The sequence below is a fragment of the Coturnix japonica genome, chromosome Z (genome assembly GCF_054131305.1).
Source record: "Coturnix japonica strain WE chromosome Z, WE-NBRP24, whole genome shotgun sequence".
Taxonomy (NCBI): domain Eukaryota; kingdom Metazoa; phylum Chordata; class Aves; order Galliformes; family Phasianidae; genus Coturnix; species Coturnix japonica.
The window spans coordinates 18,742,745-18,886,587 of NC_140702.1; the positions used below are offsets into that span (position 1 = coordinate 18,742,745).

The 143,843-nt window shown below is 41.4% G+C and overlaps 6 protein-coding genes across 21 annotated transcripts; 3 read left to right on the plus strand and 3 right to left on the minus strand.

The window, feature by feature from the left end:
* Window positions 1–295: 295 nt before the first annotated feature.
* Window positions 296–3,724, minus strand: LOC146753773 (uncharacterized). The gene is made up of 9 exons (XM_085530410.1): window positions 3,523–3,724; window positions 3,127–3,218; window positions 2,938–3,039; window positions 2,555–2,679; window positions 2,221–2,383; window positions 2,023–2,129; window positions 1,694–1,807; window positions 1,424–1,542; window positions 296–1,262 (listed from the first exon to the last, which is right to left on the minus strand). The coding sequence occupies exons 1-9, from the start codon at window positions 3,722–3,724 to the stop codon at window positions 451–453; spliced, it is 1,836 nt and encodes a 611-aa protein (XP_085386536.1). The 3' UTR covers window positions 296–450.
* A 6,009-nt stretch (window positions 3,725–9,733) lies between these two features.
* LOC146753774 (E3 ubiquitin-protein ligase PHF7-like) lies at window positions 9,734–14,108 on the minus strand. The gene is made up of 9 exons (XM_085530411.1): window positions 12,982–14,108; window positions 12,586–12,677; window positions 12,397–12,498; window positions 12,014–12,138; window positions 11,680–11,842; window positions 11,482–11,588; window positions 11,153–11,266; window positions 10,883–11,001; window positions 9,734–10,721 (listed from the first exon to the last, which is right to left on the minus strand). The coding sequence occupies exons 1-9, from the start codon at window positions 13,031–13,033 to the stop codon at window positions 9,910–9,912; spliced, it is 1,686 nt and encodes a 561-aa protein (XP_085386537.1). The 5' UTR covers window positions 13,034–14,108; the 3' UTR covers window positions 9,734–9,909.
* A 5,306-nt stretch (window positions 14,109–19,414) lies between these two features.
* On the plus strand, window positions 19,415–55,546 carry CCNH (cyclin H). 14 transcript variants are annotated; one of them, XR_014939888.1, is made up of 11 exons: window positions 19,415–19,607; window positions 19,716–19,838; window positions 21,306–21,379; window positions 21,673–21,883; window positions 22,158–22,321; window positions 23,708–23,778; window positions 24,915–25,026; window positions 26,083–26,146; window positions 27,688–27,798; window positions 54,778–54,873; window positions 54,997–55,546. XR_014939888.1 is itself a non-coding variant. In XM_015849746.3 (9 exons), exons 1-9 carry the CDS (start codon window positions 19,491–19,493, stop codon window positions 27,721–27,723), a joined length of 972 nt encoding a protein of 323 aa, XP_015705232.1. In that variant the 5' UTR covers window positions 19,415–19,490; the 3' UTR covers window positions 27,724–28,479. The 14 variants fall into 14 exon arrangements, 3 of the variants coding, with proteins under 3 accessions (XP_015705232.1, XP_015705233.1, XP_032297112.1); XR_014939887.1 differs by having other exon boundaries at window positions 54,778–55,546; XR_004305520.2 differs by lacking the exons at window positions 54,778–54,873; window positions 54,997–55,546 and adding an exon at window positions 33,208–34,086.
* Window positions 30,332–80,365, minus strand: RASA1 (RAS p21 protein activator 1). Of its 3 annotated transcripts, XM_015849743.3 has the most exons (25): window positions 79,657–80,363; window positions 65,729–65,878; window positions 62,987–63,122; window positions 62,144–62,214; window positions 59,721–59,838; window positions 58,689–58,720; window positions 56,887–56,939; window positions 56,065–56,215; window positions 55,046–55,124; window positions 52,788–52,908; window positions 50,761–50,917; window positions 49,042–49,129; window positions 46,848–46,925; window positions 45,644–45,801; window positions 45,277–45,353; window positions 42,080–42,252; window positions 41,721–41,880; window positions 41,394–41,536; window positions 40,465–40,580; window positions 39,309–39,395; window positions 37,555–37,622; window positions 34,644–34,732; window positions 33,945–34,022; window positions 32,897–33,031; window positions 30,332–31,783 (listed from the first exon to the last, which is right to left on the minus strand). In XM_015849743.3, exons 1-25 carry the CDS (start codon window positions 80,043–80,045, stop codon window positions 31,700–31,702), a joined length of 2,991 nt encoding a protein of 996 aa, XP_015705229.2. In that variant the 5' UTR covers window positions 80,046–80,363; the 3' UTR covers window positions 30,332–31,699. The 3 variants fall into 3 exon arrangements, 2 of the variants coding, with proteins under 2 accessions (XP_015705229.2, XP_085386538.1); XR_014939886.1 differs by lacking the exon at window positions 37,555–37,622 and having other exon boundaries at window positions 79,657–80,365; XM_085530412.1 differs by lacking the exons at window positions 58,689–58,720; window positions 79,657–80,363.
* Window positions 80,366–99,847: 19,482 nt separating this feature from the next.
* On the plus strand, window positions 99,848–100,842 carry LOC146753775 (uncharacterized). Its single transcript, XM_085530024.1, has one exon. It carries the CDS (start codon window positions 99,922–99,924, stop codon window positions 100,840–100,842), a length of 921 nt encoding a protein of 306 aa, XP_085386150.1. The 5' UTR covers window positions 99,848–99,921.
* Window positions 100,843–105,422: 4,580 nt separating this feature from the next.
* On the plus strand, window positions 105,423–108,791 carry LOC107306507 (E3 ubiquitin-protein ligase PHF7-like). Its single transcript, XM_085530413.1, has 9 exons — window positions 105,423–105,508; window positions 105,813–105,904; window positions 105,992–106,093; window positions 106,352–106,476; window positions 106,648–106,810; window positions 106,902–107,008; window positions 107,224–107,337; window positions 107,489–107,607; window positions 107,769–108,791. The coding sequence occupies exons 1-9, from the start codon at window positions 105,457–105,459 to the stop codon at window positions 108,578–108,580; spliced, it is 1,686 nt and encodes a 561-aa protein (XP_085386539.1). The 5' UTR covers window positions 105,423–105,456; the 3' UTR covers window positions 108,581–108,791.
* The last annotated feature ends 35,052 nt before the right edge of the window (window positions 108,792–143,843 follow it).

A 143,843-nucleotide genomic window follows, 5' to 3' on the forward strand; every position in this document is an offset into this window, starting at 1 on the left:
CTCTTCCCTGATTTTTCCCTTTCCCGGGATGCGGGTTTGTGGATCTCCCATCCATGTTAGTCATGGGAATGGGCTGAACTGGCCTGTAAACTGCTGACATCCCTCTGATGTCTCCCCCTATTTTTAAGGCCGGTGGGCCTGTGGGCTTGCAGCCCCCCTTCATGGACACAGATCTAAAGATAACTCCATCTGGGATTGTGCTCAGCTCCTAACACTGTCCATCATAGGACAAGAAGAGAGGAATGAAGCCAATATTTGGGGAATATTTTAAAGGTTTATTTTTTGGTCTAATTGGGATAACAATTGTGACAGGGCGATGGGACACGACTGCTTTCACACAGTCTTTGGGACTGGTTGTGGGGACATCTTCTCTGACGATGGTGACTGTGGGGGTGTTGTCTCTGATGCTGGACCCGGGAGCAGCTTTGTGCCCGGTGCTATCTTCCAGGTTTATTTTCTTCGCCGCTTGGAAGCACAACCATCACGGGACGATGGGACGCGGCTGCTTCTGCGCCGTCGCTGGGACTGGCTGTGGCGGCGCCTTCTGTGCTGTGGGACGCGGGAGCGGCTCCGTGCCCGGGCTGGTCCCCGCTGCCTGGACCGGCTCCCTCGGCCTCCTCGGGGCCGGCTGCGGGAATCTGAAGCGCGACGCCCCACTGGGGATCGGCTTCGAGTGTGGGCCCGCCCTCGCTGCCTGGATTGTCGCCTGCGTGCTGGCAGCGGGGAAGCCCTTGAGGACCTCGATGGTGCCGGTGTGGCCGAGGTGCGGGCGCTGCTCTGAGCACCTCGGGCTGTCGTACGGCTGCTGCCACGACATCTTCGGGGCTGACTTTGGGGGCCCGAGGCCCGGCCTTGCAACGGGGAGCGGCTTCTTGTGCGGCCGGTCCCACGCTGCCTGGGATGCCTCCTGGGTGCAGCTGCCGGGGTGGTTCTGGAGGACCGTGCTGTCCTCTGTCTGCTGGGGCTCTGGGAACAGGTCTGGGCACCTGCAGCTGGTGCCCGTCTCCTCCCACCACGTCCTTGGCGCTGCTCAGATGTGTCCTGCTCCTCAGAGAAAAGTGCCTGGCTGGCCCTCTGCTCTGCTGCAGGCTCTCTGGGCTGCTCGTTGAGCTCAGGCAGCTCGGAGCTGCAGGACGGCTCTGTTGCTGCCTGGCTGATGGGTCCAGACCTGGTGTTTTCAGATTCAGAAATGTCATGGGGTAGCACTGCTACCATGAAGATGGGAGCGCGGGGGGAGTCAAGCTCATTCTCGGAGCTGGAATCTGTAAGGAGAGACGGGAAGGTCAGCAGGAGGAACCTGCAGCCCCAGGGCAGGACAGGCTGCCATCCACCATGGGACAGAGACTGTGGCAGGGTCACCCTGAGCACGCACCGCCAGGCCTTGCCTCGACCCAGCCCAGCGGCACAGGGCTCTGCCTCTTACCAGAATCCACGCCAGCGCAGGAGTCGCACTCCCAGTTGTCAGCACTGCTGGACCAGAAGGCGCACCACCAGTGTATGCCTTTTGAGGCACAGGACCTGCAGAGAAACAGCTCCCAGGGCCTGGGGAAGCAAACAGGTTGCGGCTGTGAGGATAAAGCGAACTGAGGCAGGGAGCAGCCGGCGCAGCTCTACTGTTCAGTCCTTGCTCCACCGGCCTGTGATGAGGCTGAGATCCCATGCCGAGCCCCAGAGGACTGCAGAGGTCACTCACCCGTCGTATGCTGCCTCATGCCTGCCTCCTGGGTGATAGCAGTCGCTGGCATCGCAGTGCCTGTACCTTTCCCACAGCGACTGGTATGCCTCGTCATCCCACCAAGATGGCCGTCTGCCAGAGAAGAGAGGGAATCTGGTGAGTCTCCGGTGGCCCAGGTGTGAGGCAGATGCAGGGCATCCCTGCTCATCCACCTTGAGCTCATTCCCAGCTCCTCCCTGAAGCTGACAGCAACGCTCGCAGGATGGAAGCAGACTGGGCCTACCAGGGCAGTTCCTGGGCAGGCACAGCAACTGAGAGTCTGTGGAGCTGGGCAGAAGTACACCAACCTGACTGGGATTTGGATCCCCAGCATGGCCATTTGGGAACGGAATCGCGCTTTTGCTCTGCAGACGGGGCAGAAGAAGAGCATGGTGCCAGCGTGCATGGCCTGTTTCTGCAGGAGAAGCACAAGCAGCGTGAGTGTGAGCAGGGCTGGGTGCTGCTGAGCACTGGCCATAGCCACTGGGCAAGGGTAGGGCTCTTACCCTGATGCAGCCCCGGTGGAACCAGGCCTGTTTGCACACTGGGCACACCATGGTGTGGTAAGATGTTCTCTCTTCCACAGGCTCCAGGCAGATGACACAGACTGTGTTCTGGGATGGAGCTGCCTCGTCTGCCTGCTGAGGGCAGTGCTCCCAGCAGAAGGACCTGGGCAGGAGGAGAGAAGGGATGGGCACGGTGAGAAGTGCTGTGAGGAGGACAGAGAACCAGGAAGGAGAGCCAGGCCTGGGCTCTGTCTCTGACAGGATGCTGAGAGCTGTTGCGGCGGGTTCCTTCCTGGGAGGGAAAGCAGCTTGGCTGCTGCTGACAGCCTCTTACCTGTGATCCCCAAAGTACTGGGTGATGCATTCTCCGTCCTCGGCGCAGGGCAGATGGAAGCTGCGCTTACAGCCTGCCTCCGCACAGCTGATGGAAGCTCCCCTTCCCCGACAGACAAAGCAGCGCTGAAAAGAGCAGAGCAGCCCCCATCAGCGGTGGGCCCAGGGCCTCTGCGGCCAGCCCCACTTCTCCAGCCAGGGTGCAGGGCGTGGGCACCACTGCCTCACACTCTGCACAGCCACCTGGCAGACAAGTCTTGTCTGCTCCAGTGGGCATTTGTCCTGGAGCCAGCTAGAAGGGCTGTAGTCGCTTTCTTTGTGTCCAGGGGAAGCCAGTGTGGGCCTCCGCCAGCACCAAGCTCCCCACTGTGTTCAGGTCCTCACCTTCTTGTCAGCCTGCTGGATTGTGCGCTGGACGGCATCAAGGGGGAAGCCAGAAATTCCCCCCACTGGGCGTCTCCTTTTCAAAAGGTTGTTGGCAAAGAACTATGGGAGAGACAAGAGGGGGATCTCATGAGGCCAGAAAGGAAAGGAGCATCCGTGGCAGGAGCCCTAGCTCTTGAGGAAACTCACCAAGCAGAAGCGGTGGGCACAGAGCCCACCATTGACAAATGTCTGCCCGCAGATATCCGGGTCGACCTGTGCCTGGCGGCACAGCATGCACACTGCGGAGGAAGGAGAGAGCAACCGTGAGCAGTGGTGAGCACCTGGCAGGGCTTGGTATCCCTGGAAGACATCCCCAGGGCCTGATCCGTGCCTGCTGTGCCAGCTGAGGGGCAGGGCTGGAGGGGGTGGAGGGGAAGGCTGCTTTGCAGGGCCAGCAGTGCAACCCAAGGTGGTCCCCATGGCCAAGGAGCAGAAGGGTCCTGCTGAGGTGCTGGGAAGCCCCTGCCTGCCCCTTCACCCCCTCCCAGTCTCAGGCAGACCCCCAGCAGTGGGAAGCCATGCGCAGGGATACGGTGCTCTCACCTGGATCCCCAGAGCTGGGGGCCTTCTTATTCCCTCTGGACATGTTTGGCATTGACAGTGAGAAACAAGAGAACCAGCGCTCTCTCCACACCTCACCAAGCCGCACTGAGCACAGCCCCAGCCCAGTAGCCTTAGCTCTGCTCCCAGCCCCGCGTGTCACAATGGCCGCTCCCTGCCACCACTGTGACATCGCGGTTACCATGGTGTATGGGCTGATTTGTCCCAGTTCCATGACTAACGGGGTAGATCTGTACGTCCGGGTAGGGGAATCAGGGAAACAGGGTAGAGAGATGGGGCTCCTCAAAAATAACAGTGGAAACGATCCGAGGAGAAACAACTCTACCATGCAGTATAATACAGTACAAGCCGAACTGCAGCTAACAAATTCTCTCAGATATAATAAGAGTGTCCAAAATTGAAGGCCTTCCTCTAGCGCTGAGACGTGCATTTGGGTTGAGCAGCAGGGAGGAGAGCCTGGTTGCGTGACCGCGCCAGGGGCTTTATCTCCTCTCTGAACACAAAGTCCTTTTGGGGTGTGCAGTTCTTCTCTTCTGGGACAGGTACCCAGAACAGGAGAATGAACTCTTTATCTCTCAGTGCACCACATGATGTTACGGTGTGGAATACTGATAACCCAAAATCATAAAACCATGACACATGGTCACCACCTCAGAGGGCTGAGGGTGCAGCACTCATGTGGGAGGGACGGCGGCTCATGTGGACAGTGCAGAGTGCAGGGCCCAATGCTGCCAGGAGCAGGAAGGATGGCCTCCCTCAGGCCTTTCTCATCGCACCCATACTGGGATGCCCCAGCAGAGAGAGTCTAGTGTATGTCTGTACGTCAACAGCCCAGCTGGCATTTCTAGTGCGTGTGCTGACCAACCCTCTATGGCCTGAATGTGACAGGACAAGGGCGAGAACAGTTTAGTCTGGAGAAAAGAGGAGGTCAGGGCAACTGCCAGAAGGAATTCCTCACTCAGAGCGCGCTGAGGCTCTGGCACAGCTGCCAGAGAAAATGTGGGTGACCATACCTGGAAGCTCTCCAGACCAGGCTGGACAGAGCCCTGTTTAACCTGACCTGCTGGGTGGCAGCACTCCTGTGGCAGGCACTTGGGGATGGGTGGGTTTTATGATCCTGTTGGGGTACGAAGTTGTCTTCGTAAGGATTTATGAGCGCATACAGTAGTTCTGAGTAGACAGAGTGTTCTAGAATAGCTGAGTTATGGCTGGTAGGTTAAGAGTTAGTGAGCAGGGGGTTTAGGTAGGTGTGTGTATAGGTCCTCTCGCATGCATCGGGTTTTGCATAGCAGGTGTATGTGTCTGCGTGGGAATTAGGATGGTATATAAGGAGTGTGACACAGCAGCAAATGGAGAGAAGACCTCATGGCATCCATGGCTGTGTCTCTCTCCACCAGATGGTAGAGGTCCCGGCATAAGTTGGGTCAATTGGCAGTTATGTCATGATCCTTTCTTATCCAAGAATTCACACATCGAAGTTTCAACCATTATACAATTCTCCAAGGCAAAGTGGCATAGCCAGGGCATGATTCCGTTCAAGTCCACATCAAAAATGTGTCAGGAAAACTTCTGAGGTTTGCTTTCTTTGACCCACTAGCAATGGTCACCATGCCACACACAGGAGAGGAGCTGTCCCTTGACAAGGGCTGTAGTCCTGGTATCACACTGGAACATTCCTGCTCATCCAGCCTAACCCAGTTTCCATCATCTCCATGAAAGTGAGGCCAACATTGATGGGAGAACCCCTCACGTTTAAGGAACCTGCCTTTGTGGAGATGTTCAAGGAATTGCATCTCCTTGGAGATGATGTCCAGAATAAGTAGTTCCAGCACTTTCTCGGGGATGGATGTGAGTCCTTCTTCCTGAGCTTTTTGTAGACTGGAATGACATTGGCTATCCTCCAGTCTTCAGGCATCTCTCCTGTTCTCCATGACATGATGATAGACAGCTGGGCTGTAAGCGCACACTGCTGGCTCATGTCCATCTTCTCTTCTTCCATGACCCCCAAGTCCTTCTCTGAAGGGCTGCTCTCAAAATCCTCCCCCAGCCTACTGCCCCCCTGTCACGGATATAGATCAATCTAGATAGTTCCGTGACAGAAAGACACGCCAGTTTGCAGCATCATTACATCGATTCATATTCAGGTTTTCAAAGGGATAATCAACTAGCAAGGAATAACTACCTCTCAGGACAGTCAGCATCTTCTACTTGTGCAAATGACTCTACAGAACTGTATTTTGCACTTGCACAGAATTTTCTCAAAATTTCATTAAACTGAATACCCTTTTGACCAAGCGCTAAGAAGATCAGTGTCCACGGTTTTTAGAATGTCCCGTTAGCAATTCAAGGGCACTTAGAGTTACAGCCACTTCTGCAGGGCCAAAAGAAAATCGTACTTCCTCTTGTGAAACATTTATACCTCTAATATATAATGGTTCAAATTCAGTCTGTTGAGAATGATAATGATTTCTTTCCTATGAAAGGTCCAGTTCAAGGTGAATCAATTCCAGCATATTCACTGCAGCTCAAGGATTCTCAAAGCACAACAGGGACTACCACAGCCTTCTGCCCTGTTTGCCCCCATATATCTCACGAGGCAATGTAGTGAAATTTCAAGATGTGCAAAGGCAGTTCCAGACACAAGGTAGCTCTCACCACATATAACTCAAGCACCCTTTCAGCCTGGAAGTTACTTTTGTGTAGCAAGAGGGAAGATCTATACAATTCCTTGTAACCTTCCATGTTCTCATGTCAGTGGTTATCAAATCAAGAGAGCTTTTATGCTCAGTTAGCAGTTATTTAGCCCAAAGAAAATTATTCTCTAATGGGCTTTGGTTAATAGCATATCTCAGCTAACAGGTCAGAATAGTTCCTTTTATATACGAGGTTTCAGGTCATCTGATATGCCCAACAATTTTGGAGCATTTATTTCTCAACTCCTCCATTCATTTACTTTGTATCTTTGCAGTGAAGGTCTCAAAGCATTTGCCAGCCTCCCTCGTATTCATTTATGTTATAGTTATTTAAAGGCATTTTAGCTTAACAGGGTTCCAGTTCTTTCATTTCAGCTTCGTCTTATACACAGGAAAGAATAAAAATGTTTTTCTTGCCAGAGCTAATGCAATAAATAGTTAAATGGAAGAAAAAATATATACCCAATACTACGTACACTGCAATGAACTCAATAAATAAATTAATAAATATTATAATAATAATAAAACACATCAAAAAACTTCTATAAGTTCAGCAAAGAACAACTGTCAGAATAATATAAGTCATGGCACCCTGAATGGCCATGGAAATGATGTGTGGCAGTAACCTGTGAGACTTTACATTGCTCAGGACAGCATTCTTTCCGAAGGTCCTTTGAGCAAGACAAATAATGAATATCCCAGCTAAAACACTATTGGGGCAGAGGACAAGTGGCTGATATGTGCCTTATTTTGAAAGAAAGTGAGTTGTGGGAAGGCAGACATTTAATCTCCATCCTTCCTCTCTTAAACCTCTGCCTCTAAACAACAAATGGAGAAAAAAATAAACCAAGAAGAAGAGAAAGAAGGGAACAAGCCCGATGATAAGTAAGTAAAAGAGTGAATTTCAAAAACCACCAAGGTTGGAAAAGACCTAAAAGATCATCCAGTTCACCTATTACCGATAGCTCCCATCTAGCCCAACTCCTTTGCTATGACCAGGCACATCTACAGATGGATCAGGATGCTCAGAGCCTGCTGCAGTCTGACCTTCACCGTCTCCAGGAATAGGCCATCCATAGTTTCTGTAGGCAACCTGTTCTTTATTGTAAAAAGCCTTTTTCTTCCTTATATCCTACCTAAATCTCCCCTCTTTAAATTTGAAACTCTTTCCCTTTGTCCTATCACAAAAGACTCTGCTAGAGAGTCCATTACCTTCTTTCTTACAGCCCCCCATTGGATACTGAAAGGCCACTCTCAGGTCACCTTGGAGCCTTCTCTTCTCCAGGCTGAACAGCCCCAGCTCTCTCAGCCTGTCCTCACAGGGGAGGTGTTCCACTCCTTGGATCGTTTCTGTGTCCCTCCTCTGGATGTGCTCCAAGAGGCCCACATCTCTCCTGTACTAAGGACTCCATATCTGGGTACAGCACTCCAGGCGAGCTCTCATCAGTGCATCTCTCTCTTATTTTACTTGATTTATTAGCCTCAGTTTCAGTTAGAATGTATTTTACTTTTTTTCTCTTGCATTCCGATATCACAGTTAGTAAAATAAATGTTCCTCCATAGATCATTTCCGCTGCTCTGTTTGTTTCCTTGAGCCCAGCTCCCATCTCCCTACCATTTCCCCCTTTTTTTCCCCTTCCCGTTTTCGGGGGCCCATGTTCCACTGCCGCCCTGTCACGGAGCAAGACTGATCTAGAGAACTCCGTGACACTGTCACCAGTGAGAACAGTCTGGCAGCTTTTGCCGCAATCACTTTTCAGGTATTTTAGGAGAGCAATAAAGGTGCTGAGGTATCACTGACGCTTGAGTGGCACCGTGTTGGGCGTGTGCGTGAAGGGCGAACGGTCTGGGAAGTTGGCCCCTGGGAACGACACGTGCTTGTGTGTTTTTGTCTTTTATTCTACTAAAAGCTGTGACAGCCCGGCTAGTGGCGCCGGGGGCGCCGCCTCTTGCGGGGCGGAGGAGCGCGCTGGGCGCTGCCGGCCCTCCTCTTGGTGGGGCGCCGGGATCCTGTGCCGAGGGCCCCGCTGGACGTGCCGGGGAGCTCCTCCGCGTCGGGACCCCCGGAGCTGCCGGAGGGCGCGGCGCTGGGGGCGGCGGGATCCTGCGGGGAGGAGACGGGACCGGACGGGGCAGCGGGGCCGTCCTCGTGCTCCGGGGCAGCGCCGGGGTCTTCAGAGCCGTTCTCCTGCTCCTGGGCAGCGCCGGGGTCTTCGAGGCCCCGCATCCTCCAGGCCTCCTGGCCGCACCGGCTCTCGATGGTTCTGACGAGGCCGTCGATGAGCGGTGCGGTGATGGGTCCCAGGGCGTGCTCTATGCACTGCACCAGGGTGTCCCTGTCCGGCCCCACCTGTCGTTAAGCTGTGCTAGCTGTCTTGGATCACACACTCATTCCTCATATGATCAAGCCCGTCATCCAGGAGAATCTGTTCAGTGATCTTCCCAGGCACAGATGTGAGACACACCAGCCTGTAGTTCCCCAGGTCCTCCTTGCTCCCTTTCTTGTTTCTTCCTCCAGTCATCCGGGACTTCACCTGACAGCCACGACTTTTCAAATATGATTTACTGCCCTGGTCCCTACCTAGAGGGTTTAGGGATGTACCTCTGGCGGAGTCAGAGAAACTTCTCTCTGCTCACAGCAAGTGATGGAGCCTCCTGGCACCAACAGGGCAGACTGACGGACACACATTCCTGGGCTGCTCTGAGGCTCTGAGTTAATTTTCGTCTGTATTTCTTTATCTCCCTGAGCAAAACACTCCATTTATGCAGTGTAAAACCCAACGCCTGCTTCTGTCCTGTCTCCATCTGGTGACAGCTGCACAGCTCATGCTGAACTGAGAGCTGCGGGGAGCTTCTCAGAACCTCACTGACACTAGCAATGAAACTGGGTTGAGGATTAGAGTCTGAATTTTGTAGTTTATTCCTTTCTGTCCATCTTAGCAAAAACAGTCTTTGCATGGGATTTAGACAAATAGCCAGCCGCAGCAGGCCAGCAATGGGAAGGTCCCCATGGGTGATGGAATGCCCTTCAGAGCTCTGTCAGAATGGAAAGGGCCTCAAGAATCAGGATACACAGAAATATACAAATAGAGGAAAAACAGATTTGGGTAGTTTCCAACAGAACACGGTGGTGCACTGAAGAATGAAACCAACATGTGGTGTGTATACTCTTTCTTCCTCAGATAGTTGCCACTGCTTTGTTTTAGGCCTGTCTCCCATCTCCCTACTCTTCCCTGATTTTTCCCTTTCCCGGGATGCGGGTTTGTGGATCTCCCATCCATGTTAGTCATGGGAATGGGCTGAACTGGCCTGTAAACTGCTGACATCCCTCTGATGTCTCCCCCTATTTTTAAGGCCGGTGGGCCTGTGGGCTTGCAGCCCCCCTTCATGGACACAGATCTAAAGATAACTCCATCTGGGATGGTGCTCAGCTCCTAACACTGCCCATCATAGGACAAGAAGAGAGGAATGAAGCCAATATTTGGGGAATATTTTAAAGGTTTATTTTTTGGTCTAATTGGGATAACAATTGTGACAGGGCGATGGGACACGACTGCTTTCACACAGTCTTTGGGACTGGTTGTGGGGACATCTTCTCTGACGATGGTGACTGTGGGGGTGTTGTCTCTGATGCTGGACCCGGGAGCAGCTTTGTGCCCGGGGCTATCTTCCAGGTTTATTTTCTTCGCCGCTTGGAAGCACAACCATCACGGGAGGATGGGACGCGGCTGCTTCTGCGCCGTCGCTGGGACTGGCTGTGGCGGCGCCTTCTGTGCTGTGGGACGCGGGAGCGGCTCCGTGCCCGGGCTGGTCCCCGCTGCCTGGACCGGCTCCCTCGGCCTCCTCGGGGCCGGCTGCGGGAATCTGAAGCGCGACGCCCCACTGGGGATCGGCTTCGAGTGTGGGCCCGCCCTCGCTGCCTGGATTGTCGCCTGCGTGCTGGCAGCGGGGAAGCCCTGGAGGACCTCGATGGTGCCGGTGTGGCCGAGGTGCGGGTGCTGCTCTGAGCAGCTCGGGCTGTCGTACGGCTGCTGCCACGACATCTTCGGGGCTGACTTTGGGGGCCCGAGGCCCGGCCTTGCAACGGGGAGCGGCTTCTTGTGCGGCCGGTCCCACGCTGCCTGGGATGCCTTCTAGGGGCAGCTGCCGGGGTGGTTCTGGAGGACCGTGCTGTCCTCCGTCTGCTGGGGCTCTGGGAACAGGTCTGGGCACCTGCAGCTGGTGCCCGTCTCCTCCCACCATGTCCTTGGTGCTGCTCAGATGTGTCCTGCTCCTCAGAGAAAAGTGCCTGGCTGGCCCTCTGCTCTGGTGCAGGCTCTCTGGGCTGCTCGTTGAGCTCAGGCAGCTCGGAGCTGCAGGACGGCTCTGTTGCTGCCTGGCTGATGGGTCCAGACCTGGTGTTTCCAGGTTCTGAAATGTCGTGGGGTAGCACTGCTACCATGAAGATGGGAGTGCTGGAGGAGTCAAGCTCAGTCTCGGAGCTGGAATCTGTAAGGAGAGACGGGAAGGTCAGCAGGAGGAACCTGCAGCCCCAGGGCAGGACAGGCTGCCATCCACCATGGGACAGAGACTGTGGCAGGGTCACCCTGAGCACGCACCGCCAGGCCTTGCCTCGACCCAGCCCAGCGGCACAGGGCTCTGCCTCTTACCAGAATCCACGCCAGCGCAGGAGTCGCACTCCCAGTTGTCAGCACTGCTGGACCAGAAGGCGCACCACCAGTGTATGCCTTTTGAGGCACAGGACCTGCAGAGAAACAGCTCCCAGGGCCTGGGGAAGCAAACAGGTTGCGGCTGTGAGGATAAAGCGAACTGAGGCAGGGAGCAGCCGGCGCAGCTCTACTGTTCAGTCCTTGCTCCACCGGCCTGTGATGAGGCTGAGATCCCATGCCGAGCCCCAGAGGACTGCAGAGGTCACTCACCCGTCGTATGCTGCCTCATGCCTGCCTCCTGGGTGATAGCAGTCGCTGGCATCGCAGTGCCTGTACCTTTCCCACAGCGACTGGTATGCCTCGTCATCCCACCAAGATGGCCGTCTGCCAGAGAAGAGAGGGAATCTGATGAGTCTCCGGTGGCCCAGGTGTGAGGCAGATGCAGGGCATCCCTGCTCATCCACCTTGAGCTCATTCCCAGCTTCTCCCTGAAGCTGACAGCAATGCTCACAGGATGGAAGCAGATTGGGCCTACCAGGGCAGTTCCTGGGCAGGCACAGCAACTGAGAGTCTGTGGAGCTGGGCAGAAGTACACCAACCTGACTGGGATTTGGATCCCCAGCATGGCCATTTGGGAACGGAATCGCGCTTTTGCTCTGCAGACGGGGCAGAAGAAGAGCATGGTGCCAGCGTGCATGGCCTGTTTCTGCAGGAGAAGCACAAGCAGCGTGACTGTGAGAAGGGCTGGGTGCTGCTGAGCACTGGCCATAGCCACTGGGCAAGGGTAGGGCTCTTACCCTGATGCAGCCCCGGTGGAACCAGGCCTGTTTGCACACTGGGCACACCATGGTGTGGTACGATGTTCTCTCTCCCACAGGCTCCAGGCAGATGACACAGACTGTGTTCTGGGATGGAGCTGCCTCGTCTGCCTGCTGAGGGCAGTGCTCCCAGCAGAAGGACCTGGGCAGGAGGAGAGAAGGGATGGGCACGGTGAGAAGTGCTGTGAGGAGGACAGAGAACCAGGAAGGAGAGCCAGGCCTGGGCTCTGTCTCTGACAGGATGCTGAGAGCTGTTGCAGCGGGTTCCTTCCTGGGAGGGAAAGCAGCTTGGCTGCTGCTGACAGCCTCTTACCTGTGATCCCCAAAGTACTGGGTGATGCATTCTCCGTCCTCGGCGCAGGGCAGATGGAAGCTGCGCTTACAGCCTGCCTCCGCACAGCTGATGGAAGCCCCCCTTCCCCGACAGACAAAGCAGAGCTGAAAAGAGCAGAGCAGCCCCCATCAGCGATGGGCCCAGGGCCTCTGCGGCCAGCCCCACTTCTCCAGCCAGGGTGCAGGGCGTGGGCACCACTGCCTCACACTCTGCACAGCCACCAGGCAGACAAGTCTTGTCTGCTCCAGTGGGCATTTGTCCTGGAGCCAGCTAGAAGGGCTGCAGTCGCTTTCTTTGTGTCCAGGGGAAGCCAGTGTGGGCCTCTGCCAGCACCAAGCTCCCCACTGTGTTCAGGTCCTCACCTTCTTGTCAGCCTGCTGGATTGTGCGCTGGACGGCATCAAGGGGGAAGCCAGAAATTCCCCCCACTGGGCGTCTCCTTTTCAAAAGGTTGTTGGCAAAGAACTATGGGAGAGAGAAGAGGGGGATCTCATGAGGCCAGAAAGGAAAGGAGCATCCGTGGCAGGAGCCCTAGCTCTTGAGGAAACTCACCAAGCAGAAGCGGTGGGCACAGAGCCCACCATTGACAAATGTCTGCCCGCAGATATCCGGGTCGACCTGTGCCTGGCGGCACAGCATGCACACTGCGGAGGAAGGAGAGAGCAACCGTGAGCAGTGGTGAGCACCTGGCAGGGCTTGGTATCCCTGGAAGTTGTCCCCAGGGCCTGATCCGTGCCTGCTGTGCCAGCTGAGGGGCAGGGCTGGAAGGGGTGGAGGGGAAGGCTGCTTTGCAGGGCCAGCAGTGCAACCCAAGCTGGGCCCCATGGCCAAGGAGCAGAAGGGTCCTGCTGAGGTGCTGGGAAGCCCCTGCCTGCCCCTTCACCCCCTCCCAGTCTCAGGCAGACCCCCAGCAGTGGGAAGCCATGCGCAGGGATATAGTGCTCTCACCTGGATCCCCAGAGCTGGGGGCCTTCTTATTCCCTCTGGACATGTTTGGCATTGACAGTGAGAAACAAGAGAATCAGCGCTCTCTCCACACCTCACCAAGCCGCACTGAGCACGGCCCCAGCCCAGTAGCCTTAGCTCTGCTCCCAGCCCCGCGTGTCACAATGGCCGCTCCCTGCCACCACTGTGACATCGCGGTTACCATGGTGTATGGGCTGATTTGTCCCAGTTCCATGACTAACGGGGTAGATCTGTACGTCCGGGTAGGGGGATCAGGGAAACAGGGTAGAGAGATGGGGCTCCTCAAAAATAACAGTGGAAACGATCCGAGGAGAAACAACTCTACCATGCAGTATAATACAGTACAAGCTGAACTGCAGCTAATAAATGCTCTCAGATATAATAAGAGTGTCCAAAATTGAAGGCCTTCCTCTAGCGCTGAGACGTGCATTTGGGTTGAGCAGCAGGGAGGTGAGCCTGGTTGCGTGACCTTGCCAGGGGCTTTATCTCCTCTCTGAACACAAAGTCCTTTTGGGGTGTGCAGTTCTTCTCTTCTGGGACTGGTACCCAGAACAGGAGAATGAACTCTTTAACTCTCAGTGCACCGCATGATGTTACAGTGTGGAATACTGATAACCCAAAATCATAAAACCATGACACATGGTCACCACCTCAGAGGGCTGTACTTTCCTTTTGTAATTGGCTGTACTTTCCTTTTCATTCCAGTCCACCTTTTATGCATTACAATTGACACTAATACATAGAAGTTTTATTTTCTTTGATTAAATCAACTCCACTTATATATTTCCTCTGTTTCTTCACCAATAAACTGTAGTGATTTTTCACTAGTGTGTTACACAGAAACTGGGTTTGTCATTCTCCTTGCTTCAGGAATGTCTGGTCAGTCTTTCCCATTCCTCTTCTGTAATCACGATCCTAATGTTTTTCAGAAATATCTTCCATTCTCAGTCTGGATATATATTTCTTCCTGAGTGTCACACCCCACCTCTGGGATGGGGGAATTAGTCGAATTCATGAATCCCCTCAGACTGGATTGAGATGGAATAACACGGACCATGTCCAAACATGAACTTTCAAGAGAAATCCTTATAGAACCACGATCCAGTATGTGTTGGGCCTCTCAGAGGTATATCTATCTAAGCTGTGCAGCTTTATGGGAAATCAAAGTAAATCCCGAGTTACTTACCAGCTTTTGGGAAGCCTTGCCTTAGCAACTTCAGGAGGAAAGAAAGAAAAACAGTTGGGTGAAGGCTGGGGGAGAGAATTCACCAGTTCTGGATCCAGCATCTGACCTGCCAGTGGGGGTGTCAGGTGTGGAGAGAAGGAGCCTCCCATAGACTTGTGTGAACCCCTATTTATATGTCCCAGTGCCTGGACTTCTAGAGCCTTCTCTTGCCCCAGTTCCAGGACTGGGACACCTGTCAAATCAAGTGAAGTGACACCAGGTACTCTCCTGTGGCTTAAGAGTTTCTCATGGTGTTATATAGACTCAGTACACTTGGGCTAGTCCCTCACTCTGAGGAGACCAGTTTACACTGGTGGTCACCTGAGGAATCAAAGTGCCTCCCATCCTATGAAGATCAAGCATAAGGCCACTTTCAGAGCTTTGGACATATCCCCAAGACCTGAGAAGATCCATCCCAGAGTCCATAAGGAATCAAAAGATGGAGTTGATAAGCCACTCTCTACCAGACTTAAAAAGCTGCCAAGAAGTCCCCACTGACAAGAAAATGGAACACTGCACCCATTTTTAAAAAGTTAATTAAGAAGGACAGTGACCGAGTCCTGTCCCCTGGCAGTGTGTTTAGCATAGAATCATAGAATCATACAATCACAAGGTTGGAAAGGACCTACAAGATCAACCCAGTGATCCGGCTTATCCAGATCCCTCTGAAGGGCCTCCCTACCCTCAGGCAGATCAGAACTACCTCCCAGCTTGGTGTCATCTGCAAACTTACTGAGGGTACACTCAATCCCCTCATCTAGGTCATCAGTGAAGATATTAAACAAGATGGGCCCCAGTACTGATCCATGGGGGACACCACTTGTAATGGGTCACCAGCTGGTCTTAACTCCATTAACCACTACCCACTGGGCACAGCCCTGTAGCCAGTTCCTTGTCCAAAGAAGGGTAGACCTGTCCAGGCCGCGGGCAGCCAGTTTCCCCAGGAGAACACCATGAGACACTGTGTCAAAGGCTTTGCTGAAATCTAGGTAGACTACACCAACAGCCTTCCCCTCATCTTCCAGTCTGGTCACCCAGTTGTAGAAGAGTGAGCCATGTGTATGACATAAATGATAGGGAATAAGAGGTGGACACTGGTTTTGACCGGGACAGAGTTAAACCACATCACTGTAGCTGGCATGTTGCTGTGTTTTGGACATACTAGGAAAACAATGTTCATAACACACCAATGTTTCAGTTGTTGCAGAGCAGTGCATTACAGAGTCAAGCATGTATCAGCTTCTCAGGCTGCCCAGTAAGTAGGAGCTGGGGGTCCTGGGAAGAGACAGAACCAGGACAGCTGACCCAAAAAAGCCAACGGGATATTCCATATCCTATGGGTATCATCAGTGGGTGGTGACTGATTGCATTGTGCCAACCGTGATCCAGATATCTCCTCCTTTTCCTCTTCCTGATTTTCTTGTAAATTCTCCTTCATTCCTGTCCACCTTTGATGCTCTGCAGTTACGTTAATGCACAGGGCTTTTTTTTTTTTTTCTTTTTTTTTTTTTTTTTCTATGATTAAACCAACTCTAACTGTTCATGTATTTCCTCTGTTTCTTCAATAGTAAACTGTAGATTTTTCTCGAATGTGTTTTGTAGAAATTTGGTTTGGCATTCCCCTCTTCTTGCTTCAGGAAATGCCTTTTCAAACATTCCCTCTTTGCTCTTCTGTCAGCTCTCTCCTGGTGCTTCTGTTGTCAGTTTAGGGATATCTCTTTGAGTGCTGCATCCCCAGGACATCACCTATGGGGAGTTGGTGCAGCTAAGATTCATGAATTCCTTTCAGATGGCTTAATGTGAAATAACACTCATGGCCCAGACATAAACACGTACTTTAATGGGAAATTGATGTAGAACAGCCCTCTCACAATTGTATCTACCTAAGTCGTGTGGTTTTGTGGAAATCACAGTAAGCCTTGAGTTACTTATCTCTTTGGGAAACCTTGTTTTAGCAACTTCAGGAGGAAAGTGTGAAAGAGGGAAAGGGGTGTGTGTGTGTGTGGGAATGGGGGGATTGGGGAGGGCGTGGAGAGAGATCACCAGTCCTGGATTCAGTGCCTGACCTGCCAGTGGGGGTGTCAGGTGTGGAGGGAAAGGACCTCCCCTAGACTTGTATGTGTCCTTATCTATAGGTCCCGTTATCTGGACTTTTGGAGCTTTCTCTTGTCCCCAGTTCCAGGACTGTTTGAGATACATATCCAATCAAGAGAAGTCACACCAGGCACTCTCCCTTGGCTTAAGAATCTCTCAGGGCTCAGTGCAGTCACTTGGGCTCATCCCTCACCCTGAAGTGAGCAATTTTCACTGGCAGTCACTGAGGGAACAAAGTTGCTCTTGTCATAAAAGAGGATAAAGTCTTCCCATCTCCCTATCCCTTCTCTTTTTCCCTTCCCATTTTTGGGATCAGGAGGCCCATGAGCCTACTGCCCAATGACACGTACACAGACTGATCTAGATAACTCCATGACAGTTTTTGGTGGAGAATATGGGCAAATGGTTCCAAGTTTACTGAGCGCCCCTCCAGGTGAAGGAAAACTGTCCCGCATTCTGTAGGAATGGGCCAAAGGAATGGAGAAGAAGGTGTTAGCAGTGTCAGTGGTGCCATACCATTTGGCTGCTTTTGACTCCAGCTCGTACTGGAGTTCTAACATGTCTGACACAGCAGCACTCAAGGGGATGTGACCTCATTCGGTCACTGTCAGCCTCCATTCTCCACTGGATTTACACACTGGCCAAATGGGGCTGTTAAAAGGTGAGTGAGTTTTGCTGATCACTCCCTGGTTCTCCAGCTGGAGAATCAACTCTTGAATGGGGAGCAAGGAATCCCTGTTGGTGCAGGGATAAGTGATATTTGCCTGTGCTAAATAAACACAAAATTACTGATGCCATCTTGGTTGTCCATGCTCATAAAACCTAAAGACAGTGTTCGAAAGGCTGAAAACCTGTGATGACAATGTGTCCAACACACATCTTGTTGGTTGGAAGTGGCTTTCTTGTCCTGTTGATGTAGTGCTCAGGATATTTTTCATTCTACAGTGCTTAAGAGTTCTTGTTTTAAAACAGCATTTCAAAGATATTTGGTTCCAAATAAATCTTTGCCAACATGCCACGATGGTGCTTTCCAAATATGAAGGCAGGTGCAATGAATGCAAAGGTCCAAATCCACAGTTTCTCCTCATTTTCAGTTTAGAAATCCTGTGACGATTGTTGACAATAATTTAATTATATACATCTGAGATGATGTACTGGGAGCGAATTAGGTGGGAATAAAGGATTTGAGAAGAAATTGAAATGAAGGGTCAAGAACATCAAGGCAGGGTTGTGAAAAGGAACAGAGATGGAAAAGCAAGAAACAAGGGACGGAAGCAGCAGCACTTAATGAATAATTAAGACCATGTCACTGAAGAAAGGGAAAAAATAGCAACTGCTCTCCTACATGAAAGCCAGGTTTGGATCTTGGTCCTCAGGCAAATCTTCCACAGACTTTTATACACAGATATTATGTGTATCAAAAGCAAGATATAATTCTCATTGCCAAGAGGGATTTCAGTTCTCACTGCTAAAATAATGTGATGCCCTTAATTTAAGAATAAACAAACATGTATGCCTTAGAACATTTCGTTTTCACTCCCATGATTTCTGATCTTTTGGAGACCATACAGTTAGTGTTCTTTTCAAACTGTACATTATAAAATGCAAATGGCTTTTTTTGAGACTTTAAAAAAAAAAAACACATTAAATTCAACGCTACTGATAAATTTGCAGTGGTAATTACTATGGTGAATATTAAAATAATACAGTAATAAATGTATTTATTTTTTCCTCTTTCAGGTTTTTAATCCTGTCCAAGAACAGAAGAGTAACTGCTTCTTTCTGTGGATGAATCACCACCACACTCCAGGCTAAATAACAAAAGCTAACATTTGAGGTTAGGCTTAAAAGGAAATTAACTAACTTCAGACTCAGTGGAAATATGGGAAAAATGAATTCTGTCTCTTTGAAATCACTATTGAATTATCACATTGAATTAAATTCAGTTTATATCTCCTTTAAAGAATCAGCATAATTCTTTTACATTCAGAGTCCACTGCATAGAACTTCAAATTTTTTTGTCATTAAAAACAAACAAACAAACAAAAAACAACAGCAAATACAAGGTTAATTTGCATCAACTTTAACAGAAGAATGAGAAAACTGAAGATAAATGGCATAGCCCTTGTAAGATGGTAGATCAAGAAAAGTGGTCATAGTTCCTAATTCCAGGTAAACTTAATTGCATTACAGGAAATACTTCTGTCATGAAAACTGGCAAAAAAAATCTCTTCTAGAGGTGGCATACATTTAGTTATGGCTTGAACATGGAAATAACATCCTCTTCTCTGGCTTGTAGATGACACAGTCTTTTTCCTACGTGATTGTAATAAGGGGCTTCCTTACTGTTGGCCTTCTTTGTTGCAAGCACACACTGCCAGATCATTTTTTCATCAGCCAGTACGCCCAAGTCCTTTTCCATTGGAATCAGGGGAGAACCATACGACTGGCAAAGTGGAAGGACTAGCTAACATGACAAGTTGTTAAATCACCTTCATAGGGAAATTAATGGAGAATATACATCAATCTTGCAGGGTACAATTTAGCAACAATGACACAAGTCCTGGCATTATATAGGAGAACAAGGTGGAAGAGGATCATTTATTCTGAAATATTTAATTGAAAAATACCGAAGATTGATTTCATTTGGCATAACGCAAATGATTCCTCACTCTTTCCCCCCCATACACATATCACCATTTGATGCTGATAGATTACATGGTTTCATAGCTACACTGATGAAAATGAAACTGAAATGATCATTCCAGCATACTTCAGAGCAGTGTTAAGGAGCTGCATTAGGAGGGGGTTGTCAGCGCTGAGCTCTGCCCTGTGTGACAGCGACAGGGCCAGAGGGAACGGTGAGAGAGGGCAGCTGGGGGTCAGGGACAGGCTTTGTGGTTATTAATAACAAATACATGAAAATGTAACAATGCCCGTGTATTTCTCACTCGCACCGCTCCCATTCCCTTCTCCCATCTGACGGCTGGACTGCGTGCCCTCATCCCCACACACAGCTACTACCACAGCCCTGCCCCGCCGCCATGTTTCCCCGCCCCCTTTGCTGCCGCGCTGGGCGTTGCGCTGTTCCGCCCCACAGCTCCAAGGGCTCCGCGGTGCCGGTTGCGCGCTGCCTGTCGCGCCGTGGCAGCCGGCTCGCGGCGGGGCAGCCATGTTCTACAGCAGCACGCAGCGGCGATTCTGGACCTTCCGCAGTGAGGAGGAGCTGGCGAGGAGCCGGGCCGAAGCCAACCGCAAATTTCGTAGCAAAGCTGTTGCCGGCGGGAAGGTGCGGAGCGGGGACGAGGGGGGAGCGGGCTGGACCGGCTCTGCGGGGCCTCAGGGGGAGAGGGGCGGCCCCAGGCCGGGTATCTTCAGGTCGGCGTCTTTCCCCCAGGTGCAGCAGGGTGAGTCCTTCCTGCTGGAGGCCCACGAGGAGCTGGCGATATGCAAGTACTACGAGAAGAGGCTGCTGGATTTTTGTGCCGTCTTCAAGCCTGCCATGCCGCGGTCTGTAGTGGTAAGCAGAAGCGTTCTGTCGCGAGGCGACCCCTGCTTCCTCACGGCTCTGCCGACCGGGAAAAGCGTGGTTCCCTCGGTGGTCCTGTAGGAGTTGAGCTCCGTAGGCCTGCTGGGTCCCTTCCAGCTTGGGGTGGGTGTTTGTAGAATCACATAGTGGTTTGGTTTGAAAGGACTTTCAAAGCCCACCCATTTCAATCCCTCTGCTGTGGGCAGGGCTGTCCCCCCAGCTCAGGCTGCCCAAGACCCCACCCAGCCTGGCCCTCAGCAGTGCCAGTGCCTCACCATTCACAGTTAAAAATTTCCCCGACTTCTAATTAAAATCTCACTCCTTCCAGTTTAAAACGACTCCCCCCTGCTCTGTCACTATTGGGCCATGTAAAAAGTTGGTTCTCCTGCTAGTGAGCTCCCTTCGGGTACTGGAATGGCACACTGGGGTCTCCCTGGAGCATTCTCCAGGCTGAGCGAGCCCAGCTTCAATCTGCCATTGTAGGAGAGATGTGTTCTGATCATCTCTATGCTCTCCCTCTGGACCCACACATCTTGAGTGTGTGACCCCAGTCCTGGGCTCTCACAAGGGCAGAGTTGACTGTGACAGGTATGTCTCTTTTGCTGCAGCTCTGGATACTGTTGGTCTTACAGGCTGAAAGTGCGTTGTGCTGGCTCAGTACCATTTAACTTCATTCTTTCCTCTTCCTTAGGCAGAGAGTAGAAACTAACCTAGAACTGAATTTATGATATAGTTTTTTCTTTGCGCAATGATGTGCATTTGAGTACAAAGCAAGCTATCTCAAGAGCCTGTATGGGCAATAATCTACAGAGCATATAAAAATGAGTTGTTCAGTGACTTTGCATGAGTGCATTGAGAGGGAGGGAAGAAGGAGGGCTTAGAGCTGAAGCAGGGAATTGAATTGTGCTTCACTTGTCAGCTTGTTCAGAAGCATCCCCCCAGAAGTCCCTCTTTTTGGCTGCTGTGGTGAATAGTAAAAAGGAGTGTCTTGTCTGTATGTGTTTTGGCCATGCACAGTCGGCTGCTGGTGCTATGAAACCCATCCTTATATTTGGGAATTGGCCCCTGTAAGGTGTGTGTGCGGAGTCAAGCTTCACTAATAAGTGGCTGGAAATGTGTGCTGATGGAGTTCACGTTAACTTGGAAACTTGGCAATAGTGGACTGAAGTATTTCATTTTAATATGAGATGAGATTGTCACGAAGGTATTCTAGACTATTCACATGCTGTCTTCTTAAAAATACATATAAAAATGACATAAAACTGCTATGGTATAAAGTTTTTGCGTGCATAAATGAATTAGACTTTAAATGACTTTAAGTGACGTGTTTGTGCATCTGGTGTGCTAATAGTACACATTCTGACTTTCTCTGTTTCATGATTTTTTTTTTAAATTATTGTTTCTTAATCCATTTTTACTTCAACGTTTAACTCTTTCCTTCTCTTTTTGAAAATCAAGGGAACGGCTTGCATGTATTTCAAACGTTTTTATCTCAATAACTCAGTGATGGAGTACCATCCTCGGATAATAATGTGAGTTTTCAACACATCATGAGTTTCTGTACCTATCAGAATAATAGAAGTACAACCTTATTTGCTAAGACACTAAATAAATAGGAAAGGAAATTGGAGACCTTAAATGCAAGTAGAGTGTGGTCAGTTTCCATTTCCACTTGGAAAAGTTTATTCTATTCTGAATATAGTACTTTAAAAATTTTTAAATAATAATAATAATAAATGTGCACAGAACTTTTGATAAGAGGATGGATGCTGCATGTATTAATTGTTTGCTTTTTTTTTTCTTTCTTTCTCCCAAACTACTCAAGGCTAACGTGTGCGTTTTTAGCCTGCAAAGTAGATGAGTTTAACGTGTCCAGTGCTCAGTTTGTTGGTAACCTTCGAGAAAGCCCTGTTGGACAAGAAAAAGCTCTTGAACAGATACTGGAATATGAACTACTGCTTATTCAGCAGTTGAACTTCCATCTTATTGTACACAATCCATACAGGCCATTTGAGGGAATTTTAATTGATTTGAAGGTAATGCTGTTTTATCTGCTATGTACTTCATATGTTAATGCAGTATAAATATGGATTTTATGTTTTTGTTTCTGCACTCATAAAGATGTAGATTCTAAAGTGATAGGCAGATGATTTCTGAAAGGAGGTGTTTTTTTGTTGTGGTCTTTAAATCTTATTTTTGGGATGATATGGCTTGTTACCTTTCTGCTTTACAGAAAATTGTTAAGTTTTGTGTGTTGAGCTCACAGACTGTAACAGGAATAGCTACTTAACTTTCCTAAATATTTCCTAGACTCGGTACCCATTGATAGAAAATCCTGAAGTTTTAAGGAAAACGGCTGATGACTTCCTCAGTCGAGTGGCTCTGACAGATGCGTATCTCCTCTTCACGCCCTCACAGATAGCTCTCGCTGCTATACTAGCTAGCGCTTCAAGAGCAGGAATTAATATAGAAAGGTAGTCTTTTCATTTTCTTTAAAGAGTTTTATTTGTGTCTTGTGTAAAGTTGTTTTGCTCTGGATAATTTTGGCTAATAAAATACGTATTTGTTTCAGAGTTAACAATCTGCTGCATTTTCTAAGTGCTCTTCGAAACTAAAGCAGTAGTGATAACTTTCTCTTTTTCCCTTGTGGAAAGCAGGAGTTAAAGAGTTAGTTGATGTCTGGAGTTCATATTCCTTTGAATTATTTTTGCATCTTCCTAAGTGACAGCTTTGACTGATTAGAGCAGACTGGGGTTTTCAGATCAATCTTGAAGATTGGAGAAAATAAGCTAGAAATGAGATAGGAGTATGAACTATATAAAGAATCATTGAAAGAAAAAAATAAGGTTTTTAAGATTTCTGAGATGTCTAAAATTCTGGGGTCAAATTGTATTTTGAACTGATGGCTGCTAGGAATGAAAAAACTATTAGTGCTGTACTTGAGCTTTGGATTTCCATGGAAATAGGCTAACCTTGAGGCACTGTTCTTCCCAGTGGTCTGCAAAACTATGATGAAATGCTTTGATATCATTGCTGAAAGACGTCATTTATTTTGCTTAATGAATGAAGTGACTTTTTTTTTTTTAATGAAATATAATTACACTGATTGTATTTGGACTTTTATAAACACATGATGTGGACTGTGTTTTGCTGCAGTCACAAGGGCTGATAATAAAGTAAAACAATTCTGTTTAAATAACTTCTTTTCCACCTGCCCTGAACAAATGACAGGTTAGGGTTAGGACAGAGTTTTAGAGGTTTGAAAATCCCTTCCTCCCTTCACTGGAATGTGATAAGTACTTCTGTGATAGGGTTCTTCTGCTGTCTTATGTCTCTTACTAAAAGGAAGTTTGTATCTGAGAGGAGAGTTGCACACAGGCTCTGTGAGTGAGCACGTAAGATTTGTTTTCAGTGGTCAAGCTGACTGCCAGGGGAAGCAGTCCCATCTCGCAAGCTTTCCTGTCAGCTGGTTTGCATAAAGAATGCTCTTCTGTAGTGTCTGCTGTGCCAGCAGTCATACTGTGCATAATGTGACAGCGCTGTGATACTTCATAGAATGTTAAGCTCTAGTTGATTTAACTCAGTAAGGCTTTATTTGCAGATGCTTAGTTCTGCAGTGTCAGGACCTTTAATTCTTTTTGTGGTTAGGAAATACTTTTGTCGAGTTCTTAGAAGAAGAAGAATACTTTTTTTTTTTTATCACTTTATAGCACTTGTGCAACAGGAGCGTTTTCATCAAGTCTAATTGTATAGCTTTAGCAGATAGTCAATAAAATGTATTATTTGTGTTTTCTAATGCTAGCTGTTACAGATTATTACAGCAATTTGTTTTGAGTTTATTCTTCTGTTTTACTCGACAGTTATTTATCAGAGTGTTTTATGCTGAAAGACAACAGAACATTCTTGTCCAAACTACTGGACGGCATGAAAAGTAAGTAAATATTTTAAAAGGTATATATGAAAAAAAGTATACTCTGAAAAGGGGAAAAACAAACAACCCGTCACCTTTTTTACTTAAAACTTTTTCTGTTTGAAAAAGGTTTTATTCTCATAAAGACTTGCAGAAGGCAGTTGAAACGTTGGTAATAGAGGGAACTTCCTGCTTGGTGGATGCAGGGGGGAAAGACACTGAGAGTCACCTTTGATGTGATATAACAAATAAAATTAAAATAACCTGATGATTCTCAAATCATTTATGTTGTAGTGAATTGTTAGCAACTGATTTACATTTAAAAGCGAGAAGTCTGTTTTGGGCTCTAGGTAATGTTTTCCTTTAAGTCTGGGTGAGCAGCTTTTTTCTATTCACTGACAGCATATAGCTTTTGGCAGAGGCCTGCAGATAACTGTTTCTACCACTAGAGGATGACTTGTTAGCAGGTGATAAGTGATCTGCCAGGATTTATAACTCACTTTATTTTGTAGCCATAAAGGTAGTTCAAAAGATGCTTAGGTTTGCTAATGCAAAACAAGGCAAGTATATTGAATAAAACACCAGCAGTGGAAGCATGGTTTCGTTTAGTTAGGGCAATGGAAGTATAGTGCAATGATTATTACCTTTTCACATTAAATGAGAAGGTTGGAGTATGGAATTTTAAGTAAGTAATCACCTCTCTTAATGTTCTAAGCTAACACATGTATTTAGAATGGGAGAGTGTTAATATTTGAAAATAAAAATCCAGCCCATTGACTAGGCTGTTATCAGTCGTGAATGCAAGTCACCGAGGTCTGCAGTTCAAATTGAATTTATAAAACTTGAGGTGATTCCCCCTCACCCTGCTAGCAAACAATCTTCTTGTGTCTTAGTAAAATGCAGGAGAAGCTTTCAGTTTCAGCTGTTGGTAATACTTGCCTCATAGCCTCTTGAAGTCCGTTTTAGAAAATAAGTAATGGTGTTTTCAAAATCTAGCAGAAGCATAAGGGAAAGAAGATGAAACAATATTTGAAGCTTAGATACAAGGGATAAGGGATAAAAGTAGCTGCACTACTGATTGATACTGACCTTGTGTAGTTCACTGGGTAAAACAGGAATTACCTAATTTGCTTAGAGCTATTTTGTTGCTGTGGCAGGCATGAAAAATCTTATAAAGAAGTACGAACTTCCAAGACCTGAAGAGGTTGCAGCTCTGAAACAGAAGTTAGAGAAATGTCACAGCTCAGAACTTTCACTTAATAATAATGTGTAAGTAAATACTACTCTGTAATGTGATAAATTCCCTCGTGTTGTTTTTTTTTTTTAGTGCTGTGGAAGCATTAATTACCTCTGGTCTTGCAGTGAATGAAAATGAAAATATGTCAGCATAACTTAAGAATGTCGGTTCAAACTCTTGGTTCTCTGGTTCAGGTAGTTAAATGCTGCCTAAATACTTTCCGTGATGATTTGCATTGCAGGCTCTAATGGTGCTTATTTTTTAACACAAAACTGGAATCCCAAATGGCTTCTAAATATGGACACTTGATTTCATATTGTCTTGAGGGTCACGGTCTTCAGAATTACGTGATTAAAACAAATTCTGCAAAGAGTTAATGCTTTCTAAAGAATAATGTTGCAGGCAAAGGACTTGCTAACATTTTCTATCTGCTCTTTTCATTTTAGTACCCTCCGTGAATTTCCAGTAGGATGTTATTTATTATTATTTTTTAATGTTGTCACGGGTTACCTAGATTTACCTGTGTCAGGGGCAGCCGCCCCATAGAACCCCTGGCCCGAAAGGGAGGGGAAAAGGGGAATGGGAAAAGAAAACAGCAGCAGCAATCTAAGGAGGAAAACTTATTTTACTAAATACGATATCGGAGTACAAGATTACACAATATAATATAATATAATTGAGGCTAATAAATTGAACAAAACAGAGAGAGAGTCCCCAAAAACCGAGAGGCTTACTGTGAACTCTAGGTGACACAGCTGGAACGCTTCCCACTCTCTGAGAGAGAGAGAGCTCCAGCCTGGGAGTGAGATTATGTATGTCCTCCTCCCGTGACTTATCTCTGGCCATGAAATCCTCTGGGATACATAGTTCTCTTCTGAGAGCTGAGTATTTTGGACGTTGTTATTCTACGGAACTCGAGTATTAACCTTTTAATGATCCATACTGCACATGATGTTACGATGTGAAATACTGACAGCAACATTACAAAACCGTGACAAATTTGTTCATAAACTAATCTAAAATACTGTGGCCAGACCATTAGTCTGACTCAAAAAGTAACTGAAGCTTCTTGTTTTTTCCTGTTTGAGGCTTAGGAAGAAGAGGAAAATTAGTGAAGAAGATGAAAACTCCAAGAAGCCTAAACTGGATGAGGTCAGTTAATGTTCTGTACAAGTAATTACTTTTCTGCTCAGTAATAACTGACAAAACTGACACACTGTTGAGACAAACTCCTTCATCTCATTACAAAAGTTGCTCAGAATATTTTTCAAGTTAGTTTTAGCATCTAATGTAAATCTCCCTTCTTTATTTGTAAACCATTTCCACTTGTCCTATTGCTACCAGACCATTTAAAGTCTGTCTCCCTCATGATTATGAACTCATTTGAAGTACTGGAAAGCCATGATGAGATTTCTCCCGAGTCGTATTTTCTTAAGGCTTGGCATGCCTATCTCACTCAGCCTGTCTTCATGGGAGAGGTGCTCCAGCCTTTCCTGTGCTCAGGGCCCCAGGCCAGCACATGGCACTCCAGATGAGTAGGCCATTCCAGTGGCCTTCTGTGATGGGAGTGATGTCATGAATAGGTAAAGGGCAACTGATGTCTTCTACCTGCACTTCTGGAAAGTCTGATGTTGTCTCGTGGTGCATTCTTATTTCTAAATTGGAAAGATACAGATTTGGAAGGTGGACTGTTGGATGGATAAAGAATTTGTTGGGTACATTTGGATGTGAGGGACAGGATGTCTCAGGAGCAAAGGCAAGGAAACTATGCACTTAGAGTAGCACAGAGGGTGATGGGTTGTATTCACTGTACACATAGGCATCCATTTTAGATAACCCCTGTAAGCAGGAAGCAGAAACTCACTAAGCGAGTGCACTCACTTTACTTTCTGACCCTTAAGAGATGGCAAGGGGCAGAAAGGAGAGAGAAGGAACGTGCTGATGGTAGATTCAATGGGTAGTGCCAGCAGGGTATCCCCTGCTTCAAGGTGCACTTCTCTCCTCCACTGCAGCTGCTCTCCTGCTTTTATTCTTCTCAGGGTTTTCTTTTTTCCACCTGCAGGCTGTGCCTGTGTGGCCAAGAGTGATACAGAGCACAGGTGGAATACAGAGCAGTTACAAGCAGGGCATGCAGGCTCTTGCTTTTTACACTTGCACAGCTAATAGTGGTGACTATGTTGAAAAATAGTGTTTTTTATCAGTATTTTCTCTGCCAAATAGCATTATTGTGCTCTTTGTATCTTTTGTATTTCCTTGGGAGTAAGTGGGAGGCATTGTTTTCATAGCGGCAGACGTACATTTGGTGTGGGACTTGAAGGAACTTGTATTTCTAGTTGGAGCTTGGTCTTACGTGTTAACTAAGAATGACAGTGCTTCTTGCTGGTTGTCAGGAGCAAGAAGGGCACTGTCAATCATTAATGTGTTTCTTTTCTACCCCTATATTTTGGAACAAATGCATTCCTCTCAAGTACATGAAGCACGTGTTTTGAAATCAGTTTAAGCTTACTGTGTAAGTCATTTACATGCAGTAGACACAGTGTGGAGATCAATGTGTTGGTTGTATTACTTGAACTCTCCTTAAGCAGCATATGTAAAAGATAATACTGCTACTATATGCAGTGCTGCCACATGCACAGTTCTGTATTGCTTGGTCACCTTACTGTAAAATGACAAGGTTGATTTCCTTCCCTTAGGAAGAATGGACTGATGAAGATGTTGTGGATTTGTGAAGCCTATTCCTGTGCTTACTGTTCTGTGGCACACTTGAACCTGCCTGTAGAAGATTCTGTAGGCTGAAGCATGAGGTATTTTTATATGGTTTTTAATTTCCTCAAAATAAAACATTTATTTGAAGGTTTAGTTGATTGTAGCTCAAGTTTTGGTTTAGCAGCGCCTTCAGATGCAACTTAAGAACAGGGTTACAGCACAGCAGTACATTATGTCCATTCTGGCGTTTAGCAAAGTGGTTAAATACAAGTGCAATGCAGATCTGCTAATAAATTCTGAAGTACTTGAGAGCAAGATCTGCTGCTGTGCTCTGCCCAGGCTTGTCACTGAAACTGCTACGAGAACATAACCTTGCTCATAACATCTCGTTGTGTTTGAGAAGCTCTTCCCAAGTGTACTAAGGGGCTGCAGGCAAATTACTTATCATACTAGAAGTTATGTTCATGGTTTTGTGACTTGTCTCCTGCTCTGTTTCCTCTTCCTGTAGCTTTGCTCTCAGACCAGCTTGCTGTGACAAACCCTGTTTGGGGCACCCTAGGAGAATAATTTAAAAGATCTTCCGGAGTAGTTAGTTACATTGTTTCTAAATTTAGGCGGAACTATTTCCTTTTAATATGTTGCTTCAGAACACGTGCAGCTCAGAATACATTGAGCTGAATGTAGCTCTGGGTTTTTCCTAGCTTTGTGTTCATCATAGTTTGTTTATTTTTTTTTTTTATTTTTTAAATTCATATAAACAGATGCAAATCTGTTCATCAGAGCTGTGTTGTGTTTTTTTTCTTTGTTAAGCTGCGTTATGCTGCTAATACCCAGCCAAGCACATTTAAAAGACTTCCCACTCAAGGCAGAATGATATTTCATTCTTTGGTAACAGTGCCAAAGCTGTTCTTCTTTCCTGACTGTGCAGCCTATCATAGCTTCACCTCAGAGGGCCTGACCATTAACACACTACCTAGCAACTAAAGGAAAAGTGATTTAACTGAAACACCTTTTATTGTGCCATCCTTACTATGTTCTGAGCTGGCTTGTACCCTGCTAGCAGAGCATTTAGAAAAAGGAAAAAGTTACAAACTGGTCCTGTGACTTCTGTGTTCTGATTAATCACCTTACTGCGTTACATAAGCAGGAAAGCCTAATAATGAAGGAAACTTATTTTAAGTAAGTTATTCCTTAACTTTTCCTCTGACATGCAATTTAAAATTTGGACTTGAGCAGACCAACAGACCAGCCAGGTATTTTATGGAAGGGGATCTAAAAAAAGAACTCTTTAATACCATATTCTTGCTAACAGATTGATATCATTATTAGTCTGTAGCAAGAGTGTGCTTTTATCTCTGCCTTTTACTTCTACCTATAGTGTATATCCACACAATCACTAAGGTTGGAAAAGATCTCTAAGATCATCTGGTCCCAGTTACGCATTTCTGAACTACAGGGATGTGGTTCAGGGATGGGGATTCCCAGTGCTTGCCTAGGCAGCCATGACCCCTCGTCCTGACAAAACCTTTTCCTGACATCCAGCCCTAACCTTCCCTGACACAACCTGACGCAGTCACTAGTTATGTGGGATAAGAGGCTGATTCCCACCTTGCTACAGCCTCTTTTCAGGGAGTTGTGGGAAGAAGTGTGGTCTCCCCTGCTGCACCTCCTCCAGGCTAAATGTTCCTAGTTTCTTCAACTACTCCATGTAAGGCTTGGTGCTCTTGCCCCTTACCAGAGTTGTTGCCTTTTCTTGGGCACATTCATTGCTTCTGTGTCCTTCTTTAGTGAGGGGCCCAAAAATGAGGGCTGAGTATAGGTAACACTCCTAGCTACCTCCTAGCTGCAATACTTCTGATGCAAGCCAGTATGCTGCTGGTCCTTTTGGCTGCGAGGGCACACAACTGGCTGTCAGCACTGCCATATTCTTTTCCACTCTACAGCTTTCCAGCCGCTTTGCCCCAAGCCTGTGGCTTTGCATGGGGATGTTGTGACCAAAGTGCAGGACCTGACACTTGGTCTTGTTGAACCTTGTACAGCTGGCCACAGCCCATCAATCCAGCCTGTCCATGTCCCTGTATAGGGACTTCCCTCCAAGTTGGTGTCATCTGCAAGCATATCAAGGATGTGCTCAAACCCTTGTTCAGGTCATCTATAAAGATTTTAAACAGGACAGGCCCCAGTTCTGACCCCTGGGGAACAACCGCTCATGACTGATCGCTGTGCTGGATTTAACTCAGCTCCATTCACCACCACTCTCTGGGCCTGGCCATCCAGCCAATTCTTTGTGAGGCACAGGGTGCATCTGTCCAGGCCATGGGCTGCCAGCTTCTGCAGGAGAATACTGTGGGAAACAGTGCTAGAGGCTTTGCTGAAGTCTGGGCAGAATCCATCAGCAGCCTTCCCCTCATTCACCAGGTGGGTCACCTGGTCATAGCAAGTGATCAGGTTTGGTGAGCAGGACCTGCTTTTCATGAACCCATGCTGGCTGGGCCTGATCCCCTTCTCGTCCCACACATGCTGTGTGATGGCAGTCAAGGTTGTCTGCTCTGAGGTTAGGCTGACAGGCAGCTGGAAATCAAGTGGATATTTTGAGAACGTGTAAGGAAGTATCACAGCAGAGACTCAGAGTGAAAGTAAAAGCAAAATGTTTAATAGACAAGAAACACCGTATAATATCTTAACAGCCGCATTCATGTTACACAAGAGTTATTTGTGTGATTCTCTCATTAGTCTTGCCCGTGAATCTCAGCATCCTTTTACACCTTATCAGATCAGTCCCAAGAATTGTTGTGAATGAGGATGCAGAAACAAGGTCTGAACTGACTGCATATTTTACTCCTAAGCAAGTGGAACAAAACAAATAAATACATGTAACAAATCCATTTTCTTGCCTCATGGCTCAGAGGTACATACTAAATATTTTTCCCCTTCCTTACTCCTAGCGTCTCTCTGTACTGCATACCAGCATGGTAGTACTGCTCTGGGGGTTCATACTGAACTCTTAAGGTGACACTGCAGAATTGGAGTGGCAGTGCACTTCAAAGTATAATCACGTATGCAGACAGGAGAAAGAAATCCCAGAGCAGCCAAAGTTAGCCAGTTTTCATAGAGTTGGTCTGCAGCTTGATTTATTTTAAAAACTTACTTTTCATGTATAAAAATAAGATTCGTGGTAGACTTACAGTACACAAAAGACCAACCAATACATATTTTATAAAATGGTTTAATGAATGCATGCATGTCTGATACAATGATCAATAAATTTACTTAATTCAAATTATTTACTGTTGTAAACATTTTACAAAAGCGTTGTGATTTATCTGGATATACAGTCCTTGATGGAAGAACTATTTCAGACTGAATCAGTGGCACATCAAAAAATAAAGCTGACAAGATCCATTCTGCATATTCTCTTTTCAACATGATTCCAGCAAGAGAAACAGCATGGTATAAAAGTGTACAGTAAAGATTGTTCCTACCATAACATCAAACTCTGGAAACCGTAAATAACAAGTTAAAGTGGTTGAAACAGTCAGAAGTCATAATTATTGTAACCAGTCAGAAATTACAGTAAGAAATGTTATCCAGTTATATGTAGCTGTCAAGGCAAAACATTTCTTTACTTGTCAGTTGATACTCCAACAAGACAGCGAAACTTTGGCAATTAGAGGTGTTGAAAGTAGTTTTCAAAGTTCAAGACACAGTCACAGCATTTTCTTTGCAGAAGGTGAACTGTACACCAAGGCTCAGAGGTTGTGAAAACTGTTTCCAAGTGGAAAAAAAAAAAAAGTGCAAACGTCCTGCACAGATATAGCTTAAAAAGCTGCTGGTACAATCATTCACCAACAGAATCTTTGTTTTCTTTTTGCATAGTTCACACATCACTGGGAATGTGACAGGGTGTGCTATTTTTGGCAAGAGCAAGAAGAAAGTGATACTGGTGTGAGTTGCCGTGTCGGGCATGCTGGATCCATGCAGAATTCGGGTAGAGGGCTGCTACCTGATGTTGTTAGACACTGAATACTGATTTTGTTTCTGTTGAAGCAGTTCTGTGATAGCCAACAGCTTCTTAAGAACGTGCTGTAGAAGAATCGGTACAACAGTAAATGTTAGCAACTAGGAAAAAAGGCCTGGACGTGCGTTTTCAACAGCTCCGATTCCCTAGTTTATAAGGCATTATTTAACAAATGGAACTTGGAAGCAACACTGAAATTTAACAGAGCAAGCGCCGATCTTTGTTGCTTTCTGGTTTAACATAGGCTAAGAAAACGCACTGACAACATACTGCTGGGTGTCCAGAATTTTTCTTTCTTCCCCCCACTATGGTAGAACTGCTGTAACTAAAATAGGGTGACCACAAATCATTAGGGCACTGATAAGAAAAAAAATGGAAAAAAAAAAGCAAAATAATTTTGCCAGTAGAAGAAACCTATGAGGATACTTTTGTCCTCTGATTTTGAAGTTATTTTTTTTGCACTGCAGAAACAGACCTGCATGCCCCATCACGTTGTACATTAGATGTTTATGAAGATCTACTTCTTTTTAACACATAGTGTTCCATGAGAGGCTTTGCAAACAAACAATACTTGTTTGTACGAGCACATGAATTTAGTACTGAAAACTTCTGTGCTGCTTATCTCAAGTCTACAGAAGAAGGAGTAGCTCCAAATTACTTAGTTTTACAAAGCAATTTGTTACAAGTTAGTCTCTAAGTTTAGCTACTTATAGTAGCCCTGCTTAACAGCTGGACAGTCCCGTAATAGTTTATAGTGGGTTTGACAGAAAAGTTTGCCATGTTTCTTTATTGATCTACTAGAAAACTGGGAAGCAGAAATAAGGTAGCGTTAGAAAGCTGAGGAAAGCAAATTCCATTCAGCTGAAAACAGTGAAGACCATTAAACCAACAGCCCATAGAACCTGTCATGAATTTTGCGGACTTAGGCTTCCTCCAGAAATTAACAGCTTTCTCCATAACTGAAAAAACATCTTTGTTTTTATTTGCATGAAGAAGCAGCTCATAACTACCAACTGTTTGGGCTTTATAGCTAAGAAACTCCTGGTGATGAGCACGTTTTGAGATGTTTATCAGGTATAATGCTCTCTGGAAGTGCTAAAAAAGAACCCCGACGCTGCAGAGTACCTTTAGATACGCTATTTGTACCTGTGATTTGATGGTTAACCTTCCTAACTTACCTGCATTACACCTCGCTCGTTACTGAGTGTCCGAAGTTCATCTGAGTGTGCCACGCAGATCTCATGCAGGGCTGCCAGGTCACGGGATAGATCAGTTCGAGAGTGCTCTGTAGTGTCTGGAAGCTCAGGGACATTCTTAACAAAAGCAGTGAGAGAAGATTTAAGCACGGTGAATACTCAGGTGTACGGGACATTATACTACCGCTGTACAGATCTGTCAACTCAATTGTTTTATACTGCAAGGAAATATGGCAACATTATGTCTCCTGAGCTAATTCTTCAGCCCATGTTATCTATTTCTTCCTCTTCAGGATGATCAATTTCTATGCCTGCTAGAAGAGCTCTTAATAAAAAAATCTGGTGTTGCTACACTACCACTGAGTGAAGAAGTAAACTTCTCAGGATAGAGAGTCGACCTCCCAGTAAACAAGGAGAGAAATCCATCTATTAAGTGCCCTTTTCAATTTAAATAAGAGAACATCAGCGGCAAAAAACAGAGCAAAGTGTGTAATATCAAGTCACAGACTCGTTAAACCAATCAATCATAGAACAGTAACTCTGTGTTTTAGTTACATTAATCCACCCTTTAGTCTCAAGCCGATTGTTTTGACCTCATACAAACTCATTTGAAGAAAACTGATGCATCATTTTATACAGAAACTACAGGTGAACTAGAAGAGGTGACATGGCAACCTACCACTGCCAGAGAGCCAGGGATGAAAACGCGCTGTTGAATCTTATCGAACTATTCTAAGATGTCTTTTAAGTCACTTTAAATGCACCAAACAGATTTCACAGCAATACAGCAGCTCATGTTTGAGGCTGCAATAACCAATAAAATCTAATGATGTTTGATGGTTTTAGTTTGGTGTGACCGGACACCAATCCGCAGTTTTTACAGATACAGAAGACAAACTGAATTCAGTAACAAGCATTAAGAGTCATCTGGGAACTGGCAGATTTTTGAGCCAGTCCATAAGGAGGGCAAACAAGTTCTCATTTATGGTGTGCCACGTAACTTGCCATGAAGGACTTGTTAACCACTTACCCCGAGTTCATCTAAGAACATGATCATGCGGTGTTTGTTGCTCTTGATGAACGGATTCACCCCTTCCATGTACGGCTCCTAGCAATTTTAAAATGTTTTCATTAAATTATTTATACATTCATTAAACATGTTCATAAAAATACGTATACATACACAGCACTCAGCTATACTGAAACCTGAGTGCATTAACGATATGTAGGGTCGTGCTGCTTAGCGAGTAAAATGCAGTGACTGCCCGTCATGTTCCAGCCTGCCTGTGTGTGTGTGTGAGCCTGTGAAGACATGCTTTTCTTCCAGACCAAGAAGACCCAGCAAGCCAACCGGCTGGATGCCCCTGGTCCGCACCAACCTCAGGGCTTAAGTCTTGACTGACCTCAGTCTGAAAATGAATTATGATATACAGAGATGTCTGCTGAGTTCCCTGTGTTCTCATAGCATTGGTACATAGAGGCATCACACATTAAGATGGGTTTGTAGATCACTTCCTCCCCAAACAGTACGGCCTCCCTCCCCATGTTGGCTGTACTGCTACTGCTCTGCCTTCAGGTCAGCACCCTGCTCAGCTCCAGACAAAGACAGAAAGCACTTTGAGAACCAGGCCTCCATGTTGATATAGACACACAGGCCAGGTGTCAGGCTCTGCTTAAGGAAATGCCAACAACACAATTCCAGGTTGTTGTGTGTGTGTATAATATTCACCTTAGCTCCAAATTCAACCAGATTTGCTAAGTTCTGCACAGACTTGGCGACCAGCGTCAGTGTTCTTGCAGCAGTAGGGGAAGGAGAATCTGATGGGAACACAAAGTGCAGTTACCAGCTATTGCACACAGAACCAACACCAGCCAGAAGAAAATAAAGCTTTTCTGCAGCTTGTGTTTTTAATAGAATTAAATGTTTAAAATGCTACAACTTAGCAGTATGTGGAAAATGGCACCTGGTGAGGTAAAACCGACACTGCTTTAGTAATCATGTCCGCAAAAATAAATGTTAATGCGTGGCTTTCCTTTATTTTCACACTGCCAAACAATCTTCAGTATAACAGGAGTTATGTGAAATAAGAACCATTTCAGTAAGATGAAATAGGATTACTTGTTAAAATATAAAGAAGAGCTCACACTTCTCCATATTTGTGTAAACCTACCTAAGCGGTCCCTTAAACATCATTCAAGTTATACTTGCAGTTACAAGCACCAGGAACACAGAATAAGCAGGGCATGCTATCCTGGCTTGTATTTCCATTGAACTACACTTCCTTACTGCACTCAATACTGGACTTCACACTGCACATTAACCTCACAGTCAGCTAAAACTTCCTTTTTCAAGGAGGGACAGAACCAGGTGCATCTCTGCTTTCCCCCACAGTACAGGAAGCAGCCTTGTCAGAAGCCAGGATTCAGTTCTTTCAGACCTGGCATATAAATAGAAAATCCCGCAGCTCCCTGTAAGTTCAGTACATACTGTTTGCTTGCACCTTTTTCTCTGTCTTTCAGCCTTCCCACTCATTAACCCAGCAACTCACTGAAAATAAGTTCTGTTTTTCTCCTGTGTAGCTGAAGTTCAGATTGAGCCACTGACTGAGCAACCAATACCCATTGCTGATAGTATCTAGTAGTGTTAGTGCTGGGGATCTTCAGAACCTTGCAATCCAGAACATCAAGTTTGCTGAACCAGCATAAACATGTATGTTATGTCAAACAACTCCAGTATGTTTGGAGCACAGATTCTCTCAGTTCAGTTACAGAGGGTACATGTGTGACTCGCTGCTGAACTGAACTGCAGCCTTACACTCAGCCTTCGGGATGCTTTTGTCTCATTACGGGAAGCTGAGGTATGTTGGATGACCTGCTCCCAAAGAAGGAGCCTCCCCCAACACATTTTCCCCCCCATCCCAGCACCCCTAACAGCTGCAGCCATGTCTGCGAGTTTACCTTAGCAACAGCAGAGAATATTAGCTGAACTTACACAATGGACATTAAGACAAGCTTAAAAGGAGTTACACATTTTGATACTTCCAGTTTGATAGAGCCCTTCTTATTTAGTGTATCTTAGAGCATAAAAGAGAAAACATGCTGTACTGTCTGAAAAATTAAAGAGAAAACTTCCCTGTATCATTTCTGATATCCCCTTGTTTCCAAATCAGCATTTTAATAGTAAAATCAGGGAAGGAGGAAGAGCCATGCCTCATGCAAGCTATGTGTCCCTTGCTCTGGTGTCATCTTTGCCAGAATATACAGTAACAAATGTGAGGTACAAGACATGCAAACATTTAGAAACCGAGTTTTAGTAAAATAATTTTCCCTTCAGCATTTGATACCTTTCCTTCACTTCCTACACAAGGAATACAGCTAAACTTCAATTGTAATTCCCCTCAATGCATCCTTTTGTCTAAAACATACTCATTCATAACGCTGTTCCATCTTAAACATCCCACCTACATCTCTAAGTTAAAAATGCCCACAAACATTTCTAGGTGACTTCAACAGAAGCTTCACTACAGGAACGTTCCCATGGCAGCTGTGTCAGATGTGGTCCCTGGTGTGTGCCAGCATCTCAGTTTCTCCCTAAGAGCTGGCTGGGAAAACGTTATCTGATGCTGGCCAGCGCTGCCACGGACCAGTTTTGCAATCCTGCTCTTGCAAACAAGAACATTCCCTTGCCATCACTGTAGTTAGTTCTAAAGACATATCCTGGCAGCAGAAATCCAGGTTAACTAAAATGCAGTGAGAATATTCACTTGAGCAAGTTCATGAGAACGCTCCTATTTATGGCTTGCAAGTCAAATGAGATTACTTTCTCAAGCCCACACATCCCACCTTTTCTAAATGCTACCCACCCCTCTCACCTTTAAATTTCCTATGTGAAACTACTGCACTTAACGAGTGAAAGTAAAGACTTTACAGTGTCTGGCAGCTATCTAAGCAGCAGATTCAAACCAGAAAATCACTCTTGAATAACTGAGTGCCCGCAGGTGTCTGAGGCCCTGCAGACAAACTTCCACAGCATCCCAGAATTAGCAAGGCTGGAAAAAATCTCCAAGATCATCCAGTCCAACCTATCACCGATTTTGCCCACTAAACATGGTTCAGGGTTCCTGAACACCTCCGGAGTGGTGACTCCACCATCTCCCTGTGCAGCCCATTCCAGTGTTTGACCACACTCTCTGAGAACTGTTTTCTAATACTGAGCCTGAATCTCTCCTAGTACAACTTGAGCCCATTTCCTCTAGTCCTACTGTTACATGGGATTAGATGCTAACCCCCCACCTCTCCACAAACTCCCTTCATGTTGCTGCAGAGAGCAATAGGGGTCCTCCAAGCTTCCTCTTATCCAGGCTGAACATCCCCAGCTCCATGAGCCGCTCCTCATACAGCCTGTGCTCCAGACCCCTCACCAGCTTTGTTGCTCTTCTCTGAACACACTCCAGGGCCTCAATGTCTTTCTTGCAGCGAGGGGCCCAAAACTGAGCACAGTACTTGAGATGCAGCCTCACCAGTGCTGAGTACAGACTCCATACAGCTGAAAAGCTTCCTAACTTGCTATGTTAGACACTGAAGTAAATTCATGCCTATTAGTATGCAACACATGAAATCGATCTGAAGCATATAATCACCTGAGATGATATTAAACATCCTCGGGTTCAGGATAGCGGGACAAATCAGTCGAAGAAAAACAAAGCCACTGAAATTGAAAGAAATTTGCATTTTGTTTAATAGTAATATTAACGTAAAACTGTGTAATCTTTAATAGTTCAGGATAACGTGGCAATCTTTTGAGACAAACAACAATGAATCAGCCTGCGCTCTGTGAATGGTAAGGGCTGCAGGAGTCCAAGGGCAGAAGGAAATGTCTCTTTTGGCAGCAACACAGTCTCCAATCAGCTTAAGCAGATCCAAATCCTGATGATGGTATGATGCAGCAGCAGGAAGAATGTCATATGATTTACTGTGTTCCTTTAATTGCTGCCACTTAGAAAGCTGAACTAATTCAAGATATACTCAAAGCAACTTCCAATTATGATAAGAAAAAATCTAATTTTCTTCAAAAGCAGAAATAAAAAAATTCCAGCTCATGTCAACCTCAATTCTTATTAACTGCTACAAGAGGAAGTTACATAAAGACCAGCTAAGGTGATTTACATCATCCTTCACTTCACTTGGACCAGCAGACTGTTTTTCACTGTAACAATAACAAAGCCTTAACAGATAAAGGAGGGAGGGGGGTGTCACATAGCCTTGCTCGCTGCTGAGTGCAGAGTAACTAACATTCATGTTACTTGGAAATGACGTGTGGGTTATTGGTAAGGTTAACATTCCTTATGTCCAAGACATCTGAATTCTAATAAACACTCGTAAGGAAGTTTATTTTTCCTCCAAGAGCCAACAGTCTTGGACCTCAGTGGAGCAAAACAAAAAAAGGTCTGTGGTGGAATATGAAGTCATAAGGAAGTATGCAATCCTGAATCATGGAGTACAGATCAGTCTCTAAGTGTCTGTCTAGCACTGAAGACCTGTGAGGGATGAATCCTGCTAATATAGAACACCTGGGGCTTCCTACTCTGTTCACCCTGCGTTAATGAGTCACTACCGACATGAAAATCAGGTGGAAAAGGCTATGTTTTCTGAATGAGGTAGCTGGTAAACTACCCAGATATCTAAAAATTGGTGCTGTAAAACAATCTCCTTCAAAAAAAGGCTGCAGCATTCTAATGAGAGGCTGCAACTATCCACTTGTGAGGACAAGGTCACGAGAAAAAGAGATTCAGTATTTACAGCATTTAGTGAAGGCCTCTGGGAAACTTGGAATGCATGCGGCATTCACCTAAGGAAAGCCATGTGGTTCTCTGGAGCTTAGTAAGAAGAGAAAGATGTCACATTTCCTGAGCTATACAACCCTGCGTGTATATATATGACAGCCCTTCAGAATAAGATGGGTTCTCCTCACGTCTTCTCAGGTGGTGTATGACAGGATCACAATCTCCAGAAGATGCTACTTTCTACAGGTATCACAAAAGCTAAACATTGCTTTGTGAGAGGCTTTCTTCCCCCAGCATGAAAATGGGGATCATTATTTTAGTTGTAAAACTTCACATAATGCAAGTGAACTTGAAGTCAAAGCTATTAAGTAAAGCCACCCTGACCTCTGTACTACAACATCTTATTCTGGAAATGCTGTATGAATGTGAATCTTGCAAGCTCATAATCCTTAATTGGGATATCATGCCTCAGTATCATAACTACCTTTGGCATTGTGATCTATATAAGTATTAAATAGTTTTGTCACAGAGGAAGATGAATTAAACACACTGGAGCTTGTTAGAGATAAGACTTCAAAAGATTGCTTTTAACACAGTGACACACAACTTACCTAACAACTCTGGTTCTCATGGTTGTATTAGCAGGCCACTTGTTCTGAACAGACTTCTGCAAGCACCCATAAATATACCTCAAGGTCCTGTAAAAATGGTGGCTAATTACTCATAAAGAACCAAAAAAACCTAGTCAGAAAGGATCATGTCCAACTGCCTGATGCAGAAATACTATCAATTCCAAGCCTGTAATTTACACACTTAAATTCAGATTAACTAAGAATTTTTAAGTTTATGTATTTGTAAAAACTCCATTTATAACTGTTCATTAAAAAGTACGTATATATAATCTGGGAAAACATTTTCAATGACATATAATTTGATAAGTGTAGGTGGTAACATTAGATGCGCAATTAATGTTCCATAACCACCTATGTTTATTAAAAGGGGACAAATTTGATGTTTTCATTGTTTACTTTTGCTCCTTTTAACTCAGTAGCAACTTTTCTTTCCACAAGTTCAGTGTCTGAGCAACCACAAAATTTATCCTCTCCAGAACAAACCGTGGTGCTTTTCATGTGTTGGGAACTGCATCACATGAATTAAAAGGAACACAACTTTAAACCCTACCAGAAAACAAACATTTCTGTTATCTACAATTTAAAGAGTTTGTTCACTTTAAAAGCAAACGATACAGCAAAAGAACTGTTAGTGCCATCAACTTCTTATTAGATGGTTCAGATCTAAAATAAGAACACAGAAGTTGCACTGGCACTTAAAGAAAAAAAAAAAAGGAAAGAAATGAGCTTCTGCACTTCCTTGATAGAAATAACCACAGCATTATGGCACCACTACTCTCTGCTTACATTTTAAATGTACTGACAATAATTCTGTCTCTCTTCCCCAGAAGAGGAATTATAAGGACTTGTTAATTTAAAAACATCCTCTGTCCTCTTTCAGGACAGAAGACACTGATTATTTTTAAGCTTCTTTCCCTGAAAAGCAAGAAGCTTTTTTAAAAGGCGCCATTTATGCCTGAAAATGTTGTTTTTAGATCCCTCTGTATTCCACTGTACAAATAATACTGAAGACCCAACTGATTCTCACTCTTGTGACTGAGTAGCAGAAGATGAACCCATAAAAATACCACTTTAAGGTTCAATGTAAATCACATAAGCAGGAACGTTCAAACAAACCAGACAAGTGCCAACTTACGGAGGCAGAATCTCTGCAGCCATGAAAATTTTCTCCACCAATTCTGAAAGTATACTGAGTAGATGTGCCAAATTAGTGTTTACATCTTCATTCTTTTCTAGTTTCGAAGGATTTAACTAAAAAGAGAAAATGGTTACGTTTCCTCTCAGGTTCCTACCAGAACAACACAGTGTCATAGTATTACACAACAAGAACTTCTACAAAGTAAATTATAAATTCTGCTACAGTAGAGATCTCAGACTCCTACAGAACTCCCACTTCTGCTTCAATGGTTACCCAGGAAATCAGAATAAGCAGTGGTTCCAGTATATTATGCCTTTAATATTCCAAGACATTCCACACTACCCATTCACATGACCCTTTCATATCATTGAATTCAAAATTCTGAGGACTCCCATCCTTTCCACAATGAAGATGCAGCAGAACACAGAAGTTATGGGAATCATGTTAAAAACAAAACAAAACAACAAAAAAACAATTCCCACCCAGCCCTACCCTGAAACCTCCCCCAAAAAAGCAGCAGGATCAGTAGGAAGCATCAGGGGGGTTAAAGTCAGAACTAAAGTTCAAAACTTGACCTGTATGACACCTTGAGCTTACTGGAAGTTATTCAGGTCATGCTGCTCAGCAACTGCTGCAGCACAGCCCATGTTAGATACAGAACAAATACCTAACTTGAAAATTTTGAGTTTAAAAGTGCAGCACTTCAAAACTGGTACCATGAATATGTCATACCAATGGGTCATGGCAACATCTAGAAAAAAAATCAATGAATTCAGATCCTGTATTAATCACATGAATGAAGCTTTGTTCTGAGAGATAAATCACTGTCTCTAAAGGCAATGTTTAATCCAAATATGAAATGCAACAGCTAGTAGATAACTGTCTCAACAAACCAGGAAGTTCAAAAGCATAGTTCAAGGTATCACCTCACAGGACTGCTTGCTCTCCATTATTTTTAATATCGAGTCTTTCAGTGCATGGTGAACAAAACGTGTTGCTGTGGCTTTCATATACTGCTCCATAAGCGTACTTGCTAACGTGGTAGCTCGAAACAAGGTAGTAGCTTCATCTGAGAGAAAAAACAAAGAGCGAATTGAAGGGATGAGAAAGACAATAAAGAGCACAGGAAAGAACTGCTGCATTTCTGTTTCAGTATATGTTGTAAACAGAGATGACAAAAAGGAGGACACCACAGCCCCCTCCTCCCCATCTGCCCACAGTTTCAATAAGCATCAGTGTAAGCAATACAGTACCTTCCATGCTTATTTCCCTGTCATTTAGTGTTCGTAACAACAAGGACTCAAGCTTTTCATGAAGAAAAATCTTCAGTAAAATGCCAGCCAACAGCGTTCTATCCTGTCCACAAACATGTGATAAGGCATAGACTACATGAAGTTCTTTCTGGAGTATAAGCTGAAAGAACAAAAAAAAAATGAGCTTATAAAATTCAGAAACTACTGTAGCTATTCAGTATAAACTGGTGTCATATCGATAGTAAAACAGATGTCACTACAAATACAATTCAACTGCGTCAAACTGTTTTCAAAAGTCTGTCTCAGGCAACAAAGTGAGTTTTGACAAGTGAACTAAGGAAAGTTAAATAAACTTATACCTCTTTAAACTCACTGTACTCCTCTTCTGGCATGATCTTCTCCATAGAATATCGCGCCCGAACACGCAGAGATCCTGGCTCAATACCCTTTAATGGTACGTGGGAACTGAGTTGAAACCACTCATCTGTTGCATGTCCTTTTTGTAACCGGCTTAATTGGCAGCGCATAAATACTATGGGAAAAAAACAAAACAAAGCATTATTCCATTAATTTACCTCTAGCAAAATAGTGTTGACATCAAATAAAATAACTATTTCCATCACATGCCATCTTGTTTCACCAAGAGTATTAATAGCAGCAATCAATATTTTTGCCATCAATAAATTAGCAAGGTCTCTATTCACTGGTTCAGAACATTCCTGTGAAGTGGAAATACAAAGCAGCCTGTGAGTAATGCATAAGCATGCATTCAAGAATGCCACACGGATACTGTCATTGTTTCCTTTGTAACACCCAAGGAGCAGATAAATTAAGTGCTATACTGCAACTCCTGGCAGCATCCAGAAAATAAAAGCAGATCAAGTGTTCAAAATTCACTGTAATCTTTTTTTTTTTAACCAGTCTTGGGCTGATAGCATCGCTGCTTTCTTCTTACTATCACTGTAGTGACAGTACTTTGCTCACATTACAGTACTCCAAACTGTTTTCCTTTTCTTGTTGTTGTTTTGTTTTGAATTCTGTTTCTGCTGCCAGCTTCAAAGCCAACCTGTAGCTCTTCTGCAAATAAGAACCAGGCTTAGAATGAAAAACAAAGGCTAACATTGTGTTTTACAGACTTGCCTGCAAGTGCTGACCTCCTCCTTTGTAAATAATATTTAGTCTTTCCATCATTAAATAAATGAAATTAACCAACTATTGCGGTGCTGAACCACACAGAATCACAGAATGACCTGGGTTGGAAGGGACCTCAAGGATCATGTAGTTCCAACCCCCCTGCCTGGCAGGGCCACCAAACATACACCTTTACTAGATCAGGTTGCCCAGGGCCCCGTCCAACCTGGCCTTGAAACCAAACCACAACTACCAGTACAGTTCAATAGTGTGTGGTATTGCCCTGACAGACTGACTGCTTCAACTGTCTAATTAAACTTGAGCATCTCAGTTTTCAGTAGCAGCAAACAAAGTCTAAGTACTAGACCTTTATTGTATTTTTTTCATGCCTGTTTTTAAGGCATTAATATATACTCGTATGAATAAATCCTTGCACAAGTTACTTGGTTCCTCTCTGGTAGAGAAACAAAACAGGTTTGAACAGAAATAATACTAAACTCCTTGGTTAAACTGGTAAAATACTTCTACAAGGCAGGAGTACTACAATAATTATTGATTACTTCTAACAAATATCCAGGTCAAAAACTTGAGAATTCATGAAACATTTGAAAATACTGAAAAACAGCCTTCATGCTCTTATTTTAGTATTTAAACTGAAAGAAACCCAGGAAGAAATAGAGCAGTGAGACCCATACAGATTATTGGGCCTTCAAGATGCTTACTACAGCAGAAGCAATAAGCAGGAAAGCTGACTTTACCAAATAATGGGGAAGAAGAACAGTACCAGAGTCACATGGTTCCCATTTCAGAGCAAGCCACATTTAGCAACTGTGGCTGGCAAGCAAAACGTTCATAGAAGAAATGGATTATCTTGATTTTTGCTTTTAGAGCTCACATGTGTTATTCCAGCAATACATCCGGCAATACATCCTGGTATGTCAGATAAAATCTGGTGTTGTTCATTTATTTCCATTTTTAATAGTGCAGAGATGCATACTAATTCAACTGGACTTTGTCTAATCCTCATCCCCAAATTAAATTACTGTTGAGTTATGCTGCGAGGGGAGCTAACTGCAGCCAGGTAATTCTACCCCAAATAAAACCTCCTACCACCTCCCAGCAGCTGGATGCATCCAAAGCCAACATAATCTCCTTAATTTGGACAAAGAAGGGAACGACAAAAATAATTTGAAAGAAATTAAAACATTCAACTCATGAGTTACCATTGCAATGGTTCCTTTACTGACCGAACCACTGGGGTAGCTAGATAATGACTTTTCTACTCAAGTAAATGTAAGAAGAGTGCAAGAACATGAACTGTGATTAAAGGTGTCCTTGTCTGTCAGAGGGACAACATCTTTTTTTCCTCCTATTATAGAAGAATTTTTCTAGTCAGAGGAAGGACAGAGTTTTGGAATTGCATTCTGGAATCTGGAACTGGGTTCTGCAGGAGCATTCAATCTGAGTAGTAATTCTACTTCTGTCACAATTTCCATATAAATCTCTTCTCTGAGAAATCACAGAATTAACAGAGAGGTGCAGATAACAGACTGGTAATGAAACAAGTGCAAACTGAAACAACTGCAATAGACTCTAAGTACAATGCCAGGCTTTAAAACAGGCAGGTCTGAACACAATAGGAAAGAAAAGTTCTTGGAACAAACTGAGGGTGGGTGGGGTAGTTCTGCACTGACTGCAACAAACAAGGAGGGGCTGAAGCTCCTACAGAAGCAAGACAGCAAATGATAGCTTGACTAGGAAAACAAGTCTGAAATACATTATGTGTGTGAAGGAAATTGATCTTTTGTTGTTGTTGTTTGTTAATACAAAAGAGCTCAGAAGCCATGCTTTTCAAAATGAGTCTTCTCTATAAAGCTGATGTTGCCTTACCAGCTTGCCATTAACTTGCTGGCATGCACAGAAACATAGCGACTACTGAAGATACAGTTGTCTAGTTAACAAGAGACTGAAGACTCTCCAAGGTATTTTTGATTCATTTTTAAATGAAGTAATACATTTGCTCCGTTACCTCATTCCCAGAAATATTAACAAGGAATTCCACACATGCATAAATAAAACAGATCAAATAAGTTAACTAAGGGAAACAGTATTTTACCGAGTGGACTATTTCAGTCTTCCTTTTTCGTGAGAACAGTCACTACACATCATATAACAGCTATGCTAAAGAACAGCTAGGAAAGCCAGCAGATACTCAGGACTGGATTAATGAGCATTTTAGTACTAAAAATCATGCAAGTTATTGTAAAAACATGAATGCAAAACAATTAGCAGACATCTGAAACATACAGACACAGTAGTGCGGCATAAAAATACACTTAATTCTCTTGTGATAATGTTTCACAAGAGCCATGGAAAGTGCACAAAGAATCCCACAGACATAAAGCTTTTAAAGAAAAATACTTACATATATCCGGATCTTTACTCTTCTTTGTTTTGTTACTAAGACTGATCTCAAATCTATTAATATCAGATGAAAGATCACTAGGAGAAAAGACAGAAAGCCTCGATTAATACTATGGTTGGCTGGCATTTAAGCTTAATGTAAACTCATTTCAAACCTGAATTCTCATTTGCAGCCAAAGACACAGATTATATTTACTATATTATCATATTTAGCTGCCTACAGAAAATCTGCTCACAAATTTATGGCAAAAAGCTGCTGCTCTTTAACCACACACACAGTACATCTAAAAGCACATGCAATATAGAATGCCATTAATAACCTTAAACGCAAGGTATCTTGCGTGGAATTTAAGAAGACTAAGACTTACTCGAAAACAAATTCTTCTGACCACACAGGGTTCTGCCCTTCCCTGATATGTGTTTTTGCTACCTGAACACTGTTCAGGTAGATGTTACAATATGGGTTAGTAAAATGCTTTACTGGGAGCGTATGAGCTTCTTCTACATGCAAAATAAGACTGCTGACCTGAAAAAAAACACACAGAAACAACTTTACTCCTTTTTGCAGAAACAGAAGCATTAAGAACATTAATATTTCTTTTCCCTCCAAGCGGAGGTTTGATGTTAACTTATGAGTAGTGATTACAAACTATTACTTCCTAATAGAAGGGGCAAAGAACAGACTTAATGGTTCAACATTTTAACAAGTACCAGGGACAAATAAGGGCTATACCAACTACTGAAAACAAATCTCTGGCACCATATTTTTAATGTAACCTATTTGTTTTTGTTGGTGCTGGTGGGTTTATTTTTTTTAATCTTATTTTTAACAGACATTAGGATTCGTAAATGCTGGCTTTTCTATACATAGAAAATTTTACAGAAGCCAAAACCTGGCATCTTAAGTAAAAACCACAGATGATTCCACGCAGAATGGCTTACCCTGTGTTTTCCCAGCAGATTACACAGAATTATGTTGAGCAACACATTATAAACAATTTCCCTGCTATAATGAAAACACTTGGTCTGTAATATGGACTCTCAAGATTACAGCAATTGGTAACCACACATTTGCAGAAAATGAGAAGTGAACTATCTGAAATCTTATTTAAGAGACTGAGTTAATGAGAATTAACTCAAACTACCACCCTCGCTGCTTAGCTTTTGCAGTTTGCAAGCCTCCAATTTCACTCGCCAGTTCACCTGTGAATTCACTTAACATAGTTATTTTCTTCAGAAGCATTCAATCTTCTCTAATGCTAACTACAGGATAATTCTGTGTGTCCTGGAAAATGTATTTCTTTTTCCACAGTAATTACATTCACTGTTCCCAGCATCCAGAATTATCAGGGATTCTTGAAGTATATACTTTATTGTCCAATCATTACAGACTTAGTCATAAACAACCATCAGTCCTCCACCTCATTCTGGTTCTGCATAACTCCAAAAAGGAATGTAAGAATGTGCAGAATTTACTACTACTGAAAGGGAACTTCATTTGTCAATATATATGCCCAACACAAAGCTTTACCCCCAGCAAAGCAAAACCCCTTAACATCTGTACAGCTTCACCTGACGCAGACGTTTGTTTGATGTTCCTGGACTGGTTTTTCTTAAGCTGCAAAACATCTGCAGAGCTTTCATCCAGTCCTAAGAGAGAAGGATGCAGAATAGTGTAATAAGGCAAAGTCAGATCCAGCTTCTTGCAGCGGACTAGACATCTAAAAAAGTACATTAAATATCTGAAGTATTCCTCAGCTTCAAGTTTTATGCCATTCCAAATATCTAAGTTTGAATAATAAAGCAAAATTCTTATCTTCAATAAGCAAATCTAAATTAAGGATTTGCAAATCAGAAGCACCGTCTCTTTTGGAAATATCAAACACTGTTAATTGGGTACACACAGACAGTTTGACCTTTAACAAATTACAAGTCTAGCAGTATTACATTAAATTGCAAATGGCATATAAAATGAAGCAAGACCTGCTTACTTCTGAGAAAATAAGTTAACAAGACAAACAACAAACACTGCTTTTCTTTCCCTCAAGTACACCTGCATCCCTGTCATAACACTGTGTATAATTCCAGTGTAAACTAAATAGCATTAACAGAGAAACACTAAAAGGATGGATATCCCACATCCTCTTTTCGTCCTCCCATAGCCTTATGTAGTAGAATGAATGGATGAGTGGATTCCACTTCATTAAATAAAATTAATAGGTCATCTAGGACCAAATTGACCACAGAAAATTTTGTTTTTTTTTCTTTTTGTTTTAAATTATCATATAAATAAGCTGCTAAGATGCAGCACTGCCTAACTAGACCTCCTCTGAAAAAGTTGAAAGTTCCCAATATAAGAGCTTTGTATTTGTTCTAGCTTTAGAAAATAGGAGAAAAGGTGCAGCTTCTTTCTCTTGTTTCTGTCCCACAACCATTATCCTCTGCATTGCTGCTGCAAAGCTCAAAATGTAAGTTTTGATCAATTGCATTCTGAAGACTATCTCAAAGATCTGCTGCCGATTATTCTCAAAGTACAATCTGAACTATAAAATAATCATTTTTTCCTTAACACATACAAAACTCAGTCCTGTATAAGATATTAGACAGTAAAAAAGAAAACAAAAAAAAAACAACACAGCAAAACATGGTCTTCTCAGAACAAATCTACATGAGAACTGATACACATGGACCAAAACTGTACTATTAATGGAACTGTACTCTGTAAGCAATACGGTGAACAGTGTGTTAGGTTGATCAACATCAAAAGTAGATTAAACCGAAGCATTCAGGGAACACAGCAAGGTATTTTGCTTTCTACACATTCTTCTTTCAATTTCTAGAGCTCACAACACTGGACATGACAAAAATGAACCTACATGTTCATGGTTGTAGAAACTGAAGTATATACTCTCAATGATTGCATGCTGCTTCCCAGAGGTGATGCACTGACAGCTGTGCGATAAACAGCAGTGCACTATTCAGATGTTATCCCAGTGACCTTCTTAAACTTTTGACAGTTTAACAAAAATACCTGTTTTTTCCTGTGTGTGCAGCTTTACAAGAATACTGAATTTATACTGCCTACTATAACTGCTCCTAAGAGCTTTAATTCCATTCAATTTAAATCAAATGGAAACCCCAACTTCTGATACAGCGCGTGTATTTCAGAACTGTAGCCTTAATAAATCAGAGCATTGTCTCAACTTGAGCTCTCCTGCTGGTAAGAGGATTTCAGAGCACTAAGCTCTTTACAACCACATCACTTTTCATGCACAACCATGGCCCAAAACTATGAAAAATTACTGATTCAGGAACAGGGAAAACAACTGTGGAAGATAGTCATTCTTTATAATTTGGTCACTGGGCACACACAGATGTGACAATATTATATTTCACATCATGAAAATACTCTTGAAGAAAAAGTCTTGGAGTGAAGATTATTGTTCTGTACTGAACTATTCCAGAAACTGTGTTCTGCAAAACGTACAAAAGGATACAACCTGAGTTCATTCCACAGAACTGCAACATATCCGAAGTAAAAATCCCCAGGTACAAGTAATACAGGAACTGGATTCCCAACAACAGTTTTTCCCTCCTAGATCTCTTACTACTATATCATAATACCTGCAAGTATAAACTTAACCACATCACATCTCATTTACGGTACACTCGCTTGCTACTGAAGGATAGTATTACTGTACACTGCAAAGCCAACAAATAGCAATAAATCACTTTAAAAATTATATTTACCAACAAAAGCTCTCACCTGTGCTTGTTCTGGAGTTTCGCCTGCAAAGTAAAAGATGTAATGCTCTTCACTAAAGTGCTGAACTACTATCTGAAAACAGTTTGGCCTTAAAGATAAACAGAACAAAAAAAAAAAGTTTTATTCATCTTTGTAACGTTTACAGACACCTTCACTTATTAATCTCAGACTGTACATCAGGAAAAATTTCTTTACACTGTGAGAGTGGTCAGACACAGGCACGGGCTTCCTATAGAGGTGGTGGATGCCCCATGCCTGATTTATATTGTATAAGAAAGCATACTGGCTTACAGTCAAAGCATAAGTAATCACCTTGAAACATGAAAGACTTGCCACTACAATCTATTCCCACAAACTTTTAAAAACAAGCAAAGGCTCAGCATTAGTTCCCAAGCAATTAAAGACACATGAAGGATTTGTTCTTTCAGGAAATACTACCATAAGAAATCCCCTACATGAATGTGCCCCACAGGACTCATGGCCAATAAAATGTTTATTGGGTCACACAGCAACCATTTGCTACACACCTCTAAATCTGTACATGGAATTATGGTGTCTCGGCCATTTTGTATGCCACCATCCATTTGTCAAAAACACTACCAAGTGTTAAATTACAAGCTATTTTAAATGACACTTTGTTCACAGCCTTCCAGTTTATGTTGAAGGAAACCTAGCTGTCCCAATCATTGCATTATACAAAATCTCATTTCTTTTTCCAGTGGAATTTCAACCTTCTGTTCTCCATCTGTTTCACTGGCTGGTGAATGTGTCCATGTCACAGCATGGGGGAGAGCAGGAAGTAACCGGAGCTAGAGCTCTTTATATCACTACCCTCAAAGAAACAAGCAAAACTACAAACTTCATCGTACTTCTGAGAAAAGGGCAAAAACAGAGTTTGGGATTATTTTTCTTATTTTTTTCCTTCTTCCAATAGCAGCTACTTAAAATATCGGAGGAACTTTACCTCAGCTACAGTTCCTCACTATCAGCTAAAGTTTCCTTCAGTTGATGAAACCATGCATTTCCTTCTCCCCACATTCAGAACCAGTTACTGCCCAGTTTCACAGCAGAGCGCTTCTTAGGAGGTAGTCATCAAACAAACTGTTCCTTCTTTACATTGTACAAATATGCACCAAAGCTTCCTTCATAATTGCCAGCTTACATACAGAAAATTTCAAGTGTTTATTTATTATGGATGGTACCATGGATTTTTAGAATTTTTGAGTAAAAAAAAAAAGGTTGGAATAAAAATGCCAAATATTTGGGATACTCATCTTAAATAGAAAACTCTTTATAAACTCTGCCTATCCAAGTTAGCTTTCAAATATCTATCAAAGGTACAATGATGTCTCAGCATTGACAAAACCCTTAATCTTCTCAATTCTTGATTCTATCTGGTCAAAACCCTCAGCATTATTTCATCATTTCTCACGTATCTATCACAAAACATGAAACAATTATTATGCTTAATATTCAGATACAATAACACAAAAAGCTTGAATGATTACACCTTATTTCACAAAAAAAACCTTTAACTTGAAATACCAAAATCGTTAATTTCAATTAGTTTAGGAACAGTTACTAGTATGAATATGAATGAATAACTGCAATCAATACAAGCCAGCTCACTGGCAACAAGTTGCATTTGCACTGTGCATGTCTGAAACTAACAGTCAAGTCTCCTGCTGCACATACAAGAATTATGGGCCAGCATCCTACCTGCCAAACAAGCTGTCATGTACTCCATACACAGAACACACGCTAAGGTCTATTAGTCCTTTGGGTTTTGTGGCTCGTTTTTCACTTTCAAAATAAATAAGCTGGGCATCATTTCCCTCTAATATAAAGTATAAGTTTTTCCATCTTTTTCCTTTACCTGTAGGAAAGTAAAGCCAGAAGTTGTAATTGTTTTAAATAAAACATCAATTTTGTAAATTCAGATAACAAAGCAGAGCTGTTTCTGTCAAGCATCAAACAGAAGGATATTTAGCTAATCACTATTATAATGGCATAGCTAGTCACTGTAGAAGACCAACAAAAAACACTTTCTGACCTGCTGGGTGTATTTGATTTAAAAAGACACCTGAAAGGGACCCCCGTGAGTCATCATCTTCATATTGTCAATGGTCATCATTACTGTTTGCTGATTCAAGACTATAACCTCTGGCCAAGTGCACACCCTCCCCTCACCCCTTCTTCAGCACTGCAGGCTGACACTGGAACTCTTTGAAAGAGACCTTTTGAACAGTCTGGTGACCAATCCTTTTCCTGTCAATTTTTCTGACTCTCACCCCTTGTCTGTTTTCCTCAGTTTCACCTTTTCATTATTTTTCTCTCATAAAATTAAGTTTCCTAAAATCTGTAACAACTTCATGAGATAAGTCAAAATTGTTAAGTACTAATGTTATTCTGGTTCTTTAATATCATATAGTTTATCTGGATGGTTTAACGTAGATTCTAAGTATTAGAGTGCCAGTATTTTGAGGATAATTGTAGCATGTAGGTTATCATGAAAATGGATGATTGAATGTGGACCTCCTATGCATCATTTTACCATAACCTAACCGGGGGCATTCATGAATCTGGTCATCAGTTCCCTCCCTTTAGGGGCAGGATGTGACAATCACACACATATCAGTATATATATACACATATATATATAAGCATATATACTCAATTTTGTGCAACATATAGCTAAATCCAGACTATCACCACAGTTTTACATATGGTTGCAATTAGTTCTTTAAACATCTTAATTTCATCAAGACTGCATATGCGAGTGCATACAAGCTGCTAGGACACTGTGTACACATGAATAGGTTGACTTGGTATCTGTACAGTTAACAGTTTATGTCCTGATTCACCGATCCCATTTTATTCCAATAACTTTTAATTAGGAAACAGGCTCTAGACAAGAGAACGCTACTCCTGAACTCTGAGCAATTTGCAGTAGGAACATCAAAGCACCATAAAAAATATGACTGAACAGCAGAGATGGGAACACATTATATGCAGATCTGAATTAGAATCACACGCTTTTATCCACCAAATTGTCAACTTTCATTTTTCATTCAGAGAAATTAATCTCTGACCTCCAATGGATTAGATCTTCCTGGAACTAATTCATATATGACACAATATGTTTTAGAAAAATAAAATAAAATAAATGCAGATTTATCTTTATAGTTTGAATATGATGAACTCACCACACTAGCAGTGTGGTTTTGAAAACACGACTCTACCATCCAGTTATTACATTGTCCACTAGATGGCAGATAGATTATATTTGTTCCATATGTGGCTATGGGCACCTCTCTACATCTACACAGCACTCCTGTTTGCATTTTCAAGTATCTCATTTTCTCTTCTAGCTAAAATTAATTATGGCTGATGGTACCAGTGATATAACCCTGAAAAAGTCCCTATGTATCTTATAGATAAAACAGTACTTTTAAGATTTAAAATATGCAGCGTAGCCTGGAATAACAAAATAGCTCTGATCTGCAATGATCAGATTTATATCCTCCTAGCTTGCTTCAATCTATTCTGTCTGAAAAAATATGAGCTTCAAGTAAAACACACAGTTTTGGTTACCATACTTTTTATCAGACTTTTTCACACTCTTCACACATTTTCTCTATCTTTTCGCTTCTACTTTGTCCTTTCTAGTACTAGTTTTATGTAATAAGTTACCAAACATGCATCCATGTTTGTTCCACAGAAAAAAAGCCATAAGCAGAACTCACTTTTCTTCAGAAGATAGCCTTTTTTGACAATGTTTTTATAGAAAGCATCCTTAGTTTTGCGACGAATTGTATTGTAAATTTCTTTTCCATCCAATGTATCATTGAACACTTGCTCTTGGTGCTAGGAAAGAAGGAAGAAAACAACGTATTTTAAGTTCAGAAACTGCTATTTAAAAAAAAAAAATCACATACTTTGAAGGCTGCAACCGAGATCATCTTACTAACAAACTCTTTAGTATTATGTATTACATTGCTGTATTAAAATGCATGAAATTTTAATACTAGATACTCACTAGAAATGCATTAACTATTTTCTATGGAATGATCGGATCAGAATTATTAAAGAATACAAACCAAATTTGATGAGGTACCACCTGTGCTTTCCTAATTAAATAGAAAGCAGCATCTCTCACAGCAACTTTTGTAAAACTTGTGAAAGTCTCGAAATTTACACCTATTTCTACCAAAGGTTTTAAGACAGAGTAATAACTTTCTCTGAAGCTACAAGAATGGTGCATATCACAATTAAAATTGACACGCTCACAAAATTGCATACTTTCTCATAAATGTTGTTAAAATTTGTATGTTATAATTGGGTAAAACTGTAACAGAAAAACAACAGAAGGAAGAAGAAACATGAAACCAAAAAAGGGTAAATCACACAAAGCTTTAAGATTTGTAAAGTCAAGTAGTAGACTTCTGAACTTTTTTTCAAGTAACAAACATGAATAATTTAAAAGCAAATGAAGTAATCTCATGGGAAAATATAGTAAAAAAAAAAATAAAAGGAAAAAAAAATTGAAGAAAGTTTACTAGCAAAGCCTTCAACGATGAGTCTCCAGATACGCCATTTACTATTTGTCCCAACCACGTTACTGAGCTCAAGTTAACACCAGCAAACAATTGGGGAGCATCAGTGGCACAGGACAATCAACAATAAAGGAAAGATTGGAAAGATGCAACATGGAAGTTGTATCTGCTGATACTTATCAATAGAAGACAGAAGACTATTTTGCCAAAATAGGGTTGATAACACACAAGTGTTTTGTTTACTGCTAAGCAGTGCTTGCACAGAATCAAGGGAGTCTCTGTCACTCACCTCACAGTGAGGAGCCTGGGAATGGAAAAGAAGCTGGACATGGATATGGCTAAAACAGCAGGCCTGAACTAACTGAGGGGGCACTGAATGCAATGTAACACCTAAATGACATTAAAATTATGGCTGCTGATTGAGTTCTGCAGCAACTGTTGTTCAGATACCAGTTGGGCAACAGTCTGCTTGTAGGCAGTGGTGAGTGACTGCCTTTGCATCACAGGAACTGTGTATTTTTTCTGCTATATTCTTTGCTAAAAATTTGTCTCAATCTAGGAGTTTTCCCTTCTCTTCCTGATCCTCTTCCTAATCCTCTCCCATTCCATGGGATAAAGGAATAAAAAGTCAGCTCTGCAGGTGCTTGCCTGCTCACTAGAGCCAGCCTACCACAAAAGATGACACAGATGTTATCACAGAGTCAACATACAATGGCTTAGGATGGAAGGGACTTTAAAGCCCACCCAATTCCAACCCCCTGCCAGATATGGATGCCTAGGGCCCCATCCAACCTGGTCTTGAATACCTCCAGGGATGGATCACTCAGAGCTTCTCTGAGCAGCTATGTCAGAGTCTCATCACCCATTTACAGCATCACAGAACATCAAGGATATTTCTGTTAATTATTTAAAAAAAATAAATATTTTATACTATATCATGACACCATTTAGACTAATAATATGGCTGTTCTCGTCCATCATATTCAGGACAGATGAGCTTGCACTGGATCAAGTCACAGCAGAGTAATGATAAGAAGGAATGGTATGAGGAGAAATTAATGATTTTAATATGTCTAACTTAGTGAGCCAACTGACAGAAAATTACGGGATAGAATGACCTTCTGTGAAAGGGCAAGAATGCTCCTGAATAAGCCCTGCAATTGTAATATGTTTCCTCTAGGAGGAGAAAAATACCAGACACTATAGATTGGAGTGTACTGTGGTTTCCCTCGACACATCACTAAACAGCAGCCATGGACCAAAGCTGGAGGCACAGGTCAGAGGTTGAATTCTTCAGGGCACAAACACAGGTTATCTTATTTTCTGCTGACTACAGGACAACTTTGGGTAAGTGAACAGACATGAACTAAAGAAACATACATTCTTATATTATAAATAGATTTGATGATGATCAGATCTTCAGCAAATGCTGAGAAATGAAATCTTACCTGCATTGGAACAGGATCTTTAAGGTAATATCCTTCAACAATTTGTTCTTTTCTATAGTGCTCAATGATGTCAGCAATGCTGTTTCAGTAAGAAAAACAGGATTTTAATATTAAACTTGTTAGCTTTTCCTGTGAAAGAATTTGCTTTTCCATTCAAATCACAGAAAAAAAACCCTTGGTGTTAAATATCAAAAATCTCGTTTGTAGCAACAAGAATTTACTAATACAATATATCATGTTAATGTGCTATGAATACCAATACTATGCTGAACTCTGCAGAACATTTTATTTTGTTGCTTAACGTGCCAATGTTTTTCCCATATTCAAACAGTGCGTGCACATTACCACCTTTCCAAACAGTATGATTATCAGTGATGGACTGACAGCTTCAAAGAAAATTAGAAATATATATCATTGTTTCTTTTAATTTATTTTTTTAAAGATTATTGTATTGTTATACCATTGGCAAAATAAATGCACTCCAAGTTTCCTCATTCTAAATGGTGCCATCTGCAATTCCTACCAAAGTATTCCTCACATATTACAATGCTATTTAGTAACTTTTTTTCCAACGAAGAAAACATTTTTCCCTTTCCCTATAAATAACCACTTCTCTTATTCACACTTTGAAATTCCTGTGGAACATCTCAGATAAAACTAACACCTTCATATTCCTCTTTCAAATGGAGAAGAACTCACATTACAAACAGTAGCTCCCAAGGCAACACAGCATTCTCTTTATCACACTTCCACACGTGACCCACATGATCTACAGTTTATAGACTGAAGAAACTCTTTGCACAAGAGCACTTCAAATTAAATGAATAAATAAAACCCACAAAAGTTATGCAGAGTCCTCAATAACTTTCTTGTTTTTAACTATTAAGCTACCTAAGCAAAATTTTTTGCACTCTGTTAAGAAAAACAGTCTTATACCAGTTGACATCTATCAGGAATAAGATACAGAAACCTTTCATGAACATAACATAAACACAATTCTTGTTACCACAGTAACTTACCTATTATAATACCTGCCTCCCATCATAAACTGATTGTTTGCTGTTGGACATATTTTAAACCGCTGAATATTTTCACTGGTCCGAAAATAAAGTGAGTAATCACCAGGTGTATTATCTGAAGGTCTCACAAGAAAACTGCACACCTGACCAACTGAAAAGATTTCATAGTGTTATTTACTGCTTTTGTTTTTGGTAGCATTACTTACAAGCACTCATCAACTTCTGCATAAACCAGCAACAACTCTCTACTTAAAAGAGATACAAAGTTAATGAGCCAAGTTCCAAGAGTGATCCCAAATCAGATGCAGTAGAACTACCATAACAAAGTTAATACAAAGTAGTTTAGCTGTAGATTGCAACCTACCTACATAACACCATTAGAAAGTTTGATAATTTGTTCTCAAAAATTCATTTTTCTTACGTATTAAGTATACTACTTTACAGTAAAGGTCAGAAATACTGATGTTTTCATTTCAGTAAGAATTTCCTCTTTGAAAAGGTTTGAAAAACCTTTACTGTTTTTCTAAAACAATACTTTCTCCTGAGAAAACCTGATTTTTTTTTAAAGTTTATTTATTAATCAAAAAGTATTTCATTACTTCAACTGAGATTATTAAATAAGCTGTAATTAAGAATTTAAATATGTTTAACACTCATAGTCTGAAGCATTTTCTTCTAGTGTAGTATTCTACTTTAGTAACAATTGCAGCATCTGATCAAGGACAATCATATATTCACACACAAAAACCCACAGGTTTTGTCACACAATACAGACAATGGCTTTGCACTACTTAACTACCACTGTATCAGAAATACAAGTACCTGTCATCAGCAAATTGTACGCCTCTTGTTTGGAGATCTTCCCATGGAACCATCTTAACAAAGATGAAGAGAAAAATTAGAAAGCAAGATCTCTTTTTCATTGTGGTGACATCCAAGGCTCTGGCACCTATGAATTGATCTCTATTTTAAAAGACCTAATGCATAACAGATGAGAAGATTATGCTACTCAATGCTACCATTACACCAACAGCACGAAAAAGGTAAGATTAACAGGCACCTAAGTTATTTTCAAGAAAAAATGTCCAACACGTGGGAGTCGATGTTCAAATCTGACTGCATTTAAAGATTTGAAAACAAAGAAAAACAGTGTGGGAAGGGTAGCAAACTTAATAGGCACTATGCAGTGTCAACACCATACATGAATTTCCCCAAATCATGGAATCCAGGACAAATAAAGGAGGATAAACCCAGTAAAGAAAAATAATAATAACAATAATAACAATAATAATAATAATAACAATAATAATAATAATAATAACAACAATAATAACAATAATAATAATAATAATAATAAATTGAACTAATTTTGTCTGAAGCTGTGGAAATAAAAACTAGGTTTTTCTGAATAAAAACTGCTTTAATGCAGAATCGTTTACGTTCTGCAGAGCCCTGTGTAAGACCAACATCCTAAGAAATTTCAGTAGCCTCTGTCTAGCCTCAGCCTGATACCAGCAATCAAAGAACTGACATTACAGTTTAGGTTCAGCGCATCACGTGCTATAACTTAAGATCTCATTCTGTCCTTTAAAGGAAATCTAAAAATAAGGCCTACAGTTCATTACATTCACATTGAGCAGGGTACGGAGCAGAAGACTCTCATGCATTAAAAATGAGCTCTATTTCTAAATCTTTTTTTTCTGTACAAGACTTAGAGGAATTTTTCTTGCTACTGGAATATTTGAAGGAATGCTGTATCCCCAGAGCTCCTCTGAGTACTGCAAACATCTGTAGACAGAGTCAACCTCCAAGCACTTATTACAGATTTCTTAACAAATTAATAGATGTTCCTGTATTTTTGAAAGCTCCCTAGTGCCAAACTGACTAGCAGAACGTTAGGAAAGAGTAAGCAAACTAAATATCAGTAATGTTTTTTTGCCAATTAAGATAAGTCTCTTGGAGACCGCGAAGAGGGCAAGAGAGATAGGAAGCAGCAGTTGCAGTTACCAGAAGCAAACAGAAACAGAACAGACAACACAGCCAAGCCAAGCCTAGAGATTTTCTGAAACTCGCTTTGGTTTGTAGTACTGAAAACAATGTAACTATCAGCAGTTTGCTGAAACACTACAGAGATAAGCCTGAAACGTATCCACTCCACAAAAAAAAAACAAACCAACAAACAAACGTTTTCTAATACTGAAGGAAAGGGCACAATTACCACACAGCCTTCGTTTTTCACTTTTAAGAGTTATTAGACAGAGATAATGCAGATGCAATTATTACACCATCATTCTACTGGTACTTTGCTCTGTCTCCAGCATCTGCAGTTGAGTAGCTGTGAATAAGGATATCTCTAAGACAAACACTGCCTTCACTCCACTGTGCATATTTTGGCTGAACATTATCATACAAGATTTACTGAAGATTTTAACCTATTAACAATAGATATCACTATTACAAGACTTTAATAATGTCTATTTTCTATGCATCTTCAGCAGCTGAAACAGAAAAAAATTCTAAGGCAAAAAATAAGCATCTTCTGTTCACCCTTCCAAAAGCCAGGAAACCTCATAGCTGAAGTTTATATTTTATATTTTAATTAAAAACAAACAAAAAATCCTTACATTTTGCCTTCATGTGGATCTTCTTCTCTTCCCTAATGAGAAAATTGACATATTAAGTGCATGACAATAGTAAAGGTTAGTTCAGAAATTAAACTTCATAGGGTAAGACCTTCTGTTAAAAAACAAACAAACAAAAACGATGATACTTCTGAACCAAAAGGGCTTACTGAAGTTCTAGGAAAATGAATTTTCCTCTTCATTCTCTAAGTGGAAATTCAGCCAAAATATGTTCTTTAAGACAATCCTTTCTGTCATCTTTCAAGTCCTTCAATGCAGACAAATGTTACAACTCAGCTTTCCTAAGGTTAATTTAATCAAGGACATAGAAGACTGCAGTTGGATATTCTAGCACTGCTGCCACACTGTAACATGGATCTCTGAAAAGCAGCTGCAAGTAAATATGCTATTAGCAAAAATACAGAGACTTCACAAGGAAACATTATCAGGATTCCAAAGTAATGCTGCAGTTAAAAAAAAAAAAAAATAATTAAAAAAAAGCTCTTATTTATTTAGTATTTAAAACATCCTTTACACCCTCTTTTCCCTTGCAGTAACTCAATTATCTGCAGGTCACATTGTTAACTTCTTGAGTTCTACCTGTCTAGCTACAGTTAATTCACTGGTACACTTTCTGTGTATCAGCCTTAAAAACTACCCAACTGCTACAATGCAAAATTGCATTCTGTTCAGATTGTGAATAGCAAACAAAGCCCAAATGCAACTAAATAACCACCAGATTGTTTATCAAGACTGCTAAGTTTAGGAAACTGCTCAGTAAATCTGCAGTACCACTCATTTGTATTTCTTTGGACAATATGTGAATAAGAGCTTTTTTAATACTTTATTATGCTTACAGGTCTGTTACACTATTTTAAAACTGTTAGATTCAATTACTAGGCTTAGAAAAGCACATAACTAGAAATGAAGCAGTGCCACTGGTTTAGATGCATTCCAGCGTTTTACCAATTTTTATTTACCACGTGTATGTGTACATATCTAATTTTTAAGGAACTTGAGTATAAAATTACTTACCACTTCCTCTACCAGATCTTCCACAATAAGACCTTGCTCATCTGTCCGAAGGTTTGTAACCCACATCCAGCCATCTTCTAATTCATTATGGACAATAAACATGTCTCCTTTAAGGAAACTGAAGAGTTACAGTAAGAATAATGTTAGAAACAGACTCATAATAAAAACTTAAATGAAGACAAAGAATTATTGAGTATTCTTTCAGCAAAACACTTGAGATAAACTGCATGTGAAAATATATCAATTGATATCCCAAGCATGCACACATGTTTTTCTCACAGTTATCATATATGAATATTTATATTTTGATTTACATTCAAAATCCAATGCATACTTCAATTCCATTAACTTGGAAGTGAGTTAAGCTTTAAGCATGCACAGAACAGAACTAACACCACAACTGAATTAGAATATAGGAACATTTCTCTTTTATCAAATAAAAAACATGAAAACAATGAAATACTCCATTATTAGTCTATATGAAAATAACGTTTCTTACTCTTTAATATTGTTTAATAAAACTTATAATAAAAGTCTGTGGCGTAACAATTATTTATGTTCGCATATACAAAAACAAGTGCTACAGAGTACAGAATAGCTATGAGAACATCCATGCAATTAGCTACAAGAAAGCATAAATAAATAGCATTGAGATGCCCAAGAAGACTCATTACTGAAAGTTAGGCTAAGTTGAGTGTTATCACAAACTCAGGTCATATGAGAACATTTCAGCGCAGCACAACAGGACTTCTTAGTCAAGTTAGATGACAAATCAGGGATACAGGAAATATCAATAAGCTCATTCATTAACTATAAATCCAGCCCAAAATTACATAGCAAATTTCAAAGAAAATGTAACTCATTTGAGATAAGCTAACAGAAAAGCCTTTGAACAGCACAAAGCAAACGAAAAAACAAAAAAAGCCTTAATGAAATAGGGAATGAATTCAGATTGTAATGGATCCAAATTTTAAGAACAAGTGATTTCCAGTACGTTGATCATATCAGCCCTATTGCAAAGAACTACTCTGTAAGTTAATGTGCGAAGGACAGGCAGAAATTAACCCTAAAATACTAAGAATAATGTTGTGGTCAGTATTTATGAAATTTTAAATTATGATTCAGTCAAATGCTATCTTCAAGTGTATTCAAGTCAATTTGATCTAGAATAAACTGAGGAATCTGATTGCAGCTATACCAGGAACAGAACTGTTTCAACCAAGCACATCTCAAAAGCCTAGCACAGAACTCTGCATTTCATTCGTATGTTACAAGAGGGGGAAAAAGTATGATTCTCTAAGACCTGAACTATGGAGGAAAGGAACGAAATGCTTTTTTCCTGTAGGTTGCTACATGCAGTAAGGCACTTCCTGGACTCAACTGATATTTTTATTTGTACAGGTTGTACGAAGTCTTACTTCAAATACACACAATTCCTACCGACTTTTCCTCCACCTCTTAGGAAATAATCATCTCAATGATAAAAATTCTCATAATATTCTTTAAGGAGGTCAGACTGGAATGCACTGCAAGCTTTGGGATACCTTTTGATCCCAATGAGGATATCAAGAAAAAAGGATACACTTTTTTTCTGTATTTTTAGGAAAGAGAATAGTCTGCTTTCAAGGTATCTGCAAAGATCATCTTTGCAACTTTAATAATAAGTCCAACTTTATCTTAGGCCAATATTCCCAAACAGTGCAACAAATAAGTAAAATGTTAAGATTACCAGATATTATACATTTAAATATCATTCACTCAGTACAGAATTTCTGAAGTTATGAGGGAAATTAGATGGGAAGCAAGAATAATTCTTCCGCCATACTACAGACAATCAGTCAGACCTTTGCAACCAACAGTCACCTATAAAATACAGGCTACAGCATTAAAGAACAAGTTTTTTGTTCTTGTTGTTTTTAACACTGCTGCCTTATCTTATTTCCAAACAAAGGCACTAAATATGCTATTCTTAAATTTATAAGTAATCAATATTTGCATTATGTTTCCAGCAATCAGGACTGGTTTGGCCTAAAATGCTTATCTGTTATCAGCTACTTCTGCAGGCAGTTCTGGAAAAAAAAGCCATTTAGCTCAAACACACGAGATACTTTTGAATAGAACACCTTCACACACAAATCTACTCCTTATAAAAAGTCTTTGCAAATCTTACTTCAGAAACGTAACATTACTAATTTTAGTTCGTTGCTCTAATTCCTTACAATTAATGCAAAGCAAATACACAGAGAAAAAAAAAAAGTGTTACTGCTATATCCATCATTCCTTAATCTAACCATTTATTAAATCTAAGATGTGTCTGGAAAAAATAACCTTGCATTATATTCATCTTGCACATGAATATATGTCTTAAATTATTAGTATTTATAAATACTTGAAGAAATTCACAACTTATTATTAAAACATACCTTATTTCATCTGTTTCCGGCACTTTGGTGTAAGGCAGAATTGCTCTAACTCTCCTCCTGTCCTCCACAGGCTACAGTTCAACATGAGAGCAAAGATAAAACTTTATTTAGTATTTCTCTCCAACACTTCCAAGTGTCTTAAGAAAAGCTCTTGTACCTGTCACTAATATCCCTCCTATCAATGTTAAATTTTCCAAGCTCAAAACCACTACAGCAAAACATAATTAATATAGCTGGCTTCTAAAGCTCTCATTTCATTTGCCTTTGAAGCATGACAGGTAACAGCCATCTTCAAATTACGTAACTGATAGGGTAATTTCTATGTAAAGTGTAGTTCTAGACTTTCTTCCATGTAGTGAAACTTACAGAAGTTTAAGTATCACAAACATCTTTGTTTAGGGGTACAGTTTGCATGGTTTAAATAACTGCTATAAGAATGAGCACCTGAAAGAAACCACACTTTCAGTATCCTTTGTTATCTAAAAGATGATTAGTTAGAAATCTCTGTCAGATACACAGGATACCACAAGCCAAGAAATTACGTACATTACTAGCCAAGAACTGCGGACTTTCTTGTTACCTGCTTACTGACATCATTGCTGCTTTCAGAGATACCAGTGATACATAATAACAAGTTTTCTCACCACAATTTTTCAGTAAAGACACCTCTTTAATTGTTACTTTGCATCAGTAAAAATGCATTTATATACTCCTCATATTTACCATATATGTCATGTATATGTGGAATTTGGGGAAGCTTTTCACAGAAAACTATGAATACTGGCTAACAGCATTTAAATCAATGGCTCTTAAAAATATTACTATAAAATTTTTACTACTTACCTCTGGAGGTGCTACTGGAAATAACAACTTTTCCCCCTTCAATAAACAGGACACATGACTGTAATAACCAATTAGGTCTGAGAGTGAAGCAAAGCGACGTCCACCAATGTAATAGTCTCCACACATGGCAATAATTCTGTTAATTACAAGAAGAAAGCTTGACATAGGAAATTTCTTGTCCACAAATGGGTTTTTCTACTTTTTCTTTTAAGAAAAGGTTTTAAAGCAGAGTGACTACATTTAGTAAAACACAGTATTACAAGATTTCTACAAGCAGGTATGCAAAACATAACTAATGTGTATTTTTTCAAAAATTACTGATAAATATCAGAAAAAAACACAAATACTTAAGACTGCAAAGGAACCATAAAAAATACAACTTACTGAAACTAAATGAAATTAAACAGCAAATAAATGTATATAATAGTGTCCTGAAAAACTGTCTTAGTGCTTTTGTATACGCAGCGACGTTACTGTGTGCATCATGCAGGACACACAAAAGTACCAAATTATTTTAACAACAAATTAATCTATTTGATTACAGAATGCTGGGAGCTGAAATACCTTCAAAAATTAGCCACTTTCTTGAAGTTATTTAGTACCCATGTTAACAATTAAGAAATTACTTCGAAACTTATCCCTCATCCAAAATGAGTGCACTGCTTACCTGCAATTGCTTTAGGACATTTTTATTCTATTTTCTTTAACTGGTCACTGTTTTCACACACTACGAATCTTTCTACTCAGTCAGTTATTTGAATTAAATGATTTCTCCCACACAACAGCATGAAGCATAAAGATGAATTTCAGAAATTAGATCAGTTTTTAAACATATTTCCCTCCACTTCCAATGCTATAAGAATATAACTAATGATTTAGCTTAGATCTTCTGGCATATTTGCTGCCAGATTCCTTGTTAAGTTTCAAAACAGAGTAGGTTCTAGCTAAAATGTTGTGTCTCACATTACTAATTCAAGCATAAATTAAATTTGCCTTCAAAACACAGAACCAAACACTATAGGAAGCTTCTGTAATCTCACAAAATCCAACAGGAAAGACTGAAACATAAATACTTCCTCCCACAATATGTGGTATCACTCAGTAACTCACTGACACTCCTGAGAAAAAATTATTTTAACAGACTGATATGCTATCCATTAACCATACAGTGCAAAAGCATTTTCACCTGATGCTGACATCTTACTTTCACGGAGGGAATCTACACTTTTAGGAAAAAGAAACAGAGGAAGATTGTTTGGCAATGAAGGTTTACCCATTTCAATAGGCTGCAATTGGCAAACATCAGGCTCTGATGGAAAGAGCACTTCTGCTCTTTGGGATGCAGGAAATTCATCCCCATATTTGCTTGGAAGTATTTAAAGACAGTATTTTTGAGTACAGTACTTCTCTTAAGTTTGACAGTCTTTCTGAGTGCAGTACTTCTCTTTCTCATAACAAAAGAAAAACACATTCAATAAACAAATGAAATTCTGGATATATTCAATCTCTGAAGCACTGTATCAACAAACAAATTAATTTGCTTCAGATAGTCATCTTTCTGTGTGTTTTAGGGATGTTGGAATGCAAGATTATTTAAGTTCTTAATGGAACTTTTTTTATGGGATCAGAAACCATTGAAGACCATTTTCAACTTGCAGTGCCAATATTTAAGAGGGTGAGGTTGGCTCCAATAGTAAACTAGTAAGAATAGTGCAGGACTCTAGAACAGTAACAGAACACCACCATTAGTATAGTATAATTTTTTCCTATTGTTAGGCAAGACCCCGCTCCTGTATCATTATCTGTATAGCTGAGAAGCCAAAATTGTTAGCTCACATGACAAACGTGACATACTGTATGTGCCATACACTGTCTGCATTAAGAGAGTTATGAGCTCATGTCAGTGCTAGACTGGGATCTATGAACTACATTTCATCACACAGTAGAGGCATTCAAAAACTCCCCACATATGTAAGTCATGCACATAGTGGCTTATACGATGGTATCTTGGATCCCCCTTTCATGAGTTCAAGAATTTAGTTTACATTTGTTGCTTGTATTAACTGTACTCCTGTCAAAGGTTCCTTCTGCTACCAAAGAAACTTGCTATTTGGCCTACGTTTTTCCTATCTGCTGTCCTGTTTGGTGACAATGAACACTACACTGCAACACTTGATTTCTTAACTAACATTCAAGCTTTTCTAAGCATACAACACATTTACACTGAAGAATGAAGGAACACACTAACATACACAGCTTGCTAATACTGAAATAATCCTAGTTTGAGTTTGGATAAAGGGCTATTTGTTTTTGGAACAATTAATTCTAACAGAGGCTGAAAATTGTTTCTAGCAAACCCTTACTAAAAACATAATCTCTTCACTTATTATTTTATTCCCACAATTTAAGGAGACAATCAGATTTGTTTTTAATGCTTATGCCCTGTGAGCTGAAATGGCTACCGAAGAACACATCCAAAACCATCTTCATTGCTGACTAACAAAATCTGCATGTTACTTTAAGTTTATTCACAACAGCTGGAGACAAGCATCTCTCTTTTGATGCTGGGTTTCCTGCAAAAGGATTTTATGTAGCATATTTTAGAACAACTAAGCACAAGTTTAAAAGTATACCATAAAATAAAAGGTCAAAAATATTCTATTACAATACAGGGCTTGCCTGCTGGCATAAGACAAAAATAAACAGATTACAGTAATTTAAAAGAAAATATTTTGTTCTCACCTAAAGTGATTGACATTTGTTTTACTAAGGAACGAAAGCACAAATGAACCTGGTCTCCGATCACTTTCTCGAATAAGGTAACTTCCAGGTTTTCCAGCCTGTCGAAGACGCTCTTCTGCAATTGTTCTGTCAAGCTTTCCATGATACCACCTGAAAGAAAAGCATAACAATATGTGTCCTTAGAACTTAAGGTTTTGGTTTATTCTTACAGAACAGATTGTAAAGCTGAAGAAAGATCTCAGAACTGATGTAACTGCAATCTTGTTTCAAATATATATATATTTATTACATACGAATGTGTGTGTTCTCTTAATTTACTCATGTCCCATAAGTGTTTCCATGACATCAGATAACCTGTTTTGCCAAATAACTCACATTCTGAATGAACTCAAGAGGCAGAGGCTTTATATCATCTTTTTCCTCCTCCCTGATTTGACTGTTTTAAACAGAATCAGAGATGATATCTGACTTGAAGACTCCTGCATTTCAATATAAAAATGAAGCTTAGGCTTCAATTCAGGCTGGAGTTGCAAAGTACCTATTCTCATCCCGTGCACACCAGTAATGCAGAAGCAAGGCCTGCATCACATGGGAGCAACAGTAGTCACCAGAACACTGTCCAATCCCAGAACTGTCTTTCCTAAATCACAATTCAGGCCCTATCAATTACAAGCAAGTGCAGATGCAAAGCAAATACAGACTTACAAAATATGACAAAAGAGCACTTCAGTCTTAAGGTAAATATACGACAGTTAATAGCAAAGATTTCACCAGCTGCACGTGAGTTCTTTGACTCATATAGCTCCTAACAGAATTCTCCATCCTAAATGATCCAGTATTGGGTTTACAAATACACACACAAAAACCAAGAAATGGAATTAAAATTAAAAATAAAAAGTTGTGTTCTCATCTCCTTATTAAGAAAATATATCTAGGCCCTTTAGAAGGTTGCAGTATGCCCTAGAGCTACATAATATAGTAATTGATTAGGTCTGCATCCACCAACTAACAATGCTCAGCCTTTGATTTCTACACCCAAGTAAACTCCACAGTTTTCATAGTGCCACTGTTACAAAGTAATTAAATCATTCAGTATTTCAGATCAGCCACTTTATGATTCTGCCAGACATACACGAGCAGGTAGGAGTTATAAAAAACGAATTCCAGAACAGATATGAGAAGTACCTTTAAAGAAAAACAAAAACATCCAAACAGCTGGACTGTCGATGAAATCTAGCCAGAAACATTTATTTTACGAAATGGAAGCGAAAACAGAAGTTTTCCTTGAGGGCAGCTTTTATCAGAATGACGAAAAGACACACTCTGCAGATAAGCATTATGTACTGCGGGAGCAGCAGCACCCATGCAGATACTGTTTGCTCTGGCCAGGCTATATTTTCGCTGGTATAGGCCTCCATTGCTTCTCTTCCTCATCCTGAGGAAAACAAGCTAAACCAGAAAAAATGCCGCATTGTCTGCACGCCCTCGCAGCAGCTGAGGCTCAGGCAGGCCAGCCAGGCTGCAGAGCTGGTGCTTTGCTCACTGCATTCCAGAGCTGCGCGGCCTTGCTGGCAGGAACCAGCTTACAAACAGCTTGCACACAAGTGGATGGCACTGCTCTGTCTGAGAGCCCTCTGTGGAACTGAACTAAATCCGGACAGTCTATTTCAGACTACCTAGGACAAAATACTCTGCTTGTCAGTGGGCACAGCGTGGCTTAAACCCTGTTAATTACACACATGCCACAACCTGGCTTCGCTCTTCTGGACAGACTGGCTTTCTGAAAGGAATGAACTCCCAGGAGACCCAAGAAACTTTCCTGATCAAGAAATTATTTGAAACCAACATTCCATGAAGTCTATTTTAAACTAACAATGGGCTCACTCAGCTTTTATTTGTTCCTACTTATAACCCACTTGAGAAAAATAACCCTACCTTTATTGAGAGATGCATTACCTTTGATGCCAAACGTAAGGGCACATTCTGAAAATATGGATGGTGCTAATAATCTGGAGTGCCAATAATAAGAACACAAACAACTAACAACAAATATACTAGAACAAAAAAAAAAAAAAGCATAATTACTCACAAATTGCTCACCTTTTTGCGATGGACTGAGATTTCTCACACTAATGGTCACTACCATACTACATCGCTAATACATTAAGGCCAGAATCTCTGAACAAAGAGGACACCCTCATGGCTGTTGTCCTGCACTTAACTACCAACTGAAGGTAACCTACAAGTGCCAGTAGAGCAGTTAAATGCAGCAGTGATAACAGAAAACAGCCCAAGTGATATCCTCAGGAAGCCTCTGGAGATAGCACACATCTTCAGAAAACAGGATACAGACTGAAGTACAAGCTTCTACGATACCATTACAGTAAGCAAAATGCTTGTTGGGAGGTAACTGCATTTTTCCAGAGACTGAAGTTACATCACTAAAGAAACACTTTATTCAAGCAAGATAGCATGGAAGAGTGCTGATAGGTCCTGTTTTTAACAGCACATCTTTTATTTTACTCAGCTATCACTTGATTTCAATGAAGAGGTACTCTGCAGATTTTCATCACTGCCTTCACATAGTTTAATAGTAAACATTAGTAAAGAATATCTAACAATATTGTCATACTTGATCTGATTTCAGGATAACTGTGCAGCTGTTCCTGAGCAGAAAGTCACCCCCCTTACCGAGACTCCTACTGCTTGTGCACTCAGAACAATAACTCACTACTATTCAGATGTATACTCTCCACCATTGCCAGATGCAAGACCCCTATTACTGCTTGCCAGTTAATTTTGTTTTCTTGTCTGATCTTACCTAGGAACACTTTTATTTTCAACATTAGCTTTCTAGATACTTAAATGCTAATAATATGGGGGGTGATTTTGTGTGCGTTTTAACATTATTAAACACTGAATCAAACAGCAGTGATCTGGAAATACTTTAGATGTTGTTAGGTATGAAAAAACATAGGTAGTACTGTCAGAGAAGGTTATGGAATGATTCAACTACAGAATGTCTTACCAGCTTTGGATCATAATTTCAGTTGTTGTTTCCATGACCAGCTGTTTAAGCGCTGCTGTAACAAACTTATTACCCACACCATGACCTTTATTTTAATTCTAAGAGAGTATCAATTACAGACTTCCACATTTCACAAACTACTCTGATGCTGTGAAGAAAACATTTCCATCTGTTATTTTGAATCAGAAGCAGCATATTCAGAACTTCAACCCTGTGTACCATAATCTTAGTTACTGCAAGCAGACAAGGAAAACACTGCATGATCACAAGCAGATTCTATGAAGACACAAGCCCCGCGTAGCTATCCAAGAGAATGCTGCTGGCAGTGCAGCCACAGCAGAGGAGCCAGCACTGCTATCTCTGGCTGGCAGAAGTGGAGCCCAGTGGTTCTCCACACAGCACAGAAGCAGGGCAGCAGACACTCGGCCATACCTGTCTCACCAAACCTAGCCAACACGTCTTTCTGGGAGCAGGAATGTGATCACATCATATCCCTACAGAAGTTTGTGGTGCAGTAACAGGACTCCTGGCCCCACAGACATGCTACAGAGTCCATCCCAGAGACAGGCTGCGAAGCAGATGGTGGAGTTGCCATCTGGAAGGAGGCAGCTGCTACTGTGTGTGGAAGTATGTCTCATTGTTCAAACAAGTACTTTTATTTGCATATTTCCTTTTTAAATGCAAGAAAAGCAAATGCGGATTTGTTGTTCCATTCAAGCATCTTGCTCTTACAGCATGCTGCAGTTTTAACTTGGAAACAATGCAGACCAGGAAGAGGGCAAAGCAGGAAAAAGCACCGAAGCAGTGCAGAAGTAATTCTCACAACTTAGTAGAAATGAGGATGCAGATAACAGATGGGGATCTCATGATTTCTACTTAGAAACATATCATCAAATGCTGTATCCACTTCACTCAGAGCTCATCTTAGCTACACACCCTACTGCTACAACAAAATCCAAAAGAAATGAGTATTCCTGAGATGTGGTCAGAGCTCCCTTCTTAACAATACACAGTCAATGGTTTAGTACTCTTTTTTAATGCATTACAGACTCTTGTTATCACCCCGAGACCACGTGAGCTGTGCTCCCTTTGTAAATCAAAAGAGAACAACGGTATGATTACCTCAGACTAGGAAAACTACAAGAAAGCTTCAAATGGCACAGAAGTCTTGAGTAGTCTCAGGGACACAGATGAAACCAAAACCAACAAGATAACCTGTGCTCTTGTTTCTTATCATTCTGTTAATACCAGCCATTCCCTCTCAAACTTTCCATTTTTAGTAATAAACAATGGCAGACTTGACACTCAAATCCACTGTTTAAGTCTCCTTTCAGATTTGCCAGTTCCTCAGTTTGAAGCACATTCTTAGCGCTACCATTTTCATCCTGATGCTGCTAAATAACACCTTGTCCTCCATCTGTCAGATTCATAAAGCTGCACACTGGGTAAAGCTGCACTACTTCCTTTATGTATACTATTTGCAAAGATTAAGCAGTTTCACTCGGATCTTTATAAATTCACTCCTTAATTCTGTCTTGCTAAGTCTATCACTGCATAGTCAGCAGTTTTTTGACAGGGTCTTTGCAGTTCTCAGCACTGCAAAAAAACTTCCTGCCTGAGAAAGCTCTACAAACACGGATCATTTGCTACAAGGGCTGCACCTGCAAAATACTGGAAGGAGCAGAAACTAACCTGAAGCCACGCAGGTGTTCTTTGTCCAGTATGAATGAAATTGGAATGCTCAGTACTACTGTAGGTTAAGTAAGGGTTAAGCAAGGATTTTTAATCCCTTTCACATAATGCATTTTTCTACAGAGGTAGAATGAAAGTAAATCTGATGAAGAATAAATCCGCTTATATCCTTTTACTGTTGCAAACCCCTTTAGAAACACTAAATAGAAATCAGAGTCATACTGCAACAGACACGAGTCCCATTGCAGGACTTGCACATTGCCCCAGACGCCTCTAAAACACTTCCAGCAGAGGATATATCAACTATGAACTTGGGAGAAAAAAATCTCTGTACATCTTAACACAAAGACTAACCAAGGCTGAAAAAAATGTGGCAGGCTTACGTTCAAAAGGCAGAAATTCAAACAATTTCATTAAGATGGGTGAGGTTCTACAAGTTTTAGAGTCTCAAGGATAAACAGCATACTTTTATTACAAGAGATGTGACAACAGCACAGCAGTAAACAAGGCAAAGGAGTATTTCCAACCCTACCTAGTACTTATTTTCTAAAAAGAACACTCACTGCTATTTCCTTCTTGCCAAAGCAACTTAAAAACAAATGACATACAGCTAAATACACTGAAAAGCAGCTTGCATTTTCTTAGTAAAGCGTCAGTTCAGATGTCAATTTAGGAACTCAATACAGCTCTTAGCAAGAAGTTTCTCATTAGTAAAAGTTACTCATTTTAACACATTTCCCATTAGTGCCTTCTGGTCAAGGAAAGGCCTTTTTCTATTTAAACTAAGTGCAGTGCTATCACAGAAACAATGTCAATATTGTTACGAAAATTAAAAGATATTTTCTGACAAAGATTAATCTCTAGGATAACAATATTTTTTGCTGATAACTCCATGAAATGCATCATTAGCTCCTTAACATTCCTCCCTCCATGCATCTTATCCTCTCCTGCATCCAATCTTGGACATTCTCCATGTCTGTTTTACTTTCTGCCAGCTCTGCTCAATCATCACTAACTGAAACAGAAAATCTCTGCCTCCTAGTGCTTTCACCTCCCAGGCAGCAGTACAGCTCTGGGTTAGAGTCCGAAGGAACCGAGCCGAGCTTTGTGTTCTGTGCTTCATTCTCACCTTGCATGCTAGAATGCTTCCCAGCCTCTTGCTCGTGGAGAACTGTTGCTCTAAAGAGAAAACCCCGACAGATCTAGACTTTCAAGCTAGGAACAATGCATGAAGTAAAAGATGTCCATTGCCTCCCACACACAATACAAATAACAAAGAAATATACTGAATAGCATACAATCCATGCAACCACTGACTCTAACAGTATGACATCATTAAAACTGTGTAGAGCTAAGACAAATCAGAACCTGCTTCTGTAACTGAATTACAGAACAATTACTGCAGAAGCTCTGCTATGTTTTGGAAGAATTAAGGTATTTCCCAGTATATCTTTGAAACAGTAAAAATAACAACAACAAAAAAAATCTGAGCAGATTCTTAAACCCACAAAAATCCCTCAAAGAAAAGGTCTAGGGAAAAGGTACTGAGAACTAGCAGTGGTTTGAAAAAGTTAATGTTTGTAACTCACAGTGTTCCAGATTAACAAAATATACAAATATGAATCCTGTAAGGCCTCCGTTGTTATTCATCAACAGATAGAGATGCAGAAAACAAACTGATTTACTTTTGTTCTTAAATTTCATACACAGAAGGCTGATGCAGTTCATATATAAAATAAGCACACAAAACCCAGCAAGCCACAGACTGAATATCCTTTTGTGTGCGTACAACGAGTGGGTCAGCATTTATATATATGCTTAATTTTACAGGAAACAGGTGGACTTAAAACAATAATAGGCCAAATATTCTAGGAAAAGAAAAAAAAAAAAAAAAAGCACAAAAAACTTAAATAAATCCTCACGAAATTATATGATTCTTGAGCTGATTATCAAAGATTGACTAAACCCCCATGGCTTCTTGAAACTACTTCAGGAAAGAAAGCAGTGTACCCTACAAGGGGAAGTTCACAGAAGGAACAGATCCCTTGTACAAGTATCTCCAAGTACTGATGGACGAGAGAAATCATACAAACACCCCAGCTGAGGCAATGGCAGTAATCTTTAATAGAAAATCATAGCATAGCAAATACTCCCATATAGTTGCAAAGTCATCTTCAAATACACATAACTAAAATATTTCTACATTGGCACGTATACTCCAATCTGAGGAAAGCTTATACTTACAAGCAAAATAAAAAAGCCATAACTGGTGGTCAAGTACCACTGTTTCAATTCAACAAAAATGAAAACCCTAAAAAAATCCAAACAAATTGAAACTTGAAGATGAGAAATCACTTTTTCTTTAGGGAGGAGCTTGATTACTAATGGTAGTTTCACCATACGGGGCAGCTCGGCACTGCCATTCTGCCCTTGTACTCCACAGCTGGATAAAATGAAATGAAAAAGATGCTCATGGGTTGAGACATGAACAGAGAAACATTTGGCTAATTACCACCACATGCAAAACAGGAAGATTAATATTAATGCAATTTACTGCCTACTGCTAACACACTGCTAACAGGGGCAGTGAGAACTAAGAGCAAGCTAAACAGATCTTCCTCCTACCCAACCACTTCTACCTCTCCTCACTGGGCAGCAGATGGGAACAGGCAATGGAATGGGGCTGCAGCCTCTGCCTGTCCTCCATGGTCAATCTGCCCTTGTCCTCATACTCCTCCTCCTCTAAAATGTGCCTGGAGCTTTCACGTTTATTTACCAACAGTGGATTCTATACAGCTTTTAAAGTACACCTTAAAGTAATAAAAAGATAACTTAAAAGGAAAAGTTATATATGACAAGCAAACATTAAATAACTAACAGCACTATTAATTATCCTAGAATTTATTTAAAAAACAAACTCCTGAGTTTTTATACTAGAAATTAGATTTGTCTACACAAAAATATAATGAAATATTCTATTTGTTTTCCTAAGGATATCTTGTACTTTAAAGCCTTTGCTATTAGCTGTTGTCACTGAGGTGATTCCAGAGTACTTCAAGCAGCGAGGTCTTATAACAGTCATCTTCAACTATATCATCAGCACATTTACATAGAATCATAGAATCATTTAGATCATCATTATGAAATGAATATTGGGGATTGCCTGCCTGTCGTTCCACCCAGTTCTCCAAGCAGATGAGATATAGCAGGCTGCTCAGAGCCACAGTCAGAGACAGAGACTTAATAATCTCTAAAGGCAGCCTGCTGCAGTGTTCTGACTAACACTGAAGTTAAACAAACAAAACACTCTTGTTTTCTGTATTCAAGTGTAATTTCAAGTTTTTCAGTTTTTTTCCCCCTACATCCTTCTGTCCTATCACTAAGCAGCAAGGAAGAAAGCTTCACTCTCTTATATTTGCTCCCCCTCCATCACGTGTAAGATGGGTAAGATCCTCTTGAGTCTCTTCTTCAGGCAAAACAGTCCAAGCCATTACTTTGGTAGTCCCACATCTGCCTTGCTCCTTTAAGTCTGCGTCTCCCTTCTACAGGGAGCCCAGCACAGCACCATATTTGCCCCAGCAACACTGAGCAGAGGGGAAGATGACCTCGACAGATCTGTGGACAGTGGTCCCTGTAACGTCACCTGAGACACCACTGATAACCCTTTTGTGCTTGTTGTCGGTCAGGACCGTTTGGTCCTGATGCAGCTGTGAAGAGCTGGTTCCCATCCACAGTCACCACACTGCATGTTCTGGTGCTAGCCCTTATAAAGGACAGTTTCACATTTCCTCTGCTGAACTTCAAGAGGTCCCATACCACTTCAGCTCACCCACCAGCTGCATCAACCATATAGTTTTGTCATTGTTTGTGAACTTTCTGAGGGTGCACTCTGTCCCATCACTGCAGCCAATAACCACAATGTTGACAGTATGGGCTCTGTAGTACAACCTGGGGAACACCTGCCTTCAACTTAATTTCATGTCACTGACCACCAAGCCCCTTTGGCCCAACTTCTAAGTTGGCTCTTCAGCCCACTGTACTTCTACTTACCTAACCTGTATGCCGTTAACCCATTTGTTATATGCTATATATATATATATATATATATATATATATATATATATATATACATATATATATGAGCACAAACACACGTATGTATATATACAGCAGTCCTAAAGATGAGGTCAGTATCCACTAATCCTCCTGCATGCACCAAGCCAAGTACCTCACTGCAGAAGGAAATCTGGTTGGTTAAGTTCAGTATTCATCTCAGAAACCCATACTGACCACTATCCATTACCTTCAACACAAAACGCAACATAAAGACTAGTGAAAACGCACTTTTCTTCTGTTCTAGATGGATAGAGCAGATGTTTTATGTAAAAGGTAGAGAATAGTAAAGGCTGTCTGCACACATATGAAACAGGAGAGGGAACATGACAAGCATGTGAATGACACTAACATTTCATTGGTGCTGACCATAATTTGGAGAAAGGCAGAGGAAGACAGAATTATTCCACTGGGATAATTCTATGAAGCACAGGCACCATGTTAAAACATGATGCCTCCTACGCTGCTCACTAGTGAGATAAATTCCAAGAAGAATTCTTGGTTAAGTTTTATTAAAGAAGAAAGAAAGATATGGGACAAGCCTAACGAAGTATAAGGAGAACAAGAGAACATTCAACCTATAGATGAAGTGACACCATCAGATACTAACTAGAAATAATGAAAATTCCTCATCAACCCAGCAGCAAATGCTGTTCTACTTTTGTTTCTCCTCATCTAAAGCTCCCTTTCAAGTACATACCTATCACATCAGTTTACTTACCACTTTCCTTCCTTCATACGGTTATGGGCAATTCTGCTTTGCTGCTCTTGACCACACACTGAAGACATATTAAACCATAACTAAAACTAGACTTCTTTGAGCCTGTTTTGTAAGCAACCAAGTCAGTACACTAATCAGCCACTTCAGATAATTAATTCCTTTATCAATTCCTGCTCCCTGCAGGAAGTAAAAACCTCAATTTTTTGAGAGAGAAATTTAGCTGCTAACTACATTAAGATTAAACAGAAATGGAACCTTGTGCACTAAAGTCAATTTATATCCCACCTCATTTTTAATGTTTTCACAGAATCTAACTAAATATGCCAACACTATTTCCCCTTTAGTTTTCACAGCAACAGATTTATTCATTGGCATGGAAAATAATCCTCAGCCACTATTCCAGAAAAAAATAAATAAATAAATATATATACATATAACAACACAAACACACACAAAAAAAAAACCCCAAAACCCAAATCACTTTCTGTTCGTACCGGTTACCCAAATAAACAAACGTTGCACAACTCTGGACTTGCCACCTTTGCAAGGCTTACCTGAAGAATCCGGAATTCACTCTACATTTGGACATAAAAATATTATTTCCTGCAATCTTTGCTTGTTTCCCTACCCATCTCTCTATGTTCAGCCTTATCTCACTAATATCTTGCTTGAACAGAGAGTGACCAAAAATGTATCTACTTTTGGTAAGCTTTTTTTTTCTTTAAAAAAAACAGATAGTATGTTGACAGACAGTTTCATTCTGTAACAGTCAGCTTTCAATTTCAACTGACTGCCACTTAAAACTGCTAATCATTGCTTAAAAAGATCACCAGATGAAACTACGAATATTGATGAAATACCCAGCAACTGTTTCTGCTGCCTTAATAGTACAAAGACATCCCAAATAATCCTGACAACTAAGATTTTTAGTCAAAAATCCAAATATTTCACCTATCTCACGTATTGCTGTTTTATTACTAAATTAGGTAGCACTCGCTAATGTTGAAGGCCAACCCCTTACAACATTTCAGACCTCCATCAACCTGCCAGTTGTGCTTGGCAGATGAGGAATAAAGCAGAGAGAAACCGAGAATGAAACAACATAGAATTGCCCGTTTTATTCTTTAGCATCCTGTGCTTCCCACCCAGTATTAAACTACAACATAAATACACATTCGCTACACTCCAGAGTAATGGAAAACTACACGCACTCACACTCTGAACAGACAAGTCCTGAGTCAACTTCACTCAGTATGAAATAAGATGAATATCAACACTACCTGGAAATTTTGAGCTTTTGGTTGCAGGGAACCTGTTAAATGCCAACAGTGTCCTTCTAACGAGACAAAATGTATTAAGAGATGACATGTTCCCCTATTCCTTAGGCACATGGAAAAGAAGAAATTAAGTGTACTTATTAGGTGCTTGCTATCAAAGATGAATATATCCTGACTACTCCAAGCAAACTATAGTTACAGCATCCTGATGGGAAGCACAGCATTTGCATTTGTTTGACTTCCCATCTCTTTGGGTTAGCTACTGTAAAAATCTGCGTGTCAAGTACACTTTGTTTTAGAACTCACTCATAGCAAAAAGTCTATCTTCTATAACATCTTTATGGTCTCAAACTTGCAAGCTGACAATTCATTCAGATTTACTTTTTTTTTTTTTTTTTAAATTTGCAAAGCAAATCATCACACGAAAAGGTCATAGAGTTGTGCTTCAGTTTTTACAAAAGGCTTTGTTTCATTTCATGCATGCAAGTCCAACTTCAGACGGCAGTACAAACTAGGAAATACCAGCAGCAGCTTTTACCAGATATATATGTATTTTTTTAATAGAGTCAGTAACCAACAATTCAGTAAATCCTGAAATGTGATGCATGCCGAGGGAAGGCAAAGAAGCCCACTGAGTTTTACTGTTGTGAAATAAAATCTCTTTTTCATTCTTGTACAAGAGATAATGTCACATAAAGCAAAGCCAAATGTGAAGAGCACTTCCAGGTTTCGGAGATGCAAACGTTATTTATAAGCAAATAAGACAAAGAAACAAAACAAAGTCACAGAATTATCCATCAAGCCGATCATGTATCCCTCCCATAAAAACTGAATGAATTAGGAGGAAGTGGGAAAGGGTGGAGCTGGCAGTCACATTTAAACAAATGAAACAGCAGTTTTGTAGTCATATCCAACTGGACAAATTTAATCTTAACTATAAATTCAATCATTATTCCTAAAGAATTATAGCAAACCTTTCCCTGTATAAGATTATAGATAATATTGATCTTTGTTTTGATAATAAATCAGGAGTTTAATTCCATAGAAGCAGATGGTACATCTACAAAGAAAGGGCCCTTCCAAAATAAAACAGCAGGACTGAGAGGATGCGATTTACTATCAGCATATGGCCAATCTGAATGACTTAAATAAGAACGATGAAAACTGACACCATAAAGGAGCTGAATGAGAGAGAAACACGGTTCTATTCAATCAATTTTTTATTGAAAAGTCACACTCCGAGGGTTATGTGGCAAAGGAAAAGCTGTTAAGAACACAGAGTAGGGAGGTACGTGTACATTTTCCACAATACTTGATTTGTTGTGAAGGATTCTCTTTTATGAAGAAAGCTCAGCTCACAGTTATGCCCTGGTTCTGCAAAGACTCCTGTCTCCCTTTTGTCTGAATAAGGTACTGTTAACCAGAGCAAATTAGGGCCTGCACAGCCTTCCCCTCAGCACACACTTGTCAAAGCACTTAAAGACAGACATCACTCCAGCACTTCAGTCACAGGACAATGCTCTGACAGCAAATCCCACTCCTATTAGCATATGTCCATATTGCATATTTAGGACCGAACAGGTGGTCATTTACAATCTGTCACCCCATTTCCTAAAGATACTTCCAAAAAGGACTCTCTCTCTCTGACTAACATAACTGGATCTAATGGAAAAAGCAGTCTGATCTATTTTCAGAGAGAAAACCAGAAGTACAGAATTGTGTGCTCCAGTGATTTGACAACCCTGAAGAAGTAATTTCACATTCGTGTGCCTCTATTTCCCTCCTGATCCTTTGTCAGAACTGCCTGATCATATTTCCAGCTCATTAGTGACGCCAGTCAAACACTGTTCAAACACTGCCTTAAGTTAGCAAACTTCTACAGAAAGTCAAGAAATCAGGAGATTACAGGGAAGACTGTCAAAGCGAGAGACATGAATTTAAAAGGGATTCATATCGGTACATTTTTATGTCCTCCTGATGACTTTAATGATTCCTGAAATCATGGAAATACACGAATGGTGCAGAAGTCTCTTAAGAGTGGTACTGGGAAAGAATGTAACAAAGAACCCAAACTCAGATGGGCTTTCAGGTCGTCCTTCTGATCCACGCCTTGAAACTATCTACCAACCCTCATGGTTTCACACAATCAGACTCCTTAAGGTTGGAAAAGCCCGCTATGAACATCTAGCCCAACTGTTTCAGTACCTTGAAACCTTACATTATCTACTATCCTCAGGAAACTTCAGGAACAACACATTTCTAGACACTACTTGGTGCAACCAATAGAGCTTCTGAAGCAACTCCATTTTTTAAATAGCCAGGCACCCTCCCAGAGAACTGTTTTCTGTACTGAAACGGGGCTTGAGGTGCTACACACAAACCTGCAGACTTCCTATGCTTCAGCCCAAAGGTTGTGCATGGAGTGCTCATTAATTACACAAACTACACACAGCATTATCTGATCCTACATTTTTCACACAATATAAATTGAGAACTGCTCTGCTCAGAGTGCGAAATTCTGTTACCAGCACCACAGGCCGTCCATTCACCTTAAAACAGAGATAACAGAATGAAATCCAACAGGAGGTTTGCAGGATTTTCACCTCTGCCTCCTGCCTCCATACAGACAAACCAACATCAGCCTCGCTTTAAACTGGCTGAGCAGCAAAGTCAGGCGCTATTCTGTAAGCACAGCCCGCCCACTATTTTAAAGTAGAAGAAGAATTCTACTCATTTCCAACCCGCGTTCCAGAGTGAGCAAACCTCACCCTCCCTACTCCACGAAGGCAAACACGTGCGTGCAACCTTCGTGATATTCCTGTATGAAATAACAAAAAGGTTGGGGTGTTCTTTGTGCTGTTCTTGTTGCTTTTTTTTAAGGTATAAACAACGGAATGCAAAGGGATGACACGAGGAGAGCAGCGCTTTGTACAGCGGGGAGGTCTCCGCCTGTTACAAAGTTAGCGCCGCAGTCCCAGTCTGTCCGGGAGCCGCCCGGGCCTCCCCCCGCCGCACGGACACGCGGCGCTGCGCGGAGCCGCGCTCTTCCTGCGCTCCGGGAGCGGAACCGAGGGGGGTGGGGGGCCGCGGTACTTACTGGTTGGTGGGGGGCGCGTTCAGCGGGATGGCCACCTCCTCCTCCTCGTACTCCGGCCCGTCCAGCGAGTCGCCCTCGTCCACGGCCGCCAGCCCTCCGGCCGGGGGTAGGGGCGGCGGCGGCGGCGGCAGCGGGGGGAAGGCGGCGGAGCCCGGCTCGCTGGGCGGTGGCGGGGCTCCCGTGGAGCCGAGCGCCAGCAGCCCGAGCGCCGAGCACAGAGCCGGGCCGGCGCCCGGGCTGTCCCCGCCGGAGCCGGAGCTGGAGCCGGGCGCGAAGGGGCCCTGCGGCCCCGGTGCTTTGCCTCGGCAGTGCCCCGGCTCGGCGGCGGCCGCCGTCCCGGCCGAGGTAACCGAACCGCCGTCCTCAGCTCCGGCCTCGGCCGCCATCATGTTGAGCCTCGCCCCCCCTCCCGTCCGCCGCTCGCCCTCCCGCCCGCAGCCGCCGCCGCCGCCGCACGCCGGGGAGGTGGCGACAAAGGGGCCCCGGCCCACCCCGCCCCGGCGGGGAGCGGAGCCGGGACGAGGGCAAAACTGTCCCGGCGGAGACGGGCCGCGAACAATACCCGGCTGGGCGGGGGCTGCGCGCTCACGGCGGCTCCGCAGGGCCCCGGCGCGGCTGCCTCGGCCCCGCCGGCCGCCAGGGGAGCGGCTCGGCCGCCCCGCGCTGTGCCCGCCCCCGTGCGCCCGCCAGCCGGGAGGGGGGAAGGACGGAGGCGGTGGGACGGGCCGCGCATGTGCGCCGCTCCCCAGCCTCGTCCCTATGAGCGCGTGCGTGGAGCTGGGCGGGGCAGGAGGGGGAGCGGCCGCACCGCGTGGGGGAGGAAAGTGCGGGGTAGGAGCGGCCCGAGCCGCCATGGTGTGCGGCCAAGGGGCGGCCATGGTGCGCCCTGAGGCTGAGCTGCCTTTGGGAGGGAAAATAGAAGAAAGTATGGGGAGTAAAAGCCAGGAGAGGCGGCAGGTGGCGCGGGGGCACGGCGGGAAGGGACGGCGCGATCGGGGCGTGCTGAGCCCGTGCTTTGTGTGTCCCCGTTATAGCTGCACCGCCGTGTGCTGCGGGAGGAGAACAGCGCATCGCCTGCAGCCGCTGTGTGACCGCACTGCCGCCCGTACTCCATTGCCGGTTACTCCGTTACCGTGCTGATACTTCTCTCATTATCTTCTTTTTTTCTTCTTCTTCTTTTTTTCCCTCCCCCCCCATAATAAAAGAGCTGACAAATAGCAGCACGTTGACACTTGCACGCCTCTCCAAAGTTCTCAGGAGGCATCTAAACATTCAGGTTTTCAAAGCCTTGTGTTACCAAAAGAATTAAGTGAATTTCTCCCCAGGCCACTAAAACAAACTCCTACTCGCGCTTCCACCGCCCTGCAGACAAACCTCCTTTTATCTGCCGAAACGAACCTTCCTATCTTGCCTTCTGAAGGCAGGATCCCATTCCAGGTCCTGCAGCGCTGCGAGTACCCGTGGGACTCTGCTGGGCTCGTGCCCGGTGTCAGAGCAGACGCTGTCTGCGTCCCTGGGCTCACAGAATGGCAGCGCGTTCATGCCCTGCTGTGCTGGTAAAGAAATTACAGTCTCAACAGCCATCTCTTACGGGCTTGGTTTCCACGTTGCCATATTTCAATCGGATATGTAATTCCACGTTGTCTTGCAGCCCACTGGCTCCGTGGGCTTCTGTTTAATGCTGTTTGCTTTCTCCTACGGGTTTTTAAATAAAAGGATTTCAGCACAGTCTTGTTGTTAAAATGATATTCCTAAACATAGAGCTGCAGTGTAAATATTTATGATTGCTTCGACGAAACACGCTTTTTTAACTGACTTAAAGGGGCAACAGCATGCGCATATAAGCATGGAGACCAGGGCATCTGTGCTCTGAATTTCCTGCAGCACTCCTCCAATAGATTTAATCTGGGTAGAGCAGTTCTAAGTGTGGCAAGGGTTCCACAGAAAGGTAATTTCTTGTGAGACTGGCCGAGTTGTTTCACCCCTGCCCCTGACACGCTGCTTCTTTCTACTTTGCCAGCAAAGTCATCTGCCCCGGGTCACTTGCATTTCCTCTTTTTTAAGACTTTCAAGTTGAATTCCAGGCTTTGATGAGGCTTTATTTAAAGAAATATGTTTGGGTGAAGGATGAGTGTAACAACACTTTCCTTAACACTTGTGCATTTACAGTTCTTCCTTTACAAAAGCTTAGGTATAAATGTTGCAGTATAGTTCCTTCTTCATCCCTACTGTAGGTGATGTTGGGTTAGGTTTCCTGAGGAGTGTATTTGCATATGACCCAGTGCAGGTTTGCAGGATGGCAAATCTGAGAATATATACAGTTTTGTTCTTTGCCGGCTGCTGGGTGTGGTGTCTCCGAGTCTCGGTCTACTTTGAAATATTAGAATTGCAATAATAGCGTTTTTCTGTTCTGATTTAAAGGCCAGTCAGAAGGAGGTCCAAAACTGACTCTTATACATCGTTGCACATGATAATGCTTCAATCCCTTATTGGTGATATTTCCTGACAGTACTACCAAACCTCCTTTGAAAAGCCTGCACCACTGGGACTTATATGATAGTATAGTTAGTTAGATAGTTATCCTGTCTCAGAAATAAAAAGCATCATTGAAACTAAAAGGTAATCAACACTATCTGTGTTTAATTTTGAGTACAAAAGGTAATCATCACTATCTTTTGAGTCCATCAACTCTTCCATTTTCATGGTTCAAATTAGAAATTTCTGTATTCTTGCATATGAATATTTCATTTGTATCGAATCTCTGAGTAGATTTTAACAATAGACCAATTTTAAATTATTTCCCTTTTTTTTCAAAGGATATGTTTTGTTTCATGACTTCCAGATTATTATTGATTTGGAACAGCAAATCACATTTTTGTCACTTGGAAAATGATCTCCATCCAGCTGCAAACTCTTCTATGGCCTTTTTTTCCTTGCTCACTTTGTTCTCGGATAGTCTGCACATAGAGTGTTTAAGCTGTGGTTCAGATGAATAAGCACAACTAAGAACTATAATCCCCTGAAAAGTTTAAATTGTCCTCGAGAATCATCATCTTTCTTTATAGTTCTTTTCCTCCCTATGTTCCAAAACAACTTTAAAAGATTTTTTATGCTTTTCTGTAATTTTTCACTTTCTCTTCTCAATTTTAGAACAGCACCACTGCATAGAAACACAGGTTTTTTTTTTTTGCTTGTCTCACTCTACTTCAGGCTGCATGGGAGAAATGAGTTTGCTTTTTCTTTTTCCCTAACTTTGCATATTTCATGTTTTTGATGTTGTAAGTAGTGTGGTATTTCAGTTCCTTTTTTAAAATTATTATTATTATTTTGTGAGTCCTTTGCACGCAGCAAATCTGCTTGTTTTCAGAAAGAAATTGACATCGCAGTTTCATACTCAGCATTAGCACATGATTCTGAATCTTAAACCTTATGTTAGAGCAGAGAGGCTCAAAGTCTTCCTGGCTAATCTGAGTGAGCAGAAAAGTGTAACAGAAAAGTGGTGAAATGGTGGGCCCTCTTCTCTGTGCCCCTCTTCTCTGCCCTCATGAGGCCTCATCTGGAGTACTGCATCCAGGCCTGGGGCCACCAGCTTGAGAAAGATGTAGAGTTGTTGTAGCAGGTCCAGAGGAAAGCCATGAAGGTGATCAGAGCACCTCTCCTAAGAAAACAGGTTGTGGGATTTGGCCTTGTTCAGCCTGGAGAGAAGGCTCTGGGGAGACCTTACTGCAGCCTTCCAGTATTTGGAGGAGTGTATGAACAGGAAGTAAACTAACTTTTTACATAGGCAGATAGTGATAGGACAAGGGGGAATGGCTTTAAACTAAAAGAGGGGAGATTTAGGTTAGATGTTAGGAGGAAATTCTTTACTCAGAGATTGGCAAGACCATGGCACAATTGCCCAGTGAAGATAGGTGCCCCATCCCAGGAGGTGTTCGAGCGCAGGTTGGATGGGGCCCTGGGCAGCCTCATCTGAGGGCTGGCAACTCTGTTCATGGCAAGGAGTTGGAACTGGGTGGGCTCTTAAGTTCCATTCCAACAATAGGCATTTTCTGATTCTGTGATTCTATGATTTCATATTCACTGTACCTGCTATGTTTAAATTGATGCACTTCCTGAAAGCAGACATTCTAAAAACAGGCACGTATAGTGAAAACTTTACTGGTTCTTGTGTTTAGGAGTTCTGGTTGCAATTGCTACCTTTCAGTGACTGTCAGCTTGTATATATCAAAATATTTTGACACAAGCAAAATGGTTGACAGCTCAGACTGTTCAGTTTAGATGGAGCATAGTTAGATGCTGCTGCACCCCTGCTGGCCTGTTCTCAGAGCACTGTACTGTGGCTTACACAGCCTTGGGTCAGAACAAACTTGGAACTGCTTTAATTTACTGACATCTGATGAAGCAGATCAGTAAGTGCACATGTATCTGGCATTCCTGTGATGGGCTATTGATAGAAAGTTGCTGTTTATAAGCTTGGAGGGTGCTTTAGGTAAAAAACAGATAAAGAGTTAAGTTTCAGTCAAAGATGTAATGGTGTGCCATCTTAGTACATATGAATCAATAAGATGTTTGCTTTTGAGGTAAAAGTATAGAAGTTGCAACTGTTCCCATCCATGTTCTTCCTGAAAAATAGAGTGGCAACTGCAAATGTAAATAAATGTGGGGCCCATAAAATAGACCAGCTATGAAAATAGTCTGTTTTTTCAGTGGAGATTTTGTTGCAAGTTAGTAACAAACTAGAAAATAAAATAAAAACTTAAGAACACATTTTATTTGCTTTGAAGATTTGCTTGTGATTTTCCAGGTGTGATTTTTCAAATATGCCTTGTTTTCTCATCAAGATCCTGTCTGTTAGGTTGGCTGTCTTCTTTTGGTTGTAATAGTTACTTCAGCAGAAGTAGCATTATTCTCTTTCCTGAGGGCTAAATTTTATGTCCCTGAAAAACTATGGTGAAATAGCTCCTTAACTTGAGTAGTATGAGAGCAAGATCACAGTTCTTTGACTCCGCAGTGCTGCATACCAGTTAGTTTTTAATTAAGCATAGAAGCATCCTTGTTTTCAGAAGCTTTTCCCATAAGAGACAGAACCTGAGGTACAAAGGACAAACAATATTTTTTTCCATTTTAAATATGAAAATATTTTGCATGTCGTGATTTTTTCTTCTCCATTAATTATGGCTCATATCTATAAAAGCTCTCAGTAATTAATGACTGTGAGTTTATGCAGCGTATCTATGACTGTTGATAGAAAAAAAAAAATTACACACTGACAAACATCTTTGTATTTTTGCAGCTGTTTAGGTGTCCTTTCAATGTTTGTATAGGTGCTTTTACAGGAGCAGGAGAAAGGAAAAAAGTCTGATAAGAATGAACAAACAGGAAAATGTGATTACACTCATAATACCTACAGAACTTCCTCTCTCAGAACCATTATGTAACCAATGCAGGATAATCCCAGCCATTGCGTGGGGGACAGCCTTTCATTTCATTTTATTTTTCCTGCTTTCACTTTGAGATTGTGAAAGAAATGTTACAGTATAGAGAAATATATCTTTTACATTAATTTCAGTAGCCTAGTTTCTCAGTTTGTGACTGTTATTTGCAACAGTTTAATGTAAGTCACCTACCTATGTCCTGTATTTAATTAAAAGATATTTCTGTCCAACACAGCTAACAGGTGCTTATGGAAATTAAATTATATAAATCTGTGAAAATAATTTTAAATATATAAATATTTTATGCATATATATATTTTTATATATACTTTATATATAAATTAACAGCCTCATAATCTGCATTAGCTGTAGAAGATGGTACCTATTTCTAGATATAGCTTTAATGTAGCTAATAAATAGCCATATATTGGCCTTTTCAAACTGTGTTTATATAGAAGAGCATATAAAATAATAGCAATGAAAATAATTTATCTTTCAATTTCAAATTTTCAGTTCAATTTCCAGTTACAAAGCAACATTGTGATCAGCACAAGTGGCCTGATATTTTTAACAGAAAACCTTCACAAACAGTACTGTTGTAAACTTAAAAAGAATCTGGAAAGGAGGTACTCTTTCATGTAACATATATGAATGGCCATTGTATAGCTAAATCTAATTTCATGTACATCAGGTCTGCATGAAACCAGGAATCATTAAAAAAAAAAAAAATGTCTGCTCTCATGATGCCAACAAAATTTATGTGTATGTCTTCTGACTGTACAAAAAACCAGAATTTGCATGTGAGCCATGAATGATATATTTGCAAAATTGGTAAGAGTCTGAGGTCACATTTACACATCTAAAGTACCTATTCTGTGCATGGAGATTCCTGTTTCCTTACGGGTATGTATATATTACTGTGAAACAAGTTTCTTCAAGTATTACACTGAGGTAGTTCAGGTGTCCTATTCATCTGCCTACAGCTTAGTTCCCGTATGTCTCCCATCCTACACAATGCTTTTATTTGTGAAATCTTTCTGAAGTAGACATACAAGATGTTAAAATCCACTGTGCTATAGCCAATCCTTAGCTACTTTGGTTGTAGGTGAAGATAGTTACACTTAACTATACATAGCATATTAATAGCAGGAGTTGCTAAGTGAAATGCTACTAGGTCAATACTAAGTAATTCCCCAGCCTCTTAACCTTTCCTGCTTTATAACAAATCCCTCCAATTGTGTGCTTTTAAAATAATCTGTTTATTTCTCCTTCCATTGCTATTCCATTTATCACTTCTGATAATGTTTGTTTTCATGAAAGTGATTTAAGCCATTTTCATTTCTATTAGTGACTTTCAAATAAGTTCCACAGTCAGAAACTCTGGTCTATGAATTTAGTGTGTATTTCTATTCTAGAGAATATATAGTCTATGCTCATTCCAGGATGTATATAGCCTATACTAATTGCAGAGTATGTATAATGCTAGAACTTGTTCCAGAATAGCATAAATATAATGACACATTAGTTACCCTAAAGGGTTTCAATAAATATTTGACCGAATGCTAAAAGTATTGAAAAAGATATTATTAGCTGTCCCATTGTTCTGTTTGATTTTAAGTCAGGTACCTGACAACCTAACAGCAACAATGAAATCACTGTGAAGCTTATTACTTTGAGAAGAGCAGAAGTCTCATATATATGCTTCAGCATGACATTCTTGATGATTAGGAAGATGTAATGCTAAAAAAGTATCTGAGGTATGGCAACTGCTACCTAATGGTAATTGTTTTAGAGGCAGTCCATTATAAACAATACTAATTACATATGGCATTTAGTAGTAACTTTGTACACTGATAGTTTTTTTCCTAAGATTTTGCTAGAATGTGCTGATATGTAATTCGTTTACTGCTTCTGCAGATTCCCATGAGTATCTTTGCAACTTCCACTGATGTAGTACAATTTGCATTTATATTCATCTCCTTGTAATCAAAAATTATACATAGGTATTACTATGTGTGTGTATGTAGAGCTGTGAGATGTGCAAATGCTTAGAGAAACATGTTGGAGTATAGAACAGGAAGAAACAAAGCTCTGTTTCTATTCTGAGAACTTTACCATTGTAACACTCAATATATGCATTGAATTTACAACAGTAGCAGGGTCTAGGACAGTAAATGAAAAATTAGGGGAGGCTATACTTTAGAATTCTTCTCTTTAATGAGCATTTGCAATATTAGGAGGTGTTGTGGTTCTAAGAACCCCCTTGACACATGCATGGATTAAGCACATTCAGACCACATAGTGGATATGACAAAATGCCCCATACTCTATAAAACTAGGAAAGAAAACAGTTCAATATTCTTCAAAAAGAAGAGGAAGCAGATGCTCTAGATACAGTTAATACTAGATTTTGAGAGGCTTTGCTTTCTGAGAAAAGAAGCTTGAAACTGAAAGAATGCTATGAGCTAAAACTAACTCTGATTTGATGGTCAGAGGGTCAAGAAAGCTGTCAGTGGATACTCAGTGTCTCTTTTACATGGAGTGTAAGAAACTGTGGGTTTTCATCGGGATCTTGTGAGAAAAGCTGCAGCCTATTTGAAACAGCTGCAGTAGAACAGAAGCTGTTTTTTCTCTGGGGAACAAAGGGTTCTGGCTCATGGCTGAATTCATACACAACAGCAGTCAGCAACTCCAAAAAGGATAAAGTTATATTGGCAGTCTTCTAATGAGATTCAAGTTAACTTCATACTGGAGTTAGAGATGGTAGTGGGAGTAAGTCTTTGTACATGTCTTTGTAGGATTTTGAACCTATTGCTCTTTCATTTCTATCTGTTTTTCCCTGTAGAAAGAAACCTTTCTTTGGTGTCAGATTAGATCATATTTTGCCTACACAAGAAAACAAAGTTGTCCCTTCTTACTAACAAAGGGTTCTTCTTAACATCTGTGCTTATGAGTTTTTGTGTACAAGTAGAGGCACTGCATACACCAATCACCTCCTACTTCTACCTCCTACCCGTAACTATCTTTCAGTGTCTGGCAATTTCATGCCTCGAGTTATATGCTAATTTAAAAAGCTATGGGCCTGCATATATCTGAGATTCACAGCAGTGCACATGAAACTGTGCTTCAACTTAAGTATAACTCACATTTCTGTAACTCGATTTTCCTCCATAAGATTTATTCTTGTGGGAATGAAAAGTAATTTGCATTGAAATAAATTTGTTTTGTTGCATCTGTGCCAAACTTTCTAGTAATTCTGCATTTACTTTCCTGTTCTGCTTTCTCACCCTTCCAACCACTTTAGTGTCCTAACCAGCCAATCCACCTGTTAATATCACCACTATTGCCCAAGGAATAGAGAGCATGAACAACAAAAATATCTGTTGTGTCACCTCTGTCAGTATGCCAGATGGCTATTTTAGCTAGACTTCAGCTGAGCTAAGATTATGGATTGTATTGTCGTGCTAGGAAAAACCTGAAACCAAATCCTAGGTGTCAGATACAGAAAATGTGACATATTTGGGTTTGGTACAATAGCAGTAGAAAAGCAAGGTCTCAGATGAATTGCATTGTAGTGCCCTCATAAAAATAAGGTCCTGACAAGGTGGTTAAGAACAACTAAGCATTGATGTACATTCCTGTGCCTCTTATCTTTTCCCACATCATGACCGTCTCTTCTTTCTTTCCCAAAACACTCCCCGAGGAAAATACAGAATAAGAATTGTCCCTGTGATTCTGAACTACATGGAGGCTATTTGGTTGTAAGCCAAGTGCAAAACAGGGGCAGATCAAGGAATGAGCTCAACTAGATGGCTTTCTTGGTATAAAGGGGATGGGAGGGGATTTGCTTTTTGGGGTCTTTCACCTTACCTGAATTTTCCTTAGTCTTCTGTAAGAATAATTACTTCTGAGGTACGGGAAAATTGGGCCAACACTGGGCCCTTGTAGGAGACAAGCACATACATGCATTCATAATCATATTAATTTGCTTATGTGGTACATGGTTTCAATCCCATAACAAATTTGTTCAGTTAATTGCTGCTGTTTATCAAGAAAATCTTCCCTGTCAGTTAGAAAGTTACTTTGTTATTATTATTATTTTTAATTGTCAACATCGAATTCAAGCTTTTTAGGTCAACAGAAACTCACATTTTTGTTTCTTCGCCTCCCAGAAAAATGTTGGCAATACAAAAATAATATTGACAATGTGTGACACAGAATATTTTATGAACTGCAATTACTAAGAAATAGACAGAAAGATAGAAAAGGAAATAATCAAGTAACCACAGTGATGGCAGGGATGTAATTTTCAGCAATAAAATATAGAACTATGACCATGAAAACCAGACAGAGATGGCTGGTAGAGATACCAAGCAGATAATTAATATTCTTGGAGCTTGTGGTCCTCATCCATTTCCCTCAGTGAGATTCTGGTGCAGTCACAGTGATCTGTTGTATTCACTTGTGTAAACGTACTAACTCCAAGAAAACTTTCTAGAAAATAAATGCCCACCAGCATATATCTCTGGGAAAACATATGAAATGTCATGCTCATTTTTCAAACTAGGCACACAGACAAATTCTTGAGCACCATCTCAGCTCTGCAATTTTTTTTTCTATTTTTTTTTTTTTTTTCCATTGCTTTTCTTAAACTGTGAAGGACTGAGCATGCATTGGTAATTCAAGGCAGGTATTACTGGCTCATGTCCTTCTTGCTATCTACCAGTAACTGAAGGTTGTTTCAACAGGACTGTGCTCTTTTCAGTCCTCAACTTGTACTGTTAGTGGGGATTGCAATGAACTTAGTGCACAACCTTGCACTTGGATTAAATGAATCTCGTGGTTCTCCTAGGCCTGCTGCTCAGCCTATCTAGGTCTCTCTGAATGCTATCCTATCCCTCAGGCATGTTGACTGCACCACACAGCTGGTATCATCTGTAAACTTGCTGAGGGTTGATTCCTATGTTGATGTGATTGATGGAGATGTTAAAGAGCACAGATTCCAGGACAGACCCTTGAGGGACATCCCTTATCCATCTGGACACTGAGCCGTTGACCACCACTCCCTGGGTATGATCTCACAACCAGTTCCTCACGCATCAAATAGTCAACCCATCAAATCCACATCTTTCCAATTTGGAGAGAAGGACACTGTGAGATACCATGCCAAATACGTTACTGAAGTCCAGACAGATGACATCAGTGGCTCTTCCCTTGTTCACTCATGCAGTTACACCATCATAAGAAATGACAAGGTTGGTCAGGCAGGATCTGTTCTTGTGAAGCCAATATGGGTATCCCATATCACCTCCTTCTCTTCCATGCACCTTAGCATAGCTTCCAAGAGGATCTTCTCCATTATCTTCCCCAGCACAAATGTGAGGCTGACAAGTCAGTAGTTCCCTTGGTTGTCCTTTCTGTTCTCTTCTAAAAATGGGTCCAATTTGCCTTTTTTCCAGTCGCCAGAGACCTGACTTCCATGACTTTCTAAATATCATCAAGAATTGTTTGGCTACTATATCAGACGGTTCCTCACTCCGTGTCAAATTACCTAGAGCTTCACAGCAGCAGTCATCAGGGACTGAAGGCGAGTGTGCAATAATTGTTTTGAATCAATAAACGAATCACATTTGCTTGTCATCTCATGTTACACATGACAAAATATATGAAGACCTTTAGTAAGATGCTTTTATAATGTTTTTAGAATTTCATTTGTAATTAAAGAACAAATAGTTCACTGACAAGATTCAGCCATGTATCTGTCTATCTCTCTATATGTGGTAGAAGCAGTCCTTGTGAGATACACTTACATGGCAGCTGTGTATGCTTGAGAGGAAACCCCTTGCATGTGGAACCAATGACTCTCAGCAAATAACAGCTGTTTGCTTGAACTGCTCCAGCTAGGATTTAAAGCTTTCATGAATGGTTATATTTTTAAATACTTCACAACTACATCAAGACCATCAAAATGAGAGGAAAAGAAAAGATTGAAGATTTTACTGCTTAGTAATACTGTAAGACTTTGCTTCAATTAATAGCACAATTGACTATAATGATATATCTGACATCTGCAGTCTCTTTCATTGTGAGATGGAAAAAATAGACAGAGTAATTTCATGCAGCCTGTAATACAATTGAATAGATTTTATCTGGCATGAAGTATCTGGTATAGTGCTGATTCTGTAGACAAAACTGACACAATTGCCATGCTCAAGGTTCATGCACAATGCATTTCGTAAAGCTCATTTGGTGAGCAAAGGAACTGATACAGATAATGTACGCAGGGTGCCTGCTTACATGTTTTCTGAAAGTTCTTCTAAGTACAGAAGATGAGCAAAAAGCAGTGTTCACTTATCTTCTCAGTCTACATGTAATTCCACATGACTCTTACAGGGACAGGATGTAAATTCACTGTCAAAAAATATTTTGCATTTCATAGAGTTAGGATACTTTGGACTCTGTAATTTAGAATTTGTTGTGTAAGTGACTTAGAAATGGAAAAGTAATTCATATGATACTGTATATAATATTTCCCAGATGTTAATACAAAACATGCTGCCACACAAGCCATTTAAACATGTAAAGCAATACAAAATGAATATGAGTATGGCAATTACTATTGTAGAATCATAGGGTGTTTTGTGTTGGGAGAGTCCTCAGAGATCATCTGCTTCCAGTCCCCTGCTGTGCACAGGGTTAACAACCACTAGATCAGGCTCCAGGTGAGGCTGCCCAAAGCCCCATCCAGTCTGGCCTTGAGCACCTCCAGGGGTGGGGTATCCATGGCTTCTCTGGGTGGCCTGTGCCAAGGCCTCACCACTCTCTCTGTGAAAAATTTCCTGACATCTAATCTAAATCTTCCATCCTTTAGTTCAGAACTTTTCATCCTTGTTCTGTCATAATTGGTTGTATAAAAAGTTGATTTCCCTCCTGTTTATGAGCTTTCTCTAAGAACTGGAAGGCTGAAAAGAGTTGTTTCACAAGCCCTCATTTCTCCAGTCTCAGCAAGCCCAGTTCTCAAGTTTTATTTTTTCAAATACTGTTTATTTTATTTTATTTTATTCTATTTTATTTTATTTTATTTTATTTTGGCTAATAGAAATATTACCTTATATAAACCTAGACAAAACAGAGTGTATAGTTTTGTCTTACCTACTTATGTCAGTTTCGAATGTCACCACACTTTGTGTATTCACCATTCAGTGTCAAAGAAACAAGACAAAGATCATGGTAACAGACAGAAGAAACTCATATGGGATAATACCAAATCAGAAGTGAGAAAACATTTCAGTTCATACTGTCATTGCGGGAAACCCACAGATGTTTCCACTTAAACAGATTCTAAACTACCTCAGTATTTTTAAGGTGTAATTTTCAAAGCCAATTTTTCTTTCTTTCTAGAACTGTATATTTCAAAGAAACTGGCAATGAATACTTTCAATGTTTAGAGGGAGCTTATAAGCAGGAGGGAGTCTACTTTTTACACAGTCTGATAGTGATAGGACAAGAGAGAATGATTTTAAACTAAAAGAAGGTAGATTTAGATTAGGCATTAGGAAGAAATCATTTAATCAGAGGGAGGTATGGCCCTGGCATGGATGCCCAGAGAAGCTGAATATACCCCATCCTTGAAGGCATTCAAGATCAGATTGGATGGGGCCCTGGGCAGCCTCATCTGGTAGGGGGCAATCTGCCTATGACAGGAGGTTAGAGCTGAGTGGGCTTTAAAGTCTTTTAGAGTTCAACAATTCTATGATTCTCTAAACTGATTAAGAAATGTGGGTGAGATGAGGGTTTCACCTGCTTTAAATAAGAAAAGCAGCAAAGTCTGCTATCGCTGTTCCTCTATATTACATTCAGTTTAAAAGGTTCATTTCAGTGGAAGATCAGAATTAAGCAAAATGGTCAATATGGAAACATTTAAAAAGCTTTTGGGAGCATTTTCATGTATTTGCACTCTCTAACTGACGTTAGTTACTGTCTCATTCTGGATTTGACTGGTGAAGATCCTGATCCCTTTGAAAAAAAAATAATATATGCATTCATTTGAAGTAATTTGATCTGGTTCTTATTTCTATATTGCACAGAAAATACACTTTGTTATCAAAACAAAATGCTTTAACTAGTCCCAAACTTGTTTTTCTTAAAAGTTTCCTCTGCAGAGAATTTTAAAGAGCCAGACTGTCTCAGAGTTAAGCAACATGTGAGAGTCTCTATCTATTATAGGAAACACATCCAACCTTTCTACATTTCTATTCAGTAATAATAAAAATTGCTTTATAGTGTCATCCTTACATAACATTTCTCAAAATTGTTTCTTCAAGAGATGTTTGATCTACTTCTTGTTTTTTTCTGCTTGTTATAGGGAAAGCCGCGTATAATTTAGCTTGCAGTCACAGTGAATGTATGATACATCATTGTTAATATCCTCTAAATGTACAGTTATGTAGCTGACTTTTTGAAAACACAAATTGCTTGCTATTTTGCCATGGGTATTTTTGCACACATGTCAAATTGTCATACATTTACATAGAAATAAAAGAAGAGAAGGTTGTAAGCATAGGGGTTTGAACTGCCCCAATTCTGTCTTAAAAGCAAAACAAAACAAACAAAAAACACCCACACAAAACATAAGCAATCACAGTTTTATCTTCAGTTTCTTTTTTTTTTTTTTTTCAGTGCAAACACCTACATGTGTGTAGTCTTTATAATTAAGATGTTAGTATCTCCACATATCCACTGTGATTTATACAGAGTGAATGGAGTAAACTGAAGGACTAGAAGATGTCTTATTATATATTTCATGTTTTCTTTATTTGACAGTCTGAAGTCCTTACCTAAACTAATTAATGTGATCTGAGGAAACACCGTCTGAGTTTTAATCAGATGGTGGTGGTTGCTGCATCCTATGGCAGTTCCTCCAAGCAGTCTGACCTCTTCTGTGTGCCACCAGTGGAGACTGTTAAAACACAGAAGACTTGTTATCCTCTACTTGAAAGAAGTAGGATAAATCAGTGAAACACAGTTACTTTCCTACTGTGCTTCTGCATTCTCCCCAGCACAAATCTGAATATAACGTATTTCATTTTCTGGATAGAGGAGTATCTACACTACAAACAAACATACAAACAACAAGAGTAGCAAAACCAACCAATATGTGAAAACACTCAGATTTTCTGCACTGAATCACAACTGTAATGTCTGTTTAATTATACATCTAAGAGCAGGTTAGGTTTACTAAAATTGAGGTGTGACAAGACTTGAGTAATAATAATTACAGAAATATCTGGAAAGGCAGAAGTCCTAATGTCCCGAAATTTTGGAGATAATAATTTGAAGAATCTTCAATTCCTTTTAAATCTTACTATCCACCCCAGGAGAAATGAGATAATCATCTGTTCATCATGTATTTCTATAGTGATTTTAGGAATGTTAGAAGTAGTCTATAAAAATGAAGCATTGGAATTGCAGATTAACAGAGAAATATTTGAAGAGAATAATCAGTAAGGGCATTTTGAGCTCTGTTTGAGCACAGGGAGTGGGAAAGTACATAAAAATGAGGTAAATGATGAAAAGGAGACCAGATAAACTCCTTCAAATATATAAACACACACACACACGCACACACAAAAGTGATTTTATAGTATTTTGTTTAATTAAGACAAAGAATATTTCCTCACCCTGGCAGTTAATACATAAGCCTTGTTTTACAAAATAAACATATTTTCTTGTTTATTCAGTGTGGAATGTGGGAATAATTTTTTAAATGAATAATTTTGCTGAAATCATTTAACAGATAGACAGATACCTGAAAGATATTTTAGGCATGCTCTGTTAAGCTACACCAAAGGAAGAGGATCTTTAGATCATGACTATACTAATAATTGGTTTCAGTATAGCTTCCTTCTTTAGTGGTTGAAGAGTATTTGAATTTTTACAATGGTGAAACTGTTGAGGAAACTATCACCCATGCAAAGCAGGGATGCCAAGAGAGATACCTGAGTAAGCTCTGAACAACCTGTTTCTGCTTCTGTGGTACTGCTCAGCCCCATCCAAACCACAAATTCAAACTCTCTTGGCTGCTCAGCACAAGCCTTCTCGTGCCCCATTAAGTACAACCTCACAGAATGGATGAGGCATGTGATTCTTCCTTATTTAGAAGACAGGATGACTGAAACTAAAATATGTCAGAAGTTTTTGTGAAGGTATTTTCTGTAAGATGTTTTCTGCTGACCTTCTGACACGTGTCTTGACAAAACATTATCTCACACTGCCCATCTATAGTTTTTGAGGAAGCTGTCACTGAAGCTACTATATTAGTTTGTTTATTTGGTAATTCTCAGTAAAACTCAGTATCTCAAAGATAGCTCTCAGTTATCAACTATTTTGCAATAAACATATTAATTACATTTCATTGAAAGTCCTGGTAGTTTATTCTTATCTTTAGACAAACACACTGTGTCCTAACTGAGAAGAGAATCAGTGTTCTTAGTATTCATGACATGCTGAAAGATTTCCTGTTTTGTATGCTCGGTTGTGATGTTATTCATGTTAAAGGTAACAATTTTACCTTATGACTGTAACTATTGCACTTATATTTGTTTACATTTCACATTTACTACAATGCTGAATTATTGTCATTATCTGCTGGTTCATTTCTACAGTAAGATCTTGTAGTCTGGAAACGAGTGATGTTTGTTCAGACATAATCCTCTTAAAATGACCATCTGATTTCTAGCCAAACAAGATAGTGATTTTTCTTTCCACTCTTTGTGTTTAATGGGCTTGGTTTGGCTTGTCTTTTTGCTCTTCAAAGAAATTTAGAAAGGAAGGGAAAACTGTCTAATTTTCCCCCTTTCAGTTCTTTATGATGTGGATGGCATACATTTTCTCAGTACATTTTAACCTTGAGTTTTAACTTTACAATATTCAACTGAAATATGAGCTTTTCCACAGAAAATCAGAGTTTTCTCACATTTGGAGAGTGAAATATGGAATTTTTATTGAAAGTAAGAGAAAAATGAATTGCTTTAGTGGAAAACAAAACTTACCATTCTCCTGCTATCTTGGAAGTTGAAGCTGAAAGGTAAAAATTAGCATGGAAATAAATAAAGCAGTGCATTTAAGAAGCTTGCAAGAATAATTCTGCAATTTCTTGTATTTCTAAATACATATACATAATTGTTCATTTAAAGAATTTCCTTCTTTCAAATAAACCAGCAGATTTTACAAGAGGAAGCAAAATAATGTAATGTAATTTTCATATATAGAGACCTGAAAGGAAAAGGGAAAAAAAAAGTGAAAGAGAGAAATAAAGGAAGGAAGGGGGGAAGGGAATAAGGAAGGAAGGAAGAAGAGAAAAAGAGGATTGTTAACCTTATGTCTTTTGAGACCTTACTTTAACAAACTAATTGTCCTCTTGCTTCATGTTTCATGTGAAATGAAGAGATGGTTGGCAGCTGTTTAATTTTGGTGGGCAAACACCATAGTCACAGAAGGTTTGAGAAGAAAAGGAGCCCCTGGGTCCATCTGTCCCAGCTCCTGCTCCAGCAGAGATACACAAAGCAGTGTGCACAGGCCCATGTCCAGGTGGCTTTTGTACATCTCCAAGGAGGAGACCGCACTACCTCTGTTCCTGGCACAAGGTATTTTGGCTGAGTAAAAGATATTCCTTGTGAATTGTTCTTTCCAGGGTGAAGAGTCCCAGCTCTCAGCCTCTCTTCATTGGAGAAGTACTCCAGGCCCTTAATCATCTTGTGGCCTTTTGCTAGACTCACTACTGCTGTGTCCATGTCTCTCTTCTGGGATGCCCTCACAGTTACTGAGTAGAAGGACAGGACTGCCAGCCTCAACTGCTAGGAACATTTTCTCTAATGGGGTCTAGGAGGTCATTGGTCTACTTTGCCTCAGGGACATACTGTCAACTTGTGCTCAACTTGATGTTTACCGGGATCCTCAAATATTTTTCTGTGGGGTGCCCTCAGCATGTCTTGATTTCAGGAGCTGTTCTTTCCCAGGTGAGGGACTCAGTCTTTTTCCTTGTTGAACTCCATGAGGTTCCTGTCAGCTCATTTCTCCAGCTTGTTGAAGGCCCCCTCCATGGCAGCACAATCCATCGGTACAGCCACCTCTCCTCCCCATTCTGTGTCATCTGCAGCCTTGCTAAGTGTACTCTTCCCATCATTCTGATCATCAACAAAGAACCTAATTCCAGCAGCACGGAATAAGCACGGAATAAACTCTGTTCTTAAAAAAATCTAGTCTCAAAATCCATCTGTTTTGGCATCTGAGTTTGAGGCTAAAGCAATTCTTTTATAACATACAAAATTATATAATGTCAGTGTACATTATATGTACACCCTTCAGAACAGTGGAAAATGAATTCATGGCTTTCCTTCTCCAAATCATAGTGTCATAGAATGATTTGAGTTGGAAGGGACCTTTAAGATCACCTGGTTCCAACCCCGCTGCTGTAGGCTGGGACACCTCCCCCTAGAACAGGTTGCTCAAAGCCCCATCCAGCCTGGTCTTGAGGGCTTCCAGGGAGGGGACGTCTACAGCCTCCCTAGGCAACCTGTTCCTGTGTCTCACCACACTCACAGTAAAGAATTTCTTACTAATATCTTGTCTAAATCTACCTTCTTCCAATTTAAAGCCATTTCTGGGCCAAGTCTCAGGTCCTGCATTTTGGTGACAACAATCCAAGCCAACCCTACATACAGGCCTGCAGACAAGTGGCAGGAAAGCTGCCTGATGGAAAAGAGACCTTGTTGTACTGATGGACAGTCAGCTGAATATGAGCCAGCAGTGTGCCCAGGTGGCCAAGAAGGCCAATGGCATCCTGGCTTGTATCATTATTGGTGTGGTGAGCAGGACTAGAAAAGTCATCCTGCCCCTGTACTTGGCATTGGTGAGGCCTCACCTCGAGTACTGTGTTCAGTTTGGGGCACCTCAGTACAGAAAGGATGTTGAGGAGCTGGAGCAGATCCAAAGAAGGGCAACAAGGCTTGTGAAGGGCTTGGAGAACATGTCTTGTGAGGAGAGAGTGAAGAAACTGGGGGCGTTTAGTGTGCGGAAAAGGAGGCTGAGAGGAGACCTTACTGCTCCCTTCTGGAATCTGAAAGGTGCTTACAGTGAGAGCAAGGTTGTGGACAACTTGCAGCCTCAGGGCGCAGGCCTGGAGCAGAATGCTTTTTTTTTTCAGCTCAACCAAGTGAACTATTCCTAGCTTGATGGGCCCATGAGACCTCGGGCCATCAAAGACCCTAAGGGCTATCAATGGGGTTTTGGAATAGCTGCTGTAGACATGGACAACATTAAGCAGCTGTCTGTTTTTCCTGGCCTTTCAGAGGAACTTTGTTCCCTCAGTGACTGCCAGTGAAAATTGCTCACTTCGGGGTAAGGGATGAGCCCAAGTGACTGCACTGAGCCCTGAGAGACTCTTAAGCCAAGGGAGAGTGCCTGGTGTGACTTCTCTTGATTGGATAGGTATCTCAGTCAGTCCTGGAACTGGGGACAAGAGAAAGCTCCAAAAGTCCAGGTAACGGGACCTATAGATAAGGACACATGCAAGTCTAGGGGAGGTCCTTTCCCTCCACACCTGACACCCCCACTGGCAGGTCAGGCACTGAATCCAGGACTGGTGATCTCTCTCCACACCCTCCCCAATCCCCCCATTCCCACATACACACACCCCTTTCCCTCTTTCACACTTTCCTCCTGAAGTTGTTAAAACAAGGTTTCCTAAAGAGATAAGTAACTCAAGGCTTACTGTGATTTCCACAATACCACACAACTTAGGTAGATACAGTTGTAAGAGGGCTGTTCTACATCAATTTCCCATTAAAGTACGTGTTCATGTCTGGGCCATGACCGTTATTTCATATTAAGACATCCGAGAGGAATTCATGAATCTTAGCTGCACCAGCTCTCCATAGGTGATGTCCTGGGGATGCAGCACTCAAAAAGATGTTCCCAAACTGACAACAGAAGCACAAGGAGAGAGCTGACAGAAGCGCAAAGAGGGAATGTTTGAAAAGGCATTTCCTGAAGCAAGAAGAGGGGAATGCCAAACCCAATTTCTACAAAACACATTAGAGAAAAATCTACAGTTTACTATTGAAGAAACAGAGGAAATACATGAACAGTTAGACTTGGTTTAATAAAAAAAAAAAAAATAAAAAAAAAATAAAAAAATAGGCCTGTGCATTAACGTCAAATGTAGAGCATCAAAGGTGGACAGGAATGAAGGGGAATGTACAAGGAAATCAGGAAGAGGAAAAGGAGGTAAAATCAAGAACACGGGTGGGTGCTGTGAGGCCGGACAGTCCATGGTGGTGTCCCTGAGCAACAGGCTGTGACATCACCGGGTGACGGATTGTGACTGCTCAGCCCTCACTGCTCATAGTGGGGTGCGGGCAGAGCCTGGCTCAGTCTGGCTCGTTCCTGGACCCTGCTGAGCAGCTCTGCGAGGCTTGGAGGTTCTTCGAGCAAGGTTTTGGCTGTGCTGTGCTGGGTCGTGCCTGGGGCTGCTCGCAGCATCTCAGTGCCTGACCCACAGCATCGCTTCTGTTTCCCCGGCCCTGCCCAGTGCAGGCAGCTGGGACTCTACTGAGTGCACCCGCAGCAGCGGAGGTGAGTGGTGCGGGGACATGTGGGTCCCTCAGGGCAGTCCTGGGCTTGGCAGGGCTTCCTGCTGAGAACTTTCACACCCTGGGACAGCGAGTGACTGTGGCCTCTCTTCCTCTTGCAGTGAGACACCACCGCTGCAGCTCTGGTGAAGAACAGCTCGTCATCCTCAGTTCTCCCGGACAGCTGCAGCGAGAGGAACATGTCTGCAGGAGAGGAGTGGACATGTTCCATCTGTCGCGATGTGCGACAGGACATGGCCCGTGTGATCCCATGTAATCACACGTTCTGCCTGGGCTGCATCCAGCGGTGGGCGACTGTGAGGGACAGCTGCCCGCTGTGCAGGACGGCCATGCGGACCATCCGGGTCTGCGTGCGGGGAGACAATCAGTTCGTGGACTGCATCGTGTCCCCGCCCGCAGTGCCGGTGCCCGTCGGCTTCAGCACCAGCACCGGCCCCAGCGGCGCTGCGGCATCTGCTCCGCCCTCTGCACCAGCGTCCCCTGAGCCCATGGCCGCGGAGCCGGACAGAGTGGGCGGCCTCCCTCCAGAGGTCTGGGCTGCGCTGTTCAGGGTCAGACGAGACATCCTCGACCCGGTGCTGCCCTGGATTGAGCAGGAGCTCCGTCGCAACGGGGAGCTGCGCTGGTGGAAGATCAACTGGCTGAGGAGCGTGATCCTGGCGTTCCTGTGCCAGGTGGGGCCGGACAGGGACACCCTGGTGCAGTGCGTAGAGCACGCCCTGGGACCCATCACCGCACCGCTCATCGACGGCCTCGTCAGAACCATCGAGAGCCGGTGCGGCCAGGAGGCCTGGAGGATGCTGGGCCTCGAAGACCCCGGCGCTGCCCAGGAGCAGGAGAACGGCTCTGAAGACCCCGGCGCTGCCCCGGAGCACGAGGACGGCCCCGCTGCCCCGTCCGGTCCCGTCTCCTCCCCGCAGGATCCCGCCGCCCCCAGCGCCGCGCCCTCCGGCAGCTCCGGGGGTCCCGACGCGGAGGAGCTCCCCGGCACGTCCAGCGGGGCCCTCGGCACAGGATCCCGGCGCCCCACCAAGAGGAGGGCCGGCAGCGCCCAGCGCGCTCCTCCGCCCCGCAAGAGGCGGCGCCCCCGGCGCCACTAGCCGGGCTGTCACAGCTTTTAGTAGAATAAAAGATAGACAAAAACACACAAGCACGTGTCGTTCCCAGGGTCCAACTTCCCAGACCGTTCGCCCTTCACGCACACGCCCAACACGGTGCCACTCAAGCGTCAGTGATACCTCAGCGCCCTTATTGCTCTCCTAAAATACCTGAAAAGTGATTGCAGCAAAAGCTGCCAGACTGTTCTCACTGGTGACAGTGTCACGGAGTTCTCTATATCAATCTTTCTCCGTGACAGGGGGGCAGCGGGCACATGTGCCCCCAAAAACGGGAAGGGTAAAAAAATGGGAAAGGGTTATGGAGATGGGAGCTGGGCTCAAGGAAACAAACAGAGCAGCGGAAATGATCTAAGGAGGAAAATTTATTTTACTAACTGTGATATTGGAATGCAAGATCAAAAAGTATAATACAATCTAATTGAAATCGAGGCTAATAAATCAAGTAAAATAAGAGAGAGAGATGCACTGATGAGACCTCGCCTGGAGTGCTGTACCCAGATATGGAGTCCTTAGTACAGGAGAGATGTGGGCCTCTTGGAGCACATCCAGAGGAGGGACACAGAAACGATCCAAGGAGTGGAACACCTCCCCTGTGAGGACAGGCTGAGAGAGCTGGGGCTGTTCAGCCTGGAGAAGGCTCCAAGGTGACCTGAGAGTGGCCTTTCAGTATCCAATGGGGGGCTGTAAGAAAGAAGGTAATGGACTCTCTAGCAGAGTCTTTTGTGATAGGACAAAGGGAAAGTTTCAGACTTAAAGGGGGAGATTTAGGCTAGATATAAGGAAGAAAAAGGCTTTTTAAAATAAAGAACAGGTTGTTTGGAGACACTGTGGATTTCCTAATCCTGGAGACAGTGAAGGTCAGGCTGCAGCAGGCTCTGAGCATCCTGATCCATCTGTAGATGTGCCTGGTCATAGCAAAGGAGTTGGGCTAGATGGGAGCTATCGGTAATAGGTGAACTGGATGATCTTTTAGGTCTTTTCCAACCTTGGTGGTTTTTGAAATTCACTCTTTTACTGACTTATCATCGGGCTTGTTCCCTTCTTTCTCATCCTCTTGGTTTATGTTTTTCTCCATTTGTTGTTTAAAGGCAGAGGTTTAAGAGAGGAAGGATGGAGATTAAATGTCTGTCTTCCCACAACACACTTTCTTTCAAAATAAGACACATATCAGCCACTTGTCCTCTGCCACAATAGTGTTTTAGCTGGGATACTCAGTATTTGTCTTGCTCAAAGGACCTTCGGAAAGAATGCTGTCCTGAGCAATGTAAAGTCTCACAGGTTACTGCCACACATCATTTCCATGGCCATTCAGGGTGCCATGACTTATGTTATTCTGACAGTTGTTCTTTGCTGAACTTATAGAAGTTTTTTGATGTGTTTTTATTATTATTATTATATTTATTTATTTATTTATTTATTGAGTTCATTGCAGTGTACTTGGTATTGGGTATATATATTTTTCTTCCATTTAACTATTTATTGCATTAGCTCTGGCAAGAAAAACCTTTTTATTCTTTCCTGTGTATAAGATGAAGCTGAAATGAAAGAACTGGAAGCCTGTTAAGCTAAAATGCCTTTAAATAACTATAACGTAAATGAATACGAGGGAGGCTGGCAAATGCTTTGAGACCTTCACTGCAAAGATACAAAGTAAATGAAGGGAGGAGTTGAGAAATAAATGCTCCAAAATTGTTGGGCATATCAGATGACCTGAAACCTCGTATATAGAAAGAACTATTCTGACCTGTTAGCTGAGATATGCTATTAACCTAAGCCCATTAGAGAATAATTTTCTTTGGGCTAAATAACTGCTAACTGAGCATAAAAGCTCTCTTGATTTGATAACCACTGACATGAGAACATGGAAGGTTACAAGAAATTGTATCGATCTTCCCTCTTGCTACACAAAAGTAACTTCCAGGCTGAAAGGGTGCTTGAGTTATATGTGGTGAGAGCTACCTTGTGTCTGGAACTGCCTTTGCACATCTTGAAATGTCACTACATTGCCTCGTGAGATATATGGGGGCAAACAGGGCAGAAGGCTGTGGAAGTCCCTGTTATGCTTTGAGAATCCCTGAGCTACAGTGAATATGTTGGAACAGATTCCCCTCGAACTGGACTTTTCATAGGAAAGAAATCATTATCGTTCTCAACAGACTGAATTTGAACCATTATATATTAGAGGTATAAATGTTTCACAAGAGGAAGTACGATTTTCTTTTGGCCCTACAGAAGTGGCTGTAACTCTAAGTGCCCTTGAATTGCTAACAGGATATTTTAAAAACCGCGGACATTGATCTTCTTAGCGTTTGGTCAAAAGGGTATTCAGTTTAATGAAATTTTGAGAAAATTCTGTGTAAGTGCAAAATACAGTTCTGTAGAGTCATTTGCACAAGTAGAAGATGCTGACTGTCCTGAGAGGTAGTTATTCCTTGCTAGTTGATTATCCCTTTGAAAACCTGAATATGAATCGATGTCATGATGCTGCAAACTGGCGTGTCTTTCTGTCATGGAACTGTCTAGATTGATCTATATCCGTGACAGGGGGGCAGTAGGCTGGGGAGGATCTTGAGAGCGGCCCTTCAGAGAAGGACTTGGGGGTCATGGAAGAAGAGAAGATGGACATGAGCCAGCAGTGTGTGCTTACAGCCCAGCTGTCTATCATCATGTCATGGAGAACAGGAGAGATGCCTGAAGACTGGAGGATAGCCAATGTCATTCCAGTCTACAAAAAGCTCAGGAAGAAGGACTCACATCCATCCCCGAGAAAGTGTTGCAACTACTTATTCTGGACATCATCTCCAAGGAGATGCAATTCCTTGAACATCTCCACAAAGGCAGGTTCCTTAAACGTGAGGGGTTCTCCCATCAGTGTTGGCCTCACTTTCATGGAGATGATGGAAACTGGGTCAGGCTGGATGAGCAGGAATGTGCCAGTGTGATACCAGGACTGCAGCCCTTGTCAAGGGACAGCTCCTCTCCTGTGTGTGGCATGGTGACCATTGCTAGTAGGTCAAAGAAAGCAAACCTCAGAAGTTTTTCTGACCCATTTTAGATGTGGACATGAATGGAATCATGCCCTGGCTATGCCACTTTGCCTTGGAGAATTGTATAATGGTTGAAGCTTTGATGTGTGAATTCTTGGATAAGAAAGGATCATGACATAACTGCCAATTGACCCAACTTATGCCGGGACCTCTACCATCTGGTGGAGAGAGACACAGCCATGGATGCCATGAGGTCTTCTCTCCATTTACTGCTGTGTCACACTCCTTATATACCATCCTAATTCCCACGTAGACACATACACCTGCTATGCAAAACCCGATGCATGCGAGAGGACCTATACACACACCTACCTAAACCCCCTGCTCACTAACTCTTAACCTACCAGTCATAACTCAGCTATTCTAGAACACTCTGTCTACTCAGAACTACTGTATGCGCTCATAAATCCTTACGAAGACAAATTTGTACCCCAACAGGATCATAAAACCCACCCATCCCCAAGTGCCTGCCACAGGAGTGCTGCCACCCAGCAGGTCAGGTTAAACAGGGCTCTGTCCAGCCTGGTCTGGAGAGCTTCCAGGTATGGTCACCCACAGTTTCTCTGGCAGCTGTGCCAGAGCCTCAGCGCGCTCTGAGTGAGGAATTCCTTCTGGCAGTTGCCCTGACCTCCTCTTTTCTCCAGTCTAAACTGTTCTCACCCTTGTCCTGTCACATTCAGGCCATAGAGGGTTGGTCAGCACACGCACTAGAAATGCCAGCTGGGCTGCTGACACGCAGACTCTCTCTGCTGGGACATCCCAGTATGGGTGCGATGCGAAAGGCCTGAGGGAGGCCATCCTTCCTGCTCCTGGCAGCATTGGGCCCCTCACTCTGCACTGTCCACATGAGCCACCATCTCTCCCACATGAGCGCTGCACCCTCAGCCCTCTGAGGTGGTGACCATGTGTCATGGTTTTATGATTTTGGGTTATCAGTATTCCACACCGTAACATCATGTGGTGCACTGAGAGATAAAGAGTTCATTCTCCTGTTCTGGGTACCTGTCCCAAAAGAGAAGAACTGCACACCCCAAAAGGACTTTGTGTTCAGAGAGGAGATAAAGCCCCTGGCGCGGTCACGCAACCAGGCTCTCCTCCCTGCTGCTCAACCCAAATGCACGTCTCAGCGCTAGAGGAAGGCCTTCAATTTTGGACACTCTTATTATATCTGAGAGCATTTATTAGCTGCAATTCTAATTGTACTGTATTATATTGCATGGTAGTGTGTTATCTTGCATTTCATCCCCTTGTTTAGTAAATTAGTTTGTTTCTCCTCGGATCGTTTCCACTGTTATTTTTGAGGAGCCCCATCTCTCTACCCTGTTTCCCTGATCCCCCTACCCGGACGTACAGATCTACCCCGTTAGTCATGGAACTGGGACAAATCAGCCCATACACCATGGTAACCGCGATGTCACAGTGGTGGCAGGGAGCGGCCATTGTGACATGCGGGGCTGGGAGCAGAGCTAAGGCTACTGGGCTGGGGCTGTGCTCAGTGCGGCTTGGTGAGGTGTGGAGAGAGCGCTGATTCTCTTGTTTCTCACTGTCAATGCCAAACATGTCCAGAGGGAATAAGAAGGCCCCCAGCTCTGGGGATCCAGGTGAGAGCACCATATCCCTGCGCATGGCTTCCCACTGCTGGGGGTCTGCCTGAGACTGGGAGGGGGTGAAGGGGCAGGCAGGGGCTTCCCAGCACCTCAGCAGGACCCTTCTGCTCCTTGGCCATGGGGCCCAGCTTGGGCTGCACTGCTGGCCCTGCAAAGCAGCCTTCCCCTCCACCCCCTCCAGCCCTGCCCCTCAGCTGGCACAGCAGGCACGGAGCAGGCCCTGGGGACACCTTCCAGGGATACCAAGCCCTGCCAGGTGCTCACCACTGCTCACGGTTGCTCTCTCCTTCCTCTGCAGTGTGCATGCTGTGCCGCCAGGCACAGGTCGACCCGGATATCTGCGGGCAGACATTTGTCAATGGTGGGCTCTGTGCCCACCGCTTCTGCTTGGTGAGTTTCCTCAAGAGCTAGGGCTCCTGCCACGGATGCTCCTTTCCTTTCTGGCCTCATGAGATCCCCCTCTTTTCTCTCCCATAGTTCTTTGCCAACAACCTTTTGAAAAGGAGACGCCCAGTGGGGGGAATTTCTGGCTTCCCCCTTGATGCCGTCCAGCGCACAGTCCAGCAGGCTGACAAGAAGGTGAGGACCTGAACACAGTGGGGAGCTTGGTGCTGGCAGAGGCCCACACTGGCTTCCCCTGGACACAAAGAAAGCGACTGCAGCCCTTCTAGCTGGCTCCAGGACAAATGCCCACTGGAGCAGACAAGACTTGTGTGCCAGGTGGCTGTGCAGAGTGTGAGGCAGTGGTGCCCACGCCCTGCACCCTGGCTGGAGAAGTGGGGCTGGCCGCAGAGGCCCTGGGCCCACCGCTGATGGGGGCTGCTCTGCTCTTTTCAGCGCTGCTTTGTCTGTCGGGGAAGGGGAGCTTCCATCAGCTGTGCGGAGGCAGGCTGTAAGCGCAGCTTCCATCTGCCCTGCGCCGAGGACGGAGAATGCATCACCCAGTACTTTGGGGAGCACAGGTAAGAGGCTGTCAGCAGCAGCCAAGCTGCTTTCCCTCCCGGGAAGGAACCCGCCGCAACAGCTCTCAGCATCCTGTCAGAGACAGAGCCCAGGCCTGGCTCTCCTTCCTGGTTCTCTGTCCTCCTCGCAGCACTTCTCACCGTGCCCATCCCTTCTCTCCTCCTGCCCAGGTCCTTCTGCTGGGAGCACTGCCCTCAGCAGGCAGACGAGGCAGCTCCATCACAGAACACAGTCTGTGTCATCTGCCTGGAGCCTGTGGGAGAGAGAACATCTTACCACACCATGGTGTGCCCAGTGTGCAAACAGGCCTGGTTCCACCGGGGCTGCATCAGGGTAAGAGCCCTACCCTTGCCCAGTGGCTATGGCCAGTGCTCAGCAGCACCCAGCCCTGCTCACACTCACGCTGCTTGTGCTTCTCCTGCAGAAACAGGCCATGCACGCTGGCACCATGCTCTTCTTCTGCCCCGTCTGCAGAGCAAAATCGCGATTCCGTTCCCAAATGGCCATGCTGGGGATCCAAATCCCAGTCAGGTTGGTGTACTTCTGCCCAGCTCCACAGACTCTCAGTTGCTGTGCCTGCCCAGGAACTGCCCTGGTAGGCCCAGTCTGCTTCCATCCTGCGAGCGTTGCTGTCAGCTTCAGGGAGAAGCTGGGAATGAGCTCAAGGTGGATGAGCAGGGATGCCCTGCATCTGCCTCACACCTGGGCCACTGGAGACTCATCAGATTCCCTCTCTTCTCTGGCAGACGGCCATCTTGGTGGGATGACGAGGCATACCAGTCGCTGTGGGAAAGGTACAGGCACTGCGATGCCAGCGACTGCTATCACCCAGGAGGCAGGCATGAGGCAGCATACGACGGGTGAGTGACCTCTGCAGTCCTCTGGGGCTCGGCATGGGATCTCAGCCTCATCACAGGCCAGTGGAGCAAGGACTGAACACTAGAGCTGCGCCGGCTGCTCCCTGCCTCAGTTCGCTTTATCCTCACAGCCGCAACCTGTTTGCTTCCCCAGGCCCTGGGAGCTGTTTCTCTGCAGGTCCTGTGCCTCAAAAGGCATACACTGGTGGTGCGCCTTCTGGTCCAGCAGTGCTGACAACTGGGAGTGCGACTCCTGCGCTGGCGTGGATTCTGGTAAGAGGCAGAGCCCTGTGCCGCTGGGCTGGGTCGAGGCAAGGCCTGGCGGTGCGTGCTCAGGGTGACCCTGCCACAGTCTCTGTCCCATGGTGGATGGCAGCCTGTCCTGCCCTGGGGCTGCAGGTTCCTCCTGCTGACCTTCCCGTCTCTCCTTACAGATTCCAGCTCCGAGAATGAGCTTGACTCCTCCAGCACTCCCATCTTCATGGTAGCAGTGCTACCCCACGACATTTCAGAACCTGGAAACACCAGGTCTGGACCCATCAGCCAGGCAGCAACAGAGCCGTCCTGCAGCTCCGAGCTGCCTGAGCTCAACGAGCAGCCCAGAGAGCCTGCACCAGAGCAGAGGGCCAGCCAGGCACTTTTCTCTGAGGAGCAGGACACATCTGAGCAGTGCCAAGGACGTGGTGGGAGGAGATGGGCACCAGCTGCAGGTGCCCAGACCTGTTCCCAGAGCCCCAGCAGACGGAGGACAGCACGGTCCTCCAGAACCACCCCGGCAGCTGCACCCAGGAGGCATCCCAGGCAGCGTGGGACCGGCCGCACAAGAAGCCGCTCCCCGTTGCAAGGCCGGGCCTCGGGCCCCCAAAGTCAGCCCCGAAGATGTCGTGGCAGCAGCCGTACGACAGCCCGAGCTGCTCAGAGCAGCACCCGCACCTCGGCCACACCGGCACCATCGAGGTCCTCAAGGGCTTCCCCGCTGCCAGCACGCAGGCGACAATCCAGGCAGCGAGGGCGGGCCCACACTCGAAGCCGATCCCCAGTGGGGCGTCGCGCTTCAGATTCCCGCAGCCGGCCCCGAGGAGGCCGAGGGAGCCGGTCCAGGCAGCGGGGACCAGCCCGGGCACGGAGCCGCTCCCGCGTCCCACAGCACAGAAGGCGCCGCCACAGCCAGTCCCAGAGACGGCGCAGAAGCAGCCGCGTCCCATCGTCCCGTGATGGTTGTGCTTCCAAGCGGCGAAGAAAATAAACCTGGAAGATAGCCCACATACGTTGGCTCCGTTCTTCGGTGGGCCAGCCCGGGCACAAGCTGCTCCCGGGTCCAGCATCAGAGACAACACCCCCACAGTCACCATCGTCAGAGAAGATGTCCCTACAACCAGTCCCAAAGACTGTGAAAGCAGTCGTGTCCCATCGCCCTGTCACAATTGTTATCCCAATTAGACCAAAAAATAAACCTTTAAAATATTCCCCAAATATTGGCTTCATTCCTCTCTTCTTGTCCTATGATGGGCAGTGTTAGGAGCTGAGCTCAAGGAAACAAACAGAGCACCAGCAACGATCTGAGGAGTAACATTTATTTTACTGTGATATCAGAATGCAAGATCAAAAAGTATAATACAATCTAACTTAAATTGAGGCTAATAAATCAAGTAAAATGAGAGAGAGAGGATTCCGGAGACCGAGAAACCTGCTTTGAAGGTGCCACGGCTTGGAAGCACACCCACACCCACTGCCAGGCAGTGAGAGTTCTTCTTCTCTGCGCTCCACATCATGACATGATACCAGTAGCAAAATTACGAAACCATGGCAGTCCGTTCTCACTGGTGACAGATGGCAGGACAAGGGGAAATGACCTCAAGTTGCTCCAGGGGAGGTCTAGGTTGGATATCAGGGAAAACAACTCTACACAAAGGGTTGTTAAGCACTGGAATAGGCTCCCCAGGGAGGTGGTTGAATCACCATCACTGGATGTGTTCAAAGACTGTTTGAATGTGGTGCTCAGGGACATGATTTAGTGGGGGGTTGTTAGGGTGGGATGGTTTGGTTGCAGTTGGACTTGATGATCTTTAAGGTGTTTTGCTTCCTGAACAGCTCTATGATTCTATGTTTCTATCCTGTTTCTACATGCTGTTATAAAATTTTCTCCCTAGCTTTCCTGTAGGTCTCCTTCAGGTACTGGAAGGTTCTCTGGAGCCTTCTCTCCTCCAGGCTGAAGAGCCCTACTTCTTTAGCTGGTCCTCATATGGGAGGTGCCCTAGCTCTGACCATCTTTGTGACCCTGACCCAGTGCAAAGCCTCATGCTTGGCCTTGTTGGCCTTTGTGAAGTTGGTAGGGACTCACATCTCAAGCCCGTCCAGGTCCCTGTGGATGACGCACCTTCCCTCTAGCTGTCCCTCAGCCTTGCCCACTACTCAGCTTGATGTCATTAATTTGTATACAGTAGACTTCAGTAAGCCTTCCTCACATGTGAGAGTGATATATTATGAGCTCTAAGATTTGAAAGCTGCTACATTAGAAGTTCCACTAAAAAGAGTAAATTTTGTCTCATTTCCATTTCCATTTATCCTGCTTCTATTTAAATAAATGAACACTCAGAGAGAAGTATTAGGTCTCCTCACAAGAATTTGTCAATTCCCCTTAACAGTCAGACCTTTCTCATTTTATTTTCAGTGCTAATTGTAGATAAGGTCAAAGAGGATTACAACCAGGGTTTACAAGAGGAGGTTTTGGGAAGGAATGAGGAAGGCAAATGGATGGATGAGGGAAAAGTTCACACCCCCAGTTGCCGTATTCCTGGTTGATATTAGCAAGACACAGAAGTCTGGACAAGCAAACTGATTACCAGTGTATCTCGACTGACCTGAGAAAACAGTCCATGCTCATGCACTGCATCTCACTTCTATTCTGATAACAGCACAGTCCTGTCTTTAGTTCTTCAATACTGAACTAGTCCCACCGTTGACAGGAAATACTGAAAAACAGCAGGACATGGATGTGAGGTTGTGTTCTCTCAGTCCCATTACAGCAATACTGAGAAAGAGGTAAAGTATAATTTATATACATTTTGACAATAATAACTGACTTCCATAAGGCTCTAAATGTAAATGTAGTGAAATATAATGTGATAATTGACATCCTACACCACCCCACTCCCCTCCCCCAAAGGAAATAACCACTTCCTTTTGAAAAGTAATTCAGAGTATCTGAGTTATTAAGAGTCTGTCTCAGAATATGATTTCCTTCACGTTGCTCTTTTTGTGGCTTGCTTACCATGTAAGCTATCTGCATCAGTCTTTGTCTTACATTTCTCTCATTTCACATCCCATTGCTATCTCTGGAGAGAATGAAAAGACAAGATTTTGAAACAAAATGTGATGTTTTGTGAGTTATTTTGGAATTTTGTTCATTTCTTATCAATACTGTTATGTCTTATTAGAGTTACATCAGCAGTGGCTCTGGAACTTTCTGCCCACTGGTTTGACAAGGGCAGACAGCTGCGTGAAGCAATAATGCAATATAAATCTGTTGAGTCAATCAAGTGGAGCAATTTCAGGTTTAACTATTATTACAGTATTACTGATACTGAAAGGAACTAATAGCGTCAGGAAAGATAGTTGTAACTGACTTTGCATTTCCTCCACTGTCCCTTCTCTCGTTGTGTTTTCAGTGTCTGAGCTGTATTTTTATATGAAAAGCCTCCAGTGTAGTTCAGCAAACAACTAATTCAGATTCTGAGTCCTTTCTCTGTATAATTTGTCATCCTATCTTCAAATTAGGTGCATAATTTCCTCTTCTAGGAAAGTGTTTCACGTTTTCTTACCTATGTAGACTGCTTAACATCTGATTCCCCTCTTTTAGTTAAAACCTGTGCTGATGTTCCAGTAAGGAAAAGTTAAAGTCTTTCCCCTTGTCATTTACATTCTTTTCAAGTCTCATGTGGACATACTAATGTAGTTTCTGTGCAAGACAACTTTACATGAAGAAATTTTTGAAAGCGTGCAGGGGAAGTTAGTTACTATTTTAAGTGTTATAACCTTACAAGGTAAAGAAGTATGAGTTGAGCCTCAGCTCTTACTGAGTAATGATGTCCCATGAGTCTCCACTCAGTTTACATCTTTGGGACAGGGATTCTGCTACTGAGCGTAGAAGTCTGAGACAAGACCCAGTTCTTTAGATGTGAAAAAATCTTCCAGATTTCTGGGAGTTGGAAGTGTGTTGCTCTTTCTTAAGGACAGTTGTACTCTAAACTTGTAACACCCTTTTTCCTTTTACATATTGAAAAGCTTTTTCTGGCAGATAGTGATTAACATTTTACCTGACTGCACCTGCTCCTCGATAATTAAATTCAAAGGAGGAGGAAGGCATTCAGTTTCTGAAGTAACTATTTTTAAAGACTGCAGAAGGCATTGGACCCTTTGGCACACTATTGAACACTGAAATTATAATTATTTTATTATATTCATTTTTTATTGTGAAACAAACAATGTATGAGATCACCATTCAAGGCAAAATGCCATTAATAAATGAAGATACATTCCACAGCTTCAAATCTCAGTTTTTCTTATTCAGAGGTATGACTGCATTCAGTAGCACAAATTGTTAAACTTAGAGTCTGAGTGCTGTTACACACTACACAATCTGAGAACTGTGAAATCAAAGGATAGAGTCATAGAGTCTCAGAAGGTTTGGGTAGTAAGGGACCTTAAAGCCCACTCAGCTCCAACCTCAAAGCTCCAATCTGTTGTAATGCTTGACATCTGTAATCATTAGTATCACCTAGGCAAATTGTACATGTGGATTGAACCATAGTTGAAAACAGTAAAGCAATTAGATAAGTCCCCAAGCTACAGGCTAAAAGAACAGTAGTGGGTGCTTCTCTTGCTTTCCTTTCTGCAAACATAACATTTTGCATATATAATAAATTCAGATATATTATTGATCTAGAAAGGCTGATAAACACAGAAATGTTGGTAGAGCAGGTTGTTTCTTAAAAATAGACTGGGAATATATATTTAAATTCTATTTTCATTTTCAGCTCTTTTGAAAGAGTGCTTATGTGGAAAAAATGTGTGCTTTCTTATCTAAGACTAACAATCAAGTAATAAATGTGCCCTTGCACAGGCCATTAGGTAGATGGCTCAGTAGTGCCCAGTTTTTAAATGATATGTGAAGATCAAGGTAAATCTGAGAGAAATTGATATTCATAACTAGGAACATTGGAAGAAAAGCAAAGATGAGGACAGTCTTGCACTTAAAACTTCTATTTTATTCAAAGAGATTCCACTAACAGAAAAACTAAGATTTTTTGTTTGTTCATTTTAATTAGGAATATTGGAGCTGCTGCATTATATTTTGTTTGTTTCATTTTCACATCTCTTCTTATGGCACTGTAAATGAATGCTATGAGAAGATTTTCTTCTCAGCTGCTCTCAGTGATTTATTCTCCCAGTCTGTACATATATCTGGGATTCCCATGACCTACATACAACACCTTGCACTTGGCCTTGTAGAGTCTCACAAGGCTCCTGTGTACACATTTCTCAAACCTATACAGATCCCTTTGGATGGCATCCCTTCCTTCTGTCATATCAACTGCACCATTCAGCTTAGTGTCATCAGAGGATTTGCTGAAGGTGCACTACCCAGGTCATTAACAATGATGTTGAAAAGCAGTGATCCCAATTCAGAGCCCTAGGGTATACCACTCGTCACTGACCTCCACCTGGAGATAAAGCCATTGACCACAACCCCCTGGCTGCAACCATCAAACAAATCCAAACCAGCTCTGTTCTGTTCCTTTCTACGTAAGGTCATTAGGGGATCTCATCCAACCAATTCCTTGTTCACTGCAAAGTCTGCTCTTCAAATCCATATCTTTCCAATCTAGAGATAAGAATGTGATGTGTGTTCACATAAAAGGCCTTGCAGAAGTCCAGGTAGATTGCATCATTTGATCTTCTTTTGTCTACTTATGCCATCACTCCATCATGGAAGGCCAGAAGACCTTACCAGAATGACCAGGCACAATCCATTCATGGTGAAGATGTTCAGTAAGAAGAGAACCACCTTCTTTGTTTTGAACAGAACATATCATGAGCAGTCAAGAAAAGCTGACATATTTTCTTAACACCTGATGTGCATAATCCAATTGCTTTAATTTTCAGATTTTTTGTTTTTACCAGAAATGTGTTGAATCTTTCTTCTGGCAGTACTCTGAGACAACCTGGCTTACTCAGAAATTGACTGTTTTAATTTGTATAGACAGGTGGATCATAAGAACCTATTTTCAGATGAATACAAGATTGTGACTATCATTAGTTGCTGTCATTCACAGAAAAGCCTCTGAGTGTCAATGATTTAGTGAATAGGGAGAAGCATTAAAAATAATGAAAACATCTTTTAGTGAGCCTGGCACTGGTCTAAGGAGCTTGTCATCTTATTTGGTTTCCAGTAATCTCTTTGAAGACCAGTGAAGAGAAATACCATTCTTCTGTTTGGACTATCTGATCTGGCTGATGTAGAGCTATATTGCAAATCAGAAGCTAATTGGATGAAAGGTTGAAAGATGCATATACCTACAAGAAACTGAAACATAAGATCATCTTTGAAGAACTACTTTGTTGAAACTGCTAAAAGATAGATTGCTAGATTCAAATGAAGGGACTCTCCTGAAGAAATTCTGCCTTTCAAGTCCCATTAAATATAGTTGGGCTCAATGATAAATCACAATACATGTATATACATGTATCAACATGTAAATATATATACTATGTGTATGTTTATATCTGTACAAAAATATGAGGGTTGCTCCAAAAGTAATGCCTCCTATTTCATAATGCTGTTCCATGACATCAGAGGCAGGTGCTGGTATTATGGCAGTAGAGGTTGAATTTTCCCTCCAGTATTCCATTATATTTTGTTACCATGTGTCAGGTGGCAGGAGGGGGGTGATCTGACAGAATGGCATCTGACATGAAAATGAGCCTGAAGCAAAGGTGTGTCACTGAGTTCCTCTATACAGAAAAAACTGCACCTACTGACATTCATCAACACTTGCTGAACATGGATGTGAGCACAGTGAGGGGTGGGTGGTACATTTCAGCAGAGACAACAGCTACAGTGAGTCCCCTGCACTGCTGCAGATTTTTATGAGCATGTCATGCACATTCTTTTTCATTGCTGGTGAAAAAGCAGAGCTAATGGTGATGACTATGTTGACAAGGGGTATTTAGTTAATGAAAATTTGGTCTATCAAATATTGTGTTCCTTGTCTTTGTTGTAGTTTCCATGGAAATAAATCGGAGATATTATTTGACTGTAAGTCACTATTATAGTGACAGTGACTTATGTATGTAGTAGGATTCATCTTATTTAACCATTGCTATTTATCACAGATATCCTGCCCAATTCCCAGCTGAGGGAACTATTTATAATGAATGGAGACACATAAAGACCTCCATGAGGTATTTCATTCTGTAACAAGATGGGTGGTGAACAACTCTTCAGGAGGCTTACAATATAGAGAACTTACCTTAATTTGAACTAAACATTCAACTTCTGGCTAATTAAAATGAGGTGAAGTGAATCTCACCCACTGACCCCCATAATTCAAACTAGGCTGCCTTTACCATTGAAAAAAATACTTTTTTTTTTTCTTTCTTTCTTTCTTTTTTTTTTTTTCCCTGTGGATCTGCCTTCTAATTTGCAGACAAAGCATCTTACTATACCATTGTATTCTATGCTGAAGAGTTCTCTCTTGCTATTTTTTGGTTTAAACAACAGAGAAAGGGTAAAAACTCAGTTGGATAAAATAAATGCAGCATAGCCTTGTAAAGACCCACATGGACAAGATGATTTTAGTGGTCTTTTCCAAACATAATAACGATTCTATTATTCTATGATTTTTTAAATTTTTTTTTAATTTTTTTTAATTTTTTTTATTTTTTCTCAAGGTTTCTTCATTTTCTCATACCACACCCTATACCAGTGCCACCAGCAACAAAATAAAGTCTTACCATAACCTTCCAAAGTCTGCCTGGAATCACAACTTATTTTTGAGTTTGTAGTAACATCCTGGAAATTTCTAGTTGGAGTGCTTATCCATCATAACCAGTAAGTCATGCTGAAGGCTGGGGCATCACCTCTCACAAGAACAGCAACTACCCTGCTACCTACAGCAGTAAATTTGGGCTGTCAGGGTCAGGAGGAGGTCAGGTAGGAAGCTGATTTGCCATCCACCCACATACATGGTAATAATGTAGCCTTCTGTGGCAGTTACAGGAAGGTTGCTTGGCTTTTTCTTAAACTAAGGGAAAGCACGCCTGCATGTTTGCTTTCTTTCATGTGAAGGTTGCAGTAAGCTGTGCCCCAAAGTAAGAAGAAATTGCATGAGATCTGGGTATGGCTACAGTGATTGCCAGGTTTTAAGGCTGCTCCTGGATGTTATCAAAGGAGGGAGAGATCATGGTAAAGAAATAAAAACCATTTAAACAAAGGAAGAAAATAACCTAAAACTTTAGAGATTCCTGTTGTCTACAAGAGACAAAAACTATTTCTCAGACTGCGATCCATTTTTTTTAATAATGTGTTGGTTCTGTGCTCAGTAGTAAGATGTTAAATAATGAAATATAATTTGCAACAGCTTTACAAAATTTCATTAGAATGTTTACAGTCATTTGTGACACATTCAGACTCGTCATAGTAGTAGAAATCAGTTTCAGCCATTAGAGCTACATGTTAGAACTTTTTCACTCATAGTGAAAAATGTTTATCTCATTCCTCAAGGATGATAAAGATTTTACATCATTTTTCTTTTCTTTCTTCCAGGAGCAAGGAACTGCCTACTGACAAGATGTTTTTGATATAAAAAAATAGAGAAAGGAACTTTTTTGCATGTGTGCTGGATATATATTAGCATGTTCTAGCTGCTACACAATGCTTAGCAGTAAGCAATACACTATAAGTGTAAGTGAGTCTTAGCTAACAAATCAGATTTCAAACCTTTTGAAATTACTGAAAATATATATTTTTTTACTTTAGGATCATTGGGCTTGCCTTTAGGCAAAGCAGTTTAAAGACAGTTTAATGCAAGAATTTACTGTCAGTATCAAGTACTGCCCCTCTGCATACAACTTTGGTGGAAGCTTCATTTCATGAGAATCTTTGCCTTTGATACTTTGTGTTTTAGGGAATGTGAACTTACTTGAACATACAATGTTGTATTCCATCAGATGAAAAAATACTTCTATGTGTGAGGGTGAATCAACTCATACATCTGTGTTATTCACTAAGGAGCTGTACAGTGCAGTACAGTCAGCTCTTCGCATTTAGAGAGAAACCGGTAACAAGAATAAAGCAGATCATCCTCCTCTCATTTGTTTCTATAAAGAGAACAGAAAATCTTAGGTACTAGGGAGAATTAAAAACAAGAAGAAGCTAACATCTCTGTAGGAATAACAAATGTTTTTCTCAGATGTATTTTGTCTTTTCTAGAAATAAAATCATTTCTGCTTGCTCTAAGGAAGTCATCCAGACATCTGTACCTTTTAGGAATACTCCTGATCTGTTCTTTTTACCTCTCTCTATTCTACATTTACAAGTAGTCTCAGGGAGTCTGACTTTGGTTCCTTGCATGTAGTAACATACATGCATTGCCTTTTACTTGCTTATGCTTTTGCTCCTTTAACTCAGTTGAACCAAATATTAATCCAATAGATACATTCTTTATAACTCTTTTGACTCTTCTAATCCATGGTTCTCTGACAGTCCTGTAAAGCTTGTTTTGTTTTGTTATGTTTTGTGTTCTAGGCATTCTCCATTACAAGGTTGGTAATGAACTTTTTTCCTTTCTAAGATATTGTCCTTTTAAAATTAGTTTACAGGTCTTTTACAGCCTGTTTTCCAACCAGTCAGCTTTCTAAGAGATTTATCTGGGTAAGGACTGTGGGTTAGTTGGTTGAGATCTCGACATTTGTTTTAGTCATAGCTGTTTTCACTGTTTCTATGGCACAATCTTAGGCTTATTACAATATTGCTTCTAGAACTGACTGAAAGTCACAGCCTTTGCCATTCTGTATATTACTGTTCTGTTTTCTAAACAAATGTTAGAAGTCTTGGATTAAAAAGGACACTGAAGTGGTTCTGTTTTCTTTGGTTCCTGTCAGCTGCTGCAGCAAGTCTTTTTTTCCCCCACCCTGTTCACTGAAGCAGTAAGAGGAAGAGGCAGTGACAAGACGCAATACACTGATGTTGATTTACAGTACCACTGGTTTTCAAGGACCGGCTGCTACTAGCATCTTTGCATTTACATTGCCTGCCTAAATGTCGCTATGACAAAAAAAAAAGCCACAGATTTATTATATATATATGTATATATATATATTTCTCTGTCAAAGGCAAGTACCTAAGAAATTATATCTTGTATTCAGCTAGGGAAAAAAAAAAAAAAAAAAAAAAAAAAAAAAAAAAGAAAAAAAGTTACAATGTGCATCAGATCATGGCTGACCTTTCGGCCATTTTCTTATTTTCATATGATTTGGCAGTTATTGAGATGAAGTGGTCTTTCTTTAGGCACTCTTTACTTTCCTTGATATTTCAGCTATCATTGTCTATCTGGCTTTGGCTTAAACTGTTTATTAACTGTACGTAGTATCTGGCTCAGGGAGTGACTTCTCTGCTGTCACACTTGTTCTGTAATGCTGCCACTGGAATCTTTCCTTACGTTATCAGATAGCCACCAGTACTTAAAACAAACATGTTTTTTTTTCTCCTTAATGAGAAAAACACGGTATTGACAGATAGTTATTGCCCCAGTTTTCAGTTTAACAGCCACATCTTTCTTTGGCTTCCTTTTGTTTGTGTCTGTTCATTATAATATAATAATAAACAAAAATACCTGTGGGAATACTTTTAATTTTTCCTTCAACCCCACAGTGTAGCCCTTCACAATTGCAATGCTTGTCAGCTTCCATGGTTTTATGTGTTCCACAGATAATAGAATGGCTTTAGACACAGCCATGCCCTGCATGCACCTGAACTACTCACCCTGTCTGGAACAATGACCAGGAACTTCATGTTTAGGTGGTAGGACATCCTAGAAATTAGTTTCAAGGTAATAGTGATAATGCTACAAATACACTCCTTTAACCTTTTAGCATTAAGGGAGGAAATGTTATTGTGCAGAAATGATACAGTTCCACAGTCAACAGTTTGTCTCCTCTTCTACAAAATAATTGCTTCAGCAGGATTCAATAGGACTAACCGACCATAACTACCCGCTATTATTCTTTTTAGAGATACAGCTATCTTACAAAGAGTTTTTTCTCTCTTAAGTAAAATGTGTTGACCTTCATTTTACAGCAGCTTTTCCGGATAGAATTTTGTTCTGAAGGTTGGAAGAAAATAGCTATGGAAAACAAACAATCCACTATCTAAGCAAGATATCTGTGCCTTTTATTGCAACTAGTGCTGACAGATAGTTGGTGAGTACACTCTAGCACTCACTGGAGGAATCTGGTGATTGAAATATCTAATGAAATAGGGTAGATTTGGAATGAATATAAGAAACAAACTTTTCACAGTGAGGGTGGCGAGGCTCTGGAACAGGTTACCCAGAGAAGTTACTGATGCCTCACTAGTGGAGGTGTTGAAAATCTTGCTATACTGGGTTTTGAGTCACTGTGCAGTGGGGTATATTTTCAAACTTATATGAATATAGCAATGCTAACCACTGAATCCACATGTGTGATAAAAGCTGGCTTAACAAAGAAACCTGAAAGATATGCATACTTCAATTTAGATTTTAAAAATAGGATTTGAACATTTTATGTTCTGCACACAGCTTTGAAATGCAATTCTTTCATTTTCCTCCGTGCTGTTTTTTTTTTAATGTCCATCAGTTTGTAGAATATGCCTACGTTATTAAAAGTCAGTGCGCAACAAATTTGCTTTGAAGATTTCTAGACTTTGAACATATGAACACTGAACAGGATCTCCAGAGCTGTGTGCAAATAATCTTAGAAACATATCTTGATGGAAAAAGACAAAAATTTGAATGTGTGTATTTGTATTCATGTGACCAGCTTCTCTAAATAGTGCAATAAGAAAAAAAAAAAAAAAAAGCAGTTTACTTGCATTTAATTTTCAGAGATTTACATTACAGTTAATGCAGTGTTCATGAGAGACATCTTAATGCCCAAGTTTGCACTGAGTGATGGCTTTTTCATTGTCATCAGAACCGTTCTTCCTTCGTCTACCCTGATTACGGTTGAATGTGCTAATCTGCTTGCCTTTGCTGAGCTTCTTAGAGCATAAAATTAAGCCTTGGTGTATCCATTGTACCACACAGGGTGGGGGATGTTTAAAGATAGACTATTGCCATCTAAATTCTTCCCAGTGACTTTACTGAAAGGTGGGAATTATTGTACAGTGATCTTTTACGGTAAATGTCAATGCTGTACTCTATGAAGTTCAAGTCTTGCTAAATGTCACATAATCTCAACTGAGTCACAGTATTTATGGTATAGTTGGTTGTATTTCAGAAAAACACTGCAGTTACAATGTTCAGATTTAGAAGAATACAAACCTGATGTGCCTGGTGTGGTACATTCTACACTGACTATAATGCACCTGCTATACATATGATATTCAAGGAGAAGGGCATAAACTATGCAGATATCAGATGGCTGTAACAATTCAGAGACTTTCATTTGAGGAGGCAGATGACCACAACTTACACAGGGAGTCAGCACAAAAACTGTTCTTGCAACAGAAAAGTGGTTAAGATGCAAAAGCTGTTAAACTTAATCTGGATCTGGTTCATAGCTGGCCAGTTGGGTGTGGGTGAATTTGTTGAGTGAAGTGAAAGAAAAATGAATAATCCACATTGTCATTCTCCACTGTGCAATGTAAAGAAATCGTGATCCAGAGTCATTTCTGGTGTTTAATTATTCATCATTCAGCTCTTGTTTTTATCTTCTCTGCTAAATGAGTTCCTGCAAGGCAACCACAGGAAGTGGTGAACCACCCCCACGGAAGACTCTGTATTTGGTTTTAAGAATGATTTTCTACAAGCTTGCTGTTTTTTTACTTCAACAACTGCTAATATTTTACCTCTTTTTCAAATGGGAGTAAATCTTCAAGTGGCAAAAAATTATAAACAAACAAACAAACAAACAAATAAATAAGAATTAGAGACATTATTGCAACTATCCAAATTACGTACTACAGTCAATAGAATTTCCATTAAAATTAAGTTCTTTGGTATGCTGCCAGTTACTGAGGTAGTATTACTGCACTAAAATTAGTGTGAAATCTGTGTTTCCTGTTAAAGTGTATGTCTAGGTGGAAGTTTCTATGCTACTGCAATGTGGAAGTGTGCATTGTACTGTGCCATGACTCTTCCCAGTGGATAATCCCCAGATACTTTCATTATTGAACATTTAATTCAATTTGAGAGAGCAACCTGCTCTCAGACCTCAGCTACTCTCAGCCTAACACTCCGGAAAAATAAGACCCTTATATTCCAAAATGGATGCTTGTCTTCTTAATTCAGAAAAACTGTTACTTGACAAGGAAGTGGTATTGGTAAGTTTTGGTTTCTCACTACTACTCTTTCAGTGCAAAACACATTTGGCAGGCTCAGGTAGGTGGAAAGTATTCATAAACTTGGATTGTAATTTCTGAATTGCTTTGGTCACATTATACATTTCCTTTGTTCAAAAATCCCCCAAACCTCAAACCGCAGAATGATTCAGTTCTAGTCACAAATTGAATGAGCAACTTTGAAACTCTAAAAAATGTTGAAATCAGTGATTATGAGTTGCATAGTTCAGAAGCGTTGGTTTCCTGTGTGATGAGACAGTCTCTTTTTTTTTGAAGCCTAACTCACAGTCTGTCTTGTTGTGAGCAATGTCTCTGAACTGAAATTGCCCTAAAAGAGACATACACTTTTTAGTAGTCAATTAGGGACCCAACTCTTCAATGATACTGTTAATATTAGGAAAATTCAACAAATACCTCACATACGTGACAACTGACAACTCACAGCCTATGGAACAACCATCAGCTAGGCAGAGTCTTACAGCATCCTTTCTCCACAAACTGAGGCTTATTCCAGTGGTTTGATTCTGTCTGATTTTGCCCCTCTACTTGACCTTGCCTCAGAATAATCAGGAGGAAAAACAAAAGAAGCATTTGATGACAATGGTTTCCTTGTTTTCTTTACTGGTTTTGAAATGCTCAGTGAAAATTTTCAAAACGTTAATAGAATTTCATGGTATGTGTTTCAGGTTTTGAAACTTATCACCTAGCTCAGTCACCAACTCAAGCAGAATACTTCAAGTTTATAGTACTGCGTGGTATGTCTGCATCGTAAGCATAGACAAGCTTATGTTTAGAAAACCTTAACTAGAATCTAGGCCTCCTAGCCTATGTCTGTAGATTAATGAATAAGCTGCTGTCTGAGTAAGCAACAACATAAAGATTTTTCTTCTAGGTGGAAACAGATTCCTGCCTCTTCTTCATTTCTGTGTCTTATTGAGAACAGGTAATTCAACTGATGCTCCAGGCTCTCTGTTCTCTGCCTTTCCATTGTGTTATGGTTACAAGGCAACTCAATTCACTTGCCTAATGTTTTCTACTTTACAGTTGTGAAAACATCTGTGTTTCCCTGGCTTGGTCATTCATACTAATACAGTGTTGTAGACACTAGTAGATGAATTAAAGCCAGTTCCCATGAATTCTGACAGCATTTTTTGGTTCAGTTCATTGGTCAGTCTGGTGTGCAGTTAGATAGAAAGGCTTCATATACAAAGGCTGCTCCAAAAATAATGCCTTCTGTTTTATGATGTTGGCTCATGACGTCAAAGGTGAATGATGGTTATATGGCAGTGGGGGGTGAACCTTCCCACCAAAATTCCATTACACTTTGTTCTGTGCAACAGATGGCAGCAGAGGGGCAGTCTGACAAAATAGCACCTAACCTGGAAATACAGATGAAGCAAAGGTGTGTCACTGAATTCTGCCTTATGGAAAAAGTTGTACTCGCTGACATTCACTGACTTGCTGAATGCTAATGGAGACCAAACAGTGTTTCAGCAGCTGTGACAGCGATGCGAGAGACAAGCCAGACAGCTGTTACACTGTGAAATGAAGAGCATCTTAACCAGCTCATTCACACAGACTGATGGGTTATGATAAGGGAACTGTGCACAGAGCTGAATTTTGGCTTCAGTGCACTGAAAACTGGCATAATTGGAATATCACAAAACACTGGGTCACCTCCACTCAGTACAGATTTTTACAGGTGAGACATGCCAGCTCTTTTCCAGTGCTGGTGAAAATGCACAGCTAATGGTGATGACTATGTTGAAAAGTAGTGTTATGTAGCTGAGAATTTGCTCTCCAAAACAGCATTATTTTGCTTTTTGTGTCTGCTCCAGTTTCCAAGGAAATAAATAGAAGGCATTACTTTCAGAGCAACCTACATTCTTTTTCTAGTAACACCACTGTTTAGTTGTTCTATATTCAAAATCTTTCACAGAAAGAAATCCAACACAGCGAGGATTCATTCTTTCATAAATTACATTCTCTACTTTTGCAACAGAAAATTTATATACTAAAACTTCCTACACCCATGCAAAGGTACATGGGGTGTATTCCTCCAGCAGTCAAAGTAATGACCTCATAGATTCAAGACTCTAGTCTCATTATAATGGTGCATGAACATCAATGTCTTAAACCTTAAATTGTGTTTCATTCACCTTCTGCAGATAATTTAATTCCATCTGTCCTTGGTTTTACAATTGATGGCTGAATTTGTTCTTTCAAAAAGCTGCTGTTCTGAAATAAAAATAAAAGAGAGAGAGAGAGGTTACAAACGAGCAGAATGAGATCTAATCTGTGGATTTAAATGTGCTGCATTAAAAAAGTTCAGTTAATAAAGTCGTGAAAACTGTACCTTTCATTGCTTTTGTTTTTCATTTTTTCTCTCTGAGTTTGTCTCCCTTGTGGAGGGCACTGAATGTGTTTGTAGAACATCACACCTGAAAAAGAACTCAAATATGAAACATAACACTCATTTGTATTCATCAAGACATTCTAATAATAAATTACAAAAATGAAAATTAAAAGAAAAGTTGAAAAAATGTGGTGAAGAAAATGGAAATGGCTGCAAGTTGTACCAGAGGAGTTTTAGATTAGATATAAGAAGTAACTTTATCTCTCAGAGAGTGTTCAGGTATTGCAATAGCTGCCCAGGGAAGTGGCGGAGTCACTGTCCCTGGCAGTGTTCAAGAGGCGTCTGGATGAGGAGCTATGAGATATGGTTTAGTGCTTATGGTGGCAACAGTAATGGGAAAAGGTTGGACAAGACGATCTTGTTGGTCCTTTCCAACCCTGTGATTCTATGATTCTATGAAAACATGATTTTAAAAGAAAATTGGCCAGAAGATCAAGGCCCTATCCAATGGCTTGCACTTTGTGTTAGAACACAAAGTGAGTGAAATTGCATGTCATTTCTAATTGCTCTGCAGCACTGAAAAAGAAATGGGAGAAGAATAGGAGTTGCCCTTTTAAATTCAGCATTTTAACAGTGTCTCTGGCAAGTATGGAACAAATGTAAGCTTCTAAGGCTTGGATGCTAAACCTTGGTATACAGCTAGATAAATGCATGACTCATGCAAAGAACACCAGGATTTATTCATAGTCTTGTTTAACATCCTTTCTTTCCACCTCCAGAATTGGCAAGATAATTATTTATTTGTTCAGCAGCACATTTTGGAAATCCATTATTACTATTTTCCTTCTACTACAGATTAAGAACAAGATACACTGAGAAAGTCTGGAAAGATTCCAACCCAGTATTTAAATAATGTATTTCTTCACTGCCTTTGTAAACGTCAAAAGCCAATATTTTTTCGTTTGTTGAACTCCAGAACCTGTTATATCAACCTGTTATATTCCTTGCATAACACCACTGCTACTACTCATACGTTGAGAGGCATGTGAATCTGACAAATTTAAAGCTTTACAGTTTGGAAATGTGAGAAATAAACATGAAACATTGAAGTAGATAATAAATTATTTGAAGAATATTGCTAAGATAGTGGTACCTGTGCTGCATGACAGCACCTATCCTGTATACCTGAATATACTTCCAACCATATTCTGAAACAAATAGTGATTCTCACTGACACCTTCTGATGAACCCCAAGGTCTACTATGGCATTCAAATTACCCTGGTAGCTTTTGGCAGCTCCAGGTCATCTGCTGACTTGAAAAATGATTACCTTGAACCTAAATCACAGTCATCATTGCAAGACTAGTGTTCCTCCCAGTTTGGGCACAACTCTGATCAGTTCTCCATTGCACTGACCTAATTTTAGCTGTTCAGCCCTGCCTAAATAATCCTTGGGCAATCAACTTTGATTCTGATTAGTAACCACTAACGCTGTTGTGCATTGTTTTGCATTGTTTTGTTTTTGCAGAGCCCAGTAGTGCCCCATGTCATGCTGCAGAGCAGTCTTTAAGAACAAATCAGATTTCTTTCATATTAAATTAAATGAAGCACACTCCAGGAGATACTTGATGTGTTCTACTAATTATGGTTGTTATGTTCAGGTCTCCCTTTCCCACCAGGTGTGTACAATGCTAACAAAAGCTCCCACTACTCCATCTATGTTGTCTGTAATGTGCTCCTACTGGAACATGCTCCACTCCATTGTCTATTTGTGACAATGTTTGTATACCAGAAAATTTGCAACTTCTCCTAAAATGAAATTCTGTTAGACAAGAAATGTAATTCTTTTATCTTTTGGCACAAAAGTTTACTTAATTTATAATGAAGTAGCTGTTCAAATGAATAAACTTGTTTTAGTTCAAGATGAGTGAGTATTTGTCCAATCTGGTGTTGACTACACTTCTTATATTGCAAGATTTCTCATTTTGCAATATAATAAGAAAAGTTGAAGTTTTTTTTAAAAAAATCAGTATATCTAAAGTTCCAGTTAACCTTTCCATACAAGCTGTAGATGCCCTCTTCAACAAAGTTATTCAGAAACATGTGTTCTTGAAAGGAAAAAGAATGGGAAAAAGAAAGAAAGAAAATTAGAAAGAAAAAGAAGGAAAAAAGAAAGAGAAAGAGAAAAAGAAGAACAGATCTACCTTCCACTATTTTTTTCAAACATTTTTTAAAGAAACCTTACAATTTAACCTGAAGAGTATATAAAGCTTTTAAACACATTAAAGCAAAAAATATTTTGATTAGAAGCATTTTTATATTGGTCCTTGAAACTTTCCAGAAAGAAAAATAGGCAGATGCTTGTGTGTTCTAGCTTAAAATATTTTCACGTGAGGTAAATGCAAGGTCACATCACTTGGAAGTATCACTATCTATTAAGTCATGAAATAATGCTTGTCTTTTATATATAGTATTTATTTCTCTTGAGATAATTTGCAGTTGAGCAAATTACGAAGACGCAAACTAAAACAACCAAGAATGCTAGAATTTATGGATAGAATACAGATGGAACTGAAAACAAGTTTCAGAAATATTTTGTTTTTCCTTTGGTTCCAGTATGTGAGCTCTCATTTCTCTGTTCTTCCTTTAGGCATTAAACACATTACCCAAACCCCCTACATTCTAGATTTGGTCTAACCTTAGTTGGAATACCTTCATAGTTCATTTCTTGTGGGGACTTCTTTGTGCTTCCAGATGAGAAAGACTGAAGCTCATGCAAGAAATATCCACTAATACATTGCCACAATTTTTGTGTCTTCTGATGTTTTCTTTTATTTAGAGCCCAACCTTCCTTCAGAGGCCTTTGACCATCTCCACTGATCACTCCATTTGATGAGTTGGCAACCTGGGTGCTACGTCCAGAACATCTGTCTAATAGAAATGAAAGTAAAAAGCTGAAATTACAAATTCATAAGTCCTCTTGCTCTCACAGTTCAGCATGCTCTTAGAACAGCTTTATTCTGAATGAAACCACTTCAGAATGTCAACAACATGCATTCTTGCCAAAAATTCACATTGCAGTTGTAGGCTCTCCTGAGGAACTACTGACACAGAAGAACTTGGTGGTAATTGGAGAGCTGACTAGAAATTTGTGGCAGAACACACACACACACATATATAGGAAAAACAGTCACCACATCGAAGTCAGCTGACATTAAGTTTCAACAGTGACTCACACAGACTCATGTTAGCATAACTTGTTGTTAGTCTTTTCCATAGGTTACTGTAGACTGAAAGCAGAGGACTGTTTTTAAAAATGACTGTGGTAGGTTGGAGAAATCAGGGGGGAGATCCCTTGGTAAAGCCTTCAGGTGAGCCAGTGCATCAGGCAGAGCATTACAGAGGAAAGACACAGAAGAGCCAACCAACAAGGGATCTCTGAGCTGGGGAAATCTGGCACTTGATTCTTGCAGGATTCCCAAGGCACTGAGCTCAGGTTTCAGTGCTGTTTATTCAATTGGAACTACCTGTTTTGAGGCGTGTTGTTGGCAGTCCTTGGTGGGTTGTCCTTAAGGATATTATTTAAAAATGAGTAAAGTTCAGGAGTTTACTTTATGCAGCTGTTCAGTTCTTCTGACAGAACAAGTTGTCCTATGGCTTAAAAACTGCTAGGAATTTGATGTGTGAAAACAAGCACTATTTTGATTCATTGTATTTGCCGGGCCACACCTGATTTGCTGCAGCGTGTCTTAGCAGCAGCCTGGAAAAAAAAGACCCTATGACTCACTGTGATGCAATACAGTGGGAAGTGGGAAAGAAAACACTCTTTTGAAGGTATAGTCTTCTCTCAATACAAATGACAGCTGATCTGGATTTTTGCAACTAATTAATTGGTTTATTAGAAAGAAAGAAAGAAAGAAAGAAAGAAAGAAAGAAAGAAAGAAAGAAAGAAAGAAAGAAAGAAAGAAAGAAAGAAAGAAAAGGGTAGGAAAGAGAAACCAGTGCTTATCTGTTATCTGTACTGGGCTTGTGCAGCAAGGTTTTGGTAGTGGAGGGCCTGCATTGGTGACCTCTGTGAGCAGAGATAGTGCTGGAGTAGGCGTAGAGTGTCCATGAAGGATCAGCAGAAGTGAAGCCTTAATAGTTGAGAGCAGCCCCCGATTGCTGCTCCACAGCGCTGCTTGTGGAGAGAAAGTAGGAGAGGGTGGTCTTATCTTGCCTATAGTTCTCATTGCCCTGGTCTGTTAGCAGTAGGCAATAAATTACATTAGTGTCCCCATGCCAAGTCTGTTTTGGCCATGATGGTAATAGATCCCCTTGCCCCTGAGACCTTTTTCTTCTTATCTTCTCCCCCTGTTTGGTTAAAGAGAGTGAGTCACCATTTATTTTCTGTCCACTTTCTGTTAGTTCTGTTCTTGTCTTCCTTCATCTTATATTTTCTTACTCCTCTCACTATTTATTTTTGTTCCTTCTGTAAAGAACAATGTTAGTCTGAAAGTAGAGTGAGCTGTGTCATACTTAGATTTCTTTTTCCTGAAATAATTTCTCAAAAACAAGTGATAATATACTAACATTATATACTTATATATCATATACTTATATATTAACATATATACTAGCAGTAATGTTAGCTCTCTCCATCAATGTAAACCCATTATCCCTTCTCTCCACTGTGTGTCCTAGAAGCCTAAGATGCTGGAGCAATCCTACAGTTTTCTGTTGTTTCATCTGATCCTTTCTCAGACCCTTTATTCTACTCCCCCACAGTTTATGAAAGTTCAATGAGAAATATCATATAATGTACAGCCACTTTAAGAATACCTGAGTAATATCTGAAAATGTCTGGAAAATATAAAACATGGAGATCATGATGATGTACAAGTTATGGCCTAGGTGAGGAAGGAAAATTGAGGTTTCTTGAGAATAACCCCTAAACTGGAATTCAGAAATTGGTATTAAGAACATCAATCTTGGAAAGGATGGAGAGCAATCATTACAGTGTCTATGCAAGCCTTTCCTCACAGCACACTAAATTCTATAGGTAAAGACCCTGTGGGACACCATATACCAACAGAGAATGACCTTATTTAACGACTTCATTATTGTTCTAGAAAGAGGAACAAGAAACACATTGAGGAAATGCATAGATATTTCTAATTCAGAAGGAGATGTGAGGTTTTTAGAAAGGAGAAATACCACAAAGGAACCTAGAAGGAAGAAGAACCTAGGGGGAAAATAAAAGCAACAACAGAAATAAATATAGGAGACAAAGGTGAGAAACATTACTTCAACTAGTAGGCATCAAAAAATACACGAGTTTCCAGGAAAATATTAATAATAAATCTCAAGCATATTTCTTATGAATTATAACCGCAGGCATCTGGCATGGCATCTCACAGGCAGAGAGCAATACGTTTGGTCACTTGTGTTGCATGGTCTTCCAGCATCTGGCTGTCTGCCACCTGGGGATTTCCAGAAGACAGACACCAGGGCTGGTAGGATTACACGCATATCAACTTACTTGAAAGTTTTTCTGAACCCTTTTTTCATAAATTTATCTAATTACAAAACCATTTTTGGACAGCAGGTGTTTAGAACACCCAGTGGCAGAGTTCTGCAGCAAAAAAAGGAGGTGTCCTGGGGAAAAAAATCTCCCCTTTTTTTCTGGCCTTCTTGACAATGCCTGGAACCCTCTGCTCAATTATGCTTACTACTTTATTAGAAATAAACAATGAAAATGGTGGTCTTCCTGAAAAACAGGTAAATAAACAACCAGAAAAGAAAACAAAAAACAACACTGTTAAGTGGTCTGATTATTACAAAGACAAATTTATGAAGAGATAAGCTAGCAAAGTTGCCGAAATATTAAGAAACAGAAAGTTAGAAATAGCTAATATATTCAGTATATAAAAGCTATTAGATGGAGCTGGAGTTGTCTGAAATTAAGAGTCTAGTCTTTTGCACAGGGGTATACCTAGAGTTAATGGATTAATATTAGAAGGAAAGGGAAGTCTAACCAGTAATATCTCTTTTAGCTGTAGAAAATGGAAGTGACATCAGACCTTGTATATAGGGCTTAGAACAGTAGAAAAAGCAACATTTCTTTCCTGATTCTCTAATCAACAGACCTGTTCCGAGAGGTGATGGTTTTACTGTTCCCAGGTGTTTCATTCTTTACATTCCTGACACATTATGTGGCAAGCATCCTATGTATCTCTACTGTCTACATTTGTGGATTTATCTCATCTTTTAGATCATCTGAGTTATCACCTTTTTTTCTGCCTTATAAACTTGAGTCCATTTGCTCCAAAGAGTTTTGTGTTACTCTTTGGGTCACAATGCTCAGATACACTTGGTTTTGTGCAGGAAGAATCTGCAAAGGAGATGTATCTACATTTTGAGAGTTTAAGGCAGTTATTTATCAGCTGACACATGAAGAGGATATCTAGGATTTGATGGGCTGCAAGACAAAGCATAGATGTGCTCACCATCCTGATGAGAGCCTTGAAAAGTGATAGGGATAGACATATGACTTTGTTTTACAGAATCACATAATGACCCGGGTTGGAAGGGACCTCAAGGATCATGAAGCCCCAACCCCCCTACTACTTTCTAGTAGTGAGGAAAAAAATAGAAATATATTAAAAAACACACCCAAAAACAGATGTAAAACAGATGTAAAATCAATTTTTGTGCTGATATTTACCATCTAGAAGGAAGCATTTTGTAACTTGGCATTATTTTGTACAAGTAGGGCAGCAGGAACAAACTGAGGTTTATCAGATCACATCCATCCGGGTTCCAGTTCTTCCTCTGGCCATGAGTGACCTGACAGGTACTTTTTATTTTCATTTCAAAAGGAAAACTATATAATGCAAGTAGCCACTCCTGAACTGGTTAATTAGTGCTGCAAATGCTGTATTATTTAATTCAGAAATCTGGATGTATTATTTTTACAGAATTTCACATCAGAAAGAATATTTAAAAGTGACCTATGCATCTAAGTGAAAGGAATCTGAGCAGAAGGAAGGAAAGCATACAGCTGTTTTGAATACAAGAGGCTTTGGGATTATCAGCTTTACCTTACTTAGGGCAGTACCATTCACTATAATGAGGAGCAGTGTTGCTCTAATGGCTTCTCCAAGCTAGCTCTGGCTCAGTTGTTTTTCAAATTCTCTTGCTCTCAGAACTCTTTTTCATTGATTTTAGTTCTACAACCCATATCTGTCTGGGAATGAAATGCAGTAATTCATTTAATTCTTCTCCTTTAGCCCTGGTGACTAATCCTCAATCCTCGTCTGCACTGCAACCCTTTAAAATGTTTCTTTGTTGTTAACTGTATTGTTGGGCAGCCAGAAACAGCTGAACTGAAAAAACAAAAACAAAAACAAAAAAACCTTAAGTGCCAACACCAGCAGCTGTAACAGCAAAAAGAGCAAACCCACCACAAACTCTCCTCCTACACTGTGTAATCCATTCCACATAATAATATATTGTCTCAGAGACAGCATTTAAACAGCTTGTGAATAAACATTGTTCCAATGCCTACTGTTCAGGTGATTGGAGAAGAAACTTCTGCTTTGGGCCATAAAAAGAACCATCTGTTCTTCACCTGTCTATACTTAGTCAAGTAAAGAGTGTCTGATGAAGAAGCTCATGGTGTATGGGGTGGATGAGCAGACAGCAAGGTGAACTGAAAACTGACTGAATATCATAACCAGTCTGCAAAGGTCAGTGGTGTGCATCTAGTTGGAAGTGATGTGATAGTGGTGCAGCACACGGGTGAATAGTGGGTCCAATCCTGTTCAACAGAAGAGAACTGAACAATGATAAAGCACACCTGCAGCAAATGCACTGATACCTGATGACATGCTGCAGGTAGCCAGCTGGAAGCAGTTCTGCAGCTTTGGAAAGTCATGGGGTGCAAATGGAAATAGTAAGTTGAACATGAGCCAGCATTTGCCTTTGTTGCTGAGAAGTTTAACAGTATTCTGGGCTTCACTAGGCAAAGTTTCACCAGCAGACCATGAAAGGTGGTTCTGCCCTCCTGCTCAGCAATGATGAAGCCATACCCAGAGTTCTGTGTCCTGTTCTGGGCTCGCCAGTACAAAAATGATCTGGATATACTGGAGGGAGTCCCACGAAGGGTCATGAAGACACTTGGGGCCAGGAGTAACTCTCCTGTGGGGTGAGGCTGCGAGTGTTGGGACTGGAGAAGTTCAGGGGGATCTCATCAGTGTCCATAAATCCCTGAAGGAAGGGTACACAGAGGATAGATCCAGGTGCTTTTCAGTGGTGCCCAGTGCCAGGACCAGAGGCACCGGGCACAGAGTAGAGCACAGGAGGTTCCCTCTGACCATGGGGCAGCGTTTCAGCACAGAGTGGGTTCTTCCCCCTGCTCCCACTCTTCCTTTCCCCCCGCCTTTCCCCCTCCTCTGACCTCCCTTCCCCCATCTTTTTTTAAATTAGATAAGCCAGGGCCAAAGTTGTGTCTGCAGAGCCAAAGAGAGGAATCTCAGCTGGTAACAATATGAGTTGGGTAAAAGTATCAAGACCTCTAGAACTGTGCATCAATTTACTTTCACATCTATGAATTATAATTTTGCCAGTCTCAGTTCCCTTTATGCAAACTGTTTAAAAGATGAACATCAAGTACTTAATATACCTTCTGTTTCCTGTTCAAAATGTCTTCTAGGAGGTTCTGAAACAAAATCAACTAAAGTGATAGTGATCAATAAGCTTAATATCTAATTTTATTGTCAGCAGTAGGTAGTCATTTCTACCTACAGACCTATAGACAGTAGCTACAGTAGTGTACAGTACCTACAGTATTCAGGATATTTATAAATTTTCTGTAAGATTAATGAAGACACACAGTTCTGCTTTCTGAAATTATGGTCTTCAGCTGGATGGAAACTTGTAGTCTCATGTCTTCAGTCTCAGCAGTGAAGTTCCCCATTTATTTGCAAGAAATAATTAAGTTCCTAAGTCATTCTGAGCCACAGTTTAAATTTCTGGAAGAGTGGTAATTGAGGAATTTCTTCCAGTTTGCCAAAATATTCAGCTGCATTGACTGTGGTTCAGTACAAAGGAAAATCTTGAAAGGAAGCTTTTTCTCTATTAAACTTTATCTCCATGTTCAGGCATACCTTTTTTTATTCAGAAAATGGGAAGATTTACGTTAGGTTTACATGTAGACAGGATCAGACCTGAAACCACATGTACAAATTAACCACTCCATGAGACAATGAAATTGTTTTTATTTCAGAGATTTAAGCAACCTGCTTTTTACCCCCTGCTGGAAGACAAAGTTCTCTGGTCTTTATATGTTAGGAAAGTTAAAGAAACGGAGTAGAGCAGATGTAGAATGAGTTTATAGAGACTAAAAAAACCCTACAGCCATGAGGAGATATAACTACATAGGAGCTTTGTACCCAGCAACTTCTTGGACTTATAATGATCACAACCTTGTATTCATCTTCAAAACAGAGTAAGAAAATAATAAATAAAGCAGACAAGTCTGATGTTCATTGCAGTATTCTTTGTCTTCCACCTTGCAGTTTTCTCTCTCAACAGCTCTGTATGGCTGTATGCTTAAGGTGTTGTATTTTTTTCCAAGATATTGCACTAGCCAAATTCCCCAAAAGTGTGGATATTCAATAGATAAAAATTGACTTGGATATATCAAAAATCAATTGACTTATTCTCAGTTTCAGAGTGGTTTATAACATCGTAGGTAAAGGTATTTCCTCAGATCCTCTGACACTGCTCTGGCAAGTCTTCCTTGGGTGTGATTACTAACTCAGATATGAACATGTGATCCCCAAACATTTGCAGAACAAGAGATTCTAAGGGCTCAAAAAATGAAATCAACATATATGTTGTTCAAATTATTTTCTTCCTTCAGATCATGCCCTTGTTTTCCACTGAGCCAGGAAAATACAGGCTTGGTATTGAGAAATATAGGTATGGACTGAAACAGAAATTCCCTTTCGCAGAAGCACAGATTCATAGAATTTTAGTGTTTGGAACGGATCTCTGGAAATCATCGAGTCCAACCTCCTGCTAAAGCAGGTTCCATAGGCCACACAGGAAAGCAACCAGGTGCCCTTTGAATAACTCTAGAGAAGGAGAATCCACAGCCTCTCTGGGCAGCCTGTTCCAGTGCTCTGTCATCCTCAAAATAAAGATGTTCATTCACATGTTCAGAAAGATATTGCTGTGTTCCACTTTGTTTCTGTTGCCCCTCATTCTGTCACTGGGCACCTCTGAAAAGAGCCTGGTCCCATCCTCTTGACACCTGCCTTTTGGATATTTGTAAGTATTGATAAGATCCCCTCTCAGTCTTCTCTTTTCCAGGCTGAACAGTCCCAGATCTCTCAGCATTTCCTCATCAGGGAGATGGAGCAAGCCCTGAATTACTGCAGCCCTCTTCTAGACTCTCTCCAGTAGTTTCCTGTCTTTCTTAAAATGAGGAGCCCAGAATGGGACATTTCTCTTTCTCTGGAAATGAACCTGGTTGCCAGCAATCCCACTTCACACTCTGTTTTCTTCTCACCCATTTCATTATCTTTCTATGTTGTGAAGCAGATGCAAAAAGCAGATGGCCTGGTGGCCAGCCTTCACTTCAGCTGAAGGATAGATGTTCTTCTCTCTCTCTCTCTCTTTTTTTTCCCCCCTATTTTCTTCTTATGAAATCTGCATCTCAAAAGCAACCAACTGTGTCAGGCAGGAGCACAGTGAGGTGGTGGGTGGGGAATTTCTGCAGCGGTTACAGTGGGTCGCCTACTTACAAAAACAGCATATGGGCTCATTGCTGGTTAAAATGCATAATGGTGGCTCTGATGAAAAGCAGTACTTTGTAGCTGGGAATTTGTTCTTTAAAACACTGCTACTATGCTCGTTGTAATGGCTGTAGTTTTAAAGAGAATAAATAAGAGGTGCTACTTTCAGAATGACCTACATATATGCAGTCCAGTACAATTCATCTTCACTCAGCATAGTCCAGGCAAGCCAGAAGGTTGGACTCCCATGTACTATGGCCTCTGGGCCCCAGACCTTTGCAGACCATGGTGTCTCCCTGTGCAGAACCTTCTGGTGGAAATTATTTTCTAGTGTCTTAAAAGACCTGAAAATGGATGTGAAAAATAATCAAACCGTGTGTGAGGCTCATTCACCAAGGCTGTCACAGGCAGAGGCCACTTAAAAAAGTGATTTCCACCTGGAGGAAGAATCAGATTCTGACTATAGAAAATAACTAATAATTTTCTGAGGGGGGAAATGGAAAAAAAAAAAAGAAGTATAAAGTCACATTCACTTTAGGACTTTACATCTGATATTCTGATCTGTTTTCAAAGTGTATCTGAATTTATAGGAAATAAACACCACGGCTGAGGAATCTGTACTTAGAATTCTGAAGAACAAGGGAGTTGGAAGGTAGGGCCTTTTATGGAATTCTTTATATAGTATTATTTCTTTTTTATACCTCAGAATAAATTCATTTCAAATTTCTTTAAGAGTTAAAGTGATGAATATACAACAAATATTGTGCCCTGGCAACGCCCACGCTGTATCAGCTGCTCTCGCTAGAGCTGCCTGAACGAGACTAACTGCTTGCCTCTAAAAATGGCTAATTTTTACTATGTGTAGAAGTAAATAGGTGAACTTTGTTATATCTGACCTTTACGCAGAGATTTAGAAATCCCTGAAGAAAACAGAGACAAAAGGGGAGAAAACATCCGTATACACTCTGCACTGTGCAGCTCTGATTGCTTTATTACATTTTAAGCGGTACAATAAAAACAAAGACACACACACACACAGAGCAATAGAAGGCAATGGAGAACTGCTCGCAGCTCTCCGACATTCATAGAGAAACCCACAGGGAACCGCCCGGATGCGGCCACGGGGCGGCACTGCGGGACCGGGAATGGATGGAGACCTCATTGTGGCCTTACAGTGCCTGAAAAGAGCTTATAACAAGGAGGGTTAGCAACTTTTTACATGCATAGATAGTATTTAGACAAAGGGGAATGGCTTTAAACTAAAAGATTAGATATCAGGAATAAATTCTTCCTTCAGAGTGTAGTGAGGCCCTGGCACAGCTGTCCAGAGTACTGTGGGAGCCCTGTTCCTGGAGGCACTCAGGGCCAGGTTGGATGGGGCGATGGGCAGCTTGAGGTGGGTGGAAGCAGCCCTTTCCTACTTCCTAATCCTCTTTGACTGTTTTCATAGTAACTTGTTAAGGACTTAGGTGGATGTTCTGATTTTTTTGTCTTTTAGTTTAAGAGGTGCTCTTTGCACTGATGACTGAACTGTCCCAGTGTGTGTTGAAGCATTAGTGGATATTTCTCCAAGACTTAACTTCATCTGCATATTATCATTTTCATACATGAAGTGAGGGAGTCTTTTTGGTTCTGACATTACTTTTTCAACCTGTTTCATTGTTTCTGGTAAATCTAGTGAGACCTTTTAATGGTTTGGTCTGAGGTATCTTGATGTGAGTTCATTAAAACTCACATACAACTATGCCAACTTTTGTCACACAGAAATCAGGCTCTGCAGGAAAATGTCCCAATTCAGAAATAAAAATCAGCATAGCTGATTAGGACAGGCTGAGGGAGTTGGGTTTGTTCAGCCTGGAGAAGAGAAGGTTGCGGGGTGACCTCATTGCAGCCTTTCAATACCTGAAGGGAACTTACTCCCAGGAGGGGAGTAAACTCTTCGAAAGGGCTGATAATAGCAGGACACGGGGAAATGGTTTTAAGTTAAAAGAGGGAAGATTTAGGTTGGATGTTAGGGGGACGTTCTTCACTAGGAGAGTGGTTAGGTCCTGGAACAGGCTGCCCAGGGAGGTTGTAGATGCCCCGTCCTTGGAGGTGTTCAAGACCAGGTTGGACGGGGCCCTGGGCAACCTGATCTAGTAAATGTGTATGTTTGGTGGCCCTGCTAGGCAGGGGGGTTGGAACTACATGATCCTTGAGGTCCCTTCCAACCCAGGTAATTCTATAGCTGGATACTTGTAAGACATACTTCAATTTTGGTGTGTTAAAATGTTTTGTGGCATACGGATGTCTCAAGCACACAGAATTTTACTTTTTGAAAAGCATTAAATATATCTGTGGTTTAAATGTATTTTTGCACCTGTTCTCACCTCGAAAGATCATGAAGTGCACAGTTACAGCGTGATCATTATTTCGCAAATAGTAAAATAAAAATCACATTTGAGTTGAGGTGTTTCATAGGAACAAAGGGGCAAAATACTTCAGCTTGCCAAACATGTCTTTCTCTCAGCTCAAACCAATTCTTTTTAATTGTTATATACAATGCTGTTCATAAAATGAAATAGATTTCTTTAGGAAGGTATTTATGCCATACAGTACTGAAAACCTCATCTCAAGGTTTTTGTTTTTTTTTCTTGTATGAATCTGAGCTTTGTCTTTTACCTTCTAAAGACTGCCACTTTACTGATCAATTACAAGCTTTCATACTAAATGCTGAATTAGAAAATGAAACAAAAAGTGCCTCTGTAATGGATTAATTTGGAATCATGGTGGGAAGAATGCTTTCAAACTGTGCTGAACGATTAACTAAAAGTCTCGGGTAGTTGATTCTGAATTATGCACACATCTAAAAAGACTCTAGTGTTATAACTGTGTTCTAGTAAATAAAAATTCAAGGGGCTCAAAGTGTTTTATAAAACAAAATGCACAAAATTGATGTAAAACTTGGCTTTTAGTACCCATAAAAGTTTACATGTCCTAGGAATAGCTTTCAGAACAGTTTGACTTCATCAATCACATAAAGATTTTTGTCCACAGAAAGAAAAACCAGCCCCATCTGATTAGTTACAGTTGTGTTAGATTCTGGACACTGGAGATTGAATTGAGATACATCAAAATTGCTCCACAACTGGTAACGCCATCCCTCCAGTTTCCTCTGCTGTCTGAATTGGAAATTTCTTGCCCCTGTGCTATCCAAAATCATAAAAGAAATGAGTAAAAGTTCAATGTCATTTATTAATACAAAAGCTGACTTTAAACATTAGAAGCAGGTAACAATGTCGTTCAGATCTCAGCAGAAGCTGATTGCCAATGGGATGTCTGGATTTTTTTCTTTAATTAAAATGGCTTAATTAGTTTGCTTCAATGCCTCACGAGGTGCACAGTTTCACAACATGAGCCACTGAATGAGATTTGGACGCTTGAAGAAGTCTGCTTTGATTTCCTTATCCCCACCTAATCTACAGGCTTCTGAAACAGGAAGCAAATGTCTTACTGAAGGTCACCTTAGGCTGAAACCAGTTCTCTGTTTCCTTCTGGCATATTAAGAAGTATTAATTTCCAAGATCTTTGCAAATGAAACACTGATTCTAAGCTGATGATTTGTGGCCGCTGTACTTTAGCCTTCAAATTAATAGTAAAAATACACAGGAAAATGACTACTGATGAACAGGCCCTCTTATTAGAAAGCAGGTTGGCAAAGGGCAGGATTCTGAGGTGATGTGCTTATTTCTTATAAATAATCATGTTTTATGGATGTAGGGTCATCAGTGGTGTGTGTCTCATCAACTTCTATTAAATGGAGCTGTGAGCATGTGAGAAATTCAAGGCAGAAATGTATCAAATTGGGCACCCGATGTCACTGGTGTTGAGACTATGAGAGAAGCTTCTCCTGCACAAAGCCTGTTTGTCTGCTACACAGGGAACACCCCTCTCACTGATGTTACTATGATATTTTAGGGTCTGTTTCTTAAGTTCTTCAGTGAAATGAACAGTAGATTAAGGCTTTTGTTCAGAAATTAGTTTGAAACAAGCTTTTGACTGTACAATAGAAGAAAGGCAAGCATTTGAATTTCCTTAATAAAAATAATAAACAGGAAAAAATTTCCCTGTGACCTAATTCTATAGAAAAATAATACATGAACTATGTTAGCTACACAATCTAGGCTCATACAGCAAAAAACAAGGAGACACACAAACTAGATGAAAAGGAAGGGTGACTTTCAGATACATGGCCCACTAAGGAATAATGGACAAAATGTGAGACCTTGAAATATAATTAAGGTTACACCACTGAAAATTTGATATTTTTTTTCTGCCATTGTAGCTCACAAGTAAGAAGGCTGGAAAGGAATCTGATCTGGTCTTTTTGTCTCAAATAGGATGTAGAGCTGGAAAAGGATTTACTTGGTGCTCACATTATTTTTTTTTTAACCATTGAGAAGTATGACAATATACAACACTCCAAGAAGGTTTTTGAGAACCATTTTGTCACTTAGCAGCCTCATTTATTAATTCAATAGAAAAAAATATTTACCAATTCAGATACTCTTTCTCTGTGCAGGCCTTACTCATGAACAGCAAGAGGATCTATTTTCTATCCCTTTTGCAACTCCCAGGCAATTTACATGTACAGTGACTGTTCATTACTGATAGCAATATCTTGCCTTGGAAGAATCCAGCAGCTGCTCTCAGTGCACTTGCTAAAAGTGGCTAGAAGCCAGCAGACAGCGGGATGCAGGGAAATCCTTTGCTTAAAATGAATTCGTAGTTGAAATTTATGTTCTTGCTTTGTGCTAGAAGTGCTTTGTTCTGACCTCAACATCAGGCTATGATGTTGCAGCCCCTGGCATTACTAACAGAGTAACTTACAAATGGAAAATCTAATTCCATCAACAGAGTTAGTAGATTGGAGAAATTCTATTTAAACACCTCTGGTAACTATGGCAGAATTTCAGCCATGCTAAAATAAGATTTAAGAAGAGATTACAGAAGGAATTAAACCTCCATAAGGCAGTTCAAAGGCAACACAGATGAAGGGGATAATTGACATATGATTGTTATAAGAGACTTTGGACCATGAAAATGTTGAAAAGTCAAAATAATAGTTAAAGTACAATTAATTCTTATAGAGCCAGGATTTTTGTATTCTGCTAGCACATCTTGTTTGGTACTTAAATAACTTAATTAAGAGAAACAAATGTCTTGAAACCTCAATAATCTATGGAAAGTTGAGTTGTCAAATGATTTCTTAATTTCAATAGCAAAAAGGATGATAATTCCCATAGTACAATTAGCTGAGAAGGAGATCTATTGCATATTAGAAATAATAGCTATATCTAATTAGAATGATTTTTTCCTCATATTTTTCCATTCCATTAAAAAATGAAGTAGCCTCAACCTCATTATGAATACTGGTGGGTTAAAGCTGGAATGAAGAATAATGGACAAAATTAATTAGTCATGTTAATGAACCTTTTATTCTACTGACAGAGAAGAAAAATTCTACAAGGAATAAGATGTTTATTAGTATTTCTATCTCTGTTCTGCAGAAACAGGACGGAGTTTCTTCTTGAGTTTCTTCCTTATTTATCTGGAAGGTCTCCTTCTCTTACCTGTCAGTGCACAGAGATGCAAGGTTCACAACAGTGCAAGTATTCAGCAACATTTCACTACAGTAAATCATTTAGGTGGGAACTGTCTTATCTACTCTGGAATCCAGTGGTGGCCTCTCACAGTCTTTTCATAGAGGAGTAAGTGTTTAATTCCATATATTCCTCCTGAGAACTTCCTGCCAGGACACACAGTAAGTTTCCTTTGCCTAAAGAGGTTTTCTTCAGGCAAAGGAAACCTTTCCTGGGGTTGTTCTCTTCCACTTTTTAAAGGATGACTCCTCTCCATTTTACTGAAGTCTGACTTCTAGAATAATGTTACTCAGTAGAATATAAGTAAAAGATAAAACAAAACCAACAGGAATTCAAGGTATTTCATTCATTTTGCAAGTAAAAATAAATTAATTGTGTTACATACTGGTCACTCCAAAAGTCACGTGCCCTATTTATTCCCATGGAAACTAGAACAGATACAAGGGACACAATAACACTGTTTAATAGAAGAGATTCTCCGCTACAAAGTACTATTTTTCATCAAAGTCACCATTAGTTGCATAACCTTATGCATAAGCATTAGTTATGTGTTTTCACCAGTGGTGAACAAGAACCTGAATGCTGAGTTTGTAGCAATCTGCATCAGTGGGGTTGACTCACTGTCACTGTCACCACTGCTGAAAAGCCTCAACTTCCTCAGCCTGTCCCCATATGAGAGGTGTTGCAGCCCTCTATCATCTTTGTGGCCCTCCAATGGACCCACTCCAACAGCTTGTTGGAGGTACTGGAGGTTTAAAAGGGAAGGGGAGGACTCTGAACACAAAGTGAGATTAACTAAGCCAAGCACAACTGTAGCGAGCACAGCCGTGAGACAGCAAGTTCTCATGCAGAGAATCACTTTACAGTGCACTCAAATCTGTATGCAATTAATTCCTAATCCTTTGAAATGTGTCAGCACACAACATAAAACATAAACAACATCAGAAAATCAGAACACTCCTTTAAGAGAATAAGCTACATAAGCTGTACTGCCTGACCTTCTGCTCCTTTTAAAGTTCACATTCCTCCAAAAGTCACTGGAGATCTGGTATTTTGATAGATACTGGAAACATTTGTTATTACAAGCAAGCATGCAGACAAAGCAATTATAAACTTATATTGCTGAGTGAAAATTACAGAAAATATTTCATTATAACCCAGATATTTAATTGAATCTGTAGAAAAGACAAGTCTGTTTTAATGCATTCATTCAAAAGAGCAGCTTCCCTGTTCTACAGCATAATTCTCATGTGAACATGAGATAGTTGACACACATCAGGCAGGAAAATTGATTACAGTAGGTTATAAAGCACCCAATCAGGTAACCATGGCACCAAAGATAAAATGTCATGGTCTACAGATGTTCAGTGGAGAATGAGAAATCCTGACAGGAATTTTGAAGCTCTTGTCCTTTATGATAGCGGTACCTGTGCTAGCTTAATTAGATCTAGGCCTTCCTTGGGAATGTGATTTCCTCATGGTGTGCTATGCTTCTGAGGGAGAAGAGATATCTGAGTCAGGAGAGTTGAACTGAATGAAAGATTATGTATCTGTCAAGAAGATCAGTTGGTAACTGCATGGTTGGCAGAGATCTGTGCAATCATACCAAAATGAACTCAGAGAACACTGCAGTTTTCTCTACTGCATTACAAGGATATTCGGACTCCTTCCCCATGTGCAAAATAGGTGTGTTAAATAAGCCCCACATCATGTTACAGTATGACATATATACGCAAATCAATAAACTATGGGCAGCATAAGGGAGGAATCCAAGAAGTGGTATCCTTTTTCAGTATTTGAACAAAGGCTCGACACCTTCCATTTAAATTTCACAGTAAGATGGAGTAAGAACTCGGCATGTTGAATTTAACACATGCCCTTTGGATACATCATCCCCGGAGACATTCAAGGTAAGGCAGGACAGGTCTCTGAGCACCCTGATCTAGCTGTAGATGTCCCTGTTCATTGCAGGGAGTTGGATTTGAAGGCCTTTAGGGGTCCCTTCTGACTCAAGCAATTACATGATTCTATTATTCCAACTGTGATTAATTTTGCATTTTATGTATTCTAAGAGGTACTTACTCAAGCATTCTTCGTCTAGCCGTATTAAAAATGTGTTTTAATGACCAGCTTTCACTGTTCTGGAGGAATTTAGGGCTGAATAATGTCAATTTCTCAAATAAGACACTGTTAGTCTCTTGGTTTTCCACAAGCACATACTCAGTTGAACCTCCTAAACATTTTTCACTGTCTTTTCAGTGTATCTATGCATACCTGTTTGTAGGCATATAGATAAATGCAACTCACAAATTGAGCAAGTTTACATAATCTGTCTGAACAAGAGAAGCATGGGTTTTTGGATGAAAACTCTTATAAATAGCTGCATGCTACATGCTGGTCATACATACATCTTTCACAGTTACATCATCACTGGGTATTTATTCTAAGAAACAAATTGAATACCGTGTAAGTATTTTCCTGTTCATTCACAGATGTAGTCAATATTGAGACATACAATAATTTTTTTTTTTTATTAGTAAGAAAATATGCTAAATTTTAGAAATGGCAGTAATGTGAATAAATTCATTAATTCTGTGCTGGAATAGGCAAACTAACATTATTTTCAAATATGAACAAAATGATGATTTAAAGATGATGACATAATGCACCAAATATACCTTTCCACATATAAGCCTTTATTATGGAATCTTAAAAAAAACAATTTGTTTGCTTCTGAGAGTTTTGTAACCTCCTCAGAGTATTTTCTGTTTTCTGTTTTTGTTAAAGCCATGCCAGGGGATGTTCAGGTTGAATATCAGAAAAAAACTTCTTTACCATGAGGGTGTTCAGACCCTGGAACAGGCTTCCTGCAGAGGTGGTGGAAGTCCCATGCCTTTCAGTGGTCAAAAGGCAATTGGGATAACTCTATGATTCTGTGATTATAATTAGATCTGAATTGGCAGGTCAGTTGGACTAGATGATTATTAAGGTCCCTTCAAACAGAACCACCCTAGATGCTTTCTGAAGGAGGAACTGAGGAATATTATGGTTGTCATAACTGCAGAGAAGGCTCAGAGAGAAGGTGCCAGGAGAGCCACATAGTCACTGCAAGGAGTAGAGGACTGGACAAAGGGAACTAGAAGATGTAAAGTGCATAATGCTTTGGTGGTGCTTTGTGGATCTCTGGAATGATGTCTGCTGGTAGTGATCCACTATCCACTTACAGGCTCACTGCCAGAAGAAGGCACTGTCTCTACCTCTCCTTCTGCCAATCTTCTCCAGCTGAACACTTCTTTCAAAGTACCAGGTGCTATTTCTAAATCCCTAAAAATGAATTTGACACATTACTTCAGCTTATTGTGCAAGACTGAAAGCTGATGACTGACACTCACATGTCTTCTTAGTAATGCTATAAAATCTGTAAAAATAAATCCAGGTGGAAGAAGGTCAATAATGGTTTCAGCATGTTGTTCCAAGACTTATTTGTGAAACAGAATAAAAACAAGATAAAGCATACAGAAGAGGGAGAAAAAAAACAAGATAAAACAGCTTATGCCTTCTCCACAATTCAGAAGAATGATGGTTGTGAAAACTCAAATTTCTTATGTAATGAAAATGCAAACATAGTGAAGCATAGGTTTGCAAAGTTTTGTTTCTCTAAGGCTTGTACAATGCAGTTTTTATCTCTTTCTTTCGTACCAATTTTTTGATGTTTACTTCTGCAGAAGGTTTACATTTTCAAGTAGAGTTCTGAAATAATTTACTAATAATTAACTTAAAGCAGAGAAATTTACATTGCAGAGTATTTTGTTACCTTATTTTTTGTCCTAAGAATTATTTGTAGTAAAGAACAATGAAAACCTCAAGTTCTTGCACTGCATGGCAAAAAATACAGTGCAAAATGACTCATTCACTCAAACTGTTACTGATACTAGTTATTGAAGAAATAGCAGCATATTAAAATTAGAGACGATACCTACTTAAGCAGGAAATTGGATGAGACTTTATACAGGCTATGTCAGGAAACAGGCGATGTCAGCATGTTATTCTTGATCAGCTTTTAAAAAAGGAGGTGGATTTTGTCTCCATAGTACAGGCTAACTTGGTGTGTACTGGAGAAGAAT

Coding starts and splice junctions, on each gene's coding strand:
- LOC146753773 (XM_085530410.1), bottom strand. CDS start 3,724: ATGGTAACCGCGATGTCACAGTGGTGGCAGGGAGCGGCCATTGTGACA. Junction 2,384..2,554: donor CAGTACTTTGGGGATCACAG/GTAAGAGGCTGT, acceptor CCTCCTGCCCAG/GTCCTTCTGCTGGGAGCACT. Junction 1,543..1,693: donor CATGAGGCAGCATACGACGG/GTGAGTGACCTC, acceptor TTGCTTCCCCAG/GCCCTGGGAGCTGTTTCTCT.
- LOC146753774 (XM_085530411.1), bottom strand. CDS start 13,033: ATGCCAAACATGTCCAGAGGGAATAAGAAGGCCCCCAGCTCTGGGGAT. Junction 11,589..11,679: donor TCCACCGGGGCTGCATCAGG/GTAAGAGCCCTA, acceptor CTTCTCCTGCAG/AAACAGGCCATGCACGCTGG. Junction 10,722..10,882: donor CTGCGCTGGCGTGGATTCTG/GTAAGAGGCAGA, acceptor CTCTCCTTACAG/ATTCCAGCTCCGAGACTGAG.
- CCNH (XM_015849746.3), top strand. CDS start 19,491: ATGTTCTACAGCAGCACGCAGCGGCGATTCTGGACCTTCCGCAGTGAG. Junction 21,380..21,672: donor TACCATCCTCGGATAATAAT/GTGAGTTTTCAA, acceptor AAACTACTCAAG/GCTAACGTGTGCGTTTTTAG. Junction 25,027..26,082: donor CTTTCACTTAATAATAATGT/GTAAGTAAATAC, acceptor TTCCTGTTTGAG/GCTTAGGAAGAAGAGGAAAA.
- RASA1 (XM_015849743.3), bottom strand. CDS start 80,045: ATGATGGCGGCCGAGGCCGGAGCTGAGGACGGCGGTTCGGTTACCTCG. Junction 65,879..79,656: donor AACGCGCCCCCCACCAACCA/GTAAGTACCGCG, acceptor CTTTTCTTTCAG/GTGGTATCATGGAAAGCTTG. Junction 34,023..34,643: donor TGGTTGAATTTGGAGCTAAG/GTGAATATTATA, acceptor TAAAATTGCTAG/GAGCCGTACATGGAAGGGGT.
- LOC146753775 (XM_085530024.1), top strand. CDS start 99,922: ATGTCTGCAGGAGAGGAGTGGACATGTTCCATCTGTCGCGATGTGCGA.
- LOC107306507 (XM_085530413.1), top strand. CDS start 105,457: ATGCCAAACATGTCCAGAGGGAATAAGAAGGCCCCCAGCTCTGGGGAT. Junction 106,477..106,647: donor CAGTACTTTGGGGAGCACAG/GTAAGAGGCTGT, acceptor CCTCCTGCCCAG/GTCCTTCTGCTGGGAGCACT. Junction 107,338..107,488: donor CATGAGGCAGCATACGACGG/GTGAGTGACCTC, acceptor TTGCTTCCCCAG/GCCCTGGGAGCTGTTTCTCT.